Source organism: Rhinolophus sinicus, chromosome 17 (genome assembly GCF_057876585.1).
Source record: "Rhinolophus sinicus isolate RSI-liver-muscle chromosome 17, RSI-T2T, whole genome shotgun sequence".
NCBI classification, from domain to species: domain Eukaryota; kingdom Metazoa; phylum Chordata; class Mammalia; order Chiroptera; family Rhinolophidae; genus Rhinolophus; species Rhinolophus sinicus.
This window is the reverse complement of record NC_142517.1, coordinates 101380452-101492695: the sequence shown is the minus strand read 5'-3', so window position 1 is coordinate 101492695 and position 112244 is coordinate 101380452. Positions and strand designations below refer to the sequence as shown.

General features: G+C 39.2%; 2 protein-coding genes across 7 annotated transcripts; one reads left to right on the top strand and one right to left on the bottom strand.

Moving 5' to 3' along the window:
• Nucleotides 1-16501: 16501 nt before the first annotated feature.
• Nucleotides 16502-53195, top strand: HPS3 (HPS3 biogenesis of lysosomal organelles complex 2 subunit 1). Of its 5 annotated transcripts, none has more exons than XM_019748834.3 (17): nucleotides 16502-16891; nucleotides 23247-23738; nucleotides 24321-24492; nucleotides 24595-24680; nucleotides 27738-27930; nucleotides 32201-32282; nucleotides 34280-34434; nucleotides 35958-36066; nucleotides 37922-38103; nucleotides 38976-39156; nucleotides 40034-40267; nucleotides 41503-41688; nucleotides 42035-42223; nucleotides 43183-43290; nucleotides 47849-48055; nucleotides 48712-48802; nucleotides 52440-53195. In XM_019748834.3, the coding sequence occupies exons 1-17, from the start codon at nucleotides 16675-16677 to the stop codon at nucleotides 52565-52567; spliced, it is 3012 nt and encodes a 1003-aa protein (XP_019604393.2). In that variant the 5' UTR covers nucleotides 16502-16674; the 3' UTR covers nucleotides 52568-53195. The 5 variants fall into 5 exon arrangements, 1 of the variants encoding a protein (XP_019604393.2); XR_012496836.2 differs by having other exon boundaries at nucleotides 16534-16891; nucleotides 47880-48055; XR_002138881.3 differs by having other exon boundaries at nucleotides 16534-16891; nucleotides 48708-48802; nucleotides 52440-52703.
• LOC109456504 (ceruloplasmin) lies at nucleotides 41767-102275 on the bottom strand. 2 transcript variants are annotated; one of them, XM_074333832.2, is made up of 20 exons: nucleotides 101732-102275; nucleotides 94104-94351; nucleotides 92118-92330; nucleotides 90941-91114; nucleotides 88932-89186; nucleotides 87769-87940; nucleotides 86341-86480; nucleotides 85037-85183; nucleotides 83288-83502; nucleotides 69570-69720; nucleotides 67573-67785; nucleotides 66286-66493; nucleotides 64649-64788; nucleotides 63291-63419; nucleotides 60704-60810; nucleotides 58874-59090; nucleotides 58354-58493; nucleotides 57102-57264; nucleotides 46296-46397; nucleotides 41767-42220 (listed from the first exon to the last, which is right to left on the bottom strand). In XM_074333832.2, the coding sequence occupies exons 1-19, from the start codon at nucleotides 101875-101877 to the stop codon at nucleotides 46297-46299; spliced, it is 3279 nt and encodes a 1092-aa protein (XP_074189933.2). In that variant the 5' UTR covers nucleotides 101878-102275; the 3' UTR covers nucleotides 41767-42220; nucleotide 46296. The 2 variants fall into 2 exon arrangements, with proteins under 2 accessions (XP_074189933.2, XP_019604395.3); XM_019748836.3 differs by lacking the exons at nucleotides 41767-42220; nucleotides 46296-46397 and adding an exon at nucleotides 53466-53794.
• Nucleotides 102276-112244: the final 9969 nt, after the last annotated feature.

Genomic DNA, 112244 nt, shown 5'->3' with positions numbered 1-112244 from the left:
TTTCCGCTGTCTCCCTCAAGCCCTAAGCCTCGGACCCATTCTTCAGGCCCTGCTGCGTCCTACCTCTAATTTTCTTATTATATTACATATAATAGGGTCTTCCACTGAATAAACTCCGCCATTTACGAACCTTGGAGGGACCAGCCACATACTTTCACTTCCTGTGCTTGACCCCGTGTAGTTTGCCTTCAAAATAGTCATTTTAAACCCCGCTGATGAATCTATGAGACACACCGAGTTCATAAGCGCTTAATTAGAATTTAGACTTACGGAGTACCCCCTCCATCTCTTTTTCTTTTTTTTTTTTAAGGAAAATATTCGTTTCTAGTAGAGAAAAGCCACAAAATGCGATGACAGCGCGACTGTGTTGGTGACGGGGCGGGACCAGCCCCCCTGAGGCATGTGGCTGCCCCACCGAGGTGCGCAGAAGCTTGTGTTCCTGGGGAACTGCAGGGGCGCTCGGAGGCGCTTGGGGTCCGCCTGCTGAGAGTCTGCGGTGACTCAGGAGAACTGGGCTTTGGGTGGGTGGCAGGGCCCGTCTCTGAGCCTCGTCGCCAAGAAGAGGCTGCTGCTGACTCACCAGGCCTTACACTGGTGCAGCAGCGGCACCGGCTTGGAAGCTGCTGGTGGCCGTGGCCTGGAACTGCGCTTAGGGCTTGGGGTCGCTGGCAAGAGAATTGCAGGGTCAGAGAGGAAATGTATTTGTGAAAGGGATCATTTTGACACTGGCCTTTCATAGAGTGGCCCATTTTACACTTCTATCAGAGTATGAGACGTGGTCTATGAAACAGTTTTTCAAGAGGCATTTGTTCATTATCTTAAACTGGCATGATCTGTACACATGAACCAGCAGTGGAATGAGAAATCACATTTGCAGCAATTTACTCTTTTCATTAAACAGAAGGAAGACGAAGACAATGATATTTCAAATTATTTTAATTATTTTACTTTCTTCTGGAAGTATTATGAGGCAAAGGACAATATAGTTCAATGTTTTGTGTGCCAGATTCCAAATAAGTTCTTGGAAAATATGCCTGAAAATACCCAGATTGAAAATGTTCTGTGTGTAAAATTAATAAAGCCAGGCTAATTAGACTGAAAGATAAAATTCCAAATGTGAAAATACATATAAACCTCTTTCAAGACTTAGACCTATGTCCCATTATTAAGGAATTAATAATGTCCCATTATTAAACAATAAAGATTGAATGACATAAAAATTTGCTATTTAAAGTCAACATTTTTGTCCATCTTGTCACCATTTTACATCTCAGATATAGCTGTTGAACACTCCTTTTCACGTAATCATTTATTTTTTTACATGAAGTACAATTTGTAGTAGTTTGATTAAAATGTTATAACAGTTACAAATTCCAAACTATCACACTAGATAACATTTGTAACTGAAAAAAAAGAATGGGAACCGTGCGTGGCTTGTGCATTGGCTGATGTTTAAGGACTTGGAGAACAGCACCAAGAGGATGGTGAGGAAGATAATGGCCAGATTACATAGAAATGTATGGTCTATGGTAGAGTTTGTATTTTATTTTAAGTGCAACAGAAAGCCATTGAATATTTTAAGCAGGAGAATGACAATCTGAATTAGACTTTTAAAAAGTCACTCTGGTAGCTCTGTGGAGAATGGATTATAGGGAACAAAAACAGAAACAGAAAGACCGGTTAGTTGATAATTAGGAAATGATTGTGTCCATGTAAGAGATGATGGTGGCTTGGAACGGGGAGGTGATAAAACTAAGAGAGCCAATAGGATCTACTGATGGAATTATATATGGGTGCTGACTGTGGGGAAGGTATAAAAAATTCCTCCAGCTACCCACCTCCCAGTTCCAAATACTCTTTCTCATCCTCCCCTATTTTATACAAATTAATCATATTACTCCCTATTTTATACTGTGAACATGAAATTTTAAAATGGTATATATGGCTCTTTATAATCTGTCCCCTACCTCCCACTCCTATCACTTCACAATCCACCCTGCCTATAATGGACTCCACTAAAAATATGAATATTTTCATATATAACCATAAGGCCATTTTCACACCCAACAAAATTAATAATAAATTAATCTTTGGTGTCTTCTAATAGCTAGTTCATAATTAAATTTTCACAGTTGTCTCAAAAAATATTCTTTTATAGTTTGTTAACAAAATAGAATGTTGAAGTCCTTGGCAAATAAAAAAGAAAAAAAAACACCTAAGAATCTGAATTTCTGAAACTGTGACTTCAATACAAATACTTCCAAGTTTATGTCCTAACTCATAGATTCTAGAAGAATATATGATGGTGTAAGATCTTGTTTGTTTGGTTGCTTCCTTCACCCAAAAGGAGATAGAGACAAAGTTCAATGGAGGAGAATTTTCACAAAGTAAATCTCTAAGTGGATCTTAGGGAAAGAGACTGGAAAGCCAACACTTTGGGCCAAGTGCCCCAAAGGAGGGATGATAGACAGACAGCCTAGCAAAGTTTCTGGAGATCTCTTAAGAAAAGAGAACTGTGCCTCGTTTTTCAGGGAGTAGCCTCAAAATTCTGCAGATCTTAGAGCCTCAGAGACCAGAAACGTGCTAGGGCAGTGAAGGAATAAAGGACAGCGGTGACTGTGTTAAGGGAGCCAAGGGCAGCCTTTCAAAATCCTACAAAAGTCCCCAGGGAGTCTCCAGCACTGTGAAACCTGGAGGCTTTCATAGTTCATAGTTCTAGTGAAGGGAGGGTCTAGAAGGGAGGTTGGTACCCTGAGATGAACAGAGTCCAAATATACGCCCCCTAAAGGGTAAGAAAAAAGGGACTGAATTTGAAACCCGAATTTAATTGACTTTAAATCTTAAAATGCTGGGATATAAAACCAAAATCAACAAAGGAACAACACAAACAAACAGAAACAAAAACTCATATAGACACAGACAACAGTTTAGTGGTTAATAAATATGGAAGGGTAAGGGTGGGTGGTAGAAGAGAGAAAAGGGGGTCAAATATATGTTGATGTAAGGAGAACTGATTCTGGGTGCTGAACACACGATGCAACATATAGATGATGTATTATAAAAATGTACACTTGAAACCTATATAATTTTACTAACCAATGTCACCCCCAATAAATAAAATAAATAAATAAAAATAAAAATAAATCTTAAAATGAGTGAACTACCTGGAAAGTGATTATATGAAGTTACCTCCCACTAAGCAAACTGAAGGCTTAAGACAAATTAGGTTCAATAAAGAAATATAAAGTTTTATCTTTGCAAATGGAATTGGTGATTGAAATTAATACATGCTATACATCCATATACACATATATCTGAATTTACACCTAGATATTTATAGCAGATATCTTTAGCTAGCCAAATTAGGGGATTTTCATTTTCTTCTTTTTGCTTATATGCCCGTAAAATGTTCTCTACATTGAACATTTTTGCATTTTGCTGTAAGAAAATAATAGAATATAAAATAAATTATAGTAAAGAAATTATGAAGTTTTCCAATTCTCTGTTTTCAATTAATTTTAGACTTATAGAAAAGTTGCAAATGTAGTGCAAAAATTTCCCTCATGTTTTTTATCCCATTTATTTTAACACCATACATAATCACAGTACAATTACCAAACTTAGGAAATTAACATTGGTATCATATTATTTCTGAACCATTTTTTAAAAATAATCAAAGAAGACAAGGCAAAGGAAGTGACAGAAAATAAAATCTTTTGTGACTTATTTACAATTGGATTTTCTTACACTTAATCAGGGGCAGATTCCTGGGTACAACCACAGCTGATAGGACAAAGGAAGTAACGTAAAATAAACGCCAAATAAAATTCTTAAATAATGTAATGACTATTAGTGCCTGGCTTGTAGTAAGCAATCAATGAATGCTGTTATCATTCCTATTATTGTTGTAATAGTTACTATCTAATGAGTCTTCTAGCACTATACAAGGAATATAGTTGATTGAGGCTCATTTCCTGGTGCTCATCAACAGGGTTACTCCTAAACACCAGAATAACATTGTTTCCAGAAGCTAGTCGTTTTCCCAGGTACATGTCCTTGAAACAAACTGAATTGTTTCAACTCCCACTCTGAGAATTCTGTGGTGTTCCAGATTACACAGGCCTTTCCCAGGAGATAGTTTTTTCCTCCTCCTTTAGGCCTTGGCTCACTAAGTGTTCCTCCCACGTGGCAGAAGACCAGAGTTGCTGAAGCATCAGGCCTGCCTGCGATCTGCCCCTTCCTTTGCTTCCTGCCCAGAAGCCTTTTCCCAGCTTCAGGAAAGCGTTTCTCTGGGCCATGGAATTATTTAGGGTTCTTGACATGACTGTGGTCAAGGTTCTTTTTGTTTTAATAAATATGGAAGGATTGGTGAATATTTTTCTGCCTCCTTTATGGCTAGAAAATTTAAAGGCAAAATTGCAACTCTAAATATACTTTTGATACTATCAAAACTACTATTTCTTTTTTTTTTTTTTTCATGTGGGAAGCTATATTGTATTGGCAATTTAGTTTTTAGTCATCACAACTTACCAAACCATTGCATCCTATACGCATACCTACGCTAACCCTAAAATTAAGGTTTTACTTACCATTTCAAATAGACCTTTAGAAAGTTTTTTTTAAAAAACTGAAAACCAAGCACATTTCTCAAATTTGAAGAAAAACAAAGCATACAAATAGATTTTTAGAGGAATTTAATCTCTTGATCTAATAGAAGTTTCAAGAGACTTAAATTCATAAACAGATTGAAGTTTTAGGATCAGAACATACTAATATCCTGCTTGAATTGCTAATTTTGTAATATTTACAAATAAAATTTCCATTTCTCAAATACTTTGGGATAAGGTATTGGGTCAAAGAGAAGTAAGGTTAGATGTACCCCCAGTTGAACATGACAGCAATGATGACCTAGGTCAGCAAGCTACAGGCAACACAGCTGGCTGTAAATATTCAGAAAATGGAGCTCATCGGGAAACATCAATAGTTGGCTACATTATAAATTTGTGGGGAAAAAAAGATAACTCAAGAGCAAGACATACATGTTTACCCATAAAATTAATGTAGATACTTCAAAAGAATGAAAAACGCAGCTGCCTGGTTTTCTAAGAGGAGCTCTTTCAGATATTTCTGATAAGAGATAAATCATTATACACTTGTTTAAAACTTACTATTTATTTGAAAGAAAATTTCAATTTAGGAAAGAAGTGGAAATAACTGGCACGTATATATATATTTTTTTAATTTTTACCAAGTACCAAAGAGAATAATTTTCAATATTTTTCTCAAGAAACCTTCCTGTTTGTTATTGGAAGATTGTTTAAAACTTAACTTATTCAGGCTTTTAATCAAATTTCTAATTAACTTTAACAAACTTGAAATGTTATATTTTGAGTAAAAATAATTTTTAAAAGCTTTGTTAAATCTATATATCTTAATTGAGGGGATATGTTTAATTTTTCATACCAAAATAGGTGAATAAATATTACCTTTGTTAGGAGTATGTGCCAGACACTGTATATACAAATACAAATGAAAATGAATAGTAAATGATCTCTAAATATACAAAAGAAAATAATGTATGTCTCTCATGGTTTATAAAGCATCAAGTTACACAAAAAGTGATACAAAGCACTAAACTGCAAGGGAGATGAACAAAATGGGGTAATAGAGATAAAAAATATTGTGCTCTGGGAACGAGGGAAAGGGGATTCCGAGGCTTCATGGACTATGTAGCAGCTATGTAGCAGCTATCCAGAGGAGTGGATACGCAGCAGCTATCCAGAGGAGTGGGTACGCAGCAGCTATCCAAAAGAGTGGATTTCAGTGGGGGTGTTGCGAAGGGGTCTTTAAAGCTAAAGAAAAAGGCACCAAGTCACAGAGACACAGACCATTCAAAAGATAACGGAGTGTTTACTTTGGGTAAAAGGATGTCTAATGAGAGACTTCATAAAACAAAGAAATTAAAATTTCATCCAACTAAATCCACAAAAAATGTAGTTCTGTGTTTCTCAACATCAAATTCAATATAGAATCTGAAGTGACCTACAAAATTACAAGAGGGTAAATATTTCCTAAACACTAAGGCTTGACATGGTTTTTGTTGACATTAATTAGCGAATGGGTTGTCCTGCTGTCCTCTATCCACTCCTTACAATCAATGCCACACTTAGCAAGAATCTTTCTTAATGGATATTGTGTCTGACCAAAATAAACTAAAACTAAAATAATACAAAACAAACAAAAATCCAAAACAAAACTAAAAGAGACCATTACAGCAGGCTTTAACCCTTCTCTCTTCTTTTCTTTAAATTATCATGCTGGGTTCCTCTCTATTTAGAAGGCATCTCTTATCTCCAGGTGCCATCATTCGTGGACAGTCACACTAGACATTCTTTAGTATTTAATGGTCACGGTTCAAGTGTCACAGCGTCCTTACAAGTTTCCTCCCTAAGCAGTTGCCCTTTGGAAATGAAACTAAGAGAGGTTAAATGATGTACTCAATAGAGTACACAGTGAAAAGGAACAGACCCTGTGGTGTGTAAGGGGACCGGTGAGGAGCTGAGATCCCAGGACAGGGAGCTAGCTTGATTCTTTGTGCCCTTCCAAGTCTAATACAGCATGTGCATTTGTGTGAATGTTTGTCTGTTTGCCAGTACGTTGCACTTTTTGAGTCCACATGAACATGCTGTATAAATGGCTGTCTCCTTCAGTTTATTTTTAGAATATGATAATTTATAAATAAGGACATCATTGAATATGAATGCTTAGGTACACGTGTGTGAATTTCCCTATCTAGTGAATGGTACCACCATACCCCAGGCCAGCCTCAAGTAATGCATCATCCCCCGTAAAATCAGTAACCATTCTTTTTCCAGCCTACCTCCTAAATACTACCAACATATCTCATTGTCATAATATCACCTCGGATCAACCTCCACTGCTCCTATTAATCTTTTCTTCCCCAAATTTCCTGCTTTCAATCCTCTAATAGACTTCACAATGAAGCTGTTATTTTCTCAAACCCGATTCAGAGCAGATAAGGCCTCTGCCTAGAGATCTAGTGTCTGCTTACTGCCATGGGGATAACTCCTGCTTTAGGTGGTCTTTCTTAGGTGAAGGTAGTCTTACCCTCACCTCTCTTCCCCCAAAATGGTGAAGTTCTAGTGATTAATTCCGTTCTGTTCTCTGGGCCTGTGGGAGATTCCTCTGCAGGGATCTCGGCCCTGGCCGTACCCCTTGCCGGGCTCCTGCCTTTTGGTGCTTCCGGTTTCCGCTGGAACCTCGGTGGTGGCCCTGGGAAGCTTTCCCCACCCACGCGCTTCTGCTGAACGCAGTAGTTAAAACACAGACCCTTCTGCCCATGCTGTTCTGTCAGTTTGCTGGTCAGCCTTTCCCAGGTTGTGAGCTCTGGAAAGAACAAATCCTATCTTGTACCAATCCAAACCTCAGGGGAGGACAGGACAGCACGTGCCTTCTTCCCACGAGATAAAGCACCCGGCTGCAGAGCTCAGTGTGCGCGTGGAATTGGGCCTGCGAATCCGGAGCCTGGAACCGACTATTCCCAGAATCCTCTGGGAATGCATCCTCTTCATCCAGGACTCTTACTTCCCAAAAAGCCCCGCAGGGCTTTGCTCAGCTTCAGGAAAGTTTTCTTTCAACAGAAATGCAGAGGGAGGGATTAACCCGTATCTTTCCCTCTGTGGGCAATCCCTAGCTTCCCTAGGATGGCGTTTGCGAAGCCTCGTTTAGATTTGTCACAATTCATTAGATCATGGTGTCATTAGAAGTTCGAAGAAACGGAAATTTTGCAGGGAGTGGAAAGGGCGGGAATCTCCTCACCTACTAGGTTTTCTACAACTCACACTGGCTAGGAAGGTCACTTGGTCCCCAGGGATCTCAGTGTCCTAGGAGTCACTACAGGTGGTGGCCACAGGGAATCTGCTATGCAAAGCGAGGCTGTGGAGTCGCAGGCTGTTCTCAGTCTGTTTCCAGGGAAGCTACCTAAATGGGGCGCCAGGCTCCCCTTCTCCCTTGCTCTTGATCTTCAGTCCTCAGATTCCACTCCATTCCTGCCTCAGGGGCTCAACTCTGCTAGTCTATGTGCAAGGATCCACCCCACCCGACCCCACCCCCTGGTCCCTAAATCTTCAGCCTCTACCCTCCAACACTGATATCCTAGCGTCTTCTGTCAGACCCTACAATCCCATACTTTGTCCTTGTACTCTGGCATCATCCAGTGTTATCTCGTATTGAAAATGTCACACCTCTAGTGCCACAGGTTAGTCCTGGGCTTTCAGAAGCCTGCCTTGAGAGGACCGTTCTGTACTTGGGCCTCAGTTTCCCCACTTGATTTGAAGCCCCTTGGATTCAGGACAGAGAGGTGTATGTCAAGATGGCTGGGCTAGGAAATACCTTTCATTGGGCCTTATTCTCCTCATTTATGAAGTGGAGACAGTTATCCTTCACCAGAGGTCCAGTCTGTCAGCCTTCCCTAGCCAGCAGTGCAACGTCTGCCTTCCACCCCACAAGAGAAATCAAAACTGCAGGGCATAGCGGAGAGACATCACCACTCCTCTCCGGATAATTCTGGCTCGAGTCAGTTATGTCACTGTGTTTGGCAGTTGCAGGAATCAGGGTCATGCTTAGGAGCTAGGAATAGAACCTAGAAGCAGCTATTGGTGCATGCTGGTGGTGCTTGTACTGTGGAAGTTGAGAAGATGCCACCTGTGGGGAGGATGCCCCAGAAAAGAAGGGGAAGTTAAAGAACCAGCCAAGTTTCATTTCCGCAAGGCGTCAGTGATTCCTGTGTGATCTTGATGACCTCACCTCTGTAGGCCTGTTTCCCTTTCTAGATGTTGTGGTGCAGGGACATGGGGTGGAGGAGAGTGGTCACTGACAGTTTCCCTGTGTTACGAGCATTCCTGCAAGAAAATCAGATTATATCAGGTTTTCATTGCACCACCAGAGGTCACTATTGACTAGGTATTTATCTGAAGAGCATTTTAGTTTACAATTTGAGGACAGCCCTGTTATTTTCACAATTTCATGCTCGTTACTTAGAAAAATGAAACAATGTCCCAGGTAAAGGCTTCGATTTATTCAGCGTCCTGAACACAGAAGGAAAGCCAGTGATTCCCAAAATTTACTGCATATTGGAATTTTTAAAAGATACTAATGCTTGGCCCTTGTTTCCAGACGTTCTGATTTCAATGATAAAGAGTGCAGTGTGGACATCCGTACTTTTAAGCTCCCCAATGATTTCAACGTGCAAAAAAATTTGGGGATCACAGGCTGAAGCCCTCCTCTCATTTTTAAGAAAGTACTGTGAACCTGATCTAAACTTTGTATGTATTAACTTCAAAGGAGAAAAGCGGAGGCCTCGGGGAAGCAGCTCCAACTGGAGACAATAATGGCCCCTCTGTGCCATTTAGATTCCCAGGAACAAGAGCCTCACTGGAGTGACCAGGGATTTAATTGCAAATTGATGATAGCAGCTTTCACTTACTAAGTACTTATAATGTGCCAGGCATGTCTTACCCTTAACAGGTTTTAGCTCACTAGATGCTATCATTTCCATTTCACAAAGAGGAAACTGAGACACAGAATGGTTCATTTGCCAACCACCACACAACACAGCTAGCAAATTGGAGAGCCAAGGTTCAAATCCAGGCAGTCTGTCTCCAAGAGCACAAACTCTTAAGCACTATACTATTATACTTCCGAATCCACAATGAAGTCTCCCCTTTTTTCCCCCACTTGGTCAATGTTCCCTCCATTAGTGTTTAGATCCATTTTCATCCCTCCTTCATCCTCTAATCTCATCTCCAGGGCCTATATTTCTGGCCATTGTTCATTCTTAAATTACTCAGGTTTTAGCACCACATAACACTGTGTGCTGTGGGGAGATCCAGGAACATAACAATTATTTTCTCACCATTTGGCAGGCCCCTCACTAAAAACTTGACGAGTATTATTTCATAGGAGGTTCACAATAGCAGAATTGCAGGTGAAGAAACAGTCTTGGCGAAGTGTAGTAACTTGTTCAGCTGAAATGGGTTGGTCTCAGGCTCTCGGCCCTGACTTTATTCAGGGTATTTCCATCTGTCTTACCAGGGTCCCAGGAAATATTTATCAAAAAGGGAAAAAGAAAAAGGAAGAAAGGAAAGAGAAAAATGGAGGGAGAGGTTTCTTCTGTTAAAGATATTAATATCATAGAACAGGTACAAATTTCCTTAGTCTGAGACTGAGTGAAGAGGTGGTTATCCCAACATCATATCTTCAGGATGCAATTTTGAAGCACTCTTATCTGGAATTTCCCTTTGGTGTGGGCTGGTATCTTTTTCTGGGTATGTTATCTGTCACCAGCTAAGGAGCAAGCTCTATGTTTCACATTCCCTCACTTCACTCAGTGTGTTGGCTTGTACGTAGTAGAATCAAAGAATCATCTGGTGCGTTTCGAGATGGGTGACATCTTGAAGACCATCTTGCTCACTCCCATCAGTCTGCAGATGTGGAGACTTGGGTCTCCGGAGACTGAATGTTTGCCCCATGATCACAGCTAGTTGTGAAGCTGGGATTAGTTGCAAAGCTGGGATTAGTAGGTCATCTTGACTATTGATTCAATGCTCTTGACATTCTTCCAAACTCAATAAATGTTGATTTGTGCATTGGCTTCTTCTAATGTCAAAATGACCCATGTCGTGGTTGGTATAACATATGATACATAAGAAAGCTGAAAACTATTTCATGAGATAGTTACCAATGTGAATAGTTTTTGGCTTTAATAAGATTTTAGATTCATCTAGCCAAATAGTTTAGTGAATGGTTCTCAGAGTTTGACCTGGAGATCAGCAATATTAATATCACCTGGGAATTTTTAAGAACTGCAATGTCTCTAGACTTATTGAATCAAAAACGCTGGGGTTAGGAACAGCAAAATGTATTTTCACAAGCCCTCCAGGAGAGTCTGATGCACACTCAGGTTTGTGAACCACTGGTTTAATGTGAAGTGTCTATTCGTTTGACTTAAGAAATATATAACTAGAATGAAAAGATTGTCATTATAGTTGCAAATGGAGGGGCACTCACAGTACAAGTGTGGGTTATCAATGAATGTAGGGCAGGATGAGGTGTGGAGAGCAACTCTCCATTTCTGTAGAAGCCACCAAACTGACCTAAACACCAAGAGCAGTAAAATTCACTTGAGTACAAGATTACAATCTTCGTGTCATTTTATTGTCCTAGTGCCAGCCTCTGACTGCCCTAGCTTTGCACATTCTGGGGTGTAAGTGCCAGACCATCAGTGGAGATGAGGGGTGCCCAACAAGGCCTTTGTAGTCTTCTGAGATTTCCACAGCTGGAGCCCACTTCTGCTTGAGGCCTCTAAAATTCATATTAATAACAAGGATTCTGTTAAAATAACATGTCTTCCGGAGTTTCAGTTGTGATTATGAGGCTTGCTTTCAGCAACGCATAAAGAAGAGTGAGTCCACATGGTCCGCCATCTCTCCAGGCTGGCGTCTGCTGAGATGTTTGTATTCCCCATTGATTTTCCATAGTCGGTCTCTATACGTTGCTGCTGCATTCTTGTGACTGGCAGGCTTTTCCATCAGTTTCCTTTTCTTTCCTCCCACTCTGGACTAGGGCTATAAGAACCCAGAGGTGCCGTGAGAACCCCCACCACCTCCAAACTGTTCTTGGCTGCATGGGAACCCTTATCATTTCCGCCCTGCCCTGGGGTACACGTCAGTCCTCACCTCAGCACTTCTGCAGGGCCTTGGGCATCTCTTTGGGTCAGCTTTGTTTTCTTGTTGTTACTTTCTGGTCCTTAGCTCTTGGATTCTTTAAATCTGAGATTTCTGTCATTTTGTCCCCTCTGGCCCATCTTGTGACTAGTGGGGAGCCTGGGTTTTGGCAGAGCCAGAGTCCCTTAGGGACACACAAGTCCTTTAACGCCCTTGTCTCCCACAAGCCCTCCCTCTCTTACTCTATTTAGTATACTTTGGAAGGGGTTGACCCCAAGAAAGAAGCTACCTACCAAGAAGGGCTGCTACTGGCTAAATTTAACAACAGAGCCTAGCAGCCGTTTCTAAACAGAGGTCTCTCATACAAGCCACACTTTAGGGAGAAGTCGGCATTAAACTGCTGCCTCCCACACTGACCTGCCTGCCTGCACTGTTCCTGCCGGCTGAGCCAACCCTCATAAAGAAGTTCCTGGGATCGTATCTCAACCAATAAGATAGAGACTGTCCCTGTCCAATTGGAGCTGTGCAGCTATCTCCTCATTAGCATCTTCACCAACCAATCAGGGAGGCTCCATTCCATGCAATCAGAATAGTGCTTTTTGAAGCAATCAAACTGAGAATTTGCAGTCTGCATTTACACAAGGATGGACCAATCAGTGACCACGGGCAGGGCCTTCTCTCTCTGGAACTCAGTTCCTCTTTGCCTCCAGTAGTGTACTTTCCCTTTCCACGAAAGACTGAGGACTGTGTTTCCCCAGCTGGACCTCAAACACTAAGGACATCTCACTGGAACAGAGTTGCTGGGGTGGAGCAGAGCAGAGCAGAGCTGTTTGCGAGGCGCCTCACGGAGGACCGCCTTATAAGCCATGCTGTATCACACCTGCGCTGTTTGCAGTTTGAGTGAATAACATTTCCTCCTTCGTTGCACCCCAGATTGGGGCTTCCTATTGGTGTTGAATTAGTGTCAAAGACCATCGTTTGACAGAGGCAACTGGTCCCACCTGATGGCATAATTTTCCAAATCTTTTTGGCGTATGAAACAACCTAAGCTTTTAAAACGTCGAAGACAAGAATTAGATTCTCTGATCCTGCTGTCTTCCTTTCCCTGAAGGCAATGGGTATATATAATTCCCTGGCTCCTGCTGCCTAAATTGGGGGAAAGGGTCATGGGTCACAGAGAAATGGCAAAAATAACAGTTAATATATCAGAATATAAAAGAGGATGCATGAGCCACTTGCCACGCGCCAAGCTCTGTGCTAAATGCTTTAAGTGCCTTATCTCATTTAATCCTCTTGACAGTTTTCTAAGGTAGGAAATGAGAAATCTGAGGTTGTGAAAGACTAAATAACTGTGACTATATAACTACAAGGGTTCCATTCAACTGGGTCCAAGCTCATTCGTTCAGCAAATATTTATTGAGCACTTACTATGTGTCAGGCAATGTTCTAGGTACTGGGACTATAATCATGAAGAAGACAAAGTCTCTACTCTCACTTTGCTTCTTATCTAGTAGAGGAGAGAGACAAAAAGCGAACAAGTATGTCAGACAAAGATAAAAACTAAATAATAGAAAAATAAGGTAGGGTGAGGTGATAGAAAGTACCAGGGGTCTGGGGTGGCGGGTATGTTAGGTGGAATGTCAGGGAAGTAATATTAGAAAGAAACGAGGGCAGTAAGTCATGGGAAGATCTGGGAACAAGTTCTGGGCACAGGGAACAGCAAGTGTGAAGTTTCTAAGGAGAGAACAAGCAGAGAAAGGGCTTCTGTGTCTAGCGTGCAATGAAAGAGAGTGGTAAGAAACGAGGATGGCGAGAGACAAAGAGGTTGGCCAGAAAATGTAGGGCCTTGCTGGCCAAGCTAAGAAATTTGAGTTTTAATCTGAATATCATGGGAAGCCATTGGAATGTTCTGAGTAGGAAAGTGACACCAGCTCTTTCTCCCTCTCTCTTATTTCAAATTTTTGAACAAATACTTATGAAGTAACTGCTATGTAATTGAGGTTCATACAATGAGATTTACTTTGCATCTACATAGCAATAGCGTTAGCCATTATACGTCTTGCTTTCTTTAAAAAATGCCACATATTTAAAGTATACAATCTCATAGGTTACGACATATGTACACACACACAAACCCATTACCAAAATCAAGATAATGAACATGTCCATCACTCCCGAAAGTTTACTCGTGCTCCTTTGTAATCTCTCCCTCACACCCTTGCCCCCAACTCAGAACTAGGCAACCACTGCTATATGTCACTATAGATTAGGTGGCATTTTCTAGAATTTTATATAAATAGGATCATTTATATAAATAATAGTATGCACTGTTTTTGTCTAATTATTTTGAGATCTACCCATGTTGCTGCATATCAATAGTCCGTTCCTTTTTATTGCTGAGTAGTACTGCATTGTATGGATCAAACAAAATATGTTTATGTATCCATCTGTTGATGGTTATTTGGGTTGTTTCCAGTTTTTTACTATTACACATAAAGCTGCTATGAAAATGTGTGTACAGACTTTTAAAGGATATATTCCTTCAATTCTCTTGGGTAACACCTACAAGTGGAATGGTTGGTTCATACAGTAGGTATATATTTAACTAAGAAATTGTCAAACTGTTTCAAAATTGTTTGTATCCTTTGACAATCCACATTAGTTGCTCCATATCCTCACCAGCACTTGTTATGATCAGTTATTTTTCATTTTAATCATTTTAACAAACATATAGTGGTTTTTAATGTTGGTTTTGACTTGCATTTCCCTAATGACTAACAATGCCAGGCACATATCCGCACACTAATGTCACATGTGATGGTGTTAGAAGGTGGGGGCCTTTAAAAGGTGATTAAGATATGAGGATAGAGGTCTCATGAATGAGATTAGTGCTCTTACAAGAGATCCTACAGAGCTCCCTAGGCCCTTCCAGCAAGTGAGAACACATCAAGTCAACATTCTGCAAGCCTGAGGAAGGCCCTCATCCAACTATGGTGGCAACTTGATCTTGGACTTCCCAGACTCCAGACATGTGAGGAATACATTTCTGTTGTTTATAAGCTGCCCGGTCTGTGGTCTTTTGTTATAGTAGCCCAAATGGATTAAGACAGGGGCCATCCGCAAACCAATGAGACGACTTAGGAGAAACTGGACCTGCAGACACACCTCGCTCTTGGACTTCTAGCCTGCAGTTAAAAATAAATGTATGTTGTTTAAGCCGTTTAGTCTGTGGTATTTTGCTATGGCAGCCCTAGCAGTCTACACAGCCTCCCATAAAGAAATGAGGGTATGCCCACTGCTGCCCCTGCATTTCTAAAAGGAATGCAAGTGGGCAGCCCTACTCACAGCTCCTGACAAACATGGCAACTGGGCATATCCCTGACTTTCCCTTGGCTAGCATGTCTGTTTCCTAAGTATCTTAGATGAGTCAAGGGTAGGGACCCTGATAAAAAGGGAGAAGTGGCTTATCTCTAGAAGGGATTGGGGTTCCAGGCTTTGAGCAAATCTTAACCTCTTTCTCCAAAACATTTTTTTTTAATGCAGCTGAAATTACAATTAAATTGTACTTTTAGTTTTGAAATTTTAATTTAGTACTGAAATTGTAATTTTCAGGGTTGAAGGAGAAAATGAATGAAACAGGACAATACCGCAGGTATTTGTGAAGGAAAGGGGTGTTCATGAGGATAGTAACTAAAACAAATGAGTTGCGGTTGTTTTCTATAGCAGATTTCTGAGTTCTCAGCCCTCACTGGCTAGACAGACCACCTGCTGGGCCACATCTCCGCCCCACTGAATTTGATGAACAGGTTGTTTCCCAGAGTCCCTCCTGGTTGAGTGAAGCAGAGAATGATATCACTTAGGGGTACTCGATTCATCTGGAGGACATAGGAAATGGAGGTAGAGTTTAACTTCAATCCAATTGCACCTACTTTGTCAATTCTTGTAAGGGCTCAGTAAGGTGACTGCACTAGAAACTGACTGAAGGAAAATTTGATTTTCGTTCTGTCCCTGCGTACCAAAAGCAACATCCCTCAATGTTATACTTACATACATGTTTTCTAGATTAATTGGAAAGAGTAACCACAACAACTGCGTCATCTGTTTAAAAAAAAATTGGGATTGCAGCTACAAACTCCATGTTTGCGATGTCAGGAATAGATACAGGGTACTGACTACGAGATAGTTTTGGGACTGAGAGCCAGAGGATTTAGTCCTTCTATATCCTTTGGCGCTAAAACTAATCTTTTGTCAAATATTTGTAGTTCACTAGATTATGTCCATGGGGTCTTTCATTCAGCAATTTTTTGTTTTTGTTCGTCCAAGCATGTTCTAGGCATTGCTCTTTCCAACTAAAGCATTCTAGAATTCTAAGTATTTCTGAGCAACTCTTCCATGTGTTTAGCACTGGGTGGGGCCGTGAGCACCTCACTGCAGTTTTCGCAGCCCTGATCTCCAGAAGCTCATGGCTACTGGGGAGACATGAGTGATGCCCCGGAAGCAAGTACGAATGATACGTGACAGCAGATGATGGAATGCTAAAGCTTACTTAAGGGCCTAAACCTCTCTCCTGGCCCAAAGCGGTAACACGAAAAGACGAAGGGAAGGACACAGGGGTACCTGCGCCCGCCAACCTCTGAGCGCGGAGCGGTGGCCAGGACTGGGCGGCTGGGTGCAAGGCCCTGGGACCCAGGGCAGGCGGGGCGGGGCGGGGCGGGTGTGGCCGCTCTCCAAGCTCCAGCCTCACCCGGCAGCGGCCTCTTTAAGAAGCGGAGCCGCACTCGAGCCCGGCTGGCGCTCACATGACTTAGCTCCGCGCACTCGCTCGCGGAAGTGGTCCCACCTCCGCAGCCGGCGCGGGGTGTCCGGGAGCCCTGCCGGGCCGGCCGACCCGAGCCGGCACCGCCGGGCTGACCCGCAGCCCGTCGCCAGGATGGTGCACTTGTACAACCTGCACCCGTTCGGGTCGCAGCAGGTGGTGCCCTGCAAGCTGGAGCCCGAGCGGTTCTGCGGCGGGGGCCCCGACGCGCTGTTCGTGGCGGCGGGCTGCAAGGTGGAGGCGTTCGCCGTGTCGGGCCAGGAGCTGTGCCAGCCGAGGTGCGCCTTCTCCACGCTGGGCCGGGTGCTGCGCCTGGCCTACAGCGAGGCCGGTGAGTAACGACGGCCCACGGGGCGCCCGGGCTCTGCGCCCCTGCGTGGGCCCGCTTCCCAGCGGAGCGAACGTCCCCGGCGGCAGCTCTGCGTGGGAAAGGGTCTCCGTGCTTCCGGGAACTTGCCGGGTGGTCTCGCTTTGCGGCAAGGTTGTCGTGGCAACCACAGGTGAGCGCCTGCGTCTGCGGCGGAGGATGCTGGCTGCTCCACGCGCCCTGGCCGGAAAGGCCCGTGGTTGGGTGTCTTGGTTCCACGCAACCCGTTTAAACGACAACAAAAACAAAGAAAAACATTTTAGTATAGAAAAATTAAACCCGTGACAAAAATAGGGAGAATAGTATCCTGAACACCCTGTTACTCCGAGGTTCAACAGTTATGCCCTCTCATGACCAGTCCTTTTACATCTGCACCTTACCCACTTCCTTTTGGAAAGCTCACATTATACGCTGATTTTAAAATCTGTATGAGTGGAATTCAGATCTTAGACCACCTTGTACACCCCCATCCCCAAACAGCGTAGCAGCATCCACTACTCTTAACCAGAAATGTAAAGACATACTAAGAGGGTCCTGTGGGTGTGTGTATCCCTATTTTAGAAAACTCCAACATTTAATAATAGGTACTTTTTCAGATTACAAAAGGATTCACCATAGGATTCTTTTAATTAAAAATATACTTAAAGTGTGATTCCTGCTTTTCAAGAAGGGTGTAAAGATGTATCTTGCAGTATTTATGGTGGAAAACCCAATGGCAGAAGTACTTACTACTAATGAACCTGGAGGATTGTACATCTCTGTTTAGTCCCTTTTCTGTCTGCAACTATTGGGGTGTGAGGTCATAGAAACTTTTGGGTTTCAGTTTCTATTAAAAAGGAAAAAAAAGTAAGTTGAATCACTAGATCAGTGATTTCCAGACACTGGGATTTTGTGGATCATTAAACTTGGAGCTACCATACATAGTATCTGTTCATTTTGTCAAGTAAAGATACATATATTTTTTAAAAAATGAAAAAGCCTTACTCTTTACTGTCACCATTATTTATAAAAGAAAAACAAAAACACTTCGCCCCAAGTTTTGGATGTCTTTGCTTTATGACCAACCTATGATACTATTATTTTTTTTTTCTTTTTGACTAGTGAAGACATCAGCAGGGGCCTGCACTGGTCTACAGACCTATTTGAAAACCATTTATTAGATCTATAAGTTCTCTTTGAGCAGAAGGTTCTGATTTTGGTATTTGTTATGAAATCTTGCTCATAATCATTTCGTAATATTGGTAGTGTTCTCCATCCCACCCCTCTTTTAGGCACAGGAGTTCTCACCTTCAAGAGCTCTCTCTACTGAGTGGCAAACTCACTAGTTTCAACTTTAGAGGATGAGAGAGGGAGGGAGGGAGGCAGAGAAACATCATGTTTACATTATTTGCTCCATTCTTCCAATGGACATTTATTGTAGAATTGGAAGAGACAGATGTTATGTAAACCTCTAGCATTCTTGCCTGTCAGTAGTGATTCTGGGGATCCTTGGATGCCACTGCTGGTGCGTAAGAATCACCTGGGAGAGATTTTAAAAATACTGATGCCTGGACCACAACCAAGAGATACAGTGTCAGTTTCCTGGGGCATGGCCCAGAATTGGAGTGAGTCTAATATTTAGCCAGGACGAAGAACCACTGATCTAGAGCCATACCGGCTGCTGTAGGCAGAGTAAAATGGTGACCTCATTAATGAGGCCTTGAAAAACAAAGATGTTTTTATAATCCAGTTGGCTGTCTTAAAGAAAGTTCCGGAGTCATGTGGAACGTATTAGCATGGGTCGTATAGCTCAAGGGTCACTTCAGGTCCTCAGCTTGAACTTCAGCCTCTGGGAACAGCTATTACTCTGCACACAGCTGACTCCTAGCTATGCTGATATCTAGATAACTTGTCTTCTGTGTCTCAGCTTTTTCTTTTTGGTCTTCTTTCTGCCCACTCACAGAAACTTGGACCTGGGGATTCCTGCTCTAAGCCCCCAGTGTCTTCCTCTGTAGCACATTTCCCCATGTCAAAAACAGAATGAATCTTACATCAGCCATTTGTTTGCTGTAAATGTTTTGCAGGTCTCTTACCCAAGCAGTAAACATTTTCAATTTGTTTTTGTTTTTGATCTCTAATTAGCAGGGTGATTGTCTCCTTTTATAAAATTTGAGGGTGTCAGGGAGAAAGTAGATAGAAATTTTGAATGACCGGGGTACTCTAAGGTCATTGTCAGTAATGGAAACTTAATTTAGGCATTGTGTATGAAGGGAGGAAGAGGAGATAAGAGGAGATATGAGAACATTGCTCTCAAGGGAGAAAGGCCCAGTGGCTGGTGTTGAGCGCTGTGTGGGGAGCTCTGGTGCTGGACAATTGTTTTGGGGGTGTCTGGAGGTGGTGGGTCAGGGAAGACAAGACCACATGGCCCTCATCGCCTGTCCTTTAGCTCAAGTATACTAAACAAGCTCTCCTGTCTGGTATCTCTCCCCAAGTCCTACCCTCCCTCAATTTTGCTAAAGTCATAAAACATATTTTGATGAAGCACATGTTATTTCTGCCTTCTGATGTCAATTTCATCATTGGAGTACAGAGTTTTCCTTAAGCTGGTGTCTGTGTTAACCAGATTTATGACCTTGCTACATGAAACAAAAAGTTTACTTATTTTTAAAAATCAGTGACTCTCAGCTCAAGAGTAAATATGAGAATGATTTTTTAATGTACTTAACAAAGACAGAGCTGTTGTAAAATAAAGCCCTGGGCGCATAATGCTGTAAAAAGTTTAGTTCCTTCCTCTTATAAAGGGCTATAACCACCACAGAATCCCCTAGATTTACATCTCCTTTCTAACATTTTGAGAGACGGCATAATTGGGGAAATGAGCATCAGCTTTCGAGCTAACCAAATCCAAGTTTAAGTTCCAGCTCCCTCCTTGGTTGGCTGTGTTGCCTTAGGCAAATTACTTAGCTTGTCTGAGCCTCAGATTCCTGATCTATAAAAGGAGAAGGAGAGAATATTGTAAAGGTCTGTTGTGAGGGTTAACTAAGAGAACACTAAAACTCTGATCATATCAGGTAGACACACTTAGCAAATTCTAGGTCATTATTTATAAAACAAGTTATTAATTTGAAACCACACAAGACAGCATGGGCACCATCTATAGTTTGCAGATTATATATAAACAGTTGATATATAGACTATTAATGAAATAGGCATGTATTTATAGGTGCCTGAATAAAACGCTTTTATTATAACTAAACAAATACTCCTCGTTTTAAAAGTAATTTACTACTAACCTGAATATGACACCAAAGCACAGGCAACAAAAGAAAAAATAGATAAAATTAGACTTCATACAAATTAAGAACTTTTGTGCATCCAACACTATCAACAGATTGAAAAGGCAGTCTGCAGAATGGGAGGAAATATTTGCACAGCATATATCTGATAAGGGATTAATATCGAGAATATGTAAAGAACTCCTGTGACTGAACAACAACAACAACAAGAAATAATTCAAAAATGGGCAAAGAATTTGAATAGACATTTCTCCAAGTGGTCAACAAGCACAGGAAAACATGCTCAACATCACTAATCATCAAGGAAATGCAAATCAAAACCACAATGAAATACCATTTTACACCCATTTGGATGGCTATTATAAACAAGTAGAAAATAAGTAGAAAATAAGAGGATGTGGAGAAATTGGAACCCTTGTGCATTGCTGGTGGGAATGTAAAATGGTGGCGCTGCTGCTGTGGAAATCAGTATGGTGGTTCCTCAAAAAAAACACACAATTATCCTGTGAGCCAGCAATTTCACTTCTGGTTATAGACACAAAATAATTGAAAGCAGGAACTTCTGCAGGTATTTATACGCCAGTGTTCATAGCAGCATTTTTCTCAAGAGCCGAGAGCTGGAAGCATCCCAAATGCCTATCAACAGATGAAAAGATAAACAAAACATGGCATATGTTTATCTGTTACACTCATGTTCATTATAGCATTCCTTACAATAGCCAAGACATGGAAACAACCTAAGTGTCCATCGACAGATGAATAGATAAACGAAATGTGGTATATACATACCATAGAATATTATTCAGCCTTAAAAAGGAATGAAAATCTGACACATGCTGCAACACAAATGAACCTTGAAGGCATTATGCTGTGTGAAGTAAGCCAGACACAAAAGGACAAATATTGTATGATTCAGTTTATATGATGAGGTAGGGTAGTCAAATTCATAGAGACAAAAAGTAGAATGGTGGGAAAGGTGGTTGTCGGAGTTTGGGGTGGGGTGGAATGGTAGGGTTGGGAGTTACTGCTGAGTGGATAGAGTTTGGGTGAAAATGAAAAAGTTCTGGAGAGGGTTGGTGACAGATGTACAACAACGTGAATATACTTAATGCCATTGAATTGTACACTTAAAAATGGTGAAAATGGTAAGCTTTATGTTATGCGTATTTTACCACAATAAGAAATTAAAAAATAATAATAATTGACTGAGGGAGGTCTAGGAAGGTGGAGGCCACAAGGCATCCAAACTGCTTCGCTGGAACAGAGTGAGTGAGCAAACTTATAGAGCCCGCAGGGTATATTTAGGCATCCTACCAAGGTCTCCAGGGACAGAGCAGGTACAGCCTCCATCTCTGGCATCGGAGGAACCAGCATCAGAAGGCTTGCCTCTCTTGAGCGCTGGTGCGTTTCCGAGGACCAGGTGGCCGGCCCAGCCCAGTGAGCATGTGCAGAAAGGGGCCGCACCTGCTTCCTTGCTGCATGCAGATACAGGAAGTCAGTGTGCTAACAGTGGTGTTTGCATTTCAGTTCATTGGAAAAGGGCTTGTTTCCCTAATAATGTTACTTTATAGTCTGTTCTACATTTTGAAGAACGCTGACTTATTCCCCCCTCACCCACAAAGTTCTAAAGATAAAAATGTAAATTTAAAAAACACTGAAATAGAATATTTTATTTTAGTGTAATTTGGAGGACATGGGAGACTGGTTAAGCAAGTTTGGAGACTCAGAAGCCAAAAAAGAGAAGATACATATCTGAGTACAGATACATACCTGATACATATCTGACTAAAAGTTGTATGGTAAGAGATGCCATAAGCAAAGTCAGAAATCAAACGATAAACTGTCAAAACCCATTTGCTGTTCATGGCCAACAAACGATTACTGTCACTTTTACCCAGAGAGCTGCTATTAAGAAAAGCAAATCAAACCCCATAAAAAAGTGGATAACGTGCAGAAGAGAAACTATCCATGGCTGGTGAACATAGGAAAAGATGACCAGCTTTATAAATGGTCTGGAAAAATAACCTAACATTGGCCAAACATTTTCACTTTTGGGAATCTATGCCATGAAACAAACCCCCAGTGAATAAATATATATGTATAGGCCTGTTGTTACAGTGTGAAGTATAGTGGGGGCGGGGGAAACACAAAAAAACCTGGGACTACTTGAATGTGTATCAATAGGGGAATTGTTGAATAAATTATGTCACTTGTATATACGGGACAGTATGGAGCTATTGAAGAGAATGTTAGATACCCGTGTATTGACCTGGAAGGAAAGATTTATTGGAAATTTTTTTAAGTTGCAGATTGCTAAAAAAAAGCTGAATACCACCCCGTGGTCCATGTTTATACGAGAGAAAGGTATAGAAAGGCGCATGCCAGGCTCTGTGTGTTAACATCGGCTCCTCAGGGATTGGCCTGCAGGGGAGAAATCATTATGCTTTTCATTTTTTATCTCTTTACCACTTTGACGTCTCACAACAAAAAGTAATTATAAAATTACTTTGTAATAAAAAAAATCTAGTAAAATCAACAATTAAGGGGAAATTAGCTTAGACTTAAATGTTGTTTAATATATATGTACAACTTTTACCCTATTTCTCAGAGTTCACATGAAGATGTGACTTTGTGGGAAGGGGATGGGTTGTAGTGTAAATTCTGCTAAACTCAAGAGTTCCTTAATTTATACCTAATTTTAACGTCAGGCTAATACTACTAAAGAAGAGCTTTGTTGGAGCTGTCGATTCAGAGCTATGATAAACACTTAGAGCTAATATAAGGAATAAAATGCAAAATTTCTATGTAAGCTACATGAATAATTAATGGGTATGACATTAAAATGGAGAGAGATTGTATTTCAGAACCTAAATACCTAATATCAGTTAAAAATATACCTAAGATCCTGTTACTTAGGGTTGTGTTCTAGTCAATCTTTGATTCAACCATTCACATTAGGATTCATTAGTAGTTCCTTTTCGCAATGCAAGGTAAGTGGTTGTTTCTAATTACAAATTCTAAGTATAATCTTATTTCCTTCTCAGGAGACTATTTGGTAGCAATTGAAGAGAAAAACAAAGCTACGTTTCTACGTGCTTATGTGAACTGGAGAAGTAAAAGGACGGAAAACTCCCGCGTGTGTATCCGAATGGTGGGACATGACGTGGAGACACCCTTGTGCGAAACCTTCCGAGACCAGATGTCTATTATTGAAATGCCACTTTCGGAGGCCCCCTTGTGCCTTTCCTGTTGTCCTGTGAAAGGAGACCTTCTGGTGGGCTGCACAAATAAATTAGTCTTATTTAGTTTGAAGTATCAGATCATTAATGAAGAATTATCAGTATTGGACTTTGAACGTTCTTTAGTTATACACATACGTAATATCACTCCTGTTGAAATTTCTTTTTGTGTTGGATATGTCGCTGTCATGTCAGACTTAGAAGTCTTAATCCTAAAATTGGAGTCAAACCCTAAAAGTGGAGAGAGTGCTAACCACCATCCACATAAGACCAACAGTCCAGTGAAACCGGCAGAAGGTAAAGGATGAATTTAGCTTGCTTTCTTGTTTTAAGTATAGAGAAAACCCTCACTTCTGGCACTCTCTGAAGGGCTCGGATATACATTTATATAGCCAAACCACATTATTTATAGCCTTAATTATTCCTAAAGCATGGGGTTTGGGTTTATCATGTGACTGCCTGTATCTTACTCTGTAGCATGTACATGTATTTCGTAATATTTACCAATAGAAATAATGGAACAGCTGCTACTAGATGAGGGGTTTCTAGTTCCAGTTCTCATATTTACTAGTCGAATGACCTTGGGTTCTGAATACTGTCTGAGTTTCGATTTCCTTGTGTAAAATGGGATGATGATAAATCCTGTTGTACTTTATCAGTCGTGAGGAATCGACGAGCAGGTGCTGAAACTTCAAAACCACAATGCCTTGTTAGCACATGAGATGTGTGTGTGTGTGTGTGTGTGTGTGTGTGTGTGTGTGTGTGTAAATAAAATTACTGTATGTCTACTACATTGGTAAGAGGAAGTTGTGAAGTCTAATTTTTATTCAAGTATTATTTGGAGTTAAGAAAGTCTTTTCTTAAATATTGTCTTTTAAGGCGTCAGTAATGAAGCTTTGCAGCTCGAGTCAGATGGTTTTGTCATCTGCCAGAAGCCCATGGAGCTGCTTGGTGAAAAAAGTGAACAGTCTGGAATGTCTGTTACACTGGAGTCAACGGGTCTAGATGATGAAAAAATAAAATATTTCCATGTTCAGCACCTGCTCTATAGGTATGAGAAAGCTTTTTATTCTCCAGCATTTCATATGTATTTTCCTGCTTAAACTGGATGGAAATTAGATCTCTTCCTCTCTGTCTCTTTTTAAACTCACAGACGTTTTGCTCCTGATATTTCATCCTATGTCTTGTCTGATGACATTAAGTTGCATTCACTTCAGCTGCTACCCATTTACCAGACAGGTAAGTATGACAGTGACACAGTGCAGTGAGGTGAAGGGCTCTGGGCTGGGAGGGGAGACTGACGTGGGTAATGGGTTAGGTTCTTCTACAGTCTCCCTGGGGCCTTGGACAAGTTCCATAGCAAATCCCTGTGAGCACTGGAAAGGGAAGTTGTGTCTGCCAGGAGAAGCCATGGAGAGGACGTGACAGACAAAACCTGTTTCCCTTTTAGAAAAATGGTCGCTAGACTCAAAAAGGGAAATCCGAGCCCTGCTATAGCCGAGGCTTATCTGGGTTCCGGCTGGGTACCTGGCAAGGCTTTTCTGATGACCTTGTGAGCAGCGTGGGAATGTGTGGACCGAAGGGAGATTCGTGTAGAGCAGTGGTTTTCAGGCTTGCTGCACATTGGGCTTACTCGGATGCTTTTAAAAATAGTGACGCCCAGGCTCTTCATGACGGAAATTCTGACTCAGTTGGTCAGTTTTGGAGCCTGGGCGTTGGTATTTTTGAAAAGCTCCCCAAGAGTCTAATGGGCAGCCACGTTTGAGAATCAGCCTTGGGTTCTGTGCTTATTCCTGACTTGCTTAACATCTTTGGGTGTTACCTGGGGAAAGATACAAATAGTATTCTGATTAAATGTGTTCATAATCTCAGTTTTTAAAAATTTATTTTAGTAAACATTGAGTACCTGCTGTGTTGGGTACCGTGCTGGATACCAGGGAACCAGTAATGAGCAAAAGCAGGCAGAGTGCTTGCACGCATGGGCTTATTTTGTGGGGAGGCAGACGATTAGTGATCAGTCCTGAAGAGGAGAATGGTTATACACTAAAATGGGTGCTGGGGAAGAACCCTGCCCTGAAAGCCTCTAACAGAAGATCCAGACCTCGGTGTTGGTCGGGGAAGGCTCCCCGAGAACAAGGATCCTGAATGAATCAGCCCTGGTTTGGGGGTAGAGGTGGTGTAGAAGCAGCAGCAAAGGCGTGTGGGAAGGAGAATCTTGTTTGAGGAACTGAGAAGCGAGACTGCGGGGAGTCAAGCCGGGGAGCGGGGGTTGTGAGAAAAGGCTGGAGACCAGACGACCCGTCGCCATGTTAGAGGCTCCTCTTTATCCAGTGGCTTCCCATAACACTTGGGATAAAATCCCCGATTTTTTCCGTGGTCTGCATGACCCTCATTCAGGGCTTTCCTTGTCCCACTCATCCTGTTTACTGTTATCCATCCATGTGGCCTTTCTCTGTTCCTCAATATGCCACGCGCACTCCTGTGTAAGACCTGTTATTTACTGTGCTTAGAATGTGCTTCCCTCAGGTCTTGCATGACTGGTGTCTTTGAGTCATTCTGCTCTTTGCCCAAAAGTCAACTCACCACAGAAGACTTCTTCAGACCTCTCAATTTAACCTGTTCCTTCTCCACGTACTGCAGTGTGTTTATCCTGCACCCCAGTCCACGTTACTAAAAGGGATGCAGTTACCTTGTCTTGTGCGCTGTTATATCCCCCAGAACCTAGAACAGTGGCAGTTAGTAGTAGGTATTTGAGGAATATTTACTTAATAGGCAAATGAATGAATATTTACATATTTGAGTGTATATTTGAGTAGTGCTTTTAGAAGATGGATAGTTTGGTGAGGGGAGCCAACATGTGCAAAGTATGAAAGCATATGCGTTTGGAGAGGAGCGAGTGGTTCGTCTGACAAGAACACAGATGTGTGTAGGAAAGAAGAGAGAAAAAACTGGACAGGTTGCTTTGGGCCAGTTATGGAGGATGCAGAATTGGATTTTCTTCTGTTATTAATGGGTATCCTTGAAGAGTATCAATCAAAGCTATACTTTTTAAAAACCTTTGATTATCAAAACTTTCAAGCACGTACATGCAATGAAACCCCTGTACCCATCACACAATTTCAATAATGTTGCCTCGTGGCCACTTCTGCCCTATCCCATGCTAGATTATTTTGTTGCAGATACCATGGTTTATACCATTTGAGCCATAAATATTAGGTTGGTGCAAAAGTAATTGGGGTTTTTGCAGTTTTTAACCTTTTAAACTGCAATTATTTTTGCCCCAACCTAATAGTTCAGCATCTGTTTCTAAAAGAAAAGGATTCTTTCTTAAACAAACCCAAAATACACTTCATATTTTTAAAAAGTTCATTGACATCATCAAATATCCAGTCAGTGTACAAACTTCTCTGATTGTCTAAAGTTGTTTTTCTTTAATTCGTTTGGATCAGATTCCAAGTAAGGTTCATACATTGCAATTGGTTGCTATGTCTCTAAAGTCTCTTTTAATATGTAGGCTCTCGCTTCCTCCCTCTTTCTCTTTGGAATTTCTTTAGCGAGAAAGTAGGCTAATACTGTAGAATTTCCCACAATCTGAATTTTGCTGATTGACTCCCCACAATGTCATTTAACACATTCCTGTCCCCTGTGTTTCCCTGTGATTTGGTAGTTGGATCTAAAACTGACTGTTTAGTGTGGGAGCCATTAGCCAGCTACATGTTGCACTTGAAATGTGACTCATCCAAACTGAGATACACTGTAAATGCAAAATTCACACTAGGTCTTGAAGACTTAGTATAAAAAAAGATCATAATATATCTCAATGTTTGTTGATTGCTTGTTGACATGGTAGTATTTGGGGTACATTGGGTTAATACAATATATTTTTTGTAAATGTGATTACTAGAAAACTAAATTACACATATATCTCACATTGGATTTCTATGGACAGTGCTACTCCAGATTTAGGCTTGATCAGATGATGATGATGATGATTATTTTTGGCAACACAAGTAGTGTTGAATTCTTTTGGAAGGTACATAGTATCTAGTTGACTCTTTCTGTGCTGTTAACAGCCATTAGTGATTATTACCTAGATCTCTTCATTTATTACAGTTGCAATATGGTGATATTGTAATTGTATCATTCTCTTTTCATTTTTTATGAAAAGCAACTTCCCCTAAACAACTCTTTGGTTATCTACTGATAGACTTTTTTTTCTTTGCATACAAAAGTCAAAATATTTTTCCGTTTATTTACTGGCATTTCATGGCTTTTTTTCCCCTTTTTTTCATACAGGTTCTCTTACTTCTGAGAGAAAAAATTCGTATCAGGAAAAAGAGTTGCTGAGTCTCTTTTGTTTTTTCTCATTGCCTCATGTGGGCTATCTCTACATGGTTGTCAAATCTGTTGAATTAATGTCAGTTTACCAATATCCTGAGAGGTCCCAGCAGGCAGTGCTCACGCCACAATTTTTGCATGTCATCACAAGGTATGTTAGTGTCACTTGCTAGCCTTTGAGTCACTTCTGTAACTTCTTGAGGTGCTTTCTAAATCTTTAAATGAGAATTGTGTGAACCAGCATATAGCACTGTAAATTAGTGATACCCATTTGTCTTTTGATGGCCCATATCCGCCTTTTTACTGTGTTTCCCTGAAAATAAGACCTAGCCAGACAATCAGCTCTAACACATCTTTTGGAGCAAAAATTAATATAAGAGTCAGTATTATATTATATTATATTATATTATATTATATTATATTATATTTTAAATTGTATTATACCCAGTCTTATTTTACTATACTATAAGACCTGGTCTTACATAATATAATAAGACCTAACTGGACAATCAGTTCTAATGCTTCTTTTGGAGCAAAAATTAATGTAAGACCCGATATATTATATTATGTTATATTATATTATACTACATTATATTGTATTGTATTGTATTGTATTGTATTGTATTGTATTGTATTGTATTGTATTATATTATATACTATGTAAGACCAGGTCTTACATTAATTTTTGCTCCAAAAGACGCATTAGAGCTGATTATCTGGCTAGGTCTTATTTTGGGGGAAACACGGTAATATCAATGATTTAGATTCTGGTTTTGCCTTTATTTTCTTAGACTGGGTGGGGATCTTTGTAAGGAACTATAAGGTTCTTCATGAGGAGAGATTTTCATAAGGAATTCTAATGAAATGTCATTGGGACCAGTCAGGATATCTAGATTTCTTTTTAGATTTCCTAATTTTTTTTTCACTGCTATTATATCATTTTTGCATGAGTTAGTTCATAATGGTTTAGATCTGTGAAGGAGCCAGAAACAGCATCTGAATGTCCCCTCTGATTAGTGGAGATGGCAAAGTAGTGCAGAGATTGGGGTTGGTCAAGGTCATGTTGCTAATTGGTGGCAGATGTCTTCTGAGTCACCTTACCTTAGTATGCAGACATGATCATGGGTTCCTGAGCAGGACTTTGATCTTCTTTCCTTTTATCTCGGCAGTAAGTGATGCTTTTGGTTCTATTTCCTGTGTTTTTTAACTTAGACTTTGTGTGAGGCACTGCATTGGGCCCTGTGACCAACCAACCATGAGCAAGTTACACCACCTGCTTTCTATGGCGGTGACATGAGAGAGGGACGGGGACACATACACCAAACTGGTGAAAATTGTCCTAAGACACTATGAAACTGGTGTAAGCACTGGCAAGAGAGAAAGTACTTCTGGCTGAGTCATACGGGAAAGTTCTTTGTGTTTGCAGTGAGGCCCAAAAGCTAGTTAGAATTTGACAGCTAGAGACTGGAAGAGAAGAGCATTATAGATGGAGGTAAGACTACTCATAAAGCCTATGTTCAGGAGCACCTAATAATTAATTGCATTGCTAATTAAATTATAAAAAAGGGTAGTGACAACTGAGTGGATGTGTCAGACTCTCCAGCAGGTGCTGGAGTCTGTTTCAAACAGCACAACCCACCTTGAGCTGTGATGCCCCCTCCTGGTGTGGGTGCTGCCCCGTTCTCCTCCCGCTCTCTGATGTAAGGAGAAATGCTGTTGTGTGTTTCTGAAGTGAAGACTGAAGGTAGCTAGACTTCTCAATCTCCAAACTGGTGCACAATGAGGTCCTTTAAATATGAAGCAACTGAAATGTAGCTCAGGGCTTTGAAAATCAAACTAAGGAATTTTTTAAGGTTTTGATTCAAGAGAGTAATGTGACAGAGCATTGCTTTAGGATATTTCATGGTGGCCATTGTGGAATAGGGATTGAATGTAGATGAAGAAACTATTGAAGTGGTTCCAGTATGGATGATGAGAGGTTATGTTTGGTCAGGGCAGTAGCAGTGAGAGGAGAGAGCAGAACGGATGAAAGAGGCTTCGGCAAGAGAGCTACAGATTTGGTGTCTGATGGGATCATGGGGATGGAGGAGGCATAAACACCCCACCACAGTGTGAGCCTGCTTTTATGAAAGAATGGAGCCTGGCGTAGTGTGGGGCGAAAGAGAATTCTGGTTTGTGCATTAAAGTTTGAGGTACTTCGAGAATATCAAGAGGAAATGTTAAGTAGGCTTTTGGACAACTAGGACCGAAGATTAGGGAAGAGAGGAAAACTTAGATGTTTTATTACCACCAAAAAGAGATGGTTATTAAAGTAGTAAGTATGGCTCCAAGAGTGTGTAGCAGAGAAGAGTGGTTGAACTGAAAACTGGTGAAAGTGATCTTCAGAAAGTGAGAGGAGGCAGAGAAAGAGCTTCAGGAGTGCGAGGAAACTGTAGCATCTCAGAAACCAAAGGAAAAATAGAGGGAGAAAGAAGGAATGAAATACCCATTTCTGTACCAGAATATTGATGCCAAAAGACTGGCTGTCTTTTCTTCATCTGATTGCGTAGATGTACAGGACACTGAGTTTAGAGAATGGACACTCTAAACTTATCCGCCCCTCGTCCCATGTCCCCTTAAGTATATTCATGTTTCTTGAAAACTAGTATGTTGATATACCATAAAAAAAAAGCAACAGAAAAAAATTTTAAGGATTCTATGAACAATGTATTAGGTTGGTGCAGAAGTGACCATGGTTTAAAAGGTTAAAAATAATTGCAAAAACCGCAATTGCTTTTGCACCAACCTAATAAAATTATATAAGATGTCACCCTCAGAAATACATAAATAGAAAAGCCCCCTCCTTACTCCGCAGACTTAAGCCATGTCAATGATAGGTGTATATTCATCCAACTTTTTAAAAAACAATGCATGTACTCCTGTGATTTGTTTTTTACGGAGGTGGATCAGGTCTCCGCTGTGCAGCAGCTTGCTGCTTCACTTAGCAGCATGTCCCAGACATACCCGTGAGAGAGCACATCTCAGCTCTCTCTGTTCCTTCGTACTCCTCCGAGTATTCCAGCAGTAGCCGCAGCTGGACTACTGCAGGTGGAGGTGAGTCAGAGGAGCCAGCCTTTTTATCTCTAGAACCTAATGATCATTTCTTTTTGTTGTCATAGCCACGTTCATCTGTCATCCTGGCCCCACCAGGTGCTTTTTGTTGCTCCTCATTGTCTCAGAGTCCCTTCCAATCATTTTAATTCCGAAGGGTGCTAACCCTCTACTCCAGATTTCTGAGCATTGGTGCACCTGTCCCAGCTGTTGTCATGACTCCAGAGGCCATGTCCCAGAACTCTGTGGAAATGGACAGAGATGGCAGTGGGCTGAGACTGAAGTGGAAGCCCCAGCAAACAGGTGGAGAGAGCCCTCACTGGTGCCTCTTATGTGTGCTGTCTCCCACTGTCACAGTGTCAGAATACGTATCCTGTTAAAGAGGTAGTTCTCCTATTTTAAGATATTTGTTAGGGTTGCTTTTAGTCCTTTATTTATTTATTTATTTATTTATTTATTAATAGTTCATTTTTACTTCTCTCACTTTTTAGTTTGTTTTTAAAAATCATTCCTATGAATTCACTCCAAGATGGGTTTGTAGCAGTTTCTAAGTTAACTGTTTTTAATGTCAGTAGTGGAGTGTTGAGTTACCCACATGTCACCGGACCACCAGGCGTCTATCGTGCACTTACTGGGGTGTCCCTGGGTTGTCTTACTGTGCAGAAGCAGCCAGGGGTTGTGGAAAGAGATAGAGAGAGGAGTGTGAGGAGTGAAGAGACCTGGCATCTAATGTGGCTCCATTCTCCAGAGAGGCCTTGGACCAGTCATGAACCTTCCATGCCCTAATCTTTAAAACAAGTTGCTGGAGTAGGTAATTCTGAAGGTTCCTTCAGTCTCTGATTATCAGTTCTACCATTGGATGTGTGTTTGCATAATCTCAGTGTGTTGCTCAGTGTAATCCAGGCTCAGTGTCGTCCTCAGATGAGTGGGACAGAGATAATAGTCGGGAACCTTGGGTTCTGATCTTGGCTTTGATAGTGACCTCTCTGTCTGTTGGGTGACCCTGGGGGCTTCATTTTGTCTGTAAATGAGGGTATTGACCCAGATCCATGTTGTTAACTAGGAGTGTACAACAGCCAAACGTGCCTGGATTCAGCCCCTAGAGATTATGACTCAGCAGGGGTAAGGTGGGGACCAGTTATGTGTTTCTGTAAAAGGGATTCTGAGGTGCTCTGCTTGTTAACAAGCAGTCTGCCTCGTCAGCATTTGACAGATGCTTGAGTCTTCCCCCAGCCCGGCCATTGCTCTGCTCGCCTGTGAAATCGTCCCAGCTGTGGACGCGTGGCTTACTGGCCCCCGCCTTGCTCAGTGGCCTCTTTCTTCTTCCTTAGTAACTACCTGCAGTGTTTCACGGTGCGGTGCAGTGCGGCCGCAGCTCGGGAAGAGGACCCGGACATGGACTCCACCGTCAAGGTCAGAACTGGCTCCTGATGACAGTGAGACGGAAGACAAAGGGAACGTGTGAATGCTCATTCACTCTTGGGTCTGAGTGTGGTGAACAGGAAAGATCTTAAAATCCTGTTTATTGAATTAGAGCTTTTGAAGGTCAAATAGTATGTGTTGTTTTGTGATTCATGACTTAGGTGACAGTATTTAAGATTACTTTGGAAACATCTCATTCAAAACCTAGGTACAATGCACTGTTTTAAAAGTTTGGTAAAGAATATGCAGTGTAACTTCAGAGAGAGTACTTTGCAACTAACCCCCCAGTTAGGATGGCCTGTATTTTATAAGTTAGTTTATGTCTATCATAAAAAGGCACCTGGGATGCCTTTTCCTGGAAAAACACGTGTTCAGTAGTGATGGCTGTGTTAACCAGTCAGCCTTCTGTAGCACGTCTGAGGTTCTCTACTACTGTTAACGTCTTCGCCTATGTTCTGATACATGGTAGCGTTTTCTGTGATCTCACTTCTCAAGGACTCTCTTGCTGTGGCCCACCTGTAGCTTTCTGTTGCTGCCCAGGCTGACTGCCTATCTCCAGCCTCTTGGGAAACCAGAATCACAGCTTCCCCTGTGCCGTTCTGTCTGTGGTTAAGATACACATGCAGCCTTTGCAAGAGATTATGTGTTTTAAAAATAAAGGTTATTTCCCTAGTAAAAATTGAAAGCTGACAGATTCTTTGTTCTTCTCCTCACACCTTGCCACTACTTAAAAAAAATTTTTTTTTTAAACCTCAGAAAGACGTAGGCTTACATAGATGGTGATTTTGGAGTGAGAGGTATATAATAGATCAAGGCAGGATCAACCTGCATTTGAAAATAAATCATAATGTCAGGTCTCAGCCTCATAATACTAGAGGGAACAAGGAACAGAGGAAGGGAGAAAAAGGAGGGGTGGGGGGTGGCTGGTGGGGAGGCTGCTCTTGAGACCAGCCCTCCTGACGGTGGCGTGGAGGGGGGATAGTGACAGCCACACCTCATGTCTCTCCCTTCTCTGCGACGCCACTGTTCTGAAATCCGAGATGCCACCTGAACAAGCACGCAGGCATTTAGCCCGCTTGCTGACTCGGCTTTGGGAGCTGGGTGTCTGAGAAAGATTTCACAGCCTCAGAGTTTGGTCCAAAGTGCACATTATCTATATCTCCTGCTGCTCTGAGATTCCAGCTCCTCGGCACCAGCCAAGGCCACCTTGACTATTCTTAGGAATGAAAAAATAGACAGAGGTGTTTCCCCAAGCGCTTAGTACAAAGGGACAGGGAAGATGGCCTCTGAGTCAAAACGATGTTAACTGAGAGGGCATGGGCCTGGCAGCATCGTGTTGTGAGCCCCCAGAAAAAGCTCTTCTGGTATCTTTTCTTATCCACTCCAGTTGAATTAATGTTCCCTTGCAGGGACAGCAGCCTGGCTCCTGCTCTAGGGTTTCCTCCAGTTTACCTGATACACCGCAGCCTGCCAGCCATTTGAGGCAGTGTTCACACCTGAGGATGTAAGAGTTAGGGGCCATCTGAACATACAAGCATTTCTATCCTACACACCCATTTCATGTACTCTGTGTGCATTAGAATGTCCCTTTGTAGTGTCTAATTTTGCCTAGAAACTCCATTCAGCCCACTGTTAGTGGGCATTTCCCTGGTGCAGGTTACCACCCCACGGCCGTACTCCTGGAGCCGTGCTCAGCTGGAGGTCCCTCAGCTGCCTGTGAGATGCACCCTGTGTCTGCATTCATTCAGTCAGTAAATACTGAGTAGCTCTTCGGCAGGCACGTATGAAATAGGTTGTTGGTTCCGTAAGTTTAGATAGGATAGCCTCCTCACTCTGATAAGAATAGGAATTTGAGGTTGTTGTTTGTTTTTTTGGGGGGTGGGGTGGGGTGGGGTGGAGCAGGAAAGACTTTATCAAATAAACACTGAATTTTGAATTAAAGTTCATGTCCTTCTTCTTGGTTAAATTTGTGGTTTTTCTTTTACTAGGCTTGCCCACCTGTCAGTATGGATGTCTGTGCTTTAAGAATACAGCTTTTCATAGGCTTAAAAGCCATCTGTCACTTTAAAAACCACGTCATACTTTTGACCAAGGCAGACCCTGAGGCCATTCCGGAGAGAAGAGAGTCACCCAAGAGACTTCTGTAAGCATCCCTCTCCCCCAGACATTGCTGCCAAAGTTTCTGGAATGAATTGCTACTGGTGTGTTTCGTGTGCTTCTTACTGTATCCTTTTTTATTTTTTTTTTTAATCAAAACTTTGGTCAGATGGATTTTCTTGGGTGTTCCCCCACCCTGCCCCTCCCTTGCCCCCTGCTCCCCCAAGGAAGAAAATAAGGTTTTAATGATCTCTAGACTATCTTTTATAATTGACCTTGGAACCTTTAGAAAAAAATGAATTTTTAAATAGTTTCAATAAAAATCTGGAATTTTAGATAAGAAATTAAGGGACATGCTTTTCTGTGTCATTAACAGGGAAGACAGCCTCCAATGCTGACCCAAACCACACCTCTACTACCTGTTTTTCTCCTTTGACCTTTCAGTGGTTACACTTTTATCCAAAGATTGTTTTCTGGTATTTCAAGTCAAAAGAAATTCACAGTACATTTCTTACCTTAAAGCATATCCATGCTATATGGATATGTACTGATTTACCTTAAAATAAAATTGCAATTCGATGGCACTAATTTCTGGTTGACTCTTTGATTTTCTGCATTCACGCTAGAATGCTTAATTCCAGACTAGTTATGCTTCTATTTGACCTTTTCTGTACTGTGAACTTAGTGGTAGGGGATGCAATCTAATTTGAACGGTCCTCTATGGAAAATTTATCAGGAAAGAAAGCTGTTTGGAGGGAAGAAACATGTCATGTGTTTCAAGTCAAACATTGGTTTTTCTTTTTAACATAAGTTTTTGCTTTTTGGAATTGCTTGTGCCTATGCTTTGTTCCTCCAACAGGAATTATGTTGACTTGTTAACGGGTCACTTACAGAATGCACAGAATGGTCTGATCTTAAAAGCTTCTAGCGAGAGGAAAAACAACTTGTAATCTTTCACATTTGATATTTGTAAAGTATTATGTATTTTAAATGATTTTTTAAAATTCTGATTTATTTGAAAATTCATTTTGTTGAAGGTCTGCGTTTTAAAAGTTTGTCAACTACAGAAAATGCATCACATAGTGAAAGCAAGATTAGGGGAGTGCTTTAAGCAGACTTGCAGTTGTGTGAGTCTTGTGCATTTTCCCAGCAGCCATGAGTGCTCTGAGGATTGCTGTGTTGGAGCTCAGCTTACATTTGTGGTATAGGGCGTGCTGGACTCACGGAGGCCACGTGCAGGAGAGATCCTGGGCTCAAGGACTTTCACAGCCAAAGCTCTCTTTCTTTTGAGGGCTCTTACCTGTTCTTTGAGCCTATTGCCCATTTAAGAATGCTTGTGGAATGAGTTGGAAGTGATTGATTTATCAATTCATGAGAGCTGTAGAATATTAAATATTGTAGGCCTGTGCAGCATTGTGAAATAATACTCTATAAAAATCAATTGTACAGTTAATACTAAATGAAAATATTTTCATAGTTATTTAGGGTATCAAATGTTTACCATTTAAATTTGCCGTTTATTAATAATATGTCTTATCTTACAGTTCTTGTCCTTTGTTTTGCTTTTAGTTCTAGAAAAGCTACCAGTGTTAAGCTCAAAACACCTCCTGTAGCTGAGGCTGGGTGGAATTTGTATATTGTGAACACGATCTCACCAGTGCAGCTCTACAGAGAAATGGTACTCCTTTCAGACTTCTGATTCTTATTTGTAGAAATTTAAAGTGGAATTGATGACCACAAATTGATTTTAATTATCATACATTCAGAATGCTACACCTACCAGCTTACAAGCTCTGTCTGACAGTGGCATGTATATCTTTTTCCACCTTCTCCTTTTCTAGCTTCTGACGTTTGAGGAGCCAGTAGAAATTACCTTTGCTAAAGTAAGACTGCTTTATTCATACCCACCCCTCTACGAGGCTCGATTAACCAGTCTAAATATAAAAAGTCTTTGACTTCTACTTTGAACCCAAGTAAAGACAACCATGAAAGGAAGCTGAAAGCAATCTTAGATCATTTATCCCTGTCTCACTCTTCCTTGAAATATTCGCAGACTGTCCCAGGGCACTGCAGCAGCTGTAGCACTCTCCTGTGCGTAGGGGCCAAGAGTGGACATTCTTACTCCTTTTCTAAGAGTGACAGCTGCCAACTCATTTCTGCAAAGTTTTTTTAACTCTTTATTTTGAAATATGTAATTTCAAACTTACAGAAAAGTTGCAAGAGTAAGAATAGTACAAATAAAACCTGTGTGTTCCCCACACAGATTCACTCTTAGTCAACATTACACCCTTTTTGCTTCTCTTGCTCTTTTTTTGTTTTTCGTACTCTTGCACTTTCTAAACACACACACACACAAACACACACACATACACACACTAATATTCTGATCCTTTGGAAAGTAAATTACACAAATCATAGCCTACGACTACATACTTCAGTGTGTGTTTCCTAAAAATAGGGATATTTGCTTACATAACCATAATGTAGTCGTAGTGCTTCAGTAAATTTAACATTGATGCAATGCTTTATGTAGTCTGTGGTTCATATTCCATGTTTGCCAGTTGACGCAATAAAGGTCTGATAGCATTTTCTCCCCACTCTGGTGCAGGAGCCACTCTAACATCAGGTAATATTTTTAATTGTCATGTGTCTTTAGCCTCCTTTAGTTCAGAATATATTCACAGCCTTTCTCTGTTTTTTTATGACATAAACAATTTAAAACAATGTATTTTCTTTCCCCTTCCACCTTTTTCATTCACTGATGAGATTCAGGTTATGTATTCTTGGCCAGAACATCACACAGGCGATACAGTGTGTTTAGTGCGTTTCCCAGGGCGTCACGTTGGCTGTGCATGGTCTGCACCTGCCCCGCGGTGCTGTTCATTGTGGTCAGCAGGTCAAGGTTCTGCCTGCGTTGTCCCTATCACTTTAATGCAGAGCATTATGTCAGCTTTGGCCTGTCTTTTTAGTTTTGCTTAATTGAATGTCTTAGACTTCATCTAGATGATTTGCCTACTGGAGTCTGAAAATACAGATACACTAAGATAGCTAGTGATAATTTTTATAAGCCAACTGTGAGTCACAGGAATAGATGTAATAGAACTGGAATTCACCAATTGAAACTAAAATAAAGGGATACTCAGTCTGAATTTGAAAAAGATTTACATCCTAGAACTTTTTTAAAAAAAAAAGTTAACTATTTCAGATACGTTCATTAGCTTTATCAAACTGTGACCAAATTATTGCTAAGTTAACAGTATTATTAGTATTGCAGTATTATTTGTACCTTCTCTAATGATTAGCACTGTTTCAAGGGAGTGTTTACAATCACATATGTACTAAACTGGCTTATAGATTGTGGGGGGCATAGCTAAACCCTAGCAGAATGATAAATAACCCCTTCTTGTTTTTTAGGATTTAATGTGCACAAACATTAACTTGACTAACAAAATATATAGCTAGTTTTTTAAGAACGGGGAAAATTTTCAGAGTATTTCTGCTGCAACATTAGCTGTTTGCCTTCCTTGTTTTAGGTAGACTACAGTAATACCTACAAGACTGCAAAAACCCAGAGCTGCATCCACCTTCTTAGCGAGGCTCATCTGTTAGTGAGAGCTGCCCTGATGGACCCCAGTCAGCTGGAACCTGCAGAAAAAGCGGAGCTTTTAGAAGCATTTAAAGAAAGCTGTGGACACCTGGGAGACTGTTACAGCAGGTTGGTGATGCTTCTTGGAAACTTGTTAGAGAAGCCATGCTGAGCTCTGGGTATACTTACTAGCTTTTCCATCTCTGATAGTTACGTGATAAATGGGGGTACACATGAGGGGAAGTGCTTCACTTATTCATTTATTCCACAAGCATTTGTTGAGCACACACTGTGTGCCAGGTATTATGCTAAGCTTAGAGATACAAAGATGAGTGTGACCTGTTCCCTGCCTCTAAGGAATTATAGTTTATTAGATGAGCAGTGAGTCTCCAGTTCATGAGTCTCCCACCACTTACTTTAGGAATTTGAAGTTTCTTTTCAGGCCTTGGGTCAGGGGCAGGCATGACCAGTGAAAATCTCTTAAGCAGACGAATCAGTAGTTTATTGCCTGTTGGCTTTAAGGGGAAAACAGCAGTTGGACGGTCTGTGATTTTAATCTTAGCATCAATGCTTTTATGATGTCAGAAAAGGACATTAGTATGAATAGTAAATTTTATTACTGAGAATGATGTTTGCATCTTTTTTTGTATATGATTGTTTCAAAGGCTTACTTGACCTATGAGAATGATTTTAAATTAATAAAACAGACTTTTCCTACCTATAAACACTATTATTTTATAGCCACATTATGAAAATAAAATTCATTTAATTTTTAAATTTTTATTATGAGCGAGCAAAGCGAGCAAAAGCAACTACTTTAATTAGAAATGACTTTGCAGAATAAAACTGAGGAGCTTGTTCCAACTACTGATGATGGCTGTAGAAAAATATTTTGAGGTTTATGTCATTTGGAAAGCATAATCTGTTTTTGTTATCAAATGTATTAGCTATCCAGGCTTAAAAATGACAAATTTGAGGGGGTTTTGCTTCCTTTTCTGTAGGCTTGACACCCAGTGTTCCCACCTTGCCTTGCCATACTATAAGATGTCTGGTTTGTCTATGGCTGAAGTTTTGGCTCGAGTGGACTGGGCAGCAGAGGATGGATCACAGAAATGTGAGAGGGGATTAATCTTTTACATTAATCATTCACTTTATGAAAACCTGGATGAAGAATTAAGTGAAGTGAGTATAGTTTTCTATTCAGTTATATCTAATATTTTTAACTTTTCATTTTAGCCATTGATTTTATGTAATACTATTTAGAAGTCAAGTTCCAAATATTTTTCTTGGGTAATACATTCTTTCCTAAGAAAGGTAACTAATATGCCCCTTTCTTCATTAATAATTATAGAGTTATAGCTTAGAAAAGAACTTACCATCATCATCTTCTCATATTTTCATGTTATATAGACAGGGAAGTGGTCCACCTGATCAGTGTGACAGTGGCATGTCTTTAGAACAGTGACAGAACGTGGGCCTTACCTTCCTTCTCAGGTGCAAGCCTTTCCACAACCCTAGTCACCCCACAGTCCAAGGGTCCAAAGCTTCACTTACGAAATCCTGGCCCAGTGACCTTAACACATTATTGAGGATTATTTTTAACCTCTGTGTCTTTTAAAAAAGAGTTGAATACACAATATGCAAAGTTAGATATTGTGATACCAAATGTTTTAAGGTTTTCAGAGAAATGAAATTTTCTCATAAGCTGCCTCATTAAGTATATTTAATATCAGCTGTAACTTTTTATAAGGATTTTTGAGTGTAATTTAATCCAGTATTTAGCTTCTTCTTCGGAACTCTTGCTCAAATTAGAAATGGTGGCCACAATTTGGTACATATTTTTACTGCTTTTTCTTCATTTTAACTCAGCAAAGAGACACTCGAGGTCTCCCACATTATTACCATCAGCTCTGTCTTTTTAAATCAAAACGTAATACTATAATTTTATTTTAGTTGGAATGTTATATCTTAGCTTTGTGTCTTTTTTATTAGTCTTTCCTGACTTTGTTGCTTTCTGTTGGCTGGCTGACCTTTCACCTCTTGTCCATGCTCCCCAAAGGAGTTAGCTGCACGAGTGGTTCAGATGTTTCATGTGGCAGAGCCCAAGCAGCTTCCCCACATTCTCTGTAGCCCTTCCATGAAGAATGTTAACCCTTTAACTGCCATGCGCTATCTAAGGAAGCTGGATACATCTGGGCTTTCATCAGTCCTAGTGACACTGAGCAAGGCAGCAGTGGCTCTGACAATGGGAGATCTTGACCTGCACCAACGGGAAATGAGGAGCCATTCAGAGGTATGGTGCCCTGCCTGCTATTGGGAGCAGGCTGAGTTAGGACCTGCTACTCCTCAGGTGTTGGGCTTTCCTCTGGCTTCTATCAAGCTCATTTTTCCTTCGTTGTAAAGGAAAATAGACTTGATATTAGAAAGGAAGTGACCCAAAGTGGAAGTGCGTGGACTTTGGCTGGCAAATGAAAAAGAAATAAGAATAATCAGTGGCAGCAGTGGGTATCCGAAGACCTTTCAACTTAGTGTCAGGTGTGTTCAGAGCACGGGGTATCTATAGGCTCTGTCCCGAGCCCACAGTGACGTGGCGTGAGGGAATGGTGTGTCCACTGAAAACAGAACAGAGTGGTGTATATTCAGGTATACAAGTGGGATATTAACTGTGAGCCGTAGGAGGCCAGTAGTTGCAGAAATAGTCTGCACTTGAGGAAATCACAAGTGACTTTATTAAGGATTGGGCATTTGAACGTGTAGCAAAGAAAAGGTAGCTTTCCCTTGGAAAAGAGGCCATTTAGGGGCATGAGCCAAAGATGTTAATCATTAGTGGAAGAAATTAAGTAACATTAACTGAGTATTTATTATGTCCCAGGCCTATTCTGAGCCCTTTGCATGTATTCTCTAATTCTTGCAGCAATGCTTTAAGGTAGATGCTTTTGTATACCTGTTCTACAGATGAGAGAACCAAAACAAAGGAAGGTTAAATTACTTGTACAAGGTCACCCTGCTAGTGAGTGGAGAGCCAGGATTTGAAGCAGATCGTCTGGCTCCAGATCCTGTGCTCCTACACTATTGTTTCATTGCCTACCTGTGGTCACATACCCATAGTATGGCTTTGGTCTCTAAAACAAGAGCTGAAGTGCTTTGTTTCTGTACAAGTGACACATTTATTATGACGAAAGGAGCAAGTCAACATTGAGGTATCCGTTGCTTTGAAGACTAGAATTCTAGACAGATGAATTTTTTTCCATAGTTTTGAGAAAAATAAAGTAATAGTGTTGTTAAATCAAGTACACCTAAATTTAAAGTTCTCTACAAAAATAAGATATCTAGATGCTTAATTAAGTGTTAATAACTTCTATGAAGATAGTTAACGGTGGTGTTCTTAGAGTGAGAACTGGTCTTTATGGTTAAAGAAAACATTGAGATTAAAGTAAATTATTAACAGAATCTTGAATGCACTAGTACGTATTTCCAAAATGAATGCAATGTACATTTTGTTCCTAAATTTCTTTTTTTTATCTTAAGATGAAGTTGGTATGTGGCTTTATTCTGGAACCTCGGCTGTTGATTCAACAGAAGAAGGGACAGAGTGTTCCAACTGAACTCGCACTTCACTTGAAGGAGACTCAGCCTGGATTGCTCGTTGCTTCAGTCCTGGGCTTACAGAAGAACCACAAAATTGGAATTGAAGAAGCAGATTCCTTCTTTAAGGTTTGTCCCTTTGAAAATGTTAATTGTTCTGGCTGGCCTGATAAAATTAGTGGGGGGCAAGTAACAGACTAAGAGAAGTGAGTTTTCATTTGTTTATTGAAAAAACTGACTTAGGCATAACCAGTTTATAAAAGTACATATTAAAAGAATATATCTAGAAAAATTTCATTCATGCAAGCTAGAATCTGTTTTCTGTTAAAATGTCCAAATCTGCTTTGCTGTAGTACTACTGCTAATGCCAAATTATTAAATGCATGCCCACACAATGGAGTGCTATCAGACCAGCTGAAATTCAGTCAGTACTATACTGATCTGGAATGTGGGGGCTTGTTTCACTTTTTTCAAGGTGCTTTGTGGTAAGGATGAAGATACGATTCCTCAGCTCTTGGTAGACTTTTGGGAAGCTCAGCTGGTAGCATGTCTCCCAGATGTGCTGCTGCAGGAACTCTTTTTCAAGCTCACGTCACAATACATCTGGAGATTATCTAAGAGGCAGCCCCCTGACACCATACCATTGCGAACATCAGAGGACCTGGTAAGACAATGGAATAATACATTAACTTAAACTTGTGCCTTACACGTTACAATAATGTACCTTCTTATTTTTGATGGCTTTGAATCAAACCTAACTTATACTACCAGATACCTTTTTAAAGCGGGAGTAAAAAATACACTTAAAACTTGTCCGTGAGTGAAGTTGCCCACATTTAAATAATTTGATATTCTAAGGAACACCCCTGCTTCTCCTGTATTACTTGCTTGCAATGGTACCTCAGTAGCCAAAGCATGGTCTCCCCCAATGTTCGCTTTCCCCAGAACACATCTGTGCTTCCTTAGGGGATGGTCGTGACGTGGCACAGGAGAAAAGAGACCTGCAGACCTCCCTGATGGGTGAGGACCTGCAGAAGGCTTGCGGGAGAGACCTCCTTACTGGACCCCACTTCCCATCGGCCGTACACACAGGGCTATTCTGTGGCCCATGAGGCGGCCCTCAGACAATGGCCTTTATCCTCCCTGCTCCCTCCCACCGTCCCCCCCCCATTGCTTCTCATGGATGCCACAGCTAAAGTGGGTTCACTGGAAATGTCACCAACTTCTTGAATAAGGGGGGCTTGATGGGCATTATCTTGAGAATTTATGGAAGAGATTTTGCCTCCCAAGGAAAATAGTAGAAATAAAAATTATTGGCAGTATTACTGTTAACTTTTACCTTAAAAACACTATTGCTCTTTTTGCTAGAAAGTGCCCCCTTGGAATTTTAAAATGTAAAATACTAGGAAATATTTAGTGGAGATTTGTTCAGTGAGAAGCAGCAAGGCTAAATTTTCCCCGGGGGAATAGATTCTAAAAGACTTTCCTTCCCATTCCCAGAAAATGAAATACTTAATTCTGCGACATGGCAGAGGATTAGCGATTGCTTGCTGTTTTTGGAATGGATGAAGAACTCCTTGTTTTGTTGTATTTTGTTCATGATAAATTTCTTTTACATTTTAGATAAACGCCTGTAATCATTATGGCTTAATCTATCCATGGGTTAATGTCTTAATATCATCGGATTCCTTAGCTGACAAAAATTACGCAGAAGATCTCTCCAAATTACAGGTAAATAAAAAATGCGCTTTTTCTTATGAATATGCCCACTGCAATTTAATGTAGGCTATCAATTTGGTAAGATGTCAGGTATCCTGCTAATCTAGAGTGTATAATTTGGGGGTACAAAATACATAGTTAGGCATACTCAGGACTCTGGAGGGAATTGCTGTTTCTGCCTGAAACTGCTTTACAGGAAGACTGGTTTTGTTACCAGCAAATGAGTGAGCAACACCCAGTCCCATGACTGTCTCGCCTGGTTTTCAGATGTGCTTGAAAACAGTTTGTGAAGTACAACTATGGCAGATGTATAGTGTTTTTATTGGTATGATGCATGTTATTTTTAGTGTTTCCTCAAACATTTCAGGCCTCTTACCCAGCCCAAGCACTGCTCTCTGTTTTATAGGAAATAGGTCAAGGTAGCCAGTGTATCTGGGTCTTGAAAAGGATTTTTTTTTTTTTTTTTAAATAAGAAGTACAATCAGAGAATGTATATCATCCTGCGAGAATTCTGACCGTGGCAGTGTTTTGACTGGAAATGAGAAATGAAGTCCACATGTGACTTGATGGATCAGACTGGGCTAGAGGTGGATGTGATTGTATTCAATGTAACTCAGTGGCCCAAGGACCAGATAGGACCCCCAACTCTGTTTGGTTTGGTCTGCCCAGTGTAGCTGCCAACATATAAAAAGGGAGATTTCAAATTAAGAATTCTGAGTTCCAAGTTTCTCTTGAAAAATTCAGCAGGATTGATCACCCTGGGCCCTCACTGCCTGAGACCTATGGGTTGGAGCCAAGTGACTCAGCTTGGGCCGTGCTCCTGCTGTGCAGCCTGCCAGTTCTCCTGATGTCGTCCTGGTCCAGACACTGAATGTGTGGCATCTGTTTTCCTTACACCCAACTGGCTTAGTTCATTTTCACCATCTGTTTGACCTCGTTAGGTTTTTGAGTTTGCAACTCTAGATTTTCACTAGGAACAGGTGTAAGTGTGGCTTTATAGAAACCAAAATGTCATACTGCGGCTAGGGGTCAGGGAGGGAAGCTAACAGACCATATGGCTTAGCCCCTGGAAAGCCCGTGTTGTCTCTAGAAACGAACTTACTTACCTTCTGAAAAAAATCACCAAAGAAGATTCTTCTTGGTTCTTATCTCTAGTACCCTTCAGATACAGAGGCTACTGAGCCTCAGATTGGTTCATTGCACAACTAGTTCTCGAGCATGTGTTGTGAACATGGTGTATGGCCTGGGACAGTGCAGGCAGGGTCTCGCCGTCCCAGAACATACGAGGTCTGACAGTGAAGTTCGCGAACTCATCTTAGAAAAAATGCTACATACTCACTGCTGAATATCACTATGGTCACCTTTGAAGGACTCCCCTTGGGAAGCTATGCACTGATGCCAGCGCCTAGTCCACCCTTCAAAGCAATTTTAGAACTCTTTCTGGAATGGCCATCAGAGCTGTCATCGTATTACCCTTGATGTCCTGAATGTCATCAAAATGTCTTCCTTTCAATATTTCCTTTATCTCTGGGTAAAGAAAGAAGTCACTGGGGGCCAGATCAGGTGAGTAGGGAGGGTGTTCCAATACAGTTATTTGCTTACTGGCTAAAACCTCCCTCACAGACAGTGCCATGTGAGCTGGTGCATTGTCGTGATGCAAGAGCCATGAATTGTTGGCGAAAAGTTCAGGTCATCTAACTTTTTCACGCAGTCTTTTCAGCACTTCCAAATAGTAAACTTGGTTAACTGTTTGTCCAGTTGGTACAAATTCATAATGAATAATCCCTCTGATACCAAAAAAGATTAGTAATATCATTGCAACACATTCGCGAACTTAATTGTCAGACCTCATATGTACTAACAATGTATTTCAAGTCGTAATTGTAATAAGTGCTGTTAAATCATCTGATAAACGTCAAAGCGTATTTGTAATTACTGCTTGAAAATGTATAACTTAGTGATCTTTTCCAAATTCGTTTTAAAATTTTTAAAAGGGTAGGTTCTTTCTGGGAATCTTTGCTGTTAAAGAATAGAAATGTGGTTGGCCTAAACTTTTCTAAATCATTTTCTTAAATACAGTTCTTTCTAGATTATCTATGGGTCGATTAGTCTTAGTCATTAAGAAAAAATAACCCTCAAGAAACAAACGGGTCTCATTTGGTTCTCCCCTAGAGGAATAGGGAAGTTCAGAATCATCTGGAGAGTTTTTCAAAATTATTCGCCTCCCCTCTGCCCCACCCCACACCATGCAGATTTGATGTCAATCTCTGTCTCTTGTCCTCAGACACTGTAATAGTGTATTTGTGCAAAAATTAAAACAATCTATAAATCATTTACATGTCAAAAACCTGCTATTTGAAATGACTCAGTAACTGGCAAGTGTCCTGCCCTTGGCCCAAATCGTCATGGTCCCCCCCGACCCCCTACCTCCTTGCAGCCACCTGGCATTAGAGCTGCAGCTGTGGCTTTGTGGGTGCAGAGGACAGAGAAGTCTGGATCCCAGCCCTGCAGAGGCGGCTGAGCGTGAGAGATCTACATCAGGGAAGGGAGTAAAGAGTGCGCGTACTGGAGATGGAGATAAGTCCATTTCCATCCTGAAGCAGAAAAAAAGGAGCACTCTGCTAAGAAGCAGGCAATATTAAGAGTATTGTAAAGAATAGCAGTAACCTTTGGACCACTTTTTTATTCAGTAACGTCCGTGTTGTCTGGTGTTTCTTATTTTTGAACTTCTCGATGATATGGCTAAAACAAAGTAAAAGTTCATGGCTAACCCATTTGCACCAAGCTTTGACTAGATTCATTGTAACCCTGGTTCAGGTTACCAAGGTCTTGCTCCTTCCTGCTCAGCCCATTGTCCCGATTAATCAAGAGTTGAATATAGAAATAATCTGTTTTTTTCATGTTGGGAGATCCTGTGAATGGCAGATTATCACCTTATTTCACATTTGCTATCTTGTTGTAAGGAAATTATTCAGATGAAGGTGATTATTAGACTTGCAGGAATGAAAAGGACCAACCTCATTTTCCTAGCTGCTCCTTGGTAGACATTTGGAATAGAATAATCAGGCTGACTGCACACAGATAGTTCCCATTCCATATCTGCCTGTGAGCCTGAGAAGCTGTAGCAAAAAGGATACAGGAGGAAGAAAATTAGTGTACGATCTTCTCATCTTTATCCAGAAGAGAGAAAAAGCAGAGATTATTTTGGTAGTAGTACAGTTGACCCTTGAATGATGCAGGGGTTAGGGGCACCAACTGCCCGGGCAGTGGAAAATCCACATAAAAATTAAGTCAGCCGTCAGCATATGTGGATTCCCAACTGCCTGTTGACCCTTGAGCAACGCGTGTTTGAACTACACAGGAAACTGAAAAAATTCGCATATAAGTAAACCCGTGCAGTTCCAAGTCCACATTGCTAAGGGTCAACTTATTTATAGTTTAAATCAGGGTGTCCAAACTGCGGCCCGTGGGCCAACTGCGGCCTGCAATCCATTTTTTATTGGCCCGCAGCAAATTCCAAAAATATATTTAGTTTACTTAAATAAATCAGGTGAGGCAATACGTACTTCACCTCGAGTGAGTGGCCCGGCTGTTTGTGTATTTTACCGCATATGACCCTTGGTGAAAACCATTGAAAAAAGTTTGGACACCCCTGGTTTAAATGCTTAAAAGTAAAATAATTGGTTACAGTTCTGAATAGTGAAATAGTACCTGTTATTCAGCTTGTGGCAAATGGTATTGGTACAAATTATAAGCTTCTTAGCAATTGTTTTAGTTTCCTTAAATGTTCAATTTTATTTTTTGGTTATATATGTAGTGCATGCTTATTATGGAAACTTTGGAAAATACAGGGAAGTATGAAAAAGAAAACAAAACGTGGGTTTTGTCCTCCCATTTATTGAGCTGATCTCTGTTTCAAATTCTATGTTCTTCCAAAGGCATTTCTATATGTGTATGTACCTGTGTAGTTCTTACAAACTACACAGGTACTACTGATCACGCTCTGAATATAATTTTGTATTGAGATGTTTTTACTCATTATTTTATCATGAGCATTAGGTCATTGAGTAGCCTTTGAAAAGTTTTAATGGTTATATAATATTCCATCATATGAATGTACCATAATTTATTTACTCATCCCTTTTTGTTTAACATTTAGGTTGCTTCTAGTTTTTCAATATTATAAGTACTTTATGGTGAACAGCATTGGACATAAATCTTTGACCCCAATGTTGACTATTTCCTTAGGATAGAGTCCTAAAGCATTCCCATTAGTTTTAATTTGCAGTCTATCCAAAGCAAATAAAATCATGTTATTTTACAAATGATTGGTTTCTATTAGACAGATTGTTATTCTTTAACTAGAGTTGGTTTAAATATTATTTAATACTTCAGTCCACGTAGACATACTAAATAAATATCATGCATGTGCTCTAAAATTTCATTCTTTTCTTTCTCTTTTTTTGTTGTTGCAAGTGAAGTTTAGTCTTTTTAAAAAATGGTATTCTGTATGCTGTGCTTTAGTTTTTTGGGTGCCTCATTTCATAACATTTTACTTTTCTGTTCATAGTCTCTTATATGTGGTCCTTCATTTGACATAGCTTCCATTGTTCCGTTCTTGGAGCCACTCTCAGAAGACACTGTTGCTGGCCTCAGTGTCCAGGTTCTGTGTCAGACGCGTTTGAAAGAGTATGAGCAGTGTATAGACACACTGCTAGAGAGGTGCCCGGAGGCCATCATTCCATATGCTAATCATGAACTGAAAGAAGAAAATCGGGTACGCTTTTCAGATTATGTTTTTTAAGGCTTGATCAGTGATAATCCGATTTGATAATCTTTGTTGCCTTATCTGCAAAATGGGGACAAATTATGCCAGTCCAACCTCACGAGGCTGTGCGGGTCAAATGAGCATGTATGTTTAATCTGTTATGTGTTTTGAGTACTGTTAGAAGCCATTAAAGTGTATGGCGATAGTAGGTTATCGTCATTAAAAATCTCGTTTGAAGATGAAGTAGGCTATTACCTGAAAATCCAGGAAACATAATGTATGGTGGGAAAATATTTTCTGGGCATTTTTAGTTTAGAAAGTAGAGTTTTAGACTTTAGTACTTTCTTTTTTCTTCCTTCTTTCCTTCCTTCTTGCCGCCTAAGAGATGATACGGGACATGTCTATATGTCTTCTTGAAAATAGCCATGTATTTATGTACAATATACATATTATTAGATTTTTCAAGTTATAAATCTGACATTTATATTATAGTTTAAGCAGAAGACTGGCTGCTGATAATATCTTCTGTTATCACAAAGTTTGCTGCCTTAACCAAAATGATGTATTCTTGCCCTGCACTTTCCTGCACGATCTTCTTATTCTTGTTGGAAATCTGAATGTAAAATGCATCAAACTTAAAATTTATTCATTTTTTCCTAAGATAGACCTTGTGGTGGAAAAAACTGCTGCCTGAACTTTGTCAGAGAATAAAATGTGGTGGAGAGAAATATCAACTTTATCTGTCATCATTAAAAGGTAAGTGATCATTTTTGCTTGATTATAAATTTAACTGTGTCTTCGATTTAGTTTCCATAATTTGCTGAAGGCTTGCTTTCTCTAATTTTTTCATATTATTATTAAGTGAGGTGAAGAAGGTCTTCGCAGAACTACCGGGAGAGCTTATTTTCAGCATTTATACACTCCACCCCGTCATTTATGATATTTATCTCTTCTAGCTACAGAGTTGATGCTTTTAAGTTAATCATTTCAAACACTTTACAAGTTATCACAGTCATAGAAACTCATAACCTCAGTATTTTAAAATTTTGAATAGCTATTAAAATGATTACATTTTTATTAGTGATCTCAGTACTTAATTTACTTCATGTAGGAAATTAAGATGATTACCAGTATTAATCAAATGGTAAGCAAGTATTGAGGAAGGACAAGGTTCTCAAGGATTTAAAAGTTGAGTGTCTCTAAACCGGGCAGTATTTTGCAGCATAGGTAGTTATTTGAATTTTCATAATTCATAATCATTTGTAAATCTTGAGAGATTATATAGTTATTAAGTTCTCTACTCTTGTTCATTGTTGGCCTAATGACAAAAGGTGTGGTTATATTGATTTCAGTATTCATAGAATAGTAGAAATTGATAGTGTTGGAATTGCATTTTCCAGCTGAGACAGTTGCTTTTTAAAGTGTTAGGCAGAGCCAGTGGCCATTAAGGGTATTTTACTGAAGATCCCCATTTAAGTAAAGTTAGACATTTATGATTGGGAGGAGGTGACTGTATACTAACTTTTTGTCCTGCCCGTCTTCCTGAGTGATTTTTTGGTTTTCAGAAGGGGGAAGTGTCAGGTGGTTGATTGCCCGGCACCACCTGGATCGAGTTTATCACATAACTTTGAACTGATCGTTTGTGTTGGTGGGTCGCTTTCCAGTGCAGACATCTCATATCGTCACACCTCAGCAACACCATTACCTTCCTTAAGACTCTTTCTTCATCCTTTTCTGATCCACGTCCACAAACTCTCTACCCCTAACTTACCCGTAATCATTCCTACAAACGTTCCATTTTCCTGTGTCTTTAAAATGTTTGTGTGTACCTTGTGGGACTAAGTGCTGTGTGTGAGTTATCTTTGTTAGACTGTGGTACTTCAAGAGCTGGTATGGTGTTTTAGTGGTTTTTCACGTCACACCCGCCTTACAGGCAGTATGCCTCTCCTTAGAAAGCGTTCTGTAGCTATTGATTTCAAAGGGGAGAATCTGAATAACTTGAGGTCTATTTTCAAGGGAGCTCTTTCTGTCGGTAAGTATAGTACACCAGGAAGAGACCAGGATTGGAGTCTGGAGAATTGGAACTGCGTCCAGGTCTGCTACTTACTGAGTGACCTGAAGCAAGTCAATGTTTTAGTATCTTGGGACTAATAAGTTCAGGGTTGACTGGAGTAAAATGTTAGTCAAACTTGCAAGGTGGTAGGGTTGAAGATGGAGATCAGGGACGTATGTAATATGCTTAGGAGCTTGGGTTTCTTATCTCTAATGCAGTGTTTCTCATCCTGACACTTGACATTTTGGGAGGCCAGTGCCTTCTTCATTAGGCGACTGGGACTTCTGACACTTTTGACATTTTGGACCAAACAATGTGTGTGTGTGTGTGTGTGTGTGTGTGTGTGTGTGTGTGTGTGTGCAGGTGTCTCCTGTACATTTTGGGATGTTGAGCAGCATCCCTGGCCTCTGCCCCCTAAATACCTGTGGCACTGTTCTAGTTATACCAAAAAAGGGTCTCCAGCCATCACCAGATGTCCCCTAAGAGGCAAAATCATACTGGCTGAGAACCATTGCACTAATGCAGAGCCATTGAAACTGGGTTAGTAGTTGGCTTGTTTGTTTCAAGGAAATATTTATTTGTTATTGTTTTTGTGATAATCAGTTGTGTTTATTATTTAAAATTCTCATATTGTAGTAAATTACAAAAATAAAGTTTAAAAAGTTATTTAAAATCTCATCAGCCAGAAATAACAATTTTCAAAATTTGATGAATATTTTCTAGGCATGCTGGAGGATTTAAAGTGCTTTAAGGATTTAAGAAATTGACCTTCTTGGAATTATAACCTATATTAGCCCCTTACTGGTTGGCAGAAGAGGAGAATTGAGCAGTGGCAAGATTTTTGTTGGCTCTGTAACGACTCTGCACTGGCCCCTCAGCTCAGTGTTTTTGTATCTAGGATACAACTTATAGGCTCCACATTTAGGTTAAATAAACTGGTTAGATAGGAAAGCATTGGTAATTCATGCTTTTCACATGGGTTTTGAAACTAGTTAGTAGTTATTACTAAGGTTCTGTTATATGTCAACTATGCATCATTGTATTTTAATTCTCAAAGGACTGGAAGCTAGCAGATGGTTACTGCTGCTTTATTGATGAGGAAACTGGGGCTCAGGAGGTCATGTGACTTCTTTGAACTCATCCCGTTAGTGAGTAGGAAAACCTGATCCCTGCCCAAGTCTGTCTGATTCCTGAGCTAGCAATCTTTCCCATGCACCACTACTGCTTCATTCATTAACTTTTTATTAATAGCAACAGGGCATTTCATTCCTTTGTGTAAAGAAAGGGTGATTTAGGTTGCTGAATATTGGATGGTGACTTTGGATGGATGCACGCACACCTGAGCAGGAGATTTTATGTTTCAGTCACTTGGCAAGTTGAATAAGTGGTGGGCATGCAACGATCACACAAGGAGTGGCACTGAAGTACTGGGGGTGCCAAAAAAAATGTTTCCAAGTGGACACTTTGGTTAGTGTTGCTCAAGCAGTAGTTTGCCATAATCAGAAGTGTCTGGATGCTGATGGTAACCACTTTGTGCACCTCTTGTAATTGCAGAAGTCAAACGTGACTTGTATTCATCTTTAGTAATCAGTATATATTGAGTATTACAATTTTAATAGCCTTTTCCTTTATTAAAATGTGTGTACATTTTTTTTGGCACCCTCTGTATGTTTCTTGGGAACATTGTCCTTACATAACACCACCTTCTCTTCCCAGCAGAGGGCAGTGTGTATATATCAAGAAGCAATAGAATCCTAAAATTGCATAGTTACAGTTATCTTCACAAAAATGTTTACTAAATTCCTTTACATTTAAAATTTTGACTAGAGCACATTGTGTTGCAGCTTGGGAAAAAACGGTAAATGGTCATGAAAACAGATTTGTGCTTATTAATAACATGAAAATCTCATAATAGAGAGGAACTGATTTAGGAAAATGTCATCCAAAAATTCATAATATTTCCTATCCTAGCAGACAATCTTTATAAATTAGCTGCAGTATAGTTCTAACATGAAAACTTATACTCAAGCGATTGTATTTTTCTTTAGAGGATAATAGAAATTGAAAAATAATGTAATAATCCAACAATGAAATAGTAAATCCAAATTGCCTGGTGCTAATATGAAATAAACCTCAAAGGATTTTAGAAAGAATAAATAAAATCATAAGAAGTTGTAAAACCATAAAGTATTCTGTGGGTTTAAGAGACTTTTTTTTTCTTTAGTGGTTATAACATTTTGTTACTTGCACTAGCTTCTAATTGGTTGAGTGATAAGAGAATTGGATGAAAGACAGACTTTCACTTACAGGTCTAACTCAGATATTCTTTCCTGCAAACAGAAACACTGTCAGTTGTTGCTGTGGAACTAGAACTAAGGGATTTCTTGAATGTCCTTCCAGAAGATGGAACTGCAGCATTTTTCTTGCCATATCTTCTTTACTGCAGTCGAAAGAAATCATTGACTTGAAGGTATCATTTGAAAACACCACAGTGGCATATGAGACTGAATTTTTGCAAATTGACTGCCAGGTAAAAATGTAAATAAAGGATTTTCATATTGAACATGTACATATATTACAGATGCTTTTAGGTTGCTTACCTTACCATGTCACTGTATTTCATAATTTATGACCTGAATCCATTTAATTTTCCAGAATGTACAAAACTATTAGGCATAAGAATTTCCTCAAAGAAGGCATATATTTTTAAAGGTAGAGTAGAATATTCCAAGGAACATCCAATTTACTGTTGTTGGAGACATGACAATCTTTTTCATCCCAGGATCACAAAGAAACATTTTGCAAGTATGCTTGAAATAATTCACTTTTTAAAAGTTTTCTTTGAGAAAGATGTTAATGTTTCCCACAATAAAAGATTTCAAACTATTTTCTTGTTACAGTTAAAACTCATGCTGTTTTTCTGTCTGAATCAAATGAAGTAGAAGTTTACAAAGCTAACTTTCTTCCTGTCTGGCTATTAACGTGATTTGTCAAATGCATGTTTTTCAGCCAAAGCCTTATTTCAATTTTTTGTTGACATGTACTCTTGCTCTTTTAGCTAGAGTGTATGTGAGAATAAAGGAATATATCATAGTATTCACAACTGTGTGTTCTTTTTGAACCTCTTACTAAACAATTTTGAGTCCAAGTTCAGTTTGTTGATAGTGTGCTTGTCTTTATTTAACGTTGGGTAAAAATGCTCCTCACCCGTCATCTGCCACAACTATATGTTAAAACTTTCCTTCTGATGGCAATGTTTATCTTTATCAGGATTTAATCTATAGAATTGTTTCTCATCTCTGCCTTTCTCCAGTTCCAGATTCACATCCATTTGACCATTTCTTCAAGGATTCACAAAACGCGGAATCATTTTATTTTATTTTTAATATTTATTTCTATTTAATTTTTATTTAATTTATTACTTTATTTTATCATATTTTGTTTTTTAATTTTACTTCCTGTACACCTGTGCCCCTATGCCCACTGGTTCATTAGGAATGATGGCAGCAGCGTGTTAGAGGGATTGATGGGGAAGCCAGTGGTTGGAAACATTTCAGTAATTCTTACAGCCTTTCCAAAGTAAGCATTCTATTCAGCACCTTCACATACATTGTTATGAATCATTAGGTTTTTTTGTGTTTTTTTTTTTTTTTTTCACTTATCACCAATATATTTCTTTCAGCCAGACTTGGTCTCTATAGAAAAAGAAATATTAAGACCATTATTAAAAATAGTATATATATCATATGATTCAAAAATAAGTACACGATGCTTTAAATGTATTCTAATTTTTTTAAATGTAGTTATTTTGTTAATTAGTGTTGATTCATTTATATTTTTTGCTTTTTGTATGTTTAAAAACATCACTCTCATTCTAGTACTGCTTTATTTAAAGAAAAATTACTTCCCTACCCATAATATCCTTATAAATTATAAGGTAAAAATAGTAACTTTACAGTGGAGAAATCTGGCAGACACCTCCTTAATCAAATGCTCAAATTAACATAACCATCAAGGGAACAAATCAGCCTTTTTTGCCCCTTGACCTGTGTACTGAGAAAAACAATACCACTTCTGTGAGACTCTTGCCAAAAAAATGCATATTCCGAATCTAATCAAGAGGAAACATTAGACAAACCCAAACTGAAGGACATTCTACAAAGTGACCGCCCTGCATTTTTTTTTTTTTTTTTTTAATGTCAAAGTTGTGAAAGCCAAAAAAAAGACAGAGAAACTATTCCAGACCCAGGGCGACTAAGTAGACATGCTAATTGATACAATGCATAGGCGGGATTTTCTTTTCTCTGTGAAGAACATGATTAGAATAATTGGTGAAATTTAAAAAGAGTCTGAAGTATTGAATCATTCTTGATTTCCTCGTTTTGATAGGTGTGTTGTGTTTATGTATGAGAATATCCTTGTTTTTAGGAAATATGAGTATGTATATTTACAATATATTGTGTGTGTGTGTGTGTGTGTGTGTGTGGAGAGAGGGAAATAGAGAAAAGGATAAAGCAAATGTGACTGCAATATGTTCACATTTGGGGGGTCTGGGTGAAAGGTATATGGAATTTTATTTTTAAATTGCTCTTGCAATTTTTCTGTGTCTGACATTATGTCCAAAAAAGCTTAAAATTTTTATTTTCATTTAATTAATACGTGGCTAGGTATTTACCAAGCAGACTATTGTACTGGATTTGGTTACTTACTAGAAATATAGGATATACAGCAAGCTTTATTTCTACAGACTACTCCAAAAGATTATCTGACTCGTAAAAATGTCACAGTCTAAAAAAAAGTATCTTTTATATTTGTCACAGGAGGTCTTCATTATGCTTCCTCTGGTAGGGGAAATGAAGCATTACATTAAGTATGACAGGATATCCACAATTTTTTTTTACTAATTTTTTTTTTGGGGGGGTAGAGGAAATTGTCTGTCTCCTGGTATATAATATTGAAAGATTTCACTTTAGCCTCATGTGCTCTTCTTGTCTGTATCACAGTAGGAAGAAATTTGTCTAAGATTCAGAATTAATATAGACTTGCCCAGAGCTTTATCAAACTTTTATTTAAAGATATTTCAGACTGATAATTATGATTCCCCATTTTTCTGTATATAGTTTAAACTATCTTTTTTATCCATTACTGATTCTTTCAGTCCTATGCGATGCCTTTTCTCTTTGTAAATGCCAAATTTCTCTTTAATCTTTTTTCCAACGTGTGTTTTCCCTTCACATCTGCTATTTGTTCTACAGTTTCTCGATGATTTTTAAAAAAAACAAAAAAGAACAGTGCCCCTCTTTTATTATTTTTTTTAATTGAAATGTATTGGGGTGACAGTGGTCAACACAACTACATCCAAGCAAGCAATCGTCTCACTCTTGTCATTCTAGGCTTGTAATGCGGGAGGGTTAGCCTATCTGTGTAGGGTTAGGTCCATTGCATGTCAGCCATTTGTGTACAGAAGTTCCTCTCACTGTTTCCTTGTTCTTGGTTATTTTTCTGAGCAGGACCATCCTGTGTGGTAAACGTGTGCTAATGTTCTTTAAAAACTAAAGTTTTCTTGCTCATTTTTGACTCTTCACCTTGTTCACTAGTTACTGGCATTAAACCCAGTGGCTTATTTGCCCGTTTGAGTCTTTGGTGTTCTGGTGCTCTCAGTACCACTCTGTAATAATGGGTTTTAACAGAAGTAGTTTTCCATGGTACAAGGTGTTTACCAGGAGAAATTAAAACTTTACATTTGCACTAATAGTTGATATTCCAGTGATTTTTAATTTTTGAAATATATTTACTTCTATATTTTCTTCCATTTATATGTTCCCTTTTATGCCTATTTTTAGGAGGAAAAACAAGTTTGTTTGCTTTTTTCTACATAATTTCCCCCTGTTGGAATTGCCATTGCCAATTCCAACAATTCTGAACTCAGAAGACCCAGGAAAGACCAAGGCCTGCAACCACAAAGCAAGAATTTCATTCGTCATACAACATATTGCATTAGTGTTTATTCACAAAAGAGTTGTTTGTTTTCCTGTGGTTTTGTTTGTGTGTGTGGTGTGTGAGTGTGTGTGTGTGTGTGTGTGCGCACGCACTTATCTGTACCTACATAGGAGGAAGTGTTGCTGCTGGGATTGGGGGAGCAGGGAATTTATATTCTATTTTGTTCCTGGATCTTTCCTATGGTCTGAATGTATCTCCCTCACCCCCAAATTCATATACTGAAAACCTAATGTCCAAGATGGTGGTGTTAGGAGGTGGCGCCTTTGGAAGCTGATTATGTCATGAGGGTGGAGCCCTCGTAAAAGAGACGCCAGGGAGCTAGCTTGACCATTCTGCCATGTGAGGATACAATGAGTCTCGAACCCGAAAAAGAGCCCTCACCCGAGTATGCTGGCACCCTGATTCCAGACTAATAGCCTCCAGGACTGTGAAAATAAATTTTTGTTCTTTATAAGCTACCCAGTCTGGTATTTTGTTATACCAGTCAAATAGACTAAGACAATCTTTCACAAACAGTAATCAAGAATGCCCCTCTCCCCTCAGAAGCATGAGAGACTGTTCTGCCTGATTGTATATTTGAAATTATATTATTTGGGGGCTTTTTGGTCAGGTCGGGGTGGGGAGCTTTTTTGCCAGGTACTACCAAAAAAAATGTTTTAAAAGAGATATTAAATTCTAAATGTTTCTATAAGACATGGTTAGTTCCTTAAATAATACAACTGATCTTCTACATCAGTTCTAAGTATAATTACACCACATCAAATTGGTGTCAATTTGTGCTAGCTTTGAGAGTATTGGTGCTGTTTTCAGAACCAACTGTCATAAAAATCAGCATCCCACACCATTTAGCAGGAAAGAAAAAATTCCTGTTCAGAGGTAGAGAAGGAAGAAAGGGTAGCAAATTCACAAATGCTTCACATTGGGGAAAGGACTTCGGCAAAGGAGTACATCTTAATTATCTTCATGATACATGACTTCTGGAATCACTAACATGATACTCACCTTCATTTGGCAGAACGGTGTAAGTGGTTTCCATTCCAGCATGAATGTGGTCTGTCACGTGACAGTGGAGTAACCAGATCCCAGGTGTCCTTGGAAACATTTCTAGCGTTTGGTATGTCCCAGGGAAAATGTCAAAGACATCAGAACTATAAATGCCCCTGTGCTTAATTAGAAAAATGACAAATATTGTATAATGTTTATTATATGTGAGAATTCATTCAAATAATCTCTCATTGGCCAGCTCAGGGATATTAGAAACATGGATAGATCTGTTTAAAAAATGAGACCCTGCATACATCTACTTTTAATACAAACAGTGAGATATGTGGTTCTTGTATTCCTGCTAAACCCTCAGCACTGTGGGCCATCAGGTGAGTGTGAAGGAAAGATGTGATGACATTGAACCCATCAATCAGGACTGCCTGTTACCTCTTACACTTCGGCTCTGGTTTGCCTTTTTATTGGAGCATTTGTGTTAGACAAGGGAACTGAGCTGGGGCCCCATTTCCCCTAATCTCACTGTTGCTCAACCTATCCTAGATTAACTTGTCTGGGGCAGATAGGATAAGGAAGGGAGCAGAAAAGGGCACCGATGGAAAAACCAAAACTAGAGGTAGTTCAGGTGGAACTAGACACAATGTCCTTGGCGTGTATTTCCGTAGGGATAGAATTAAAAATCCAGTAACAATAGAACATCTATATAAATCAAAATACAGATAATTAAATAGCCTTTCTGCAGTGTGCTTTTTGGTGGCTTCTGAATTTTCCACATTAACTCAAAGATAAGAAAACAGCATTTCCAAAAGGGATGTTGATTCCTGCTGAAACAAGTACTGGGTGAGAAGTAGAAGGATTGAGATCTAGGGACCAATGAGTCACATGGCAACAAACATGATCTTGTTCATTTCAGGTCATTTAAGATCTGGAGCTTAGAACAAAGGATATAATAAAGCTTTGTCTATCACTTGAGCATCCCTACTCTCTCTACTAATAATTCCGTTCAAATGCCTGTCCGAGAACATGTGAGCAGAACTCCATGAAAATCCAAGACAACTGCAAATCGCAGGAAGAGCCCCAGATTTAACAAAGGTTGGTAATGGCAATTGAAATTGCTATGTGCCACATTCTTAGAAAAGAATTTAGTTGTCTCTTGAAACTTTGAACTTTTTATAAGTCTCTCTGAGGAAATATTTTCATTTGTATCAAGACATTTTCAAATAGAGCACGAACAATGACCGTGGACAACTCTCACCTTGTATCCGAAGCTGTGGCCATGGAAGTGGACTGAGTGCAAGTCTATTTCATTGCCCATTCCCATCAGATACCAGTTGACTTCATCTCCCACATGCATTGTGAGGCCTTGTAGGTTCCCAAACATCCTTCCGTTAATAGCTGGGGAAAGCATAGGATTTTCATATTACCTTTCAGGATATTTTACACTAAGAGCTATTTCACATAAAATATGATTATTAGATTAATGAAATGGATACTTTAAGGTCACATGTCCCATAGCTGTTGTAGTCACTTAGCACCAAAAGCCTTACTCCTAATTTTGAGTTTATTTAAAAGGGAATGAGATTTCGGAATTGGGAGAGAAGTTAGTGGATGATTTTGAATATAGTCCCCTTTTTGCTTGGAACAGAATTCTACCTCATGTACAAAGTGAGGCAGAAGCGGTTTATTGCAAAAATGAAACAAGTGAATAGTCTTCAAAGTAATTTTATTTGAAAGAAGAAAAGGGAAAAAACAGGTTTTAGAATAATGTATCATACCGTGCATTTTATTGCTTTCTATAAATTCATCATCATCTTTCTTTACTTTCTCAGGGTGCTCGGAGTATGTTTTGATGTTGTCATCTAAGTACCAAGATTCATTCTCATCAAAAACAAAAAATAGAAGGAAAAATTCCAGTTTCTTTATGGGATTCACTACTTTCAGGTAATGTCTCCGACAAACAATCAGTGGGCCAATCAATCCACTGTAGAGATCCTGAAAAAAAGGAAAAACTTCAGTCATCCTTGTGATACAGGTCAGGATTTCAGAGAGCTGGGACCTTATTGCCCACGACCTCAGGAACTGGAGCAGGACTGATTTAGGTAGCAGACTTTGCCCACTGTAGTGCTGTCAAGTCAGTGACTTGCCACTTGAAGTTGTTCAATGGGAGCAGTGGTGAGTTGCACGTAGGTTTTATGGATGATGCTGAAGTATGAAATGTGTGCAAAGACCAGATACTGGTGCAGCTAATGAGCAGCAATGTAAAAGAACCGCAAACGAACAGTGCTGGTTTGCCTATCTCAGAAGCCAGGCACGTGCCAGTCACTAAAAATCCAGAGATTCATCAGACAAAGCCTCTGCCCTCCAGGAACTCAGTCTAGTGGGGGAAATAGAGGAATAGAAGAAATGAACCACTTGATGCAGTGGAGGGACACACAGGGCTAATGAACACAGAGGAAGAAGACCGCAATTGACTAACATCTACAGGAAGTTTGATTTGGCTGAGTAGTGGCAGATTAGTTCTTGAGGGCCTTTGAGTTGTATCATGTTCAGGAATTTTAGATTTTGTCTTGTGGGTCACAGGTAGCCATTGAAAAATTGAACAAGGAATGACAGCATATTTGCATTTTACACCAATCATCCTGCTGGTGAAGGGAAAGAAGGCTTGGAAGGGGAAGAGTCTGGAGATTGGGAGGCCATTGAGGTAGTTGAGGCAAATTATAAGGACCTGATCTATGGAGATGGAGAAGAGGAACGGACGAAGCTCTATGCAGGTGGGTGAATTGCCCGGGTGAGCTGGGGGGAAGCATTAGATACTTCATATCCAGGGTTAGAGCTTGAACAACTGAGTAGATTTGTGCTTGTGGTGCTATTTATCGCAATAGGAAATACAGGAGGAAGTGGAGAAAGATCTCAACTTCCATTTTAGAGTTGCTGAATTTCTAGTGCCTGTGGAACATGGCTGATGGAGATGTTCAGTTGGCAAGTGTACAGACAAGTCTGGAACTCAGGACTGAGATTTGGACCAGAGATTTAATTCTACAAAAGAATTTTGGGACATAAGGTATAAAAATGTCAAATCACTATATTATACACCTGAAACGAATATACCTAATATAATATTGTATACCAACTCTACTTAAATAAACAAATACATAATTATAAAAAGAATTGTACATGTTGTGATTTGTAGTTGAGTGTTTTGTTGGCTTTGAAATATTTAATCAAACAGCAATGTCAGTTGTGCTGTGGTTGACTGGTGAGGTCAGCATTTTCATTACGTAATAATAGAGCTCTAAAATCATGTTCCTCAGTTCTCTGAGTTTAGTGTATTTTCAGATCAAAAGGGAAATAAAATACTGTATTGATTAATGTTTAATTCTGTGCTATTCATAATCAGCAGTCATAGAGTTAATACAGTTATAATTGTATCCTTAAAAACAAACAACCCACCCCCCAAAAAATGAAACCAAAGTGAATTGCAGAGCAGCCTTCTTTCCTGGGATTTGACCATAGAATTGGACCACAGGAAAACTATAACCTCATCTTCCTTCAATTGTGTGTCCATTTTGGGAATTTTTACAAAACACAAATGATTTAAAATGTACCTTTACTCGATCCACAGTTGAATAGTAAGCCCATGGAATACAAGCAGAATCCTCTGTTCCACCTCCAGATCTGTCTGGAATTTTCCATTTGTAAGTGCGAGTTTCACCTAAATTAATCAAGTGTTGATGTGTCTGATTATAGTTGGTATATATTTGATACACACACACACACACACACACACACACACACACACACACACTAACTCTTGATAACCAATGACCCAGCAACTGGAAATGTCACAGTAATTAGTTTTAAAAAGCAGTGGTACTCAAAGCTGTTTTCAGGAATTTCGTTTTAAGACAAATGGTAAGACACTTTTATATCTTCTTTATCTGTTATGAATTAACTAGCCATGACAGATGCAATACCACAAAAGCCAGGAGGTGGTAATTCCAACATCACAATTTAAAGAAACTTTGCAACAGATCTTTTCTTAGCTTGAAGTATATTTCTCTAATATACTTTTTTTTCTTTTCAACTGTCAAGTGATTTACTCCCAGTGCTAGTGCCTTCCCTGTGTCTGTGTATCTGCACTATGTGTAACTCTCTCAGCTTCACTGTGGCCTTCTAATTCTCCTTTTTCACCATTGTCCCCAGTGATGTCATGATTCCTGGTGGAGAGCCATTAGACCTCGATCTCCTGGGTCCCTGACCTGTCACAATTACCCCCCCCCCCCACTTCAGGCTGTCTCCTTCTGTCACCACGACTCTGTCACATACCGGCCCACACCCTGACCTTGACACTTTGAAGATGGCTAGTAGTTCCACCCCCCTGTCTGGCAAAGGCCTTTACTCTTTGCGATTTGCCTGGGTTCTTCCCCAGCCTGACCTCTGCTTCCAGTCACCTCAGGGCTTGTCTGCCAGCCATGGCCACTTGCTGCCCACTCGATTTAGGTAGCTCTCACCATTACATATCCATGCTGTCAGACTTTCATTAGCTGAGTCTGACAGACCTTTATTAGAGTATCAGGCAGGACACAGTCTCAAGGAATGTGGTGGACTTTTCTTTTCCCTCAAGATTCCATCTCACCCACCCCTATGTCTTCACCCTTTTCTAAGCAGAACTTTACTGAGAATTAAGCACAGATTTACCAGCTGAACATATTGTCTCCTCATCTATACTCTTATTTTCATAAGCTGAAAAATGACATTTCCTTCTGTCCTCCATTCCCCACACCAACCTGCTCTGTCACTACAGGGCTCAAGACCCCAAACCTTGGCCCGGTCTTGACTCCTCCTCCTTCCCCAATTCCCTAATGACCAATCTTTCTGCAGGTCCTTTTAGCACCGCCTCTAAAATAGACCCAGACTGTGACAACTCACTACTTCAGCTGCTTCTACCCCGGTCCCAGTCTCACCATTATTTTACCCAGGTTATTGCAGTAATCCCCTAAGTCGGGCCCACAGGCACTTATCCACACACCAGCCACCACAGTCCTTTAAAAAGATTCATTGGAGTATCAGTCTCCAGCTGCGACCCTCACAGGGAGTTTAGAATAAAATCTAAGGTCCTAACCATGGCCTCTGAGGCCCCGTCCCTCCTACGGCACTGGCCCCCTGCCCTCCCTGCCTCTCTCTCTTCATATTCTCTTCTTTGCTCTGCTGTGGCCTTTGGCTGCCTTGCTGTTTCTCAGACACCCACAAGTCTGCTCGAATCTCACATCTAGAATGTTCTTCCTCCACAATGTCTGGTGGCTCATTCTCATCATTTAGGTGTCTTCACAGGTGACATCTCAAAGAAGCCCTCCTGACCACCCTACCTAAAATGGCACCATTGTTATCTATTGTCTCTCATCTACCTTCATTTTTATAGCACTTTTTATAACGTGTGTGTGTGTGTGTGTGTGTGTGTATATAACTTACATATGTAAGTTATAAGGAGACCATATATATATGTGTCTCCTTTTGGAGAATATGCAGGTCCTGAAGGCAGGGCTTTTCATTTCTATTCCCCTAAATTGACAAGAGCTATTTTAAAGAGTAACTTCTTTTTTCTCACTTGATATATTTGGGAACTACTAATTTCTGAGAAATGCTCCTTTCCTAGAAACCAACTTTACAACTAATAGATGAAAAATACAATTTTTATTAAAGTACAACCTTGTATTTAATCTATTTCAGCTTTTACTCTGTGTTAAATATTTATTGAGTTCCCAGTATATTCCAGATATTGGACTAGATACTGGGGATTTAAATTTTTAAGGGGCAACCTCCAGCCTTGGGTTCTTGTCTTTGGAGACCGGTGTGGAAACATGGGGCCACATGCTGCGCAGTAAATGCTATCTGGGGAGACAGCATCCCTGCTGACAAACCTGAGTATTTGTAGATGTGCAGCAGCATCGAGGGCTTTCCTTACAGTCCTCCTGTGGATTCTTAGCCATGTGCTGTAGTCATACACACATGCAGACACGCCTCCCTGCGTCCCCTCCTAACCAGGTCCTTCTTCACTTCCTCAGGACACACTCGTTTGGAAGGAATACCTCTCAGATAACAGTTGTTTGTGGAAAAGGAGTAACGCCTATTGCAGGCCCCTGTCCCGCCCCCCACACCTCCCTGCCTCTCCCCCCCCCCCCCCCCCCCCCGTACCTGGTAAAGTTGGAGTAACTGTAGAACTCTCTGTTTTCACCCCATGGGCATGTATTGAGTAGGGCCTTGTGGCCATGTTTTTAAAGACAATATTAACTTTGTCTCCAACATCTGCATGAAGTTGTGGACCTGGCAACAGTACAAAGCAAGAGTGGCTGATGCACCTGTCAGATTGGAAGTTCTAACTCAGTACTCAAAGCAAAGATCAGGTAACTCAGCCTTAGAGCCGAGAGTCTGAGGCGTCCTCCCCACCCCATGGCTTCATGCTATAGTACTCTTGGGTTTAGACCTGTTTCCAGAGGATTCAGGATAAAAACATGAGTAATGGCTCTCTCTACAGATGGTAGTGCATCTCTTATCTAGAGTGCTATGGAGGTTTCGGCCTGAAAATCCCCTGCAGTGTAATGGCCCAATCCTGGCGAGTCAGCTGTGACCCATTCCTGGCCAGGAGTCCTGAGGCAGCCCCTGGTCTCATTTCTCAGCATTTGGACTTCCGCTCCCCACCCCCAGCATGAATTGCTGGCAGTCCTGCATCTGACAGGGTGGGTGAGGCTAGCCCTCCCATTGTTCCCTTCCAACCGATCTTCTGTCTCTGTCTGGGAGAATTACTGTGACCCTGCAAGATGCTTCTGCCTTGGGTACCTCCCTCCTTGGGCTGAGGATAACCAAGCCCCACGGGACTCTGTGTGGGAACACAGTGGGGCTGGGAGTGTCCCCTGCACTGGATGATTTTTAAGAAAATTCTCAAGACCAGTGTTGTTCGAGATCTTAGACATTCTGTCTACAAATGATTACTGAAAAGCTGAAGACAACTTTTCCCCTGCCTTGTGCAAAGTGATACTTTTACCTTTTCTTATTTCCTTGTCTATATGTACATTTCTTCTTGGAGTTAATCACTTACATCTTAATTTAAAAAGTAAATAGCTGTGCTATTTTTTATTTGGAGGGGTGGGATAATGGGGAGAATATGGTTAAGAATTTCAATAGCAAGTACTTTCTAGAATTTCACCAAAACTAAAGGCATCATCTGTTTGACAAATACCAAATATATACAATTTTATGAGTATTTCTGACAGAAATAAGTAATATTTTATTATGCTATATTCTTTAGTAACTATAGACTTCTCATTTTATTGAATAACTGTGACTTTTATTTTTTGAAGATCTAATGTGCTTTATTAAATGATTCATGAACAGAGAAGCATCCCATCTGGCAACTAAAACTCTCCTGTTTTTTATTTTTCTTGGAATATCTTTGATATATGAACCAAGAAAATTAAGCCCATAAGCATGGACCATCACTGCACACGGAAGCACGTCCCTGACCCACACCATATGAACTGGAGCTGTTACAGTACCTAGAACTCCCAGATGTTTCTCTTCGGCTTTTCTCGCCACTGGCACGCGGAATGTGTTATCAGTATATTGCCGATACACAGCTTTCTTGTACTTTGAGCCTATGTAAAATTCTTCCTTATCTAAAAATGCATTGGAAACACTTAAAAAAAAAAAACACACAACTAAGGTTAGTATTTGTCTTAATGAAAGTGGAAGGTGAGTTTTAAATTTTAAATACTGAGCAAGCATACAGTTTTTATTTAAGTCATTATGCTAGTTTTTAATATCACTCTCCCCAGCAAGAAAGAATGACTTTGAAAATAGACCGGTGTGGTAGAAAGTATACCTAGCTAGACGTGGGGCCATCTGAGTCCTGGCCCTGACTCTGCCACCAGCTAAAATGACCCTCAGCTAGTCATTGCCTGTTGGAGCCTCTGTTTCTTCACCCCTAAAACAAGGTATTCTATGAGATGATTGCTAAGGTTTTTTGTATAGCACTAAAATTTTGTGGGTCCAGATTTCACCAATAAAGTGTTCTTTGGTTACTGCAATGTTTCTGATCTGTAGGAACTGAAATGGCCATGTTTTTCTAAATGTTCCTTTACCTAGAGTTTGTATTGACTCCTAACGCTGCTGGAGCCTTTTGACTATTTTACCCCAATCACTGAAATAAACTCTTACTCCTTTACACCGCAAATCATACTCACCATCACAGTCAAACTAGCCAGCTAACCATTGCTTAGCTACAAGTTGCCAGTCATGTTGTGCACCCCAGATTGAAACACATGTCCACCCCAATCTCTCTAATCACATCCTCAGAGGGTTAGTGCAGGACGTGTGAGATGACATATGAGGGAAAGTGCTTGGAAAAGTACAAAAGGGTGAAGCTCCAATCACTATCCTTAACTTACAGTTATTCATACTGAACTTCTTTTTACATTTTCATAATACATTTGTTATTGGTAGTTTTGAAGGCAGAGACCGCATCTGCTATACTGTCCTTAAGAATTTAATGTATTCTTCCCATACATAATAGTTTTAAGAATGTGAAATAACTGATTACTAGACTAATAATTAAATATTTGGAGGAAAGACAAGATAAACAGCACATACAGGGGTGCCAAAAAATGTACACATTTTAAGAGATGTTATCTATTTATTACTTTTTGAAGTTGAATTGAATTACAGTAGCAATGTGTAATATGACATTTGCTCAAAAGATGGCATTAATCAAACGAATTCTAGCGTCATTCATTGTATTAAAATTTTAATAGTTTTTTCCTTTCTTAAAATGTGTATACATTTTTTGGCACCCTCTGTAGTTGGCAAGGAAAATAATATTTGAGCTCTGAATTTAGGCATTAATTTTGATTTAAGTTTGAAAATCAGTGACAAAGCAAGAGCCCATGAATGTGAGAAGACAGTCCAATAGAAGTGAAAGTAAGATGAGTATTACGAAGAATCAAATGAGACAAATGGAAATTTTCCTGTGAGAAAATTGAGAGAAGCAGAAATCAAGGAGGAAGGATTTCTAGGTAGTGTTTCGTGGTTATTGTTTAATGCAACTGTTTGTTTTACTACAATGAGCATAAATCTTACTTCTCTGAAAGAAACTAAAAAAAAAAAAAAAGAGGGAAATCAGAGTCTAGAGAATTACTTCAGCTCTTGTAAGTGATGCAGCTCCTTTTCCCACTTCCTACTTGGGGAGTAATCCCATTCCACCTCCACTGCTGCGATGTAGTAGGTCCTCTCTCCCAGGTATAAGGTTGGATGCTCAGGCAGCTGCCTGCATTTGTTCACAGTATATTTTTGCTTCATGCCTCCTGTGTAGTGATCAGTTGTGAGGCACTCAACGTCAAAAGTCCCTGGAAAGGTAAATAAGAAAGCATGTCACTCCTTTGCTCACTGCCTGCTGTGGCTCCTCACCTCACTCAGAATCAACACCAAAGTCCTTACGGTTGCCTGGGTTACATGAACGGGCTTTTTCCGCCTAGCACTTACTCTGCTCAAGCCACATAGGCCTCTGCTATTCTTAGGACAGGTCAAGGGTGTGTCTGCCTCAGGGCCTTTGCATACATGTGCTGTTTCCTCTGCTTGGAACATTCTGTCCAAAATATCCACATGGCTCTTGCACTCATTCAAGCCTCTCCTTAATTGTCACCTCCTTAGAGAATCTTTACTCAGCTCCCCCCATAAGTCACTAGCCCCTTCTTCTGCCCAATTTTTCTTCGTAGTACTTATAATCATTTGATACTTGCTTGTTGTCTGTTCTCCTGCATTAGAATTTCATCTCCATGAGAGCAGACACTTTATTACTCTTTTGTTTACTGTTGTATTTACAGTTGTCTAATGAATGAAGGAATAGGTGACACTGGAACTGTCTTACGTTTTAGTGGCACATAATGAACCAAATAAAGCCTGAAGTAAGTCAGCATATCTTCACATTTTGGTTAAAATTCTTTCTTTTTTTGTGTTTTAGTTTGTTTTTCAGAGCCAGGCCTGTAGGTTTCTCTGAAGTTGTATGGCTATAGTTCTAGTATAGGACATTGAGTTGTAAATACCTGACAAGCCAACACTAACTACATCTAGGCTACAGAGACTTGATGAGGAGTTTAGATGCAGAGCCTTTGTGGGAGCCATCCCCTTTCTAGTCTGGTTTGCCAGCTCTCTAAAAGGGCCATAATTTAAAAGGAGACTGTCTTGAGGATTCTGCTTTGTGGAAATGACAGGAATCAGTCCACTCTTGTGTCACTCTCTTCCCTCCCACCAACAAACAGAAAATGACCTATCTGGCATGTAATGGCCCTGACTTGCTCCCCCAAGGGAAAGAAGGGTACTCGAGAGGCTTGGGGAAGGGATGAGCTTATCATCCAACACAAGATTTTAAACCAAAACCTCAGGAATTGACCAAAGAGAGACTTTTCTTGACTTTAAAGAAATATACCTGCAGTGTCGGGCTGCATGGAGAGTGTAAGACTTGTTTGAGGAAAGAGGTTTGCTGTGTCTCTCCTTTCTCCTCTTGACGTATATGTATTTCCTGAAAAATAAATCCCGTGTACATCGGCCTCATTTCCAACACTGAATAAGTACCACACGACCAAATCTCCTTGGCACATGTTGAGACCAGGCTGATTCCCGTACATAAATCCATTTATGGCTGTAGAAAGGTGGGAAATAACATTTTGAAAGTGGTTTACCTTATGCCCTACTACCTGACAACCTCCCACACTCTCCAGAGCCAACTTTGTTTATTTAATTTTAAAAGACCCATCCAGGCTTGTCTACCCCTTTACGTGTCAGGACTGGCTCTGCAACTCATTGCTCTCCCCAGCCATTCCAGAGCCAAAACCAACAGAGCTGAGGCAGGGTTCTGGAAGTTGTGTGCCCACGGGAATACTCTGTCCTTCCCAGCTAGCCACTTCTCAGTTCTCTCACACGTCATGTTTGTGAATACCCAAATATGTGAGTAATAACAGCTTTTCCTGGGCACCATAGACTGGGAATGGATTTGTGGTTCCAAATGGAAAATTCTCTGATTCATCTTGAATAACAAGGCAGAGTATTTGCAGGAAGTTTTCTTATTTCCAATAGGTAATGTCTCCTCCAAATTTTTAAAAATACAAAATAAAAAGGAATATTTTAAAGATTGTGGGTAATGTGACTAGCTAGTATCAATCCAACTTAAAAACAAAAAGAAAGTCTGTAACACAAGTTCATGCTTTTGTTCTTGCTACAGTGATTTTCACATGAGGTCCGTTAGCACTCTGGCTGTTTTGAACAATTAGCTCACTGTCTCTGAACCCTAACTGTACTTTAGAATTACACTGGGAGCTAAAAATAAATCTGAGGCTAGGTTTCAATTAAATAAAAATCTCTGGAGATTGTCCTGGGCATTTAAAAAGCAGTTTTAATAGTTTCTGAAAGCTCCCAGGTGAGTCTACTGTGTAGTCAAGGGTGAGAATCTGAAGTCCACTGAGATCAGAGACCACATCTTTCTTCACATTAAATAACAAAATGAGCCTGTCATTATTAAACTACAGATGAAAAAAGTATCTAATCCAGTAGTTCTCAAACTAGAGTTTATATCAGAATCACCTGGAGGGTTTGTTAAACATAGATTGCTGGCCCCACACCCAAAGTTTCTGATTCAATAGGTCAGGGCTGGGGCCCCAGAATTTGCATTTCTAATAAACCCTAGGTGATGCTGAGGCTGCTGATCCAGGGACCACATTTTAAGGACCGTGCATCTAATTGACATATTTTGTATGTTTCACCCTGTGTCACGCAGGAACTCAGCTCCCGCTCCCCACACAAGAATGCAGGATATGGTGAGGCCAAAAAGGAACACCCACGGAGTCATAGATAGAGGAGTCATACCACGATATTCTCGCTGGTGGCTGGTCGGGACACAAAAGCAAACACCCGCCAGTACCCCAACCAGGGGTCTTCCTGCATCCCAGTCTCGCTGGCAGCTGGGCGAGACACAGGAAGCAGGATCAACGTGATTTGCAGTCCACAATCCGCTTGCCAACCACACTTGCTAGCCACAATCCTCCATCCACTTCCCTGCCAACCAACCAACACCCTAGCACAGCCACAGCAGTTATATTAGTGGCTAATGGCTAACTGGTTACAGCTGATGGCCATCTGATCACAGCTGATGGCCATCTACTATCCGAGCTGGCACCTTTCCATGTGAGTTCGAGAGCCTGGAAACTGCTCTCTGGGACTCCATCCTCACACCCTGGATTAAGTGAAATGAGGAGTCATTGGTCGATAACCTGAAATAACCAGTGATACTACCCTGAAAGCACTATTGCATTTAACCATTTATTAAAACTTGATCAATGGGCAAAGCTACTAGAATTTTGCAATAATTCAAAGCATTCCATGTGCACTACTGAACTAACTTGGTAAAGTGGCAGATGATGCAGTACTCACAGTGCATCTTATTAGATTCCTGAAAGTCTTCATCTTCCTTATCTACCCGATCAGGTGCAGTTGTAAACATTTTAATATTATCATCCAGGAGTAAACTCTCATTCTCATCAAACACTGTGGGAAACAAATAGAACTCTTTGTCTACGTCTTTCTGCAAATCAAAACAAGAACAACGAGGTGAAAACAGGAGAAGTAAAGCAGAAAGACTTCCTTGCACACAATACTATTTGTGCACAAACACACTAAAGGAAAGATAAAACAGAAGTTTCCATTTCTCTTCTTAAACTGGGGCTCACAGAATACTCCAGCTGACCACCATACTTTTCATTATATCCGTGTAGTGGATTTTTGGTTCAACATGATAATCTAAGCCTCTCATTGCACCTAAAAGTTCTGACTCTCCTCTCCATACCTTCCTGCTAGCTCTGCCAATATTAATTGAACACACCAAAAACAATTGTTAAAATAGGGGGGAATATACACCTGTGCTAGAAATCAGGGCAAGTGCCATCCAGACTTGTGAAAACATGGAATTTCTATAAAGTAGAGCAGATGGAAACAGATAGGGCGAGGAATCACCTTAAGGAAAGAAATAGCATGCCAAGTGAATTGAAACAGGAAGTCAAACAGCCTCCAGCCATCCCCACAAACATTCTAGCTCCTCTTCACCATCGCTGGTGAAAAATAAAGAAGTAACAATGCTTTCTGGTCTATGAAATGATTCAGTAGTTCAGAAGATCTGCAGGCAGTCTAAGTAATCAAAGCATATGAGCCTCTGAGAACAAGTTACTCCCTCAGAGAAGATAACATTTTACAGATTATTGCACGTCTTCTTTGTTAGGTTATTTTTTCAGATCAAAAGCATGATTATCAAATTTAAAAAATCAAATTAAAGCAGAGACCTGAAGGTTAGATTCTGCAAAAAATTGAATAAATAATAGTGATGATCTTAAGAAAGCTCCCGTAAATCAAGAAAAGATTCAAAGATAAAAAATATACACATAGCAGAGAGGAGTTATAAAATGAAAAAGACTAGAGTATTCAGATTCAAAAGTTTCACTGAAAACAAAGCAAAATTAGTAACCGACCTTATACCTAAAAATGTTCTGGTAAGATTTTTGTACTACAGAGAGAGAAAACAGAAAGATATTCTCAGATGTGTAAGGATTCCAATAGGGGACAGCTACAATCGCTTATATAATAATCTACAGAGAAAACTTCGGTGAAAGTTAACATGTGACATTTTCTGATCAACAAAACTAAAAATTAATAATAAAAGCACAAAAGTTAAAAACTAAAATGATCGTATTTGATCTAAATAACTCTTAGAACAAAGAGGAAACAAAGATGATTTACTAAGTATTTGGTAAATAATGTCCATGAAGACACTATGCGTCCTGCATGTAACATAACTAAACATATAAACTGAGTCTCAAATGCTTTTTATTTTAAGCAAAACTAAATAAAAATAAATTTTGTAAATATCTAAATATTTTAGAAAAATAAAATTAAAAAGAAGGAAGAAATTAATAAAGACAAAAACAGAAATTAAAAAAATTAAAACACAAATTAAAATAGCTAAACTGAAAAACGTATTTTTTGAAAAATAAATAAAATACACAAAACTGGCAAGTCTAATTTAAAAAATTGAGATAGAACCCAAATATTCCACATTAAAAATGAAAAAGAAATATAACTACATGTATGGGGGAGAAAAAGTTAAGACCATTATGTACAGTACATGTGATCAGTTGACTTAGAAGGAGGCACCAGACGAGACCAATATCCATAGGTGAAATAAAAACAGTGATTAAAACATAAATAACATAACTTCTTCAAAGTCACAAAGTTTAAATAACTTTACAGGCAAGTTCTTTCAAATTTCTAACTAGCTGATGGGTTCATATCTATTTAAACTGTTCCAAAGTATTAAAAACATAGGAATCCTCCCAATTTATTTAATGAAGACAGTATAATCATGATATAATATTTGAAAAGGCACACAAAATTACCCTAGTATCACTTATAGATTAGGTGAAAAATTCTAAATAAAACATTACCAGATTCAACACAGAAATATATTGAAAAACACCATGATCAAGTAAAGCTTTTTTCCCAGAAGTGCAAGGATGGTTCAACATTAGGAAATCCTTTGTGCGGTTGATCACACTTGTAGGTCAAAGGAGAAAAGAAATATGTTTTATATATCTTTTGTTATTTTATTAATAATTTCAAGGAAATTTAAAATAAATTTTTATAAAATTTGACATTCTGGCACTATCTGTTGCCTTTGCTTTCCCCCCAGATATCTGCAAGGCTGCCTCCTTGAAATTTAGACATCATCTCAAATTGCCTCTACCTTATCTAATCTAGGATTTCTGTTCACTATCACATTACCCTATTTAAAAACAAACAAACAAACAAAAAAAAAAAACACTTGTCACTTTCTGAAGTTATCTGTTTACATTTTTATGTGTTTTTGCTTATCTCCTCCCCTCTGCTCCCCCTCACACCTCCTCCTCTTCTCCTTGCTGTACCACACACTAGAATATAAATCTTATTAAAACAGCAAACTGACCTGTCTTATTTACCAATGAATTCTGTGCCTAGACCAGGATGTTTTCTGAGAAGCTCAAGTGATTTTAAATAGAAAGACATTTTCACTAAACCATAAATAGAACAAAAATGTAACAACTGATAGCCAGTGTTATACTTAGCGGTAAAATAATACAGATGTTCTCATTAAGATTAGACACTAAGTGAGGCACTATTTTACATTATTCTGAATATTCTATCCAATCTGAAGCCACATGTCTAGTAAATGAAAAGGCCAGGATGAGGACTTTTAATGCTTCCTGTAGAGCTTCCTGTGTTGTGACTCCTGCATTTGCAAAATGAAGATGATGAAATATGTAGAAGATAAAACTTACATTTTAAATCTCAACTCACTGAATATCAGTTCCTTCTCTGCAAAAAAATGGGGATAACAATACTTAGCCTCTTGGGAAGCTGTGAAGGCTAAATGAAGTAACATGGCTGAAAGTGCCTGGTTGGAGTTCAATAAACATTAGTCTCCTTTTATTCCTTTCCAAGGTGAGCACAAGATCAAAAAATGGGATCCAGTGGTAGAAAACCATTTTGTTTTTCCAGTAACATATCTAAAAATTTTAAATGATGGCATTACAATAGCTAAATAAAAATACCTACGTATAAATTAACAAAAAAATATCCAAAACCTATGTAAGGGAAACTATAAAATACTCTCATAAAACACAAAATTAGTCTTGAACAAATAGAAAGATGTATGTTTTTGTGTAGGATGATTCAACTTTATAATGATGTCTGTTCTTTTTCATTTAATCTGTATATTAGAGACAATACCAATAAAACACTGTCAGGCTTTTTTTCTTTTTTCATGGAGCCAGGTAGGTTTTTATAAGATTCATTAGAAAGAATAAATAGCAAAAATAGCCATGAAAATGATGAAAAAGTAGTGCAATGAGGTTTAGCTACAAATCATTAAAACATATTATAAAGGCTTTATCATACATAGTATTGGTGCATGAATAGATAGAAAAGAATGAATTAGAACAGAAAATCAAGAAGTAGACTTACTTTTGTATGAAAATTTTAGAGTCTCATAAAGGAAACATTTAATCAATGGGAAAAATTAGACTTTATAATAAATAGTGTTGAGATAACAGGATAGCCATATAGAAAAAGATTAATTTGATGCATTCCTCAACTGTATGCTAGGATAAATTCTACATGGAACAAAGATTTAAATGTGAAAAATAAAACCATACAAGTACTTGAAGGTGGCATGGGTGAATTCCTTAGTAACCTGGGAGAAGGGCAAACTTTTTTAGCTATGATTCAAAATCTATGAACAAAATAAGAAAAGATGACAGAAAAAATTTTTTACATGGCATATAACATCTGTAAACAAAGTAAAAAGGCAAATGGCAACTAAGAAAAAAGTATTTACAACTCATATCTCAGACAAAGGGTCTCTATTCCTAACATATTAATAGCTTTTAACTAAGGGAAAAAAATATAGAAAAATAAGTTAGAGATATGAACAGTAACATAAAATAATTTAAAATGGTCCTTAACCCTTTGAAAAGACGCTCAACTACTAATAATAAGAGAAACAAATAAGAATTACAGACATACTATTTATGTCCCATTAGACTGGCAAAAATCCCCAAATTTGATAATACACTCTGTAGTAAAGCTGTGGGAATACAGATAATCTCATATATACCTGTTGGGAATACAATACAACACAATTTTTATGCAAGGAAATTTGGCAGTATCTAGAAGTGGTATTTACCTTTTGTCCCAGCAATACCACTTCTGGGAATCTATGCCAAAGGTATGCTGGCAAAAATACAAAGACATATGAACAAGGATGCCCATTGTGTTGTATTTGTAAGAGCAAAGACTGGAAACAACCGAAGCATATGTCAAATAGTGGACTGGTTGTGTAAACTGTAGTATGTCTGGAGCAATAGCTATTGTAAAAAGAAATGAAGTATATCTCCATATATTACTGTGGAGGGAATTACAGATTTTATTGCTAAGTGGGAAAAAAGCAAGGATATGACTACACACACACACACACACACATACACACGCACACACACACACACACACTTGTTTATTTAAATGAGAAGAATTAGAGAAAAAATCAGTAACAGTGAAAACAGAAAATCAATAGAAAAAAATGAATGAAACTAAAAGGTGATTCTTTGAAAAGGTCAAAAGAAATAAGTTTCTAGACAGAATGAAAGGAAAAAAGAGAAGACGATTCGGTCAAGATGGTGGAGTAAGTAAACGCTGCATTTGCCTCCTCTGACAACCATATCAAAATTACAACTAAACTATAGAACAACAATCATTGAGAATTGCCTGAAGTCTAGCTGAACCAAAGTCCTACAATTAAAGACATACAGAAGATACCACCTCTAGACTAGTAGGAGGGGCAGAGACAGACAGGCTGTTCCCACACCCATGTATGACCATTAAAAATTGGGAGGGATATCCCAGCTACCAAGTCTCCCCTCCCCAGAAGAACAAGGGGTCCCAGCTCCAGCTTCACACCAGGCTCCCCAGCCCAGGGTCTCAGAGTTGGGGAGAGAAGTCCCCATAACTTCTGGATGTGAAAACCAGCAGAGATTGTGACTGAGTGAAACAAAGGCGACTGAAATCCCAGGCCTTCCTCATAAAGGGCCCATTCACAGACTTACTCGCTGATGGACTCACTCACTCTGAGCTCCAACACTGGGGCAGCAGCTCCCAAGGCACTGGGACAAATAAGGAGGAACTGAATTGTCTGGCTTCAATGCAAGGGCTAGACAGGCAGCTTTTTCCTGGATGGAGGAGCTGGCACAAACCATTGTTTCTTTGTTGAGCCCTCCCCTCTCCTGGCATGCAGAGGCAGGCAACTGCCATATCTGAGTTTCCGTTAACCTGATAACATTATTCACTATGATTTCCTGAGACCACGCCCCACCGAACTTTTGGGCCCATCCAAGCTGCTTCCAGTGACTTTTCCGTATAATCAGGCTTGTGCTGTAGACTTTCCTAAAAATTTCCAAAGTTTCAAAACACCCAAACAAGCAGCATTTGACTTCAGCATGTCCCATATCTCTGAATGAGCAGCCTTAAGCTTGGCACTAGCAACAGCTGGCCTCAGTTCATAGCTTGGCCTCTTGAGGCATCTCCAAGCACAGCACAGGCGGCAACCATCTGTGGATTGGTTTATGGCTCATTCCATGTGGCTCTGGGCAGGACACAGGCTGCAGCTGAACTTGGCATGTGGTGGGGCCCCTCCCAGGAGGTGCCAGGCATGCCCAGTGGCCAGATTCAGACCCATCCAAAGCATCACTGGCTGCCTCTGGGGGTATCACACCCAAAGGGCAGCGTTGGCAAGCACCAGAACCCTGCTAAAGCAAATCTGGCCTCATAAGGTCAACCCTTGCACAACAGCTCCTCCACTGTAGTCATAGCCAGTCCTCACAGCCAATCAGCCTGAGGGCCAATCCATTGCATTGATGTGCCAACAGCAACCAAGGCTCAACTACAAAATGAGGGCACACACAGCCCACACAAAGGACACGCCTGGAGTACCCAGCTCAGGTGACCATGAAGACTGCACACTGAACCCCACAGCACACCTACAACATAAGGTCACTCTACTAAGACCAGGAGATACAGCAGCTCTAACTAATACATAGTAACAAACACAGGGAGGCAGCCAAAATGGGGAGACAAAGAAACGTGTCCCAAATAAAAGAACAGAACAAAGCTCCAGAAAAGAACTAAATGAAATGGAAACAAGCAATCCACCAGATGCAGAGTTCAAAACACTGGTTATAAGGGTGTTCAGTGATCTCAAAGAAAACTTCAACAAAGAGATAGGAAACATAAAAATGGAGATAGAAAACATAAAAAGAACCAGTCAGAAATAAAGAATACAATAACTGAAATGAAGTACACATTAGAGGGTATCAACAGTAGATTGGATGAAGCAAGGATCAAATCAGTAATTTAGAAGATAAGGTAGCAGAAAACATCCAATCAGAACAGCAAAAAGAAAAATGAATCCAAAAGAATGAGAATAGTTTAAGGGGCCTCCGGGACAACATTAAGCGTAACAACATTCGCGTCATATGGGTACCAGAAAGAGAAGAGGAAAGCAAGGAATTGAAAACCTATTTGAAAAAATAATGAGAAAAAGACTTTCCTAACCTAGCGAAGGAAACAGACATACAAGCTCAGGAAGTGTAGAGTCACAAACAAGATGAACTCAGGCCCACACCAAGGCACATTATAATTAAAGTGTCAAAGGTTAAAGACAATGAGAGAATCTTAAAAGCAGTAAAAGAAAAGCAGTTAGTTACCTATAAGGAAACTCACATAAGATTGTCAGGTGATTTCTCAACAGAAACTTTGCAAGCCAGAAGGGATTGGCATGAAATATTCAAAGTGATGAAAAGCTAACACCTAGTTTACTCTACCCAGCAAAGCTATCATTTAGAATTGAAGGACAGATGAAGAGCTTCCCAGACAAGACAAGACTAAGAAAGTTCATCAACACCAACCAGAATTACAAGGAATCTTACAGGGACTTCTTTAAGATGGAGAAAAGAAAGATAAAAAATATGAATAATAAAATGGCAATAACTACATATCTATCAACAATTACTTTATATGTAAATAGATTAAATGCTCCAATCAAAAGATGGGGGGCTAAATGGATAAGAAAACAAGGCCTTTACATATGCTGCTTATAAGAGACTCACTATAGATCGAAAGAGACACACAGACTGAAAGTAAAGGGATGAGAAAAAGATATTTCATGAAAATGGAAATGAAAAAATGATCTGGGGTAGCAATACTTAACACCACAAAAAAATAGACATTAAAACAAAGGCTGTAACAAGAGACAAAGAAGGACCTAGTAATCCCAATTTGGGGTATTTATATGAAGAAACCCAAAATGCTACTTTGAGGGGATGTGTCCATCCATATGTTCATTGCAGCATTGTTTACAATGGCCAAGATGTGGAGGCAGCCTGGGTGTTCAACGATGGAAGAATGATTAAAGAGGATGTGGTACATATATACAATGTGGTACATATATACACCTTACCCAGGGAAGGGAATGGGTCTTGCCATCTGCAGCGGCATGGATGAACCTAAAGGGTATTGTGCTGAGTGGAGTGTCTGACAGAGAAAGACAGATGCAATGTGATTTTGCTTATATGTGGAATCTAAAGAATAAAATAAACAAACAAACAAAAGAGAAACACACTCATAGATCCAGAGAACATTTTGATGGTTGACAGATGGGAGGAGGGTTGAGGGTGGTTGAAAAGGGGGAAGGGACTGAGAAATACAAATTCATCATTACAAATTAGTCCTGGGGATGTAAAGTAAAGCATAGAGAATATAGTAAAAAATATGGTAATAACTATGAGTGTATACTGACAGGTGGATACTAGACTAGTCGGGGATCACTTCTTAAGTTTTATAAATGTCTAACCACTGTGACATTAATATAAAATAATGTTGAATGTCAACTGTAATTGAAATTTAAAAAAGGGGAGAAGGGGAATAAGAAGTCTAAATTGCCAATATAAAACAAGTAAGTCATGGGATTGTAATGTACAGCATAGAGAATATAGTCAATAATATTGTGATAGCATGGTATAATGTTAAATGGTTGCTGGACTCATCATGGCAACCACTTCTTTAGATATATAAATGTTGAATAACAATTGTGTGCAACTGAAACTAACATTATATCATATGTTAGCTATATTTTAATTAAAATCTTTAAAAATTTTCTAATTAAAAGAAATTAAGTTTCCCATTTTCAGAGAAAGAAAACAAATTAAAATTTTAATTTCTTTTGTGTGAAATCAAATAAAAAGGAAGACAAATTACTATTATCAGAAATGAAACATGGGACATCACTACTGATCCTATGGATATTAGAGGACAATATGGACAATAAAGGAATACTATAAACAATTCTATGCCAATAAGTTTGATCACCTAGATAAAATGGATCAATTCCTTGAAAAATACAATTTGCCAAAACTCACACAAGAACAAATAGACAATCTGAATAGGCTTATATCTACTAGAGAAATTGAATCAATAACTAATAACTTTTTAAAACAGAAAACACCAGGCCCAGACTGATTCATTGGTGAATTCTACCAAACATTTAAGGAAGACATCATACCAATTCTCTACAATCTTTTTCAGAGGACAGAAGAAGAGAGAATAGTTCTTATTTCATTCTAAAATGCTAGCCTTACTCTAATAGCAAAATGAGACAAAGACATTACAAGAAAAGAAAACTACAGACCAATATCACTAATGAACATCAATGTAAAATATCCCCCAAAATATTAGCAAATCAAATCCAACAATGTATAAAAATAATTATATGCCATGACCAAGTGGGATTTATCCCAGATATGTAAGGCTGGTTCAACATTCAAACATCAGTTAATGTAAGTCATCAAATCAATACTTAAAGAAGAAAAAAATCACATGATCAGAGATATGAAAAAAGCATTTAGTAAAATCCAACACCCATTCATGATTAAGAACTCTCGGTAAGCTAGGAGTAAAGAAGCTTCCTTAACTCAAAAATATCTACATAAAAAACTACTGCTGGGTGGCTGGTTGGCTCAGTTGGTTAGAGCACAGTGCTCGTAATACAAAGGTCCTTGGTTCAATTCCCACATGGGCCAGTGAGCTGCGCCCTCCACAACTAGATTGAAAACAACGATTTGACTGGGAGCTGATGGGTCCTGGAAAAACACACTGTTCCCCAATATTCCCGCCCCCAAAAACAAACAAACAAACAGACAACAAAAAAACACAAACAACAACAACAAAAAAGAAACAAAACCTACTGCTAACATTATATTTAATGGTGTGAAACAAAAAATTTTCCCACTAAAACCAGGTACAAGACAAGGATGTCTGTTCCTACCACTCCTTTTCAACAGTATACTGGAAGTCCTAGTTCATGCAATAAGACAGGAAAAAAATGAAAGGCATACAGATTGGGAAGAAAGAACTATAATAAAACTGCTTTTATTTACAAAAGACATTATCATCTATGTAGAAAATCCAAAGGATCAATAAAGAAACTCTTGTAACTAATAAACAATTACAGCAAGGTTGCAGGATACAAGATTAATATACAAAAGTCAACCATTCCTATATACCAGCAGTGAGCAGGTGGAATTTGAAATAAAAAATAATACCATTTATATTGGCATCCCCCCAAATGAAATATTTATACTTAGGCATAAATCTAACAAAATATGTTCAACATCTATATGAGAAAAACTATAACTCTGGTGAATGAAATTAAAGAAGAACTGAATTAATAGGAAGATATTCCATATTCACGGATGGGAAGACTCAAAACTGTCAAGTTGTCAGTTCTTCCCAACCTGATCTATAGATTCAATGCAATTCCAATTAAAATCACATTATTTGTGGATATCAACAAACTGATTCTAAAATTTGTATGGAGAGGTAAAAGACCCAGAATAGCCAATTCAATATTGAAGAACAAAGTTGGAGGACTTGCCAACTTCAAAACTTACTATAACACTGCATTAATCAAGACAGTATGGTACTACAAAATAATAGACAATAGATCAATGGAAAGAATAGAGCTCCAAAATAGACCTACATAAATTTAGTCAGTTGATCTCTGACAAAGGAGCAAAGGCAAAACAATGGAGCAAAGATAGTCCTTTCAACAAATGGTGCTGGAACAACTGGACATCTGCATGCATAAAAAAAAAAGGATCTAGACACAGAACTTACACTTCACAAAAAGTAACTCAAAATGGATCACAGATCTAAATGTAAAGGCAAAATCATAAAACTACTAGGAGATAACATAGGAGAAAATCTAGATGACCTTGGATATAGTGATAACTTTTTAGATAAAACACAAAAGTCACAATCCACGAAGGAAAGAATTGATAAGCTGGATTTCATTAAAGTTAAATTTTATGTTCTGTGAAGATAATTGTTGAGAGAGTGAGAAGGTAAGCCCCAGACTGGGAGAAAATATTTGTAAAAGACACATCTCATAAAGTACTGTTGTCTAAACCACAAAGAACTCTTAAAACTCAACATTAAGAAAGCAAGCAAACCAATTAACAAATGGGCAAAAGACCTTAACAGACACCTCACCAAAGAAAATATACACATGCTAAATAAGCATATGAAAAAATGTTCCACATCATATGTCATTAGGGAAATGCAAATTTAAATAATAATAAGATACCACTACACCCCTATTAAAATGACTAAAATATGGAACGGTGACAACACCAAATGCTGATAAGGATGTGGAACAACAAGAATTCTCTTTTATTACTGGTGGAATGGAAAATGGTTCAGGCCACTTTGGAAGACAGTTTGGTGGTCTCTTACAGAACTAAACATTGAAGTCAGACAATTAAGTTCGCAAACTTTCCACCATGCACTTACACTGTGGAAAGTTCCCGAACTTAATTGTACGAAAGGAGTTGAAAACTTATGCCCACACAAAAACCTGCATATGGGTGTTTATAGCAGCTTTATTCATGAATGCTAAAACTTGGAAGTAACCAAAATGTTCTTCAGCAGGTGAATGAATAAATAAACTATAATAAATAAACCTCCAGACAACGGCATATTATTCAGTGCTAAAAAGAAATGAGCTATCAAGCCATGAAAAGACTCAGAGGAAACATAAATGCATACTAGTAACTGAAAGAAGCCAATCTGGAAAGGCTACATACTGTACGATTCCAACTATACGACATTCTGGAAAAGGCAAAAAAACTATGGAGATAGTAAAAGACCAGTGGTTGCCAGGGGTTGGGGTTGAGGCAAAGGGATAAATAAGTGGAGCACAGAGAATGTTTAGGGCGGTGAAAATACTCTGTACGATAGTATAATGATGGGTACATGTCATTATACATTTGTCCACACGCATAGAATGTTAACACCAAGAGTGAAATATAATGTAAACGATTGACTTTGTCTGATAAATGATGTGTCAGGTAGGTTTCATCAATTTTAACAGATGTACCACTGTGGTGGGGATGTGTATGGAGTAGGGGGCTTATGGGAAATCTCTCTGCTTTATCCTTGATTTTGCTGTGAATCTTGACGTGCTCTAAGAAAATAAAGTCAATAAAAATAATAAATAAATAAATAAATAAATAAATAAATAAATAAATAAATAAATAAAAGAATAAACTATATAGTTAAAACAAAGTCATCTGTAGTGAGAGAAAGTTACCTGAGGTGAGAAGGGAGAAAGAATAGAAGCTACACTTGTTTGACTGTACCTCTCTTTATAGATTTGGTGTTGGAACCAGGTAAATATTTTACATAATTATAAAACAATGTTAAAGTGTTAAAAGCAACCCTCCCCCCCAAAAAAAAGAAGAAGTAAAATAAATTAAATAAACCTGTGTATCCTGTGTGTGACAAAACAGCCAGAGAGGAAATGTTCCAAGTGACGTTAAATCTGTAAGTTGACTGAACATCCCTAGTGGGACCTACTCTAAGGACAAAAAGGTCTGCAAACAAATCTTAAACTGTTTTCAGTAATTATGTTGTTGGCTGCAGTGATATAATTGTGACTATGAGACTGTTGTGTGTGTATTATGGGATGAATTGAGTGAATAGTTATGTTGGTGTCATTGAGAACGAAGATTTTTCAGTGCAGTTGAAGGGAGATACAGATGTAAGATCAATGAAATTAAGTAAAGAAAACAACCAAAAAAAATCTTTAAATCTGAATTGAATAGAAGGTATCAGTATAAACTCATGATGAATTTTATCTTAAAATTTTTGTTTCCAGTTCTGCCCACTGAAAAGGCCTAGAAACAATAATTAACCCAATAGCAATGAGCACAAATAGTACCCTGATTGTGGTTCTAAAAATAATTTCTTACTGAAAAGAACCAGAGCTTTTTGGGAGAAATGGCTGATTCTAGGTATGGAATGTGAACTGTGCAATATGAACCTGAAATTGTTTTTTATACTAGAAAGCAAAGAAACTTCAAAGACTACTAAATTCATGTAAAAAAAAGTGTAAACAAAGGGCTTTTTTCATTCCTTTCGTATATAACATGTACCTCGAGGTAACCAAATAATCCATTAAGGGAAGTTTCTGTCTATAGAAGTAGACTAGCTAATAAACAAAGAAGAAATGATGGAATCAGACTATTACTATTGTGCAATACCTGGTTAGTTTATGAATCTAGGAAATGGTTATCAGTGGCTGATAACGCCTCCAATTGAGAGATAATTATATAGTATCTATTCCCTGATAGAAGTACCCAGCACCACACATGAAGTCACTTTACAAAAAAAAAACACCCCAAAAAACTACCCTGAATTTGATCAAGTCTGTAGATATCGCTACTGATTTATAGGAAATAGAGGGAAAGAGAAAGAAACACAGTGAATGACAAGATAGGAATAGAATCAGTAAAATCTAGACATGGGAAACTTCTGTAGGATAAATGACCCTTGCAACAGAAAAAATTCAAGAAAATATCTTGAGAAACTTATCAACTAATGGTAATGTGTGAATTATTTGGGTACTGATTCAAACAAACTTGAAACAATTAGAAGACAATTGGGGAAATGTTAACAATAATTGGAAATTTGATGATATTAAGGAATTACGGTGATGATTTTAAGGTGTGATAATTATATTAAAGGCATTTTAAAAGAAGTTCTTATCTTTTAAAGCTTCATATTAAAATCTTTATTTTAGATATAAAAACAACAATGAGCTTAGGTATTTCTATCAAAGAGTCATTTTCTCAATTCTAAAACATATTTTCAGCAATATTTTCCTCAGTGAATGTTGAATAACTTAATATCATTAGCAGGCAATTTTTTATGTGTGTGTGGAAGTCTAATTGCATTATAAAAGACCTTGGATTCCAAGGAAAACTTTGTTTCCAACTCATCTTGGAACAATCATGTTAACCAGAGAATTTCTGCACCATACAGATCTTATAAGCCTGAGACAATTTTATAATAAACATTATGTGTAGAATCCTCACTGCCTCAAAACCCAGAATTTCCCTTATAATAATGATAATTCAAAGGGGTCGGGAAATCATTTTCATTTCCTTAATTGGACTTACCTGTCTCCCATTTGCCTGTAAACTTCCTTCCCTGCATATTTTCATTGGCCCAATAAGTCCAGTAAATATATCTTTGGTGGGATCCACAGCAGAATAATACATCTTTGCTATACAGACAGGGTCTTTGTAAGTGGGTCCCACTTCTTTGGGGACAATCCATTCATAGGTGAATGTTTCTTTGGGTCCCACATGGGAGGCTGAAGGAGGAGGCTCTCCTGGGAGAAAGGTCACATTGGTGAGGTTAAGTGTACGCTCTAAGATGCTCACTTGAGCCACAAAGTGGACTGGATTTAGTCTAGAACACCCCCCTTCTGAGCTCCTTATTACTAATTAGAATGGAATTCTACTTGAATAGAATCCTACTTGTGCTCCTGTGTCAGGTCACTAATGGGTGTGATTTCTTACAGGAAGCCTCTAAACCTCCATCTGAGACTGGTGCCTGCCTACAATCTGAATGTTTGTGTCCCCCAACCCCCAAATTTATACAATGGGGATCCTGATGCATGATGTGACAGTGTTTGGAGGTGGGGCCTTTGGGAGGTGATTAGGTCGTGAGAATGGAGCCCTCCTGAATGGCTCAGGGCCCTTGTAAGAGAGACCCCACAGAGCTCTCTAGCCCTTTTCACCATGTGAAGATACAATAAGGTCTGAGAGCCAGAAGAAGGCCCTCTCCCAGCCATGCTGGCATCTCGATCTTGGACTTCCAATGTCTGGAACTGTGAGAAATAAATTTCTGTTGCTTGTCAGCCCCCCAGCCTGTGGTGTTTAGTTTCAGCAGCCTGAACAGACTAAGACAGTGCCTCTCTTTGTGCTCTGACAATCCCGGAGAAAGTCCCTGCACCTTTCGTGTTATGTTGTGTGTATCCCTCCTCCAAACAGAAAGTAACCTTTTTGAAGGCAAGTGTTGACTATTATTTCCATCAGCTAGAACAACACCTGGAAATAGGGGATAATCAATGAATTTTCTATTGAACAAAACTGACATGAAAATAATTTTAGAACTGAAAGGAAGCTGGCAGAGATGGCTCTGTTCAAATCTCCCAGTTTTACATTTGAGGAAACTGAGGTTAGAAGGACTGAATAACGTGTCCAGGGTCACACTGCAAGTGGTGGCAAAGCCACTAGTCTTCATTGGTCAGCCTTGACATATAAAAATACCTAAGTACACCCACATAGTGGAATATTTTGTAGCATGAAAACTATATTTGTAAAATGCTTACAATGCTAAGAAAAGAAACTAAGCACAAAATTAGAAGAAACTCTTTTATACTCATATACTATGACCTCAACCACATTTAAATACACATTATATGTTCAGAGATGAAAGAGTGTACAAATTACATATAAATATAATGGTGGTTGTCTATAGAACTACGGATAATATTTTTGGCTCTACCTTTTTATATTTTCAAATATTCTAAAACGAGAAACTAATCTTCTTATAATTGCAAGAACATTTTTCGAATTTAAAAATTACCCTAATGGTACTCCAGAAATGTTTACTTGCAATCCAAATAAGTTACTAGCAGCATTGTCAATAATCATTCGGTGAAGGAGGGTCAGAATTCCATAAACCAACGGAAATGGACGGAGAAGAGGTTTACTTGCTTCCTGCCATGAGGCCGGAGAATGGTATATGAGCAGTTACCTCGGAAGCTCTTGCCTTCAGTTGTGAAGGACCGTTTTCCTGAGGTAGTGGCACAGTGGATTCGTCAACATTGGTGATTTGTTACCGAGTGCTGTACTCACTTTTACTCTGGGGGTTGGAAGCGTAGTATGTGCCCTCGTTGCTCTTACTGACTCTCAGCCCAACTGGCTCAATACTGAGGGGGTGTTCTCCTTTGTTATGGAAAGTGACTTTGATGGTGTCTCCCACCTCCGCCCAAATGACAGGACCTAGGGAAGAAGAGACTGTTATCCTCCCTTGGTATATAACATGCAGAATACATAAGACACTTGTTTTCTTTGGCTTGTCTTCTGGCAAGAACCACTGTGAACAACATGCTTATCTGTGGCACACAGAACACTTGGTTTTTAAAAGTCCACTATCATTTCGACATGGTGAGGCTGGAAAGAGATGAGAATGGCTCTCAGATTTAACTTCAGGTTAATGAAATTTGTTGTCCTTTTTACCCAAGTCAGTTCACAAGCTTTATCCATTTACAAATAAAACTATTCAGAGTGTCTTTGCCCTCCTCACCATGGTGTTGTGTTGGCTAGCTGTGTGTTGTTTATCTCAAGAGCCAGGGGCCTGCTATAAACCTTGTCCACCCAAAAGCGGTAAATTAAATTGTCTTGGCTGTGAAGAGTGACACTGGGGTGGATTTTCAATCACCAAAATTAACATTGTCACCAAATATAGAATAAAAACCTAGTATGTAGTACATAAATATTTATGTAATACATCAAATGCTGTTTATTGAGGGTTTCCTATGTTCTCTTCTGAGTGTTTATGTGAATTGACTCATTTAATCCTTACAACAACTTTATGAGGTAAGGACTAGTATTGTTATTAATACTATTGTTCCCGTTTTATAGAAGGCACAGAAAATTGAGTACTTGCAAAGGTCACACAGCTAACAGGTGAGGAGGGAGGGTGGTCTGAATCCACTCACTCTGCTCTTCTGCCTGAGCAGAGAGAGGGGTTTCTGGGCTGTCCCTGAGGGCACCCCACAGAACTCTAAGACAAAACCAGCCGTCGCACTAGTAGCCTGGAATTTATTTCTAAGGGGTTGTATCTTAAGCTAAGAGCAGAAGCTAACAGTTTCTTTGTCTATTTAAACAATGTCAATGAACACATAATTCCCCTTACCTCTTTGAAGAGAAAAAAAATCCTCATTCGAAGTTAACATGGTTTTTAATGATAAAGATTTACTGTTGGTAACGTACATTTGGAAAAGTAATTAGCTGCTGCATTTTACTAATGATTGATCTTTATGTCCCCAGTTTATTCCCAGAAGTCTTGCTGTGGGTCCTGACGTTTCTGTTCTTTCTGAGGTTAGTGGGGCCCAGGGGAAGAGCGCAGCAGTCGTATATGTTCTGCATAGACTTACCCAGGATGCCAAGGTGTTCCTCTTCAAGGCCTCTCTCTTTTCGGTTTGTGAAGGAGGCATCTGTGTACTCACGATAAACCAGCTTTTTATAAGAGCCTCCAATTCTTGTAGGACCTTGTTCAAAAAATACCTCTGAAGCACTACCAAAAGACAAAGGGTTTAACCGCTGGAGTTAAATGCCAAACAGCAAGCAGGTATTCACAGAGGATACTAATTGAAAAGAAAAATTCTGACCGGTTCGTAGAGATACTTATGACCCATGACTTATCAAATTATTCAACAGAAGTGCTAGCCCACTTCATGGAAGGTTGTTCACTTAAGGAGTCGAGAATAACAGCATAGAAGTGTCACTTTTTCGAATGAAGTGAAAAGAATTCGAGAGGGCCCATGTCAACCCTTGACAGTTAATAAATTGTTCTGAAATGGAATCTTTTTAATAAATTATAAAATGTTTAAAAATACAGCAGCTACTGCTTATCACATATTGACACCAGCTAGGTGTCCAGGTGTTGACGAGGATGTGGATAAATTGGAACCCTTGCACACTGTTGGTAGGAATGTAAGATGGTGCAGCCACTATGGGAAAAAGTATGGCAGTTCCTCAAAAAATTAAAAATAGAATTACCATATGATTCAGCAATTTCACTTTCTGGTGTAAATCCAAAATAATTTAAAACAGGGACCTAAACAAATACTTGTACTCCAATATTTATAGCAGCATTATTCACAACAGTCAAAAGCTGCAAACAACCCAAATGTCCATCAACAGATAGATAAATAAATAAAATGTGGTTTATGCATCCAATGGAATATTATTCAGCCTTAAAGAGGAATAAAATTCTGATACATGCTAAAACATGAATGAACCTTATAAATATGCTAAGTGAGATAAGCCAGACCAAAAAAATGGACAAGTATTGTATGATTTCACTTGTATAAGGTACCTGAAATAAGCAAATTTATGAAGACAGAAAGTAGGATAAATGTTATCAGGGGTTGGAGAGTTATTGTTTAATAGGCACAGAGTTTCTATTTGAACTGATGAGAAATTTCTGGAAATGAATACTGTTGATAATTGTACAATCTTATGAATGTACTTAATGCTGCTGGATTGTACAATGCTGTGTTTCGGAAATGAAAAAGAAATGAATTGATCTAATTGTATTCAGTGTTGTTGAGGGGTTTTGTTTGTTTGTTTGTTTTTGGATTCTGTTAAACATTTGATAACTTTAAACTCACCTTTTTTCATAGACTCAAAAGTCACAGTTCTCAAACTTGGGCTCATCCCAAACACTTGAATAAATATTGAGCAACCTAGTTACTCAATTTTAGGTACCAATTCAAATTTTAATTGCTAAATGAACCTTTTATGATTTTTTAGGGGGAGGCACACACATATTTTGAAATAACAGTCTTTTTCTGAATTACCTTTCAGGTGCTGTTAAGTTTTCTTTGGTGAAGGTGTCTATGTTGGAGGGTGCATAGTTCCAGATGATTTCCTCAGCAGCAATGTAGTAATATCTAACGTTTTTCCCACGGATGTCATCCTCTGAGGAAGGCTTGTGACAGTCTTGTACCTGGAAAAAGGCCTGCAACCCAGCTGAAAACCACACAGAAAGAGATGTGTTAATGGAGCCAGTGTTTCTCCTGTTGCCCTGTCAACATTGCTGGTAACATGACAGATGCACACTGAAGGAATAGACAGCTAGTAACAATATTATAAACCAGAGCAAACAATTATAAATTACTGATGGAAAATTCAAGCAGTTTTTTTTTTTTTTTTTACACTTCTGTATACAACATAGAGGAGAGATCTTAATCAGTGATGTTTTCAAAAATATAGTACCAGTTTCTGTGGGCTTTCACATAAGAGGTCTTTTCATGAGAAAAATGACACACTAGATAAACGAAGAAGAGAGGCTTTGCCATATTTTAAAAGGTAGGGGAGAGCCTCTATAGTTGTTCTCTCACACAAAATCGCTGTGCACCTGTTATACTAGGCCTTCGGTGGCCAAGGTCATATTTGGTAGGTGAGATTACATTTGAAGGTCATAGTAACATACACAAAAATCCAGATTCAACCTCATTTCTTTAAGGAGCACAATATTACAAACTGATATCTTTCAATGACTAGGAATGTTTTATCATACTATATGAAAGAGATACAGAAAGCATTTATCGAGTTAAACCAAGGAATAGCTGGACTCAAAGAAAGAACAAAGTTGGTGGTATTTGATAGAGCCAAGTAAAAAAAAAGTCTAATTTTCAGCACAACATATAAATGTTATGGTGTTTACAATATTGTGTATTTTACAATGTTGAGACTCTATATGCAGTACTATACTTTTAGGGCCAATTGTTCTATTTCAAAATTAATGTATTTTCAGATTTCATCACTTTATAAATGTTCCAGTCTCTCACTCTTTTTTTATTACATTATGATACATACCATCATAGGAATAAAATTACCAGTTCAGAGCTCACATCATTCCAAAGGTAGATTCTGATTACCAATAATCACCCCATTTGTAAGGTAACTGAGACATGACCTTTTTTTAGCTGATGTCTAATTTCAGGTAGAGATGACCTACCTTTCAGATGGTTTAGATTCTGACAGCTAAGCATCCATTCTCCAGGGTTCTGGGCCACCATAAAAGCATCAAAGAGGGTTGCAGGAAAGAGATTGATTGTATCAACACGGTAGTTCTTGTTAGTCAATGTTTGGCCATGGAAGAAAGCTGCATGCACGTCAACTTCATTACCCATACCAAAAAGATACCATTTCACTCTGTCCTCGGCACACATGGAGAGTCCTGGGAGACTTCCAAAAGCATATCCATTCACAGCTGTTAAGTCAAGAGTAGAGATTGTGACTAACAGATGTTAGTGCCTGGGTCAGTGATAGCTACCTCTAGAGAAACTGGGTCAATGTGCAACGGAAACTATCTGGCATGTACGCTGCTATTCCTCTCTCTTTCATACCCACATACAGAGGGTGCCAAAAAATGTACACATATTTTAAGAAAGGAAAAAACTATTAAAATTCTTATACTTAATATATACCAATAACAAAAGATGAATACAAGTGACGTTTGACTTCCACAATTACAAGAGGTGCTGAAAGTGGTTGCCATCAGTGTCCAGACACTTGTGATTATGGCGAACTACTGCTTGAGCAAGGTTGACCGAAGTGTCCACTTGTATACATTTTTTTGGCATCCCCGGTATTACTAATCAATCACAGCACTCTTTAAATATGGACCTGAATCCAGCCTCAGGATTCTTTTAACACAATATTAGCAGATGAACACAACACTGAAGATGAAACCTATTTGCTCTTTTTGTTATAACTATATACATTGGTCTGTACACGTGTGTATTTGTAAATACAAATGTGTGCATATATACAGAATATATACACATATAGTGCATAGAAAAAGACTAAAGTTTATTTAATAATTGATCATTCATTATATTGGTGGTAGTACTATGGGAGATTTCAATGTTTTCTGTTTGCGTATCAGAACTTTTCCAATTTTCTGCAGTGCATATGGATTGCTTTTGAAATAAGGACACAAGGGAAGCTTTTTTAAAAAGATTGAAAAACAAAATAGAAGAAATATGAAGGAGAAAAAAAATGCAGGGGAAGAACAGTAGGGATCAAAGACCAGAGCCACAAAGACCTAAAAGTTCAAAAGCAAATGGCCTGAGTCTCTTTCAAGAAACTTAACATCCCTGTTCAAACTGGGTGGTTCTGGGAAGCACCGTAAAAGCACCAGATGCAACTGGGACACCAAAGCAGACCCGTCCACACTAGAATTCTGAGTACTTTTTCTAACATCTATTTTTGTTGACACATAACAGGCAGAATTAAAGTATGGAAAGAGGATCTTCCAGCCAAAATATGCAAAAGTTGGAAACAAAAATCTGTACTTTCTTAATAAATTTAGTTCTCTGCTTTGGTATTTCAATAATTTTTGTATTCTCAGTTTCTTATTAAAGGTTATTTTGAAGAAGTTACATAGAAGCAAACAAGAACCTATACTTATTGGTCTAGTTGAGGCTAAGGGATTTGATTTCCTATGCAAATTTTGAATGACAGAGAATCTTACTAAGCTCATTACTCGGTCTCTGATAACTAAGAAGAAGCCTATGAAGTAAAGGAAGCATTTCTAGAAGAAAAGAGGGCAGAGGGACAAGGTATATGTAAAAGAAATACTTTTTAGAACTATTTTCCTAAATATAGTTCGATGCTTTAATGTATAAGCATAATTATAAGCATTTAGGTTAATAATTTTAGGCTGCCTCAAATAATTTTTAGAATGAGTTTGGAGGATAAATAAATATAGAAATATAACATACATATGCATTAAACCATAATTGGTGATGTTTTATCATTATCAGTTTGGGAACAATTTGGTGAATCTGACTTTATCTGGTTTAGAGTTTTGATTTGACCTGTTTAGCTGAATATGAATTTGCACATCCAATATGCTTTGTTATGAGAACCACAGATTAGAAACCACTTAGGTGAGGGAATAAACCTAGCAGAATTAATGGATCAAGAAAAAGAAGATAAACACGTCGTTAGTAATCTTACAGTACATTCTGTTACTCTCCTGGAAGTCTTCGTCATCTCGGTCAACTTTCTCTGGTTCAGAGCAGTAGGTTTTAATGTTTTCATCTAGGTACCAGCTGAAATTTTCATCCACCACAGAAAACATCACCACAAATTCTTGGTCAATATTTTTTTCTTTTTCTTTATCCAGAGAACCTGAAGTGAAAATTACTATTTTAGGGGCAGCAGGTTGGCTCAGTTGGTTAGAGCACAGTGCTCATAACACCCAGTTTGCCAGTTTGATTCCCACATGGGCCAGTGAGCCTCCACAACTAGATTGAAAAAAACAATGACTCGACTTGGAGCTGATGGATCCTAGAAAAACACACTGTTCCCCAATAAAAATTTAAAAAAGAAAAAAAAAAAGAAAAGTACTATTTTAATCTTTAGCATGGATTTTAACATGATTTACTGTTTTAAGAAATTTTAGTATTTATTTCCCTAATAAATCTGGACTAGTCACTTCTGTTTTACAAACATGGTAACACTTAGGATGTTTTATTTATTTATTTATTTATTTGTTTGTTTATTTATTTATTTTAGGACGTTTTATGTTCAGTATTCTGAGCTTGGCAGACACTCATATGTTTGAATGTTCACTGACCACCCAACTATACAACGCTTTTTGGCCAATGAGAAGGCTGGAATTCATACATGTATATACGTCTTCTGATGCATATAGCCACAGCTGAGACAACAGGTCTTCGCAGGTAACTAATGATTGTTCAAGTAAGAATTAGATTTCAAGCTCTTGAGCTATGATGTCTTTTTCATGATGTTAGAAATAGATATTTTGATATTATATTTACCAACACAAAACAGATAACCAGAGCTGTGTCACCATGGAGTGCCACGAGGGAGTCACATTTGGTAAAGTCACATAGCTCATTAACACTACTGTAAAGTGAGCTACAGCAAACCTGACCCCAAGGACAGCATATTTTCTGCAGCTTAGCAATGTGTATGGATGGTTGTCCCATTTACCCCTTCTTCTCCTTATCCTGCCCTGCTCTTTCCTCCCCTTTTTTTAGACTCACTGCCTTTCTACCTTACCAACTCAGTCACAACACAGAAGACTTGATTTATATTTGAAAATGAACAAGCTGCCCTGTCTCTCATTTTTTGGTCGTATATCATGAGCAAAAATGAGATAATGTACCTTTTTTACAGATTATTAAAGGTCCGATGAGTCCTGAAGCAATATCTCTTGGAGCATCAATGTGGGAGTGGTAAATCCTGGTCACGCAATTGCTGTCTTGCTCACCAGGACTTTGTTCTTGGGTGGCTTGCATTATGTATGTATATTGCTCACCTGGATACACTTTATCATCTGCTTTATGAAAATCTGTGGTGTTATCAGGATAGACAGCTCCTAGGAAACAACATGCAATGAAATTGCAAGTTGAATGTATTTGAACTTAAATGAGAGAATGGATGTTTATTAATTCATGCAGCAAACATTTTTTCAACATCTAGTATGTGACCCTTGGGGGTACAGTGATGTCCTCTTTGAACACAGAGGAATGAGAGACTAATAACTAAAGGAAGCTTCCCAGAAAATTTTGTCATTACTTTTCATACTTGACTGAGTCTTCAGGGAGCAGTAACAGATATATCAGGAGCATAGTGACTTTTGGTTTGCAATTTAAAGAACCACTTTGCCCTGGGGTCACGTTATGGAATTATGAACAAATGCCTACCTTTTCCTATACTTTGAAATATTTTATATAATATCAGATTTTTACCTGTGAAGTAACCACGGAATTTTTTTAATTTTGTAAATTTCCAAACATATGCAAAAGTTGAGAGAATAATATGATGAACCTCCATGTACCCATCAACCCAGCTTTAATAATGACCAACTCGAGACCAACCTTGTTTCATCTATATCCCCACCAACTCTTATCTCCATCATTCCATCACCATCTAATTATTTTAAAGTAAATCCTAGACATCATATCATTTCATTCTTAAATACACAAGTATGTATCGCTAAAAGACAAGAACTTTTTTCTTTTACATAGCCACAGTACAACGATCAAACTTTAAAAATGATTCATACCCTAATGTACTATGAAATTTTTAAAAAGAAATAAGATGGTAGTCAACCTTTATGTTATGAATGTACTTGGTGGGTTCAGAAAAATGAACCAAAAATATGTGGTTTAAAACATTCACCTTCTAAAACAATAACTCTTTACAAGAGAAGACTAGTAATCAAACTGATTTTATCTTAATTTTCAGAGTTGATCCTTGTAATTTTGATGAACTGTATAATGGCCTCAGCATTTTTACTTATGATAATTGTTGACATTTCTTGAAAGATTACTACATACTGTCATTGTCCCTGTTTTATAGGTGAAGAAACTGAAACACAGAGAATTTAAGTAACTTGCCCAAGATCATTCAGTCAGTAAAAGGCAAGGTTGCACCTGAACCTTGGTCTGCTAATTTTGAAGCCCTTACTCTTAACCACAACAAAGCACCAACTCTTTTCATCATCATCATCATCAAGTACTAAGAATTAGATAACAGTCACCAAAACTAATCTTTGTTCTTCCCGAACCATCATTAAGGCTTCCAAGTCCTACAGTCAAATGACCTTTTGGCTAACTGTGTCTCAGATGTGACTCTGGGGTCATCCAGCCACCTGTACCATTTGGCTGATGTATGAGACTACCTATGCTGCCTTAGCTGGGACAGTTTATCCAAAGTTAGGATGGGAGGTGACAATGGCCACAGTATGTTTACATGTAGGAATTTCAAAGATAAGACAGTCTCCGTCTTGAGTCCTGTTTCTTCCTTCTGGATATTTGCCTTTTCTAGACCTTCACGTACACTGCTTATTTTTCTTATTCTGACTATTTGGCTGGAAAGAAGTTGGACACTGGCCCAGCTCTCACTGCCTCTCATTATATGTGTCCACCCAGAAATCCTATCACATTGACACTTCACACAAACGAGTGCAACCAAGAGAAACACAGCCATATTATGATGAACCAAAATACTTACAATAAAACAGTTTAGAGCTAGACAACATAGTTACAGGTCTCACTCAGAAGAGGAATCTATATTCTTAGAAGTTAAAAAGTGTTCCTACTGAAAAGTAAGAGGAAATTCCAGCTGGAGTATGAGCTGAACTTACCCTCATGTTCCTTTTGGTATGTTATCCCATGTGCATGAAAAGTGTAGGGCCTAGAGGCAAAGTTTTTTAAATGTATAAAAACGTTATCTTCAGTTTCTGCTTTGATAATAGGTCCCAAAAACCCCAGCCAGTCAGGTTTTGCTATAGTCGTCGTAAAGTTTCCATCTGTGTACCGAAGATAAAGGGCCTTCTTGTATAATCTTCCAATTCTATTGGGGCCACTTTGAAGATAGATATTGGCGTGTTCCCTGCAAAGGAAAAGAAGACAACTCTATCAGAAGCCATCATTCCTGGGATAACATTAAATTAAAGAGAAATTAATGACCATATCACATTAAATGTTTGCCCATTGTTGTAGGGATGCCTACATGAAACGAAGAGGTCACTTAGCCCTGTTGTTTTGATGATGTGATGTGTCTCACATCAGATATGAGGCAGAGAGCCATCTGTAAAGGTGCCATGAAAATATGGTGCATCTTACCAGAGTATTTTCTACAAGATTTTCTTATTAAAACATGGAGGCATTGAGGAATAGAATACAAAATTAAAGTGAAATATTAAAATAAAGACATTTCTCATGTATGATGTACCTCTTTTAGCTACTGGAAAAGTTTGAGTTTATATGCAATCAATCTGGATATTTGAGACACCAAAGTGTGTGTGTGTGTGTGTGTGTGTGTGTGTGTGTGTGTGTGTGTGGTGTGTGTTTGCCTACTTTCGCTTCAGTGACCTTTGATGCTTTACCATTTTCCACCCCTATGAGGCCCAAATAACCTGATTAAAGAATAAACATCATCTTGTTTCCCCAGCCGTAAGCTCATTGGAAAGAGTGAGAGACATTTTCCTTTCCATTCAAGACAAGAGTAGGACTTGTCAGGGAACTCTTGATTTTTGTTGTTGCAGAGTTTAAAGATCCAGCTTTTATAAAATGCAGGGATCTAGACTACACTTTCTTAAGTTTTAATGTGTGTAGGAATCTACTCATGACCTTGATAAAATACAAGTTCTTGGGGTCCAGCCCCAGTGATTCTGATTGCATGTGTCTGGGGTGGGGAAATGGGCATCTGCATTTACTAAGAACCCTACCCCACTCCACTGTGTTCAGATGCTGCTTTGGGCTCATGAGCAGCCTGAGTGGGGAGGCTCGAAGGTGAAGGGGAAGAGAGCTGTCCAGTCCCAGAGGCAGTGGGATTCCTTGAGACCAAGAGACAGAAAAGTGGCAGGATCTGTATCCAGACCAGATCTGGTGGTTGTCAGGCCACTGTTGGTGTGTTTGCGTGGGGGCATCAGATTAAGCCTCAATGCTGGAGTTTTGGCAGGGGTCCTGCTGGCAGAGTTTGGGCAGTGGGAATAGGTGTTGAAAACAGCAGAGCCATTGTCTCTGGATTGGCCAGAGGGCTTTGACGATGAGCATGTCAGAGTTGTTACCATATACCAAATACTCCAGTTTCCCTGGATTGTGTAAACTCCAGGAGTCTCAAATTGTTCACTTAAACATGAATGAGATAGGGTCACCTTTCCCTATCGTTGGGGAAGAGGACCTAAGCAGGAATTTAGAAAAACAAAGAAGTGACATCTTTTGTACCCCGTGTGGGGTGGCGAATCCATGTTTATGCCTTCATTTCTCTTTCATTTTCTGATTGTTTTTTACAACAAAATAGAAGAACAAATTCAGGAAGGCTCAGAGAAGCTTCAGGGATATCAAGATGCATGGACAAACAGCAGGGCAGGGGTGGGAATTCTTCTTCCCAAACTGCAGCATTAGTGTGGACGGGAGTCGTTTTAATAAGCAGATGTTTTCACAGCAGCACAATTCTAAGGCACTGAAAGCCACTCAGATAAAAGGCAGATTCATCCAGTCCATACTGAGAGAAGGTCAGCAAGAGTACGGTTTCAGTCAGGCACACAGCTGCAGCTGCAAAGCTTACAGGGCAGAGACGGAAGCCCCCTCGGTCCCTTCAGGAGAACCTGGAGCACCCAATCTCACAACACAAGGCCCGGCTAAGCCCAGGGTAAATTTTCTCCAGTATCTGTTGCTAGGAGATTGGTCCCCATGATACATATATAGAGATTCTAATCCGTGTTCTACCATGCCCCTTGATATACATCTTACAGAAGGCCAAAGTTTAAAAATAGCTCACTAATTCTTACGGTTTCATTTAAATGCAGTGAGCAATTATATTTTCTGAATGTGACTCTAAAGCACTTAGGATTATATCACATCCCATTTCAATAGCAGCGGGTTTTGTCAAAATGCTTTCATTGCATTGAAATTCTCCTGTATTAATCACTTCCTGAAATAGGAGGAGCATTGCCTAAACTTTGAGGTTTATTTTTTTGTGTACAATGATTTTGGGGGAGGGGTGAAAATTACCTTTAAAATAGTTGATCTGAAGTTATAGTATATTCAGGGTTTTTAACATTTGGAATTCCTTTATATACACAACAATATGCAAAATATATTTCTCATCTTGTCTTTTTGGATGAAACAAAATTAAGTCTTAACCAAATTGAGAAATATTTCACATCATGTGATACTTTGGGGAAGGACTATTTGCTTATATTCTGTCTCCAAAGGAAGGTCAAAGGGTCATCAGGGGATATTTATTTAATTTCAAAAGTACAGCTTGGGGACAAAAGGTCAGTGACTGGAAGCTTACAGGAAGTTTGCCAGTCAGATATTTTATCAAGAGAATCTTTTATAGTTGTTCTTTGACCTAAAGAAACAATTCACATTAATTGTAGTTCTTCCTGTTGACAATTGTAACATGCTTTTTTTCTACTCATTAAAATAAATATGACCCCTCTCCATAATCACATCCCTCCTTTTTAGTACCCAGTTTCTATAATCCTATAGCTGACTCCTATAATTTCTGGTAGATTCAGACACAGAAGTGAGTTTTAATGGTAGGGGAATTAAAAAAAATTTTTACACTGCCTTAATAAGATAATGATAATGCTATTCCCTCCCATAAATTCAGAATGCACTCAGTTTATGTACAGACGGTTACTAAAATGTGGGTAATAAATAAGAAAAACTTCTGGGTTCTTGGTTTCATTAATTGAGACATAGTATATTAGTTTCCTATTGCTGCATAAAAAATTATCACTTAGCAGCTTAAAACAACATCCGTTTATTATTTCATAGTTCTGTGGGTCAGAAGTCTGGCAAGGCATGACTGGGTTCTCTACTCAAGTCATCACAAGATGTTGGCGGGGCTGCATGCTCGTCTGGAGGCTCTGTGGAAAAATCCACTTCCAGGCTCATCTGTGTTGTTAACAAAATTCAGTTCATTGAGTCTGTAGGATATAAATCTCAGTTTCCTTATGGGCTGTCAGTCGAGGACCTCTCCTCATTCCTTAAAGCCACCTGCATTCCTTCTCAAATGCCCCCTTCCATCTGCAAGCCAGCAACAGTTTGCTGAATCCCCCTCAAATCTCTTTGAATCTCTCTGACTTCTTCTTCTTCCACTAGGGAATTCTCTGCTTTAGATTGGTCCCACCCAGGTCACCTCCCTATTTTACAGTCAACTGTGCCATCGACTATAACATAAATAAGTCATAGGAGTGATATCTCATTATACGTAGTATTCTGGAGATTTAGGGTAGGACATCTTTGAGGACCATTTAAAAAAGTCTGCCTGCTACACATTGGAATCACAAGGGAAAAAGTCAAAAATTAACTGGTAGACAGAGACTCAACTTTGGTGTACAGGGCACAAGGTCCTAACCAGCCTGGCTTCACTGGCACAACATGAATACACAATCCATTTGTCAACCTTCTTTTGTATCCATTCTCAGGGAAAATAGTAACTGTGACAATAGATTAGAGAGTTTGAAAAGTGTGAAATCTTATAGCTGCTTAATTAGCTCCTTCCCACCGGCAGTCCTGTATGAAGCATTTGTATCAACTATTGCTTGCTATTTTTTTATTTGGCAACCTTGGAGAATGAGTCATTATAACTGACTTTTTCCAGATTATTTTAGCTAATAATTGTACCTCTTTAAGAATCATATAAAATTTTTAAGACCATTTTTGAAGGGGTGAAATGAATACCTTCAGTGAAAATGTTTTACTTAAAAATATTTTGTTTGCTTTCCTATTTGTTTAAACGGGATACTGAAAAAAATTTCAGCTTTTTTTTTCTGATAATAATAGTAACTGTTAACATTTGTTGAATACTTTAGGTATTCTGTTCACTTAGTGTCATAATTATAATAGTTATCACTCTACTATAGGGTGAAAGGTTCCTAGTTTGTCCTCTGTTTGGTCAGGGTTTGAGCTGCTATTTCTTCTTCATGACTGGTTCTGCTTATAATGACATCTTCACTAATTTCTCAAAACTACGATGGGCTGAAAAACTAGGATTGTCTGTATGTTAAATAAGAGTCACCAAGCCTGAGTGAGAGCCTACAAAGTCAGTGCAAAGGGTTTTGTGATAGCTGTTCTTGTCCTTAAAGAATTTTAACCACAAGAATTTTAAGCACACACACGCACATATATATGTTACCAGGAAAAAAATTAACCTGAAGATAACAGGAGTCAGGAGTATTATTTTTTGTTGCCATTATATAGCTAATAAACACAATAAATATTTGATTAGTGCCTACTATAGACCCAGAACACACTGCTGTGTTTACTAATTGCTTTTATATGTATGTCTCTTATTATTATTTAAATATAAACAATTTAGGAGCAGAAAACTATATTTTATAAAATCTCTATTTATTAATTTGTTGAAGTAACAGATAAGGCATTCACCTTAATAAGTGGCACTACTGAATATAACAATACTTTCCATCTCATTCCATTAGAAATAAGTATCATTGCTATTAACACAAGAGAGGTAAACTATTTTCCTAGTAAAAAAATCCATACCAAAAAAAAAAAAATCCATACATTTCTCTCTTAATATCTGGTAATGTTTTCAGTTTCACTAACCCTGTGCATAACTCCTTAAACTGATTTTTTCTATTTCATTCTATTGTCTGATTTATTCCACAGTGTGAATCTGTCCACATTAGGAACAAGTGAAAGTTTTTACAACACACCCTGTAATTTCTTCTAGCTCCCTATATACCTTTTATTTATTTATTTTCAGTTATTCACAAATATTAATTTAGTGTCTCTTATGTTCCAGGTACAGGTGACCCAGCAGTGAAGGTAACAGATGGATTTCCTGTCATCTCAATACATCCTTTCCTCTTCATTGTCCCAGATCTTCAAGGCCAACGTCAGCTTAAACCTAATTCTCTGCCTAACACCCATCTTGCACTCTTTCAACCTTGTTTCTCAGCGTACTTATCTCCACTCCTTTTTGGCCTTCACAGGACAAGGAGTGCCAGTTATAACTGGTGATATCCCATCATCCCTTGCTGACTGGGTTTGTATTGTGGTATGAATATTTATGTCTTCCCCCAAATTCAGATGTTGAAATCCTAGCCTCTAATGTGATGGTTTTGGGAGATGGGCCCTTTAGGAAGTGCTTAGGTTATCAGGATGGAGCCCTCACGAGTGGGATAAGTACAGTACCTCATAAAAGAAGCTCCAGAGATCCTTAGCCTCTGTCACTGTGTGAGGACACAGTGAAAAGACTAGGAACCAGGAAGAGAGCTCTCAATAGAGCAAGACCATGCTGGCACCTTGATCTGGGACTTCCCAGGCTCCAGCACCGTGAGGAGTAAATTTCTGTTGTTGATAAGCTACCCAGTCTGTGGCATTTAGTTATAGCAGCCTTCACTAAGACAGCTGGACATGCTGGCAATCGGAGACAAAGAGGGGGGCATAAAGCTTAACTCAACTTATCCATACAAAAAGTTTAGTACAGTATTGGCAAAATTGCTGAAGCTCTAGTCAACGTTCGCTGTTCAGATGCATTAAAAAAAAAATCACAGACAGAGTAAGCAGTGTCATCTAGAGTTTGCGTGACTAGGCTGTTGAAACCGATGTATATAGCATAACCTCCCTAGCACAGAGAGGACACGAGAGTATTTACAAACAAAAGAATTCTTTTCTCATCCATCCCCGCTCCCCCCAAAAAATCTTAACGAATTCCCTCGCTCTTCTATTCTCTAATTTCTGGAATTAGAAACTTCTTTATTGAATCATGCTCAGTGCAATGTCTTGCAGTTAGTTTATGCCCAATAAACCTGATTTGATTTTTTAAAATTTATTGGGGTGACAATTGTTAGTAAAATGACATAGATTTCAGGTGTACAATTCTGTATTACATCATCTATACTGATTTGATTTTTGATCATGAGTAATAGCAGAAGGATGGTGGGTGGGAGCATGAAGTAGGGCAGTACTTTTTTTTTTATAAATATATCTGGTTTCCCTATAGAAACCGCATATAATTTACATTACATTTAATCAGGGAACATACTGAAGTTACACAAAATGATGGCTTTGGTGAAACCATGAAAATATGTCACAGTACTAAGAAGACAATACTACCTCAAAACCACATTAAAAAATAATTGCAAGATGTATTAGTTTTATTTACAATCAGTTATTTTTAGGTCAGAAACTTTCCTTCCTGTATATTACTAAATTAATAACTTAACAATTAGATACTACTATCATCTATGTATTTATTTTTTTACTGTGAAAAACTTCAAACACACATAAAATTAATAAGACTAGTATATACCCCAAAACATTCAACAACTATAAAATTTGGCATACTTGTTTTGCTATTTTTAAAGATACAGTATTAGCAAGTGATGGTCATTGGGCTCATTTGTGCTTTATCACCATGAAGATACATTTTTAAATGTAATGAACAATGCCTTTGAATGCTATATTTCAATTTGGTGGTAAATGTTTGTTAACATTATTAAAAATGAGGATCTCAGTATAGGTAAACTTCCATTACAAAAAAATTCAAGGAGAACTATATTCTTGTATTTCTGTATGGTGACTATTGCTTGAAATAAGGGGGCTTTGAACTGAAACATGAAAACATTAAAGTTGCATAGAGTTTGGGGAGAGGCCTCATAATAAATAGATCACATTTTTTTGCACATATATCATCTGCCAAGCACTGTAATAAAAGCTTTACAAGCACCCACTCTTCAAATGCTCTTATTAGGTATTCTTATTACCTTCATTTTGCAGATTAGGATGCTGAAGCTGAGAGAGACGAACTCAATTAATTGTCCAGAATCATCCAAAAAGTATTAGACACAGTGATATTTGTTAAAATTGTATTTGATTTCTATAAATGATGTTTTAAAGGATTAAAATTTTATCCTTACCACCAATAATCAATAAATGGTATATAATAAACATAACATTTTATACAGTCATTATTTTAAATTAAAGAATGCATAAACACACCAAAGGACTAAACCCTGATAGGCGATGCAATAACAAACAGAGGAGGTAATAAGAAGCCCACACATTTCCCTGGGACCAAGGAGATAGGAGCAGGGCAGCCTCTCAAAATAAAATAAAAAAAATACCCAGGAATTTAGGGGGGATTTATTAACATATCTTAGGTTTCAAGTCCATGTTTTGCAGTTTCTGCACATAAAAAGTTAAAGAAATATTTCGTGTTATTGGCTGTATTTTCAAATTGATAATTTATAAATTTGGTCTATAAACAATAAAAATAGTGACTTACGTGTCAACTGAAATAAGTTTCTTTTCACCATTGTCAGAGGCATAGTTCCAGGTTGTTTCAATAATTCCAATGTAATAATGTTTATCTTTTGCCCAGGCTGTGGTAGTATATAAAAACAGAAAAATACTCAGAAGCAAAATCTTCATTTTTCCCCCTTCTTGGAGCTGAGAAGCAACAAAGTGAAATCAGAAGCAGGCAATTTTATAAATAAGGCTTTCTTCCTTTATTTGCTTGATTGACACAATTTAACGTTGCATAAGAGTAAATTGTTTCGTTAAAGCAAATAACATTTTCCACTTCAGTTCAGTTCTCGTAAACCCAGAAAAAAAAACATAGCTTTCCATTGCCAAGCTTCTCTGATTACAAATAAAAAGTCAACAATTATTGCTGGAGGGACTAGAGTGTGCATAGCTATGTGCCTCTTCCATTCACTGTGGAACTTCCAGGAGGGCAGAGATCATCTCTAAATGCTCCTTTTGTTCCTCCAACAATATGCCACAGTACAATGCCCTGCACACTGTGAGCTTCTAGTAAATTGAAAATTATGCAAACTGGAACAGAACATGTAGTTCTTTACTTTCAAAAAGCCTAATAATATTTCATTGCAACTTTAAGATATGAGACATGATTTATTTTTAGCATGACATATTTTATTTTGAAGGATTTATCTATTTTGTAAGCTCCTAACACATTTGCCAGATTAGTGAGTTTACCAGATTATTCTGTACTGTTACATGCAAATCAGTAGGAGAGCATAATAGAGGTTGATAATTCTGTCTTAACAATTTTTATTGATAATATAGTGAACATACAATATTATATTAGTTTCAGGTGTACACCATCGTTTAGATTTATATATCTAAAAAAAGTGATCACCATGATAAGTCCAGCTACCATCTGACACCGTACCGTGCTATCACAATATTATTGACTATATCTCCCACGGGGATATATTATGACCCCAGGACTTATTTTACACCTGGAAATGTGGACTTCTTATTCACCTTTACCTTTCCCTCCTTTTTAAAATTTTTCATTTACAGTTGACATCAATATTATTTTATATTAATTTCGGGTGTACAGCATAGTGGTTAGACGTTTATGTCATTTAAGAAGTGATCCCCCTGACTAGTCTAGTACCCACCTGGCACTATACATAGTTATTACCATATCATTGACTATATTCCCTATGTTTTATTTATGTCCCCATGCCTTTTTTGTAACTTCCAATTTTTATTTTTTTAAGCCCTTCACTTTTTCATCCTGCCCCTTAACCCCCTCCCATTTATCACACTAACAAATCTAGTACCCGTGTGACACCATGCATAGTTACTACAATATTATTGGCTATGTTCCTTACGCTATACCCTACATCACCATGACCACTGTGTAACAACCAACTTGTACCTTTTAATTTCTTCCCCTTTTTTCACCCACACAAACCCCTCCCATCTGGCAGCCATCAAAATGTTCTCTGTGTCTCTGAGTTTGTTTCTGTTTTGTTTGTTTGTTTTGTTCTTTAGATTCCACATATAAGCAAAATCACATTGCATCTGTCTTTCTCTGTCTGACACTCCACTCGGCACAATACCCTCCAGGTCCGTCCATGCTGCTGCAGATGACAAGAATCCATTCCCTTTCACCGCCAAGCAATATTCTATTGTACATATGTATCACCTCCTCCTTATTCATTCATCCATCGAAGGACACCCCAGCTCCCTCCACATCTTGGCCATTGCAAACACTGCTGCAATGCAATGAACATATGGATGCACATGTCCCCTCGAAACACCGTTTTGGGTTTCTTTCGATAAACACCCAATGTGGGCTTATTGGGTCCTTCTTTGTCTCTTGTTATAGCCTTTTCTCCCCCCTTTTTCCACCTCCCCTGTCACTCTGGTTCAAGCCGTTGTTTCTCAGTCTAGTGCAGGACACAGCTCTCTGGCCCATGCTGTTATTATGAGCCTTGGGCTCCCAACCCCTCTGCTGAGGCAGTCGGTCAGCTGCTAAAGCTCTTGCTGGCTGCCAGCAGCTCACAATGGTTGCTGGCCACTTACGTTGGCCACTGGCCGCTCCTGGCAGCACACAGTAGCCCATGGCAGCTCATGCAGACCTCCAGGTGCTCACCACAGCCAAGCTCCAGCTCCAGGGAGAGCTGTTGTTCACAATCTTAGCTGTAGAGGGCACAGCTAACTGGCCCATGTGGGAATCGCACCGGCAACCTTGGCATTAGGAGCACGAGGCTCCAACTGCCTGAGCCACAGGGCCAGCCCATAGCCTTTGTTTTAAAGTCTATTTTTTCTGGTGTAAGAATTGCTACCCCAGATCTTTTTGTAATCTCTATTTTCATGAAACATCTTTTTCTATTTCTTTACTTCTCTCTGTGTGTCTGTCAATCTGAAGTGAGTCTCTTGTAAGCAGCATATGTAAGGGTTATGTTTTCTTATCCAGTCATCCCTCTTATGACTTTTGGTTGGAGCATTTAATCAATTTACATTGAAAGTAATTGTTGATATATATGTAGATATTGCAACTTTATTATTCATAAGTTTGATCTTTTTTTTTTTCTATCTTAAAGAAATCCTTTTAACATTTCTTGTAATACTAGTTTTGTGGTGATGAACTTTTTTAGCTTTTTCTTGTCTGGGAAGCTCTTTATCTGTCCTTTGATTTTAAATGACAGCCTTGCTGGGTAGAGTACCCTTGGTTGTAGGTCCATGCTTTTCATCAGGTTGAATATTTCCTGCCATTCCCTTCTGGCTGCAAAGTTTCTGTTGAGAAATCAACTGACAATCTTATGGGAGCTCTCTTATAAGTTACTAGTTGCTTTTCTCTTCCTGCTTTTAGGATTCTATCTTTGTCTTTAACCTTTGCCATTTTAATTATAATGTGTTTTGGTGTGGGCCTGTTTAGGTTCACCTTGTTTGGGACTTTGTACTTCCTGGACTTGTATGTCTATTTCCTTCACTAAATTAGGGAAGTTTTCAGTCACTCTTTTCTCTAATAGGTTCTCAACCTCTTGCTTTCTCTCTTCTCCTTCTGGTACCCCCATGATGAGAATGTTGTTATGCTTGATTTGTCCCAGAAGTCTCTTAAACTCTCTTCATTTTTTTTTTTTTTTTGGGGGGGGGGGTGGTTCTTTTTTCTTTTTGAATACCAATTGGGTATTTTCTGCTACCAAATCATTGACTTCGAAATCATTGGTTCAATCCTCCGCTTCATCTAGTCTGCTGGTGTTTCCTTCTAGTGCATTCTTAATTTCAGTTATTTTATTCTTCACTTTTGAGGGGTTATTTTTTTGCTGTTTTTTTTTTTTTATGGTTTCTATGTCCTTTTTTATGCTTGCTATCTCTCAGTTAAAGTTCTCACTAAGTTTCTTGAACACCCTAATAACCATTGTTTTGAACTCTGTACAAGTTCTGACAATTAACTTCATGAATTCATCCTAGAAAAAGTGCTACATACCCCATTACTGAATATCACTATTATCATCTTCAAAGTACTCCCCTTGGGAAGCTATGCACTGATGCTAGTGCCTAGTCCAAACCTTCAAAGCAATTTTGGAACTTTTTTTCTGGAACGGCCATCAGAGCTGTCATTGTATTACCCTCGAAGTCCTGAATGTAATAAAAATATCTTCATTTCAATATTTCCTTTATCTTTGGGTCAACAAAGAAGTAATGGGGGGCCAGATCAGGTAAGTAGGGAGGGTGTTCCAATACAATTATTTGTTTACTGGCTACAAACTCCCTCACAGACAGTGCTGTGTGAGCTGGTGCATTGTTGTAATGCAGGAGCCATGAATTGTTGGTGAAAAGTTCAGGTCGTCTAACTTTTTCACGCAGCCTTTTCAGCACTTCCAAATAGTAAACTTGGTTAACTGTTTGTCCAGTTGGTATAAATTCATAATGAATAATCCCTTTGATATCCAAAAATGTTAGAAACATCATTGCAAGAAATTTATGAAGTTGATTGTCAGACCTTGTATCTGGTATGTTACTTGCCTCCATTTTGTTTAATTCTTTTTCTGGAGTTTTCTCCTCTTCTTAATTTGGGGTGTATCTCTTTGTTGCCTCATTTAGTCTGTCTTTCTGTGTTTGTTTATATGTATTAGATACATCTTCTATGTGTCCCAGTCTTGGCCGGGTGGACTTATGTAGTAGGAGTCCTGTGGGGTGCTAGCACAGTCTCCCTGGTCACTTGCTTTGGGTGCTCCAGGAGTGTCCCTTGTGTGGGTTGTGTGTACCCTCCTGTTATAGTTGAACCTTGGTTGCTGTTGGCACATTAATAGGTGGAGTTTGCCCTCAGGCTGACTGGCTGTGGGGACAGAGACAGGAGTGCAGTTTCCAGGCTCTCGGCCTCACGTGGAAAGGTGCTGGCTCAGGTAGTAAATGGCCATCAACTGTGATTGGATGGCCACCAGCTGTGGCTAGTTGGTCGTCAGCTGTAACCAGTGAGCCATTGGCCACTAATATAACTGCTGTGGCTATACTAGCAGAAAATGGGGGCTAGCAAGAAGATGGTGGCTGAGCTAGCAAGAGCGGATTGCAGTTAGCACAGCAGATTGCAGCTAGCAAGTGACGTTGGTTGGCAGAGAGAGAGTGGACAGCAGGTTGTGGATAATGTGGCTCCTGATTCCTGTGTCTCCAACCCAGCCGCCAGCGAGACTATAGTGGTATGACTCCCCTATCTATGGCTCCATTGGTGTTCCTTTTTGGCCTCACCATGTCCTGCATTCTTGTGTGGGGAGCGGGACCAGAGACCCCACATGCCACCCTGCATGACACTGGCTGTGGGGATTGGCCATGTCCACAGCTTGTGGGCTCTGTGCAGGGGGCTTACCTCACCAAGTGGGATTCTCTCTAGCAAGCTCTGCTACCTGTTGAAACTTCTCATTGTGTGTGCCACTTGTGGGGTAATTGGGCTGTGCTGTGTTGTGGTCTGAAGCCCACCTCCAAGTATGTTGATTATGGGGGCCTCTTGGGAGGGGCTCCAGTGCAGGCCCAGGTCACTGACTGCCTGTGACCATCTGGAGTGTACCTGGTAGGAGCTACAAAGAGGTTTTTCACTGCCTGTGCTAAACCTGGAAGTGTGTGGGAAAGGTCACACTGTGAACCGAGGATGGCTGCCACCAGTACCAGGCCTGGGGTAGCTCTGCAAAAAGCCAGGACATCCCAAGGCCTGCTGCCACCTGCTAGCTCCCTTAAGGTTCAGTCACTGATAAAGCCTCATGTAGTTTGCAAGTTGGAAGTGGCAGGGTCTCAGGGAGTCACCAGAGTGGAAAGAGTTGTAGTCACCAGGTTCATGTAGATTAACCAGATTTGGTGCCAGTGTTGAGCTGGAGCTACTTAGCAAAAGTCACAGAGCAACCAAGGCCAGGCGCTGCCCACCTGGGGCCTGTGGACTTTGATAATTTTCCAAGAAATAGTGCAATATGGGCAGGGCTGGCTGCTAGCCAAGAAAGTGCCTCTGGTGTTGGGGGAGTTGGGTGGGGCAGGGGCCCATAGGAGCTCACCAAACCAATTCAGATTCAGATTTGGCCATGGGCATGGGGGAGGGGCTCAACACAGGACAGATTGCACCCACCTGCTCACTGCACAAGAGAAGCACCCCACACAAGGAAAGTGGTGACTGTCCTCCAACCATTGTCTTGAAGCCACACACCTCAGTCTGACCCCCGTGTGCCTCCAATACCCCCCATGTCACTGTCCTTCTACCAGAGCCCAAGGTGAGTGCCTGAGAGTGAGAGTGTGTGCGCAGGCCCTTTTAAGAGGACGTCTGGGTTTCCCACAGCCTTCTGCCCAACCCAGATGGTCAGAATCCCCACTGTTTTTCACAGCCAGATGTTATGGGGGCTCTTCTTCCCGGTACCAGTACTCCAAACTGGGGATCCCAGTGTGGGGCCAGGGTCCCTCACTCCTCCAGGGGGGAACCTCTGTGGCTAAGATATCCCTCCTGATTCTCAACTGTCGCATGGACGTTTGGAGCCGGCCAGTTTTACATCTCCACCCCTCCTACCAGTCTTGATGGGGTTCTTCCTTATATCCTTAGTTATAAAACTTCTGTTCAGCTAGACTTCAGATGGTTCTCCATGTTGATTGTTCTATAATTTTATTGTAATTTTAATATGTTCATGGAAGGAAGCAGGCACAGTGTATATCTACTCCGCCATCTTGGATCGACTCCTCTTTTTTTGATAATTATGTTTTAATCATCAAAGAAATCAGACATAAATCAACTTTTCTTCAAAGGCAAAGGTTGGTCTTAGTAACTACTAGAAAGTACCCTTCTTTATTAAACGGATATTTCTCTCTTTGACATGGATATGAATTTAAGGGTAAAAGACTTTTTATTAGAACTGTCTTTAGTCATGACATATTTGTCTAAAAATGTAAGGTAGCTCTTTTTAGCTGGAGAAATCCTGGCGATAATATGCACATTTTTGCTAATATAATGTTTTTCTTTAGAATACCTCGATGAATTAGTATTTGCAAAAGTAGTTTATAGAAATAGAATGGTATCAGAGAAAGTACCCTGATGTTTGAACAGTTCATTTAATTAGTATTACTGAGGGAGCCCACTGTGCCCAGCCCTGGCATAAGCACTAGGGATACAACAGTGAATAAAACAGATGTGAATCCCCACCCCCATCAACTTACGCTCCACTTGGGAGAGACTGACAATGTGAGTAAAATACCTAGTATTAGTTCCAAGTATTATGGAGAAAAATAAATCAGGGAAGAAGAATAATGAAAACACAGGATAAAGATCAAAATCTGATGCCCCACTTGATCTCAGGCAAGATACTTAACCCCAGCGTCAGTTTCCACATCTGTAAAATCTCAGGCTCAGAGAACTGTTGTCCAAATTCACTAAAGTGATCCATGTTAAGGCACATAGTGGAGGTGCTCCTCTCATCAGCTAGTAATAATCTTAACTAATTGTCCTGATATAGAAAACTGAGTCACAGCACCCAGGATGTCCCACAATCTCCTCCTAGAGTCACCTTCAATGATTGTGCCCTTCTGTCCACTGAGAGGACTTGAGTAGGACTGAACTCTTGCCCAGATTACACTGGCCAAATTCTGTGCCTTGCAAGATGCTGTTCCTTTTAAAAATTGGTCCACACCGAGAGGGCATCTTTTAGTGATTCATTCTCCCATAGGGGACACTTTTTTTCTAATTGGCACAAAGATACTGGATAAGCCAGCAGCTTTCTGAGCATTTTCTTTCTCTTTCTCTACTCCATGTTCAAATTTAGCCCTGTGGGTTGAAAAGATGATGATCAGAGCACAGGAACAATTCCTGAAGTCACTTCTTCCAACAAATTCTACCCTAAAAAAACTGCTCAGATAGTTACTGAAGGCTCCAGAATGTATACTTGCAGCCTCCCTCATCTTGGTGATAAAATGAAAGGTTAAGCAGTAACACCCCTGACCACTACAAGTGAACATTTTATGGTATAACGCAGGAAGGGTCATAAAGTCCATATTTCTGTCCTGTTTTGTGATAGTTACCCTTCCCATTAAAAAACATGTAACGGCTGTGTGGCAGGAAGTCAGGAGAATGTTCTGAGCCTCAGGCCAAGTCTAAGTAAGAGGCAGAGGCCACTGGGTGTTAATAAGCAACCAGCCATTGACAGAGTCCTTTAATACTCTAAGCCTCCTTACAGTGATTCCAGAATTGATACCTAAAAGTGAACTTAGAATAATGTTGCTACTGAGAATTTCTGCATTCAGAAAAATGCATCAGGATCAGCATAGACTGGAGTGAGACAGACTTAGGGCACTGCAAGGAGTAGAAGAAGAATCTCGATTACACCAGCAGCCTGTCCTCTTAGCTGTGTCTGTCAGAAGTTCTTTACCGCAGATCCCCAGGTGTACCTTTGTGGCTTGTTATAAATGCATATCACATGCCTAAGTCAAATGTTTAGTAACCTAGGTTACATAGCACAAGGTTTAACTATTTTCCACAATTTATTTTCTTGTCATCTTAAAGATTCCTGGACTGGGTGAATCTTATATTCACTTAGCAATCGAGATTCTGGGGCTGATAATGGTTACAATCAAAGAAGCAGTCGTTCTTACAGAATATGGCTTCAGCTTTATTTCTGTCTGGCAAGAGGCAAATTCTCCTCACCTCCACTGCTCCTGCTTGTGCATACTAGTTTCTTGCTGATTCACGAGAACTGACTTTTAACCTCCCTTCCATGATATCAGAATTGTTAAGAAACAAACCACCAAGGATGGTCTTTCACTTTGTGACGGGAAACACAAAGTATAAAACAGCAGGTCATTCTGTCCATGACCAGTCAGACTACCACAGTGCTATCTTTTCCACAGAAAATTGTGTAACTGTGGAATTTTATTGGCGAGTGTGGTCATTACAGAACTTGGATAATGAGTCCACTGACTTGACTGGGCACAGCGGCTGATCTCCTCTCTGCTATTGGTCAGTTCACGCTTATTTAAGGAATGATGCCACAGATAGGTCTTTGGTGGCTCCACCCCCTTTGGCTGGCCATAAGTGGGCCAAGGCCTGATCACCATTTCCTGGCATGTACAGGGGTCATGGGAAGGGGAAGGGAGAAAGCCTAGACTCTAATTTAGCAAAAGCCTTGATGGTGCTGACATCCACAGTACTATGGGAAAGGGGATTTTTTTTTTTTTAATGGCATAAGGATTTCAGTTATTCATTCTTGTTCTCTCACAACATTGAATGAAGTAGAAATCAAAGCATATGATTTTTTAACAATGAAAAAGGATCGCAATACTAGAATTACTTTTACAAAAGATTAAAAAATAACTTATTCAGGAGGCTTGATTACATGGAACTTCGCTATGTGACTTTCTTGAAGTATTTTTCTCCCTTATCATCATTACCTCTTGCTTCTATACTATTCTGGGGTAATACAGTCTGCATAGCACTTAACACTTTGATTTGTACCCAGGTCTTAATTTAAAAAGGTGACTGAGTGATGACATGAAGAGGCCAGTGCCACTGAAAGAAAGGCTTGTTGTCACTCACCGTTCCCCTAGAAAAGAGAGGCACACATGTCATGCACAGCCACATGAAGAAGCACCAGAGGGTTTTTTTAGGAGACAGAAGCAAGAGCCAGGAGCATAAGCCACAGCCTTCACTGGGGTTTCTTGTGGGAAGGGCAAGGCAGAGCAGAGGAAACAGTTTAGGACTGGCCACTTTGAATAATCCCAGCAGGCTTTGGGGCAGAGGAACTGTCTCTAGTGGTCTGGTACTTGGCTTTGGTTGATTCAGCGCAGTGGAAATGTTGGTTTGGTATGTGAGAGTTAGAGGTGGTTGGGGGTATGGACTCAGATTGGTTAGTTTGCATGTGAAAGTCTAGCTCACCACACAAGCTGTTTACTATCTCAGGGAATTAACTAGCTCTGGGAGGGAGAGTCTCTCCCAGATAGTAAGTCCCCCCCACCAAGATATCAAAGCATCATAAAACATTAAAAAACAATCAATACATATTTCATATCAGAATTATTTATGTGACTGTTTCCTTAATTAGGCTGGGCCTCCTGGTAGCCAATGACTATACCTTGTTTCGTATTGAATCCCAGGCTTAACACATAGCTTTACAAATACTGAAAGAATAAATAACTATTAACTATAATAATAGTCACTAATATTTACTAGATGATCACTGTGCCAGCACAGTACCAAGGTCTTTCTTTATAAACTGTATTTCATTTAAGCCTCACAACAACCTATTAGATAGATGTTTTTTTATTGCTGCTGCAACAGATTGCCATAAACTTAGTGGCTTAAAACAACATAAATTTATTATCTTACAGTTCTACATGTCAGAAATCTGACACATGTGTCACTGGGCCAAAATCAAGGTGTCAGTGAGGCTGTTTCTCTTTGGAGGCTCTAAGGGAGAACCCACTTCTTTGGGTTTCTAGGGGCTTCTCACGTTCCTCAGCCTGTGGACCTCTCCCATCTTCAAAGCCAATCATGGAAGGCTGAGTCCTTATATTGCATCACTCAGCCTTTTCTTCTGCCTCCCTCTTCTACTACTATTAAGGACCCACTATGATAATCCTGGATAATCTATTTTAAGGTTAGTTGATTAGTGACCTTAATTCCATCTGAAATTTAAGTCATCTTTGCCATTTAAGGTAACATGCTCACCTGTTCTAGGGATTAGGGTGTGGACATCTTTGGGGGGCCATTAATTTGCCTAAAGAATACCACAAAAGGTATTATTATTCAATTAGTCTTCAATTTACAGATGAAAAAACTATGAATAAGAGAGCTTTTTATACCTTGTCCAAGACCCCACAGCTAGGGAGTGGGGTAGGTGGACTTCAAGTTCAGGCCTGCCTGACCCAGACATGCACTGTGGTCTTGAAGGCATTAGAGCATAGCTGCAGGTCAGGTCAGGCTGGGCCTCCCAGTCTCTCAGAGCTTTGGAAGGATTGCGTTTAGGGTTTAGTTGTCAGTTGGCAGATTCAGAACCTTCATTTTGTTAGTTTACATAAAGACT

Bases quoted from the DNA above. Each gene is read 5' to 3' on its own strand.
- LOC109456504 (XM_074333832.2), bottom strand. From the start codon at position 101,877: ATGAAGATTTTGCTTCTGAGTATTTTTCTGTTTTTATATACTACCACA. The intron at 94,352-101,731 runs GTAAGTCACTAT...TTTCCTTTGCAG, and splicing joins AAACTTATTTCAGTTGACAC to GGAACACGCCAATATCTATC. The intron at 63,420-64,648 runs GTACTGTAACAG...TACTGTTGCCAG, and splicing joins GAAACATCTGGGAGTTCTAG to GTCCACAACTTCATGCAGAT.
- HPS3 (XM_019748834.3), top strand. From the start codon at position 16,675: ATGGTGCACTTGTACAACCTGCACCCGTTCGGGTCGCAGCAGGTGGTG. The intron at 27,931-32,200 runs GTATGTTAGTGT...CTTCTTCCTTAG, and splicing joins TTTTTGCATGTCATCACAAG to TAACTACCTGCAGTGTTTCA. The intron at 36,067-37,921 runs GTACTCCTTTCA...TCCTTGTTTTAG, and splicing joins TGCAGCTCTACAGAGAAATG to GTAGACTACAGTAATACCTA.